Raw genomic sequence first — 140,113 nt, 5'->3', positions numbered from 1 at the left:
AGGATGCCTATTTAGAAGAGGGGTCCCTTTTTTTCACTTTTACCTAAATATGTATATTCTGCAACTCCCCATCCACTCGCTTCCAAACATGCTTCTGCGGAACATCTCGATCCATATTCCTGTCTTTTATTTAAAAAAAAAAAAAAGTTGCCCAAGTGCTGTGAAAAAAAAAAAAACACACATTTCCACTGAACTTCACATAACCCTCCTCTAACTTCTGCAAAGCTTTGCCCCTCATGGGAGGAGCACAAACTAAAATCCAGCATTTGAGCTCACAGAGAAGCAACAAGGCTCCGAAGAGTGGAGCTTTTACTATCATACAGTATAGGAAAGCCTCAAGGAACACACTCCTTTCCCAGCTAGTGAGAACTTCTCTCCTCAAGCTTATGTTTTTTTTTTTCCCCCCAACTTTTCAAGTTTCTAACACCATTAGCCGGCTCCCTCGTGGTCTTGAAAGCGGCAGCGTCGATTGAATTAAGCCGTTTCCTTCTTTGAGTCATTTTGACAAGCTTCTTTTTTTTTTTTTTTTTTACACAGAAGTCAGTCACCGCCGTAACTACACACACCGACAGGCCCATGCAGAAACCTCGCACTCGGCGCTCACGCACATACAGTACACATCAAGGCGCGCACACGTGTGCGAATACAAACCGAATCTCCCGAAACTATCCATCGAAATCTGCTGACCGGAGTCGCTGAATGGGATGCAGAGCAAAGACATTCTTAGAAGCTGCTCCGTAATGCCATTTTACACCACAGTATTTTAATCAGTTTAAACTGGCCGGCCCGAGATTCACTTGGCTCAAAAGGCTCCTCGTAGTTTTAAAAATAGGACAAGTGGTCTCTGGAACCAACCGGGGAGGAGTTTAATCTCACTGAATGGAGCCAAAGCCAGATGTTTAGCTCTACACAGTATAGAATACAAGATTAAACCGGCCTGATATAGCCCTTCCACCGCCCGTTTATTTTTATCCTCTATTAAGGCAGCGATATCCTTAAAGGCTGCCAAAATTACCCTGTAAAAAGTGCTGACGGGGAAATATGAAAGGTTCCAGGCGGTTCTAGTAAGCAATCTGCGCGCATGGTGGAGCAATGTGACTGCTGTGCTTGCTATACCAACAGGGGTGACCCCAGATGGACGGAGAGGTGAGACTAAATGAAAGTCATCCCCCGGATCTTAGCCGAGCCAAGTCTTGAATACCAAGCCGCTCTTTTTGAAATGAGATTTACTGGCAGCGGACGGCTGCTTTACATAAATGTTTGTTTTTAGTGTTATGTTCGTCGACGGCGTGTAAACCTGTTTAAAAGGCACCGGAGCTTTATTTATTCTTTATTTTTTTAATAGAAGACCACGCGTGATGCTTTCAAGTGCGCCTCGTCGTCAGCAGCTGTTTTAAATGATGCATTGAACGAATTATTTTTTTTGTTTCACACGATGCACAAAGGTTGTGGGAAGCAAAGAGGATCGTTTCCTCATCAAACACGGGATGAGACGTTTGAGACTGAAAGTTTTGGTCTTAAGTGAACTGTTCCTCAGAGAGGAACCAGTGCTGCGCGACACATACGATTTTCTCTCTTTGTTTTTTTTTGTTCTTCTTCTCTGAGACGTCTTTGATATCACTGACTGCAGAAGTTGAGCCCGCTGCTCCTCTGCAGTAACCGTACCTACTGGTGGAAATGTTAGCTGTCCCCCCCTGCGCGGCGTTTTTGAACACCAGCTAGCCGCCGCCGCTGGGTTTTTTGAGCCCAAACATGTGCCACGCACACGGTTTAAAGGCGACAGAAATCTCAACCGCAACAAGCGACAAAGCCTCGAAATGTTTTGTGGACGTTTTTGTGCAGCAGACACTCCAAGCCACCGTGTAAAGTCACACGCTTCTCTCGGGCCTGCTCCGTGTGCACCAGCGTCACAGCGCTGCAGAAAAGGCTGACGCCACGAGGGCCGCTTTTCTTTTTTTCTTTTTTTGCCAGCCGCCTCGTTGGAATGAACTTGAGAGGAACGTATTGATCGTGTTCCTGGATGGCAATGACACAAGCCAGGGCGTCGCTTTAGAGGTGACTCCGTCCAGACCCTCTCGCGCGCTGTGCAGGTGACGTAAGGCGAGCCGCCCGAGGACCCGGCCCCGTGTCAAGGAGCCGTTTAGAATCGGAGCATGGTGGCGCAAATGATTTTGTTCACATCTAATGTGATTAAACGCGGCCGAGGCCACTTTGTTGTTGCCGGAACTCACGAAAGGCGGCTTTCGCTTTGGAGCGCGGACGCAGCGCAGGTTAGAAAGATGTCCTCGAGGTTATACATGCCATTTGACGATTGCATTTAACCAAAGTGTCTTGTCGTGATTGAGGACATTTTGATAATGAATGGAGCAGTGAGAACATGTGGGATGTTGTTGATGCCACCATTCCAGACGGCATGAATGTAAGTACACAGATATACATGTATATAGAGAGAGAATTTGTAAGACAGATTTTCAAATTAAAATCTTTAAAGTTAAAAATTGACTTCATTTTAATATTATCCCACAATATACCCACAATTTAAGTGCAAATGCAAGAAGACCGTTAATTCAAAATATTATCTTAAATGGGTAAATAAGCATGGTTTGGAATTTTGGATAAACAAATTTTCCTACAATTACATTTCGTTGTGTCTGGTTTTCAAAACTAGAGATCCCAGCACACAGTCCTGTCCCCCCCCCCCCAGCTCTCTCAATCAAGACATCCGAGCCCTGCTACGAGTCCCTGATTAACAACGCCGCTCGCGTACTTTTGTTTTAACTGTCCGCAGTTAAATTAGAAATTAAGAGGCAAGAGATTGAGGCTAATAGCATTTATTAACCCAGCATGAACTGGCAGCGGGGCGACCGCGCTCCTCCACCTGACGGGGGACGGGGGGGGGGGGGGGGGGGGGACCTCCATGAAAAACCAACAAATGCACCCAGCTGATTGATGCAGCCCTGTGGCGATGGTAATTATCCCGCTCCACACTCCTCCAGCAGCACGGCCAAACTAGAGGAAAAACATGCAAGTGATGGATCTGAGGGATTCGGGTTCAGTTAGTCGTTGGGTGGAGACACATTTGTTGATTTGACGACTCTGACACTCGGAGTTGAAGCTTTAACACTCAAAAGTTTTTTATTTGCACAATATCTGAAAAATATTTTTGCTTTTTATGTTGACGGTTCCATTTTTGGTTTAGAAGATGACCATAATAAAATAATTTATTGCAATAATAAGGTGAGCACTTCTTTCCAACATGTTACAGAGATTTTAAAACAGATATAGAAGACGTGACAGAGCACCTGGAAACCAGAATGACATCAGCGCAAAGTAATCCAAGAGAACGAATCCTCCGCAATCACAGCGAAACAGAATAATAGGGAAAATCTCATCAGTAATGTGTCACCTTGACCTCTAGTCACTCTTATTTTTGTTGCATTCATTTACACGTCGCTATTGTGCTTCACAGAATTTATAATGAAATTACTTCCAGAAAGGTGTAACACGGATACATTATCAGACTCTTTTTTTTGGGGGGGGGGGGGGATTAAACTGATGTTTGATGTTCCTTATTTCTGATGTAAATGGAGTTGTGCGTTTCCTCAGTGTGAAAAGGTTGTAGTAAGATAACAGAAATACACACGACTGTGTTAATGTTTGTGTCACATTCCTGGCTCTCATACGATGACAGATAAATCCCCGTTTTTCTCCCTAATTCTTCCTCTTTATACTGCAGATTTAAATAATCAAACTAATCAACTTTCTACCTGTTTAAAAAAAATGTAATTCTATATCTCTAAAGTTGGGACGGAGTACACGGTGGGCCTCCTGCTCAGCGTCTGGTTGGAGAGGTCAGAAGGTCGAGCGCTTTTGTCATGAATCATGAAATGAATCACATTCAGTCAGTGTGACGGGGAAATTGTGTCCCTCAACTCACCGCAATATGTAATTACAATTTATTGACAGATCAGGATTGGTTCTTTTTCACTTTGGTTTCCCACGGACGGCTAAATCACAGTTTCTGATCTGATTTTGTCCAGGTTTAATTGTGATTGTGCATACAACAAGCCGAAATGTCTCCTCAAATAAAATCCCCAGTTCCCTTTTCCAGCATTCAGTGGACTTGGGCAATAGATCACTGAGAGTGACAAACAGCAAATGGGAGCAAAACTACTGCAGAGTGTTTTCCTCCCAAGACTTGCTCTGATCTGCTTAAAGAGAAACACTTTTGGTCGTAGAGCTGAAAATCTGTTTTGCTTAAAATACGGACCTAATGATTGGATTACTGCTCCTTCGTTTGCCGATAGCGTGATAGTGGGATTACCGAATGTGCGCTCAATAGATTTCCTGTCAGATGCCATGAGGCCCGGTGTCCCCTCTCTCTCTCTCTCTCTCTCTCTCTCTCTCTCTCTCTCTCTCTCTCTCTCTCTCGCTCTGATGAGCCTTGGACTCACCTCGGAAAACTGCAAATATAGCATAGCAAATACGACGGCGCAGTGCTTCTAATTAATAGGCTGATATGAAGCCAGTCTGATGGATGATACTCTTTCGGTTAACGTGTGTCCGTTCAACCCAATCAGCAGCTTGAAGTCTGTGTAAAAGTTCTTGCATTTGGGAATTTTTTTCACATGCACTCTGGATTAAAAAAAAAAAAAAAAGACTTCCATATTTCGTTTTCATTGTGTTCAACCTTAATGGGAAACCCTCATACATGTCATCTTAGCATTATCGTCTTTGCTTTTCTGTCTTCTCTCTCTGCCTCATTAAAAACATAAACCTATCTCCCCTATTGATTATGTCTGGATGTCTTAATCAGATCAGGAGGAATATCCTGTTTTTTCCGCTGCAGTAAAGTACATTAAATGCCCAAATATTGATCAAAAATTTAATTGAGAAAGCGCAGCTCCTTTTTATTAAAGCAATCAGCCCTTGCTCCTGTGACTCTGATATGGACTGACATGAAAAGAAGACATTCAAATTTATGATTCCTGTTTTTTTTTGTTTTTTTTGGTTGGGAAACAGAGTCTGTGGCAAAGCTTCTGGCGACACAGCAACGCTGTGATCAATATGAGCGTGTGATGGGTTTTGTATCGATCAGGAAAATGTGGGTTGATGAAGTGGGTTGGAAAAGGGGGGGAGAGAGAGTGTGTGTGTGTGTGTGTGGGGAGGTGGGGGGGGCTGAGTTTCCCCTGATGGCTGCCACACTACACAGACGCGGTAAAGATCCACTCAAACTTGTCTGTCATCGTTATTATCGTTCCTGTCGAGGTCATTATCGCTCTCGGCTTCCTGCATCCGGCCTCTTTGGTCCTTGGCGGACCCCCGACTCTCCGGCGTGACGGGTGAAATGCTGTGGGAAGCAGCTGCCCGTTACTTCAAAGGGCGGGCGTGCCGTGGAAAGCCCTCCTCGGCGATTCCACGGCGGAGGGGATGAAAGAGTCAAGAGAACAGTTTAGCTCTGTAAGCTGGCCCTGAGCCTTTTAAAGCACAATAAACAGGCCTGTTTAAACCACCTCAACGCTACTGCTGCTGCTTGTAAATGACTACGGCCCACTTCAGTCTGCCTGTGCAGATGTGAACACTCATACATCAAACAGCTCTCTTTCTCTCTTGATATATACTCTATATATGGATTTATCTATAGTATATCTATGTATATATCAATGCATAGATTATACCTGTATATCTATATCTACAGATATATACAGATATCTGTGTATGTATATTTATATATAGTGGGGGGTGGGGTCTGCCTGAGTCCCTTGTTTTGCAGCCCTCCCTTGTGAATGACTGGACCCTGACTGGTCGTTGATTAGCCCGTCCCACCTCGGTTAATCCCTCACCCCCCCATTGGTTGCTCACGGAACAGCCTTCCCGAAACCCGACCAATGGCAGCGTCTCCAAAGGCACCGGACCACTCCCCCCGGCTCTTAAAGAGCCCCCGTGACTTCAATGGAGACTCAGTCCCCCCCTCACTGACTTGCTCAGAGTGAGTTTGCTCTCACCGCCGCTGCTGCTGCTGCTCTCCATCCATCTGTGTCCGTCTCGTATTCGCTCCTTCTCTCTCTCTCTCTCTCTCTCTCTCTCTCCATCACTCCCCCCTGATCTTTACTCTTTCTCCTGTCCTGCACACTTACTTCCTGTGTCCTCTCTTCTCCTGCACTCTATATCAAAACCACTGTCAGTGTCTCCACACGTACTGCTGAGCCTTAGTGCGCAGCACCTGTGCAGACTGGAGTTTGTCGGGCCGAGGCAGAAGGTTTTTTCTTTTTCTTTTTTTTTTTTTTAAATTTCATCCTGTGCGTGCGTATGTGTGTGTGTTGAACAGGGAGGGGAGGAAACACCCAGGAACACCTGACCGACATTTCATCAAGATATGTGGAGGTTTAGGAACTGATCTCCTCCTCTAGCTGTTTGTTTATCAAGTTTTTTTTGTTATTGCAACACCTGGAATGCTTAACCTGGACTGATGGATGTTTCCGAGCTGTGCATCCCTGACCCTCTCTGCTACCACAACCAGTAGGTGCATCTCTTTCTCTTCTCTGTTGACCTTTTTTTCCTCTTTAAACTCAGGCGAGATCATTTAATTAACTTGAACAATTTGGGAAAATGTTGTGCTTTAAAACCTCGTGCCTAATGTAAACTATTTAAAAAATGTTTTTAAAAAAAAAGCCAGGGAGCTCCTCGCCTTATCTCTGCCTCCCGCGTACGGGACAGCGGAGCTCAGCGGTGTGTCGGGCGAGGCTGCGGCAGCGAGGGGCGTCCCGGGTGGGACAGTTGCCCCCACAGCTGTCTCGCTCTGCATCCAGGATCAAGGGGGGGGGGTTTAACCTCAACCACAGGGCCCAGCCAGACGCAGATCAATGCGGACCACGTCCGGGCCGCCGTCCTCCGGCAGCGGCCCGGCGTCCCTGGGGGGCCGGGGGGGGGGCGGAGTGGGGTAGGAGAACCGTGTGACTGCACGGGTCGCCCCGGTCTGAGGGGGGGGGGGGCAGTTAAACTGCCCGCGTGTGTTCTGTGGGAGCGCTGGTCACTCTTTCTGTCGATGGGAGAGTTTATGACAATATTTAATAAGGCCGGGATTGATCAACTCCAAAAGTGTCCGATTATGTTAGAAGCCATGCAGTGTGTTGTGTTTAAAGAGGACTGAAGTGGACGTGCACTGTGGTTTTGCATTCAAGCCGCTTGTTTGAGTTCTTGCAGTCAAAGAAACTCCCAGACGTCTCAGACGCAGCACCTGCCTTTTTGTATTTCTCTTCACTCTTTGCATGCCCGGAAAGACGCTCTTTATCTTGCCCAAATATGACTGGACAGGAGCCCTTTACTGGAATCCTCTTAATGTTAAGCTGTAGATGGGATTGGAAAGATTCAACCTGCTTAGCACTTTCTATAAGACTGCGATAACGGATAATTCAAACTCCACGCAACTCTCGACAAAGGACAGAAAGCTGTTCTCAAGTGTCAAGCCAACGCTCACAGAGGTGAAATGACATCAGCCTGAGTTTGGCGTTCAAAAGTGACAGATTTATTAGAAGTGTTGGTGACAGTGATAATATTTTCATTTTCAATGCTACTATAAAATGTGCATCTGTGATTTTTACATTCATTTCACTGATGTTCAATGGCACGCGAAATAGAGTAAAATTGACAATTCGCAACATTGACAATTCAAACTGCTTCATGGGTGCAGTAGACATGATCTAAGATGCATTATGTGAGGTCCATACATTTAATTGAAACACTACAATCAAACTTATGACAGTAATTCATGAGCAAGTGTAATGCTTAACCACCTTTGTTTTGGGAATGGATCCGTTGTTTTGATACCTCACATAAACGAGAGCGATCCGGGTTTCCTTGCTTGGTAATGTTTTTAAATATATCAGTTTCAAGTATTGTATATAAGCCTTGCCATTCAATATTATAATTCCTTTGTGGATTGCAGCACACACACATTAAAAAAAAACACACACACAACCCCTGAGCTCATATTTTTTGCACAATCGTCAATTTCTAGAATTTATAAAGCTGCACGTAGTAGACTTCGAATTCAATTGAAAGTTACTGTTTGTTTTTATGTTAAACTTGTATAAGTATAATTTAAAGGAAAGGGACAATATGATGATATAAACCTAAAGTGACCCTGTGATATGGATGCAAACAAAAAGTGTGATTTTGGCGAATCTGAAGCCTTTCTCGTTTAAGTATGTGCATGCGTTCCAAAGAGTTAGATTAACTTACTATGTGCATTTTAACTTATTTAACGAGAGCCAACCATAATGGAGCTTTTAAATCAAACAGCCTGCTACCTCTGTAAGCTGTCGGACCTCACGGTTTATACTAACAAAAAACTAAAAATATGACTCAAATATGTAACAAACTGCATACTGCATGTGATTGTAGTTGGTCGTGTGTCTTCACACAGTAAATCTGTGCTTTTAGTGTCACATAAAGCTGTGTACGGTCTGGCCTCTGGGCGGACTATTAATAATCACTTGAGGACTGACGACCAACCTTCTGGCCAGAGGTGAGCGGTCCCAGGTCTGATGTGTCCAACTGTCCCGCCACGGATCAGCTCCTCAGTTATCAAACTATAAGAACATTTAAATATATACGGGTATCTGTACAGATTCAAGGTACTTTTGTTCGGAGATATAACTTTGTACATCAATTTAAATCAATGTTCTGGCTTTTGGGTAAAAAAAAAACAAATGTAGAAATGCTAAAATGTTTTATTTTTTGTAATTCATGATTGTAATCTTTAAAAAGTTAGACACATGAGATACGTTTTGTTTCTTGAACCAAATCTTTAGCAAATTTGTGTGCAAGTAAAATCTAAATAACCTGCAGCTCTAAAGTGTGGGTTAAAGAACACAAACTCCATCACATTTTGAGATCCATTTTTCATACGGACCAGTTCAGTCAATATACTTATGCATACATATCTGTTACACTTCTTTTCATTTGCAATTATTATTTTGTATATCTTCATTAGGAAACAAAGGCACACTATTTTCCTATTCCTTAAATGTTAAAAGTAATTGTTCATGTTCAAATGGTCAGCCTCAATATGTCACTGTGATTAAAGTTTAGTTTTAATTTAATCACAATTCCTCTATAGTTTAAATGTTTGTATTCTGTTCGCTCAAATCAATTTACATCCATTTCTTTGGGGTTGTACCTGCTGCTCGCTGTAGGTGCCCTTCACAAACACACCGACACCAATGCACAAGCACAAGCGCACATGTGCGCGCGCATATACATGTGCGGATGAGACCAAAGGCTCGCACACTGACCTGGGATCTAATTTTAGCGGTGCCATATCATGCAAACACCTGACTGTGTCTGTTAAGAGATACACATCGTATTATTCTTTGCATCTGTACACTAGTTTTCCACGTGGCCATGTTTTAGTTTTCGTAATGTTTACATTCGTCATGGTGTCATTAATATTTAACATATATTAATGCCTCTTTTTCTTAACATGACGGCATAATTCTTTCATATTTTATATCAAATAAAACTTTTTCTTAAAGGAGAGGCTCTGTAAACAGTAAATTATTATTATGTTAGACTCAAAATCAATTATATTACATCAGAATATTGTATATGTACTATGTTCTAGCTATGAACCTATAGTCAAACGCTTAGATTTTTAAAATGGAAACGCTTTGATATAAAAGATATATACATATCTTATTATATGTGTGTCCGCCACAGAGATTAATCTCTGATATGTCACTTATACATTTGGGTCATATTTCTGCTTATAAAATAGAATATTGTTCTGTAACTTGTCGAAGTGTCTCTTATTCTGCTTTTTTCACACCAAATCATTAAAAAGCCATCTTCCAGTTTGATAACTGGCTTCCCGGCCAACGGAGGGAGGGGGCAGCTGGTTGGGACAGTTTGGTTTTTGGGTCGACATTGTGGGTCGAAAGAACCTACTTCTATTTTACCGGCAGCCTTCAGTATTCATGAAGGAGGGCGGGACCAAAAGAAGACGATGACAAACGATAAAAACAATTCAAAAGGGTTCAGCCCTGACGTGTTTATTAATGGCGACGGCTGCTGCATTCGGGGGGAACGGCCCAGCTCTGCGTGACGGCGTGAGAGGAGAAATAACTTCATTACATGTCATGACCCCCCCCTCTTGATGGAGGGATATAGATGTATCCTTTAGGCAACCTGTCAAGGACTCTGAATTCATCAGGATGTAAATGGCCGCTTTCATTTTTCCCAGTCGCCATTCAATCATAACGCAACGTGGCTTTCATGTGCTCCGGCTACACGTAAGCAGCAGAGGGGACTTCTTAGAATGAGTTTTTTTATTTTTTTTATTGATCAAATTAAATTAACACACACACACAAGAAGAAGAAGAAGAAGTGTGTGTAATCATGGAGTGTGGGCCGGCCGGCATGTTTAATTTAATGGGCCTCGTCGTAGCTTCACGAGGTCTCACATTGTGAACTTAATTCCTCTTCACCGCGTTAATTTGCATTGTGTCAATTGACCGGAGCGCTTACTGTATCAGCTCGAGTCTCACTTGAAATTCAGCCCATGCCCTGATACCATTAGGCAAATGCAAAGTTGTGTCATTTACACATTCGAGAAAAAGAAAAAAAAAGAGAAAAAAGGAGAGACGGAGTAAGAGAGAGAAAAGCCAATTTGCGGCGGACAAGACTTGCTTGTGATTATCAGTGGATGTTATTACTGTGGAGAAGCAGACGTTTGAAGGTTATGTTACCGGGCAGTAATTGAAATGCAAAATAACATTAGGATCGATGGCCATCTCTGTTTATTTATGAAATCAATATCGTAACTGTCCCTCATGAGTCCCCCCTCTGATTCCCAATGACGGCTTAAGTCTCTGCTCGTTTATTCTGCTCCCCCCCCCCACACACACACACACGCACACACACACAGCCTCCTTCTTCTGTCTCCCCTTTAAAAGGCAGTTAGGGGTGTGTTTGACTTTGCAGGCAGAGCAATTTCCTGGAGGTGGTGAACGTGTATGTAGATGGGGGTTGATACTCCAGGTAAGGAGACTTCATCCATGTGGGAAATCTATGCAATCTCTCTTGGTGGCAGTGACATTGAAGAGGCCATATGCTGGAAGTTCTGTGTACGAGTGTGTGTGTGTGTGGGGGGGGGGAGGGGGGGTTAGAGCAAAGCAGAACGAAAGTGTGTCTACCATGCGGTACAAACGTAGTACTGGAACTCACCAACTTGTTCAGGAGTCGTGACTTTGAAGCAAAGATACGTAAGAAATGTTGTTCAGCCGTTTTCTTACCTTTTAGAGGTTTCCAGCGTTCGGCTCGTGGCCTCCTTTGAGCACGAGACACAAACCGCAGCTTTAAATCTATTGGCGCTGAATCAACTTTTTTGAAAACTTTTTGAAAATCATTTCAGGATTTTTTGGGGATTAGTGCAAAAGAAGTGGAGGTAACTCTTCTTCTGCATCAGTTTGAACCTGTGGTTGGACACAAAAGAAAAAGACGTAGACGTCCCCTTTGTCTCAAAGATCATGTGATGGACAATTTTCAATATTATTCTGTCAAAAATATTAGTCAGATCAATCCATAATGAAAGTCATTAAATCAGATAAACATTTTTTTTTAAATAAATTGTCAACTATTCTACAGTCTAGAGTCTGAGAGAACTTACTGACAGTTCACATCTTGGTATTAACTAGCACTTCATATGTAATATGTTAGTCAGGTCCTGACTGAAAGGCTGCGATTTGGCCGTATCAAATCTGCGAGATTTAAACCGACAGCCAAAGATGATGAAGAGATCTTAATAAACGTGGCTTATTCCCTTTTGACAAATTACCTTAAGTGTGCTTTGAGCAGATATTTTGACCAATGGCTGTTCCCACGTGAACCCACTACATTACCCGTGGCAAATGCATTTAGATTTTAGAGCGCACGCATCTTTTTGATGACCTTCATCCGTGCAGCCACGCTATGTCGTGCACGCGCTGTTGTTGCCACTTAACACTTGGGCGACACGCGTCCACCCCACTCTCCCGCTCGCGGGACCATTTATTTCCCAGACACCCCGGACCGGCGGCGCGATCTATGTGTCAGGCGGGAAGGGGGCACTCGGGTTTAGAGCTGATAGAGTTTGCCCCAAACAAGGACGGCCTATCATAGAAAGATTAATGAACTAATTTCATGCATGGCTCCTTGCCGCTGTCCTTCTGCGCTGCCGCGTTCAGCTGTGTGTTCAGCGCCGTGATTTACGCCGTGTTCCTCGCTACAAGCTTAGCCACGGGCTTCATGGCGTTGTTTCCCCTCGGTGGGAAAATACATAGTGAAATATGGAGAGTGGATTTTTAACCCGGCGCTCACCGAGCCAAGGATAGCATGAGGTCACCGTGGAGAATCCCTTTGATTTTTAGAATTTTTAGATTTAGAAGAGAGGTGGATTCAGGATTTATGCAGGGAAGCAAGGGATCTGCAACACATGCCAAAATATACACACACACACACACATTAGAGATTTTAAGTTGTTCTGGTGGGACATTCTCACACCCATCACACGTCTGCTCCAAAATGAAAATTAAAAAAACAACACTCCGAGTGTCTCTCTCATCCGGTGCGGTGGACACACTGAAACCAGTGTCTCTGCTGCTCCCCGGCGTCCACAGTGGGACCGTCTGGGCCTCAAAGAAACGGCAGCGCACACACGGCAGGTGACCTTCACGTCGGTCGGATGAGGCCTGCTGGTCCGCTCGGGACTTCGTACCATTTTTATCTGCGCGGTGGAGCAAACATTCCCCCATCGGACATTGGGCACAATGCGTTTGTGCGCGTTCTGAGTGAGGGGGTGTGTGCGTTGGCGTGCGTGTTGTAAAGGGAGCGGGGCTGGGTTGACGAGAGCCCGGCTGCACTTAGAAACTCGATGTCTCTTTTTATAATAAGCAGAAGAAACCAAATTACGAAACTATGCGGCTATTTCTGTCTGCACGAATCGGCGGTTCGTGCCATTATTTCATTTCGACAGATCTGAAAGGACCCATTAGAAATTTCCATTAAACTTAACAAAAAACATCTCCCCAGCGTTACTGTGTGCTAAGTGGGGAGTGAACTACTTTTTACATATGCCACAATGTACCATTCCATAGGGAATCCCCCCCTATCTGGCTGCGATGATGTATTAACCGTTGCAACGCCGCTTTCTACATTTCCCTCAGATGGGAGAAAATATTCCTTCCCATTGAGTACATATTGGTGCTGTTTGCTGACTAGATTCAACATGAGCACTGTGCGTCTTCTATGAACCACAACAGCCTCAGAGTGAAGACTTGCGTTGTGTTATCGCTCCATCTCTCACTATGTTAACAGTCCTGACTGATTAAAAATGCATAAGGAATGTCTGGGACCCGTAAGAGGAGGGTTTATTTTTTCATGCCTCATCTGCAACAGGAAGGAAGCAGAGGATCAATAGATCTGATCTCGGGCCAGGGGAAAGAGGCTATCTCCTCCTCCTCCTCCTCCACCTCCCTCCAACCGTTAGCAGTTAAAAGAGAGGTTTCATGTCATCGGTGCCGGATGACTTCATGGCTTTATATAAACACTTATGCACGGAGGGAAAATACTTTACCGACCACAGTACCAAATTTAAAAAATGGGGCAGGCCCTTTGCAGCGAATAGGCCATTTCAAAGAAACCTGGTCCTCATTAGCTTCCTTTCTGACACGCTTAACATGGCTTCACACCCAGTATTTACAACTCGGGCTTGTAGGGCACAAGTTGTGTAAGAACAGGCTGTGGCAGACGCAGCCAGCGGCCCTGACTGGGGTCCAGGCCTCATTTCATGCTTTGTCTGAGGAGGAGGTTTCTGAAGCGACGCAATCAACACTCAGAGGGCTTGACAACAAATAATTGTGCAACGGTAGCGAGATGCTCGTCTCAAAAGTGTTTCTGTTGGACTATGCATATGTATTTTGTCTCAGAAATAATTGTGATAAACAATTTATCTTTTAAATATTAAGTATATTCAGATATTGAAATTGGAATGTGAACCAAATCTTAATAAAATAAAGCTGTACGGTAAATTGGTGGGGAAAAATAACCTCTTATTGAACAATAAGCACTACAAATAATCTGCCATGAAATGCAATTCAAGTTCTTTAGCAAGACATGCGTCAGTGCAGGAATTCTTCCATAAACCTTTTTGTTTCAGATCAATCATCCTGCTACTGAAACGGTTGCCTTTTGTCAATTGGTCTTGCTTTTTTTCAAAAATCTTTTTAATGAAATTTTGGATCAGGGAACCTAATCCCAGGTCAGGGCCTCTCAGTTGGGTCCACCGTAACCCGGCACCGTCCTTTGGCAAACCAACCGGGACTATTGATTGGGTCATGTATTACCCATGATCCTCCATATGCTGAGTGTAACACCTCTCCGTGTCCATTAAAAGCCTTCTGAAGTTTCATTCATTCATTTACCTCTGGCACACGACCAATTTCGTGGGCATTGTTCTCAAGATGTATGAGGCATCTGTTGATATGGTCGTTAGTTACCACTTCGCCTGAGAGAAATAAGCCGCTGTAGTATATCACTTGGCATTCCAGCACATAAACGGTTGCGCGTGTAACGCAATCTATCAAACTCGGACGGAGCGGGCGTGCTCCATCACGGCTGATGAATCCCTCGCAGAGCGATCGGTGAGATGATGGAAGAAAGCACCGCTCTGTGCGTCTTGTCAAACTTGTTAGCGCCGGTAATTTCCCGGACGCTGCAGTTTTTCGGATGTATATTTACGTGCAAGTGAGGCTCTTTGTCTGGAAAAATCAGCGCTGAGGTGAGCAGGCTCCTTTCTCTCAAAGCGCTGATGCTGTCCCGAAAGCCTGGTTTTCTCTCCTTACAATTTAACATTTTCACAGTTATCAAAAGCATTCAGCCAAGAACGTTGTTTCTCTTTCAATTTCGGATTTGGCTGTGTCGCCCCGGCAGTTTGCATTTCATTCTCTGTGAACCTGTGACCCGAACTGACCCGGGCTCTCCCACGCTGTGTGTTCCTCCAGGTTGCTAACCAGAATGCCCTCTCAGGACCGACACTTATCCTCCAGCTGTGGTTCCTACGTCAAAACCGAGCCCTCCAGCCCCTCCTCCTCGTTGGTCGACACCGGCAGCCATCACAGCCCCAGCGGCAACTCTGACGCCAGCGGCGGCTACGTCAACGGCGGCGGCAGACACTCGCACGCCCTGGACTCCCCGCCGATGTTCAACCCGGGCATGCTGGGAGGGGGCGCCGCCTGCCTGCGGCGCTACGAGGAATGCGCCGGCGTCGTGGCGGACGACTTGCCGATCAAGTGCGAGTACATGCTCAACGCCATCCCCAAGAGGCTGTGCCTGGTGTGCGGCGACGTCGCCTCGGGGTACCACTACGGGGTGGCGTCCTGCGAGGCCTGCAAAGCCTTCTTCAAAAGGACGATACAAGGTAATTTGCCGCTTCTCCTTTTCCACCTGGTCGAACCCTGCGTGTAGTCTTGTTTCCTGTGATTTCCCAAGTGGTTGGATGTTCCGCAAGACCCAGATGTACTATGTCACTGGTGTGTATTTTTCATGACGATTCTAAATACTATCATTAGCTTTTGCCATGACAACTGCGAACCGCCGGGAAAACATATGGAGGTGTCCCTCAGTGTGCTCGTACGGGACTAATACGATGCAGTGATTACGAGCAGGCGTGAGGCCCGGACTGTAAATCCGCTTTGGGTTGTGATTTTTTTCTTTTCCTCTTTTTTAAATGCCTTTTTATGTGAATCTGGCATTGATTCTGCTATTCCAAAAAAATCACTTGGGCAAAGTTAATGTGCTGCAAACGGAGTGGCAGCATTTAGGGTTTTATTTTATTTTGAAGGATTTGTTGTACGTGGTCATTGGTCATTGAGCTGGGAAGCAGGTGGAGGGAGATTAATCCATTTCAACCTGTTTCGGAATTATTGAGGCAATGCAAAAGTGTTTAACATCTTCTGCGTTGGCAAAAAAAAACACGGTTTATTTACTTTACGTGGTTACTTAACTGAAGCCAAACACATTTTATAGGCGTTTAGGAATATAACGGTGACTTTATTGACAGTCAATATATAAAGCCAAGTCTTTTTACCCAGGCTGCACCACTGATGCTTTTTTGTTTTATGGAAGCAGAAGAGATCCCATCCGTCTGTAACGAAGTTAAAGCTTGACAAATGTACAGGGCACAACACCAACATCCATCGTGAAGCCTTTTTGTGAATCTCACTTTTTATTCCTAATGATATAAGCCACCCAGCAACATTAAAGTGAGAAGGAGACTATTTGAAGGGTGACGAATTTATATGTGCCATTTCAAACATTTGTATGAAATGAAAAGATGATTCTGTGTGCCTCTCCTTCTGGCCGGCAACACAATAAAGGACTAAGCAGCGTTGATGCTTGACTTTGTGTTGTCCTGCAAGGATCCACCCCCCCCCTTCTTCGTCTTCTTCCTCCTCTCGCTCTCCTTCGTGGAGGACAGACCCATAATGAACCTAATCTGTCCGTCATTCGTCCCGAGCCACGGGAGTTTCAGTCAATAACAATCAGCGTTGGGTGACTGTAATTAAGAACCAGGCGTTTCACCGAGAGAGAAAGTCCAGAGAGGAGTTGTTGTTCTTTGGCCCAGGACCCCCCCCCCCCCCCCCCCAAGCCCACAGCAAGGCGGGAGGAGATGGGTGGGGGGGCTATTAGTAGCTCCGGCACGTGTTAGCGGGGCAATAACAGGAGGACGGGTAGAGAGGAGAGCCACACCGAGGAGTCCTCCAAATAAAAAGCACAAGGGACAGGAGACGTGGTCACTCGCTGAAAGGAGAAGCCGCTTTAATGGAATGGTAATCAGGGAGGAAAGGGAGGGGGGGGGGGGGTCCCGGCCTCGCTAAAGGAGGAGGACAAGGAGAGGTCCGGCTTGAGTGGAGATGAGTGCGTGGATAATAGCATGGCATAATAATACATCAAAATTTAGAGGGAAAATAAGAGAGGTTAAGGAAGGATATTAGAGTGGCTGAAATGTCCTTTGAGAAATAAAGGTGGACAGAGGACCTGATTAACTAAGAGGGTACGCCGACAGTGAGCTTTTAGAGGGAGGCAATTTCAGACTATTGTGGAACCCTAATGCAAGCCAGCCCCCGTCCTCCTCTCACACACACACACACACACACACACATACACACACAATCATCAATGGCACAAACAAAGGTTGTTTTTAAACCATTCGGGTATAAAATGTTTAATTTTTCCATCCGTTTTTTGCACTTAAATAGTTTACTGAATGGGGGCTGATTTAGGATCCTCAACGTTCATGTACACTATTAAATAATAAAAATGAAGAATCAAATCCTTAGAAAAAGATTTAAGATTATACGTATCTAATGTGCATCATTAGTACTCTAAAAGAGAGCAAGTGTACTTTTTTTAGTATTTCATTTACATTTTTAACAGTTTATTTTCACTAAACTCATGTTTAGAATTAGTTGTAGTAATACAGAATTACATTGAATTGTTTTAACTGCACATACTACAAAACGACACTTGGTATGAGTTTTGTAGTTTGGATATGTCACACAGTCAGTATGTACTGGATACAGTATATAATGTATATACTGTATGCAGTGTGTGGAAGACTTAACCCACCCAGAAACCAGCAGCGGCCTCCGCCAGCAGGCTGGCACGCTGCCCCGGCCCCTCGCTGTGCATGTGACCCCGCTGGCACCATCCGTGCCAGGGATCCTGACAAATGTTGGCACCTTCTCCTCAACCAACAGTGGATTGTGTACATGTGTGCGTGTGTCTGCTTGTGTTTTGTTGGGAGGGGGAGCGGGGCAGCTCCGGCAGTAGCTGCTCTGCTCAGTTTGCTGTTTTTAGGCACCATTAATGTGTCTCTGGACTTGTGGGGGCATTCTTTAGACAACCAATGGGGGGATTCGGATACCTGAGAAAGATGATTTGCCATTAGATTCCTGGGGCCACGCCCACTTTTCAAGAAGCTGGGTGATGATCATGGGAAGGAAGAAAAGTTGACGCGAACCTTGTGAGAAGAAAAGGCAGCAGCAGATTTGATATCTATACATCTCTTGCCTCTTCGGGGGGGGGGGAGGGCAGAGTTGGCAGGGGAAATATTGTAATAGTGAGCCAACAAATGTCAAGACGGACCTGAATAAATACATCAAAGCTTTGCCACATGATATGGGATCCTTAGCGATCTCAACAGCCAGTCTTGTTTATTTACAGAGCGGTCGGCCGTGCGTCGCCATCTTTCCCATCATGCTTAGGGTGAAGAGGGATGGGCCGAGAATGGTCGTCGCGGCGAGCGCTGCACAGAGGTGGCTCTGCATTAATGAGGCTAATTTATTTGAGAATCCAAGTGGGGGGGGGGGGGTGGGTGGGACCGCGGGGCGTGGAGGTGCTTCTTACGCGTCCCATCAAAATGCCACTAAGCCCTCCTCCCCTTCAGGAGTGTCACGCCGGGTCACCTTGGGACAGGTGTGCGCGCATGTTTTCCGTGAGCGCGCGTGCCTTTTTTGTTTCCGTGTCTGATTCGGTTCTCCCTGCCCATCCAATAATTCTAAAGCTCCTCCTAATGAGTGACTGGATTAATGACACCATGCTTTTCTAATCGCCTGCAGGGAATATTGAGTACAGCTGTCCCGCCACGAATGAATGTGAGATCACCAAAAGGAGACGCAAGTCGTGCCAGGCCTGCCGCTTCATGAAGTGTCTTAAAGTTGGCATGTTGAAAGAAGGTGAGTACGGATTTATTTTAATTTTTTTGTTGAGTGTTTTTGTTACTATTTATTCTCACTTCAGATATGATTCAACATCGACAGAAACAGACTGACAAGCGACGTTTAGGCCAAATATCAAGAAGTGAATACAAGTTTAAAAGTTTAATGGTTTTCAAGTATACAGTATAGTTGCTTTTCCCTCTCATATCTCTTATATCAATCAAACGTTTTTAATCAATTCCAACTATTCACCCTGAAAAACAAGGATTTCTCCAAAGCTTTACGTTGAATTAATTTTTGCTGCAAACCTGGCGAGATTTTAAACACGGCTCATTGGTCCCAACAAGTACAGAAAAAAGTGATAATTTGAAGAAAAAAAAAAATTACTTTAATTTAAAGATTTAAGCTGCATGGGACCGAAAAGCCATTTTTTTAAACTTTTTGAAATGCAGATTTTGTGACCAACCTAAAACCTTGGTGTTTTTCAGAGCCGGTCATTAAAAAAGCTTTGTTCAAATGGATGACAGAAATCTAAAGTAATATTTCAAAGATAAGCAGCTTGTCTCCTATCACGGAATCGAATGTGGTCTAAGCAGCTCTCGGGGAGGGGGGGTCTGCGGCCTCCAAGGAAACACCAGTGACATCACCCACAACCTTTACTCGCCTCCTCCTCACACCGACAAGCCTCTCGCTGTTTAACAGACGGGTGCGAAAAGCTGCTGAGTTGGATGTTCTTACCAAGACCGACTGAGAAGTGTAACAGTACTCCTGAAAAGCACAGGCCGTTCCCAAAAGACTCCCCTCTCCCCCCGGGGTCCGCGTGTCTCTCATCCTCTCTCTCTCTCTCTCTCTCTCTCTCTCTCTCTCTCTCTCTCTCTCTCTCTCTCGCGCTCTCCCTCTCTGGTTGACTGTCTCCCTTCCCGTCTCTCGCTCAGACCGTATTGATCCGCTAAATGCTTTCCGAACATCCCACCCCACTTCCTGCCTGTGTTGTTTCTCCTCCAGAGAGGGACCTTCGGGAGTACAGTTGGAAAATCTAGCCGATAGATTTTTCTTTTATGTGGGTTACGTGGGTGGTATCGAAAGATTTGTAAAATAAGTTTGACTTTGTTCTGCCGGGGCAGTTAATTATCCTGAAATCGAGGATAGATTCATTCGCAATTTCATTTCATTTCATTTGCAATGTTGGATTTGTGCTTATAAAAAGACGCTTACTGCATAAATTATTTAATGCTGAACTGTTTATTGTGGAAATAAAACTTTCAAACTCTAATGAAGAGACCGAATACAAGCAAAGGAGTATTTTCGGTATATTATTATAGTCGTTGTTGAATTCTAATTCATTTAACTTAATTTGATGTCTCTCCATGAGATTTAATTGTTTAATTTTTAATTGTATGGGGCTCAAAAGTCCAAATTTGACATGGAATTGTAACGATTTTATAAAACATTGAATGATACATACATTTTTTATATTAATCCTGGATGTGTCTGATTTTGATTTTACTTTTTTGTTCTGCAAATGAAACATTTAAGTTAAAGCTCAATACAGGTGGTGTACAAACAACATGAAGTAATTTATTGCAGTGTAATTGTGGGCAGGTGGAGAAGTGGCTGTGACACAAAACGTGGTTAAGCTATACTTAAATAATCCATAAATACGCTTAAAATTCATAGAAAACAGACGATTCTGGAACTTCTGGATTGAAGGACGTTTTCTGTACGTTACCTGGAGTGCAACTCCAGCAAACTAAGGTTAAGTTTTTGAATTTATCCCCCCCCCCCCCCCCCCCCCCCCGTTGTATAATATGTATCCCTCAAAGTCTCTAACAAGTATTTATTAAAGAATTTGTTCATAGACTGAACTTGGACACGCAACAGTCGTAAATATGTCCTTAAATAAACCCGGGTCATACAGTTGTGTTGCGATCTGCCGGCACCAAACACAACTCGTAATAGAAGGCAGCAGCAGTGGACTCCAATCTGTGGTGGTGGCAGGAGATTATGTGTCAGGCTCTCGCTCCACTTCCAAACAACTTCACCGAGGTGGCTGTGTCCGTTCATCTCGCAATGGAGGGTCAACCATTGTATTGCCATTACATCAGTGTTTATAAATGTTCCCACTCTTGATGTCTTCATCCCGGCCCAAATATCTCCCACACGAGGCTTTGACTCCCAGCCAGAAGCAACAAAGTTGCCTCGGAAATAAAGCTGAAACTATTAGCGCGCGCTTAGGTGAAAAACGGTGGGGTGTCGTCTGTGGCGGGCCAAGCTAAGCTGTTGTGGACGGCCAGTGTGTGTGTGTGTGTGTGTGTGTGTGGGGGGGGGGGGGGGGGGGGATTCTGTAGCCTGCTGCTCCTGAGACGCGGCATCAGAGCCGCCGCGACAAGCGGCACAGTGGGTGATTCTCTGGGAGTGATGGCATTCAATTAAAAGGAAAAAGGACATTTAATCGTGGCATGCTGGCGAGGTGTGGCCTCTTGCAGACGTGTGGGGGGGGGGGCTTTCATCGTTGAATCAGTGGGGGACGGCGGCTTGCCCTACTTCATGTAATGAGATCACCGTGTAACAAGTGGCCAAGGGCTGGTCATGGAAAAGGAATAATCACACAGTGTAATATGAATGCAGGCATCATGTGAGAAGGAAACTTACCACCACATGTTTTATTGTAAACCTCTTATTCTATTTTCAGATATTCTATTCTGCAGCTACCAGCAGACAGATATTGACCAAGTGTTGTGTCCCTGTGAATGATTACCGCTCACGTTACAAAATCCCCTTCCTCGCAGCGTCCCGAAGTTGTACTTGTCTCGGTGATGCAGTGTCCTCAGAAATGCTTCTCGGCGCGGAAGATGTTGAGAAAACTTATGAGATCAGTCGTGTCTAAACGTGTCTAATATTTCCACCAGGACCCTGTAAGCTTTGCCCTAAGCATGCCATCTTGAGTTATAGGGTCCAGCTGCTACGGTTTCAGACCCGCGCCATTGGTGGCCAACGGGAGCCCCTCCCCCGCCCAAACACCTGCCGACTTGAAGCACCGAAGCCCAGTGTGGTGGCTTCAGGTGCGTCGCGCCTTGGCTCAAGTGTCCTGAAGTAGCAGCTCAACACACTGAGCAAAGAGCATGGGATTCAAAATAAGTCGGTGTGTGTGTGTGTGTGTGTGAGTGTGGATATTATGCCGGGATGAGCCTGGTGGAAGGTGACGACCACCGTCGCTCGCTGACCCCTCAAACGTCCAGCTGAGGCTGAGAAAAGGTCACACGTCCAACGGAAAGATTCTCACATAATTACAACCCGCGGAAGGCATGGTGTCAGTGGCTACTGCCAGGAGTCAGCGGCCGCGGCTAATAGCGGCGCTAATGACCCAATGGCATCAGTGTATGCCGATAAATGATGCAAGAATATTCTGGACTGAGTTTTCCCTTTGTGGTGTGAGGCAGTTTTTTTTTGTTTTTTTTTAAGAAATCCCATTGGCATGTTTAAAAAAAAAAAGTGTCTCCTGTTGAAAAGGAAGTGCACAGCCCCTTTCGGCCTGCCGAGTCGTCAATTCATATTTTGACTGAAGTCCATGCTCTCCCGGTGTTTCTGCGGTGTGTTCGTTGCTTGTGGGGATTTTCTGACACCGCTGTAATGTGGTGAATAAATACAAGCTGCCAGGCTATTTTGGCAACCCACACCGCTGTCTCGCCCCCCTCGCCCCCCGACCACAGATAGGGATCAGCAGTCTTTCCTTAGCGAACGTGGCCACCAGGATAACGTTACAGCCTTATTTTCCTCCAGCCCCATACACAAAAGATTAGTAGAGCCATATCCAATAAGACGGACTGTCAGGTCCCTTTCCAATCAATAGGCCTGGATCAAAAACCAATCTATACACTCAGATGACATCATCAAAATAAAGATATAGACGGTATGGGGGGGGGCTTGTGATGTCTTGGCCAAGCATTTGAACAGCATACAAGTTTATTGCTCATCGTCATGTATGTAAGGCGGCTCCATAGTGAAGACGGAAGGCCCTCCGATCCCCTCATTTCTTTTCTCGTAGCGTAAACTTGTCTATCTAACAACACATGTCGGAGGGGGGGGGCTTCAGCGGAGTGTCAGCGCCCACCCAGCGGCTCCACACCGGCTCCACACCGGCCCGTCCTCGCCGCCTGGCAGGTGATGAGTCAAACACGGAGGGTGACACGTGGGATCGAGCCTCCAGGTCCAAGCTTGCCGCCGGTGCCCCAACCCCCCCCCCCCCCCTCCACCCCCTCTCTCTCTCTTTCGCTTCTTGTCTTTTCCTCTTCATCCGCGCCGACACACAACAGTTTGTGGCAACTCCTGCCGCACACGGGATCCCGGGGTTGACCCTGGCCTCCGTTGGGGGGTCAGCGCGGGGCGGCTCAGATGAATGAAAAGTCTAAAACATGATAAAGAGAACTGTGCCGCTGTGTGCGGTTTACGGGGGGGAAACAACTCCTGCTTTGTTGGGACGCAATCCCGAATCACCCCCCCCCCCCCCCACCACCCCCCCACCACTGCCTCAACCACCCTCCACCTCGTCCGACACCCATTTTGCCCAACAAAAGCTGTCCGATGTCTTCAGGCTCGCCGACCCGGCCCTCAGAAGTAGCCGTGGGAGGGGAAGGTCCCTGTGGTGGGGGGGGGGGGGGGGGGGGGGGGGGGCGGCACACACACTGCATCCCTCTGATTTTTCCCAGCTAAAATAGGGACCTCCTAATCTCTCTTTGGCAGCGTTAGCCAGCCAGCCAATTCTGACACATTCTCTAGAAAGAAGCGCCTCTGACAGGTGAGCGTCTCAAAATAGTTGCGTGAGACACACACACACACACACACACACACACACACACACACAAATCTGTTGGCCATAGAGCTTCTTCTGCAGAGTACGAAGGAATCTCGTGTACATTTTGTTCGGGACTCTGTTTATTTTTTGTACTGTTTATTATTTATTCATAGTTTGATACATTATTTATTGAATAACCTTTACAATTTAGTTTGATCTGTTCTGATTTTCTAGTTATTTTATATGCAGTGCGGTCTCTTAGTCAGTAAGGCGAGCAGTTATGACAAGTCGTCTCTCTCTCTATGGACAGTTAAAGTTTTTAACAGTTTGATAGTGCTATGAAAAAAAACATACACATAGTGGGTCCTTGTACTGTAATATAAGTATATTTAATTTCAACATCTACAATCATTTTGTTGCTGGCAGCGTGGAGAAGGTGCACTTTAAGATTCAAGTGTAATTACAATTAACTGAATAAATAAAAGAGACTGTTCCAAACAGTTACAAAATATTTAGTGACCTTTCTATTGCTGTTTGTATGGAATTAATTATACCAGAAATACTGGCTACAATTTTGGCTGCATGCTTTTCAATTTATTTTCTATTTTTTATATGATAATAAATGGAGGGTTGGGTTCTACGTTGTTAGACGGAAATAGGGATCAAAATAAAAAGAATGATAAAAACATGAATGAAATAAATCCCCGCCGGCGGCCGGCACATAAAGGAACAAAGCAGGCACTTCAATCGGGACGCGCTTTAAGGTTTCACGAGTCAATAAAGATATTGAATGTGAAAAGGAAGCCGGGGTCAGGTGGCCGTGAAATTGCTCGTTTGGCAAACATGCCTCTGCGTCTTTCCACACACATGAACACACTCACACACACTCACACACACTCACACACACACACACACATAAACATGTTGAGCCAGGACGGACTGTCAACCAGTGTCTTTGTGTCTCAGCTCTTATGTTGCGGACCGCCGTGTGCTGCACTGTATGATCCCACCGGGGTCGTAACATTCAGCACACAACACCTTCCGTCCCCCCCCCCCCCCCCACCCCCCCCCGGCCTCGCCCCTGCATCCATACTTTGGCTGCCACACTTTTCTTTTGAACGCTGGCAAGCGTTACCAAAAAAAAAAAAAAAACAGACACGACCCCCGTGTGATTGTCTCGGAGCGTGGGGCCGCTGTGGTTTTGGGCACCGAGGTGTGGAATGTGGTGCCGACGATGACTCCAGCCACCCGCCCCCCACTCCGCGAGGGGCCTCATCCAGCTGTCTTGTTGTGGTCAGATTCTCAGTACTGTGCCGTATCACATGGGTGGGTGGGGGGGAGATAATCCCAGCACTGGTTCGGATCAGGGCGGAGAGGTACGGCGGAGAGAAAGAAAAAGAGACGGACGGAAAGGGAAAAGGGGAGAGAATGGAAAACGGTGATCTTGCAGAAACTGATACATTCGGCCCAAAACAGCAGCTTGTTCAGTCTTATTCCCCGACCCCCCCCCTGCCCCCCCCCGTTCCCCCCTTCAACACTACCTCACCCTTTTTATTGTTCTTCCTTTCTGTCGTCCTCTCTGCCCTCCTGCCTTTGGGTCTGCAGCGCCGCTAAGCTGCAAACCGAAACTGGTTAGCGCCGAGCTCTTAATTCTTGTCAGCGTCTATTAATTATGGGCCGGTTGGAGGTTCCAGTTCAAACGGCCCCCGCGGGTTTTGGAATTCTGACTCCGGCTGTTTGGTCGCTTGTTGCTTGTCGCAGCCACATGACTCTGCAGCAGGGAAGACCGTTTGTGTGGGTGTGTGTGTGTGTGTGTGTGTGTGTGACGGTTGTAGTACATAGCTGGTACTTGCTGTCACTTAGTCTGACAAGTCCATAGTTTATATATTAATAGGTTTTTGCATCACACAAGCTGATTGTTGTGAAAGTCACTTTTATTAGGCCTGTGTGTCATTAAACGGAGAGAAGCTATTGACTTGATTTCATATCAGGGATACATGCACGCACAATTTCTGATTTTAAATTTCCCTTAACCAAGAGTAATGGTCGGAGCGACTGCTGAAGCAAACGGAGTTCCTAGCATCCTAACCGACTAATTAAAACCACATCAGCATGTGTCCAAAGAACCAGAAGTCTATTTGCAAGCCTTATTGATTACTTCAAGGCGTACAGATGGAAAGCTGTGTTAGGAGAGGGGCTCTCGATTTAGCTTCAATCTGCCAGGCATAAAATGATCTCACTGTGTTTGCTGGGAAGAATGAGCTCCCTCTGGGCACGGTGGGTAATTAGGTTAGTGGATAGTCGGTGTCAGGAAATTGAAAGACCATCCTAATCGGATTCTTTTGTTTCCAGGGGAATCAAAGGAATTTATACGAGTCACTGGGAGATCTCACACGACTCAATTCCGCTTGACCACGTAAAATGTGTTTGCTCTCCCCCCGATGCTCAAACAAGTTTTAATACAAGGGTGTAAATCCCGCACGTGAGGGGCGTCACATGTGTCCTCTGAGGTGGCCGCAGAGATAATCCCAGATGGTCCACTTGTATATTAATTAGGTTTCTGCACTCCTTCGTCCCCAACAAGGAGGTATTGAACTATTTCAGTAAAAAGGAACAAAATGTGTTATTATACAGGAGTAAATTGCCACATTATTTGTAAGTTCTCCTCGACACGCTTGGTTTTTACAGTTAGCAATATATTGTGAAACTGCAAACATTTCGGGCTGCAGCTGTTTCTGTAGAAGTAGGCCTCAGTCTCATAATGGATGTATTGATAGTTAAAATGCAAAAAAAGTTATTTCCTACTGGACATACATGAGATCTGACCTCTGCCTTGCAAGGATTTTAGGAGCAGTGGGCTGCAGTGAAAAGCCATCCTTGAGACGTATGACACAGCAAAACATATGCGACGTGTCTTCATTAGAAGTAGTTAAAGAAAATGATTTAACCGCAGGAAATTGGCTTTAAAAATTGGTTTAGCTGCCATTCTCTTCACGTCTGTGTGCGTTCTTGCAGGTGTGCGCCTGGACCGGGTGAGAGGCGGGAGGCAGAAGTACAAACGGAGGTTGGACGCGGAGAACAGCGCCTACCTCGGCCTCGGCATTCCCCCTCCTGCCAAAAAGCCACGTGAGTCGCACGGTTTGTTCTTTTGGTTTCCTCACACGGCTTATTGTTACCGATGTGAGCGGCAATACAGAAAAGCTCTTCCTTTTATGTCGCATGGAGACATGTTGCCACTTGGAGGGCCGTAATAAGAAATGTGTTCATTTTGTAATGTGCAGTGAGGATGGTTGTAGTAGGATTTCTGTTGTCATGGGGACAGAATATGTGATCAGCTGTGATATTGTCCGATTCATAACCTTGCCAATCTGCACGGTTTATTACGACATACTGGACCATCACCATGCAGATGTATTATTTATTCATACAATATCTTTAATGTCTCTCCCCCAGTATAATTCCTTCCTTTTCCCTTTTCCCTTTTCCCTTTTCTTTTTTTTTTACTGTATATACTCTCCTGAGACCACCTTACAACACTTACATCTCTTCTCTCTCTCTCTCTCTCTCTCTCTCTCTCCCTTCCTGCGTCCGTCTTCCAGTGACGAAGATCGTTTCCCATCTGCTGGTGGTGGAGCCGGAGAAGATCTATGCCATGCCGGACCCCACCATGCCCGACGGAGACATCAAGGCCCTGACCACGCTGTGCGACCTGGCCGACCGCGAGCTGGTGGTGATCATCGGCTGGGCGAAGCACATCCCAGGTAGACGGACGTCACGGCTGAGGAATGATGGGGTTTCCTGAGGAATGGTGTTTATCGGGTCATAATCATCTCTTGATTCAACCAGGCGCTCAATAACGACAACGTCCATTGATAAAAACTAAATAGAAAAAGGTCCTTAAGGTTATTTTTCCAATTTATAAATGTATGACACAAGAAATAGACCTGGGTTTTTTAAAAGGGATTTTTTTTATAAGTGGTTATTGGTGAGCTTTCATTCACTAAATGGTGATTCATAGATTGTATCTTGCTGGTAGTAAGTAAGAAAGTAAACAAACATTTGTACTTTAATTTGCTGCAACGATTACTGTAGTAGTTCACCGACTGTTTCACACACACACACACACACACACACACATGCAAACAGAGGATAATTAACATCTGCTACTCATGTGCACCTAAGGGAGAAGTTGGTCCCATATTCTAAAATCTAATCAATAAAGAGCAGCTGAAACCAGTGATTTGACTGGGTGGGGTGTGAGAGTCTGGGGGGGATCCGCCCCTGTGTCAATGTATTCCATTTCAATCCCCGACTTAAGGAAGGCAATCCTCTTACTTACTTAAGCAGGGTACACAGTAAAATTGATTTATCTAGGGAAATAGTGATGGATTTCGCTGCTCCGTGTTGACAAATTCTTTAAAAAGTCTTGTTATGCAAAATGTCCGAAGGATCTCCTTTTCCGTTTATCTCTCTCAGTTGAAACGGATTCTTCGGGCTCCAGATTGTTTAATGGGAGCACAGGTTGCACTCAAATTAGATACAATCCATTGCTCCAATCAACCAACGTGCCAATCCAACACTTTTTTAATGCATTGTAGTCCTGCGGCAAAACAAATTTTCATTTAATGTCAATTTTTTTCTCCCATTAATCAATTACATTTATACTGAAAAGCATAAACAAAAATCCCCACACCATAAGAACCTGGAACCACTGTGTTTAAACGAGTATTTGTTACAATTATTATTCAGAGGATGACTTACAACCAAGATATCCATACATTAGCGACAGAGGTGCAGAAATGATCCGTCATATTTTTCATTTACATTTTCTATGCGGGATTATTGATCCTGTATGCCGCGTAGGTCCAAATCCACACCTGGCCGAGTTATTAGAGGGACACGTGACACTCTGGGGACGTTTTACCCGGGGCCACCGGGTCAGAGTGTCACAGAGTAACGATTAAGACAAAAGGGGTCCCTACAGTTTAACAGTCCACTCCCGCCATTACACTCATAGCCCACTGCGCAAATGGCCTTAACGATGAGGTAATAGGAGTCATTACTGCAAATCGCTCCGTTAATGTAAAAGTCCTTCAACATCCAAACGTGGCGAGGAAACATGCAACGTCTCATCTGCATTTTTGGTCTGGTACGTGTTGTCCATTTGAAGACATCGATCATGTGCGGCGAACAGTCGGACAGACTTACAGACAACTTAGTTTACGGTGCACGAGCGCTCGAAATGTGACAGCAAACACTTCAATGGGAAGCTCTCGAAGCACCAGAGACGTGGTTTTCCTCTGCGTTTGAAGCCCGACTTAAACATGAACATTGGATGTTACACAAACTGTCAAGAACATGGAAACGGAATCGCGGCGCGGTTGTCAGGAGGTCAGAGGTGGCCACTCATTTGTGCAGCTGTTAACACGTGCACACACACACACACACACAATCTCACACATCTAAGTACACGCAACATGTGTCGATTTATAGTCCTGGCGACGGCATTCAGCGCCCCGGTATTTAATGTTCAGACAGTTCAGCATCGCCTTCTTCCTCTTTATTCTCTCCCGCTCGCACAGACTCTCACTACTATCATATCTTCTGCTCGCTGGCTTCCTTGTTCTCTTGTTCCCTCGGCGTCCCCCCACCCCCCCTCCCAGCCCCCCCCCCCCCCCCCCCCCTTGCTCCTCCGGCTCACACAGGGCCCTCTAGTCTCATTATTACCTCTGTCTTTTTATTAGGCCCATTAGGGCTCTTAGGAGGCCTGTAATGATACTAAATGAATAGAGAGTGAACTGCTGTCTGTTTTAGACCCAGCTCTCAATGACAGCTTCAAGCTCCACTGCCAACCACTCGGTCTCTTCATTGCACTGAATAGGGATTCAATTACTTATCGCATCTGTACCTCCGCTGTGCTGTTGCAGAGCCAAAGCGCTCTTCTTTCCCCGAAAACAATCACGAGCATCGCACAGGGTAGCCGATCCCTTTAGGCACACGACATACCGTTGAGTCCTTTGGTACAGCGGCTGAGGACGACCTGTAACACTCCGCCCGCGCGTTATGTGCGACTTTGCGGTCCGAGTAAGGAGACTTGATTCGGCGTCACTAATTCAGTGCTAGCAAGACGAAATGGGCTTTGAAACTCGAGACCGGCGTTTGCATCACGAGTGCCTCTTGTGGTTGGGGTTAGGCAATAAAAGCGCCTTGGTTAAGGTCAAATGCTTGCACATTGTGCCCCATTAGTCAAGTTAATTTTACCAGGATTTCTCCTTGAATGTGCGCGAGAGCTGTGAGCGCTACATTTTACAATTAGAATAATTGTAGAACATTATATATTATTTTAGGAATTATTATAATAATGCATCAATGTCCATTATTATGGTGTAAAACATCTTTAAAACTATGTTTGTTTATTATAATCTAATTACTTGAATTTCTGCTTCCATAGAGGTTAAGTGAAATGACACCATCCCATTTAAAAACAGCATGTAAAGTATTAATAACTACAGCAGCTTTTGTTGAAGGTAAATTGACTTATTATCTCTAACTGAAAATCCTATGGAACCAATTTTGGGGTTATTGAGTTTGCTAAACGACATAACCAAATGAGCAATAATCCCAGCTAGGTTGGTAGGTTCCGTTTCAGCTTCTTATCTTTCTAATCCACACAATGTGGTGTGTTTGTGTTGCCTTTAAATAGCATATTAAACTCCAGATTGATTCAGAGTTGGATTTCATCCAACGACAATGTGCCAAATAATATGCATTTTTGTTTATGCATTTATTTTGCATGGTCTAATTTCTGATGAAAATGTAGTTTGTTTTTCCTCTAATTTCTCTTTTGCTAGTCTGTCGAGATTTTTTAGGGCAGCAAAGTAAATACTAGTGGAAGCCTTAGGTATACTTTTCTCATCACAATGGGATACAACTGCAGGGATGGACATGAACCTTTTCGAGTTTGCTCAATATTGAGTCATGTTTGGTCAAACGGCAGCAAATCAGTCGGGTGAAATATTGATATTTCATCAGGGGCAATCGCCCTCCACAGCGGCACTTAACTCAGCCACCTCCGCGCCACACACGTGAAGCTCCGGGGTGACCCCCCCCCCCCCCCCCCCCCCGCCCCCTACCCCGGGGAGCCAGAAAGACACTCCATTGCTCCGGTAAATTGAGTAGAAAGAAAAAAACACATACGGGCTGGGGCAAAGATGAGAATGATGAAGAAAAGGAGGTGACAGCTTAAGATGGTGATGCTTATTTCATGGAATGTTTAAGAAAGAGGGGATGGTGCCTCAAGAAAGGGATTACTTTCTGTCTGAATCATTGCTCCGTTTTCTTTTATTTCTCACTTTGTCCCCACGTGTCATTGTTCCTCTCTCATGATTCTGAATCTTATGGGATTAAATCCATTGCTTTTTTTTTGGTCCTCTGGTAGATGGAGAGTAAATTCCTGAATCCCCGATGCAGCGTACAGTGCATTCAGTGATCCCGTAGTCCCTCCACCCCTCCCCCTCTAAACGTGTACCGGATGTCCTCCATCAACTGTCTGTTTGTCAGATCTGAGGCTCGGATCGATCCCCCTTTCGCATTTGGTGGACTGATTACAATCTACTAATCAATGACACCCCCCCAGTATTCTTTTCTCCCTCCGTCTCCTCCTCCTTCTCCTCCTCCTCCTCCTCCTCCTCCTCCTCCTCCTCCTCCTCCTCCTCCCGTCGTCTCTCTATTTGGTTGATAAGAACCGTCGGGATGACCTCTTTTTAAGACGACCCGCCTCGTCCCACCACCCCCCCCCTCCCCCACACCTCCATACGCCCTGAGATTTAAGCAGCAAGCAGCGTTGTGGGTTCAAGGCCCACGGGTCAATACCCCCCCCCAATCACCCACCTATTCACTGTAGAGCAGTGAAAGGTATTGTGGCGCTTGAGGGTCCTTTCGGATATCCGTCTGTTTGATGTGGCGGGTGTGAATGTCGGAGCCGAGGGTTGACGGGTCGACCTCGAGATCCTGGATGGATTGTTACCTCCGGTGCCGAAGGTTGAACCCGAGAGACAAAAGGATCAAGAAGGTGTCCGTCAAGGGGCAACATGGCTCCGGTTTAATGGATCACAATACCGTTATATCTCTCTGGTACTTCTAATAATAATAATAATAATGCAGTTCATTGAAAGAGAAGTCCTGCATTTTCTTTTTCTATGACATAACTTAATATAAAATATCTAAAATATCATATCAAACACGACTCTTCTTAAATACGCTGCACTTTATTACCCAAACGATTTCGGCCATCTTTCCTTCAATGAGGTGTTTTTTTTCTATAAAGGTCATGAATTACTTCGACAAGAAAAATGGACACAAATAGATCATCATTGAAGGCCACGTGGCCACCTGTGAAATGCAGGGATGGAAGTTCAGAGTAACTAATTAGAAGTTAAGATTTTCTTCTTTTTTCCATTATCCTCTCAAAATATATATATATATATATATATTTTTTGTAATCTACAGTATTTACTTAATTTAACTTACAAAAATAGATTTTGAAAGAATAGATTTTATTTTTTGTTAATGATACTTTAATCTAATACACTAATTGGTGGTGTTGGAGTTGTTGTTGACCTCAACACATCCAAACTTTAGCTGAAGTGTGTTTTCTGAATATTTTTTATTTTTTTTAGATCAAATATAATCCCCTGAACTCATTGTTTGATTCTCCCTGGTTTAACCTGCCTTATTATGAGCCCAGCTTTAATATCCTTATTCATTTGCACTACTAATTGATTCACTTGATGAGTCAAACGATGTATGCTTCATATTAGAAAATCAGGTGACAGAGGCCCATTTAATTTGGTCAATTTTAGAATCCATAATTCCTGTTTTGAAGAAGAATACTGAGACGTGGAGAGCCTTAGGACTGGATTTGCCCCTCGCTACAGCGGTGTCTGGTGTGCTTATTGGCGGCTTGCACAGAGCTGTCAGCCGACGGCCGGTGGTTGAAGCCCCCTCGGCTCATGTTTCAAAGGCCTCCATACTGGACTGATTTATACTCTGCCCTTAAGCCACCGCATGCAGTCATCGGCCTCTGTTTCAAGCTGGACTTCTGCAGGGATTACATCGGGTTGTATGCACAGCCCGTAAAACATCTAAAAGCACCACGATGTCACAGTGCGGCGAGGGTTAATGGGTTGAACCTCGTGTACAGTGCGAGTGCAGCGACACCCAGAACCAAACTCACATGTGTTTGGTTGTTTCTTTTTTTTTTTCCAACTCTGCAGGTTTTTCCACCCTCTCGCTGGCAGACCAGATGAGCCTCCTGCAGAGCGCCTGGATGGAGATCCTGGTGCTGAGCATCGTGTTTCGCTCGCTGCCCTGCGAGGACGAGATCGTGTACGCGGAGGACTACGTGGTGGACGAGGAGCAGGCGAGGATCTCGGGCCTGCTGGACCTGCACGTCGCCATCCTGCCGCTGGTCCGACGCTACAAGAAGCTGCGCATCGAGAAGGAGGAGTTCGTCACGCTCAAAGCCATCGCCCTCGCCAACTCGGGTACAGTCGGCTCCTCGATCCCCCCCCCCCCAAAAAAAAAATTGTTATTTGATTTGATGCAGTCATGGTTTGAGAATAAGAGGAATATCTAACTGACTTTTAAATGTATATTCTCTAAATGGTATCATCAAGAACAGTCGCCAAGCACCCTTTATTTTTTACTGGGCAGTAAGCTATATTATTATCTCCATATGAAATCTTAAATAAATCTAGATCTAGTTGGCATTCAATTAAAGCAAACAAAGAAATGAACCCAAAAATGGCAAGTGATTGTTTATATCTGGAGAGCCGATCGCCAGCCACGCTGCAGGATGCCCGATAAGAGGGGACAAAAGGGTCAGGAGCATGGTTGTTTAATTCAACACACGCGTGTGTGGGAGAGTGTGTGTACATCTATGTTTTAACTTTACACACATACGTGTGTGTGTGTGTGTGTGTGAGAAACTGTCACACTGCGCTCTCATTCTCTCCATCTCCATAACAGCGGCTGCCAGCGCACCACAGCCGAGGGAGATATATTTAGCATTTCATTAGGAAAACAGGGGCTGTCAATAAAATGTGTTAAGTGGAGTGGAATGAGCGTCGGGGAGCGACGGGCCTCGTTTGTTCCAATGTGAAGATGCTGCGCCCGTATCGACAGTTTGCTTTTCATGAGGCCCGGGCTGTCCCCCACTAATCAATGCCTGTTAGGAGTCTTTTCTCCTGCCTGACTGGAAAATGTGAAAATGCTGAGCCCAGAGCTTTGGTCTTCTGATGACAAACTCTCCGTGGGAGAGAGAGGGGAGAACGGGGAGGATAAACGTGGTGGGGGGGGGGGGGGGGGGGTGGAAAGACGGGGCTGTAAAGGTAAGGGAGAAGTGTGAGAGAGGAAGGCAGGGGTTGAGAGGGAGGCTCAGGGAGGGCGAGAGGGCAGCTTCGGCTCGTTTGAACACAGCCTCGGCGAGAGCCCGGGCTCCAGGGGTCCTGTGGGTGTGACAGCTGTGGAAATTCATGGCCATTGATTTTGTAATTAGCGGAGTATCGATGGGATTGAAGCCAGGCTGCTGACGGATTACATGGAAATTGTTTCTTCAAAGTTAGTTTTGCATTCCGCCCCTAACATCCTTCAATACACACACACACACACACATATGAAAATGTCTCGCTGTGCATCCACACACACTGACACACATTTAAAAAAAAACCTGCCCCCCCCTCTCTCTCTCTGCATCACATTCACACACATATGCTCCCACAGCCATACGAGGAGCAGATCAGAATTAACATGAAGGTTTCAAATGAAGAGAGCTGGAACACATGTGCGGTCCACATAGCCTAGTTAATTTCCCAAGATAGAAACGCAATTTACACAGAAGGCGACTGGTAAAAGAGACTTAATCAGTCAGTTAGGAACATAATTAGCCTTGTACTTTCCTTTTTTCTGCCTCATTTACATGTTTATACGTGGCCTTTCTTCACTCCGCAACTTTCATGACACGTAGCGGAGCTGATCTAATTCCCTTCCATCAGCGGCCCACGTTTGGTTTAACGTCGGCGACACAGTGTGTTTAGGAGGACGCGACTCGGGGACGGTTGTCCTCTGGAGGACGAGCCTGACTTGTAGACTTATACACAGAGAGCGGTTTTTAATAAGTCTCGACCGGTTTTATTTTAGAGGCTGTACATAAGGGGGCCAACTGCTCTTTCTTATGGAAATGAAGGCCATCTGCCGCCATCATTCAGCTGAACGATATCCTAGTAATGCAGCCATCTGAATTCATTAGCAGGCGGATGTATGTGGTCCGGGATACCAGAAGAAATGAATCTTCTTTTTTTTTTTCCTGTCCCACAGTACCTTGCCTTTTCTCTCCCTAGAGACATGGCCACGCACAGGAATTTATTTAAGGAGCGTCATTAACTACCACCAAGAGAAAACCTCTCTCCAAAATTGCATGTTTGCAGGGACCGAATTTAAAGGCAGGCGATGCAGCTGCAAAACACCACCTCGTTGTCGTGGATCCCACTGGAGATCAAAAGAAAATGTTTGCTTTCTTTAGACATTTGTAGTTTAATATAAAGGTTCAAAATACTAATGGACCACCTTTCCTGCTGCAGACTCCATGCATATAGAGAACATCGAGGCGGTCCAGAGGCTGCAGGATTCCCTCCACGAGGCCCTGCAGGACTTTGAGGGCTCCCAACACCCAGAGGACCCTCGACGGGCAGGCAAGTTGCTAATGACCCTCCCGCTGCTCCGTCAGACCGCCACCAAGGCCGTCCAGCACTTCTACGGCATCAAGATGCAGGGCAAAGTCCCCATGCACAAACTATTCCTCGAGATGTTGGAGGCCAAGGCTTGACACCCGGGCCAGATGTTTGACAGACAGCTGCATCACTCAATGGGACGAGAGGGACAGCCCATGAAAAAAAAAGGTGGTGTGCCAATTCACAGCGACAGGATGAAGCTCGGACTACTGATTTTAATTTCAACACTTTAAAATGGTTATAAACGTAAAAGAATAAGGGACTTGAAATGGTTTTAAAAAGGGTAAATATCAACCTGATTGACATGGGATCATCATGACGATGTGTATAAAGATGCTGTGTACAGAAATCAGGCAACCGAGGTCTTGTTATAGCCAGAGACCCATTGCTCTATATCACCTGAAGCTTCTGTGGATTTGTTTCTTATCTTATTTTCATCTCAAATTGGAGGTATGTCAATATAAATGTCCTGAAGAACTGTACGGCTGCGTAGCCGCATGATGTGCTTTTTGTTTGTTTGTTTGGTTCTTATTTTCTTTTCTCCGCTGTTAAAGCAATAGTCTCTAACTGGTCTACATATAATATGTGTACTGTATATTGTGTGAAATTGCACTGGGCGGGTAGGGGCGAGAATTTTTAGACATATTCTTATATTCGTCATCAAAGAACGCAACCAGGGGTCTGTGAGATTCTCGATTTCTTCCTAATATATTTACCTCGTACTAGCTTCATCAACCCGGCGGTTGTGGTCGGCTTGGTGCTGACAGAAGGCCTCGGGTCGGCCGGGGATCGTAGTTGACAAAGTGTTTGCACTAAGCATCGATGATTAACGTGGCAATAATGGGTATTAAATTAAGTCTCAGTAAGTGTTTTTTTTTTTTAATTATAGATACAAAACTCACTGCTCACTTCTCTGTCTTCAGTGTTACACACAAATATCGGCAACTTAGAATACTGTGAAAAATACACATGAGTAGTATCCTGTGCTGAAGATTTTAAACTGTGTTTTTTATTTAAATACAGGTACAAGAACGGCAACTATCTATGCAATTTAATGCAATCTAAAATGGTTCTGTAATGCAACCTGATAGCCCAGCAATAAATACTACCTTTTGTGAAGTTCATAATGTTCAGTTTGTGTCACGCCGGTGCTGATTCAAATCTGCTCATTTTTTTGGTCCACAGTTGGTGATGGTGCGGTATTAGATTGCATTATATTGTATGGGATTTGCTTTTTCCCCGTATCCATCTCTCTTTGTTTAGGTTCAAACAAGTGTCACTATATTCATTGCAATAGTTCCACAGCCACGTGAGCCTTTTTTCTTTTGGGTCAAAGCCTTGTGCTTCACGCTAGCCTCATGCGTCAAATCCATTAATCTGATGGAATATTTTGAGGGTATTAAATATTGTAGCTGTATGTCGGGCGTAATTTGACCCTTTTTATGACTTTGCCAACTTTTAAACTTTCTATGTTTGATTGTTGAGATCTAAAAATCTTCTCCTCGACAAGTCAAATCTCAAATGACAGACTGTTAACAGATGGCTGCAGGTTTAAATGCTGCAACAGTATAATGACACTTGTGTTTCTGAGCCTGACCTGGTTTCCTTTCGGATTTGAATCAACAATAATGACTAATAATTAATATATGAAACTAACTGATATTCTGTGTCTTTAATAATTATTTTGCTCATGTTTAATGCAGGTGCTAATCACAGACATGCCCTGTATTTCCATTTCCAGAAAACACTGATGCAAACTAAGTAAATCTTTATATTACTGAAACAATAATATACTTTTTTTAAGGCAATCCTTTTCAGTTGTTAACAAGTTGCCAAATTATTCCAGGAAAGCAATCAGAATAATGTGATACAGCTATAAACATTTTAAATCAAAATAATAAAACGATCTGCTGCTTTTGGGATTTTGTTGAGACAGATGTCCCTCATGAACACTTTAAAGCAGCAGTGTCTTTTGGAGTGTTTTTAAAGTGCCATCCGCTTCTGCCCAAACAAGAAGAAAACACCAAGCCGAGCAACCAGTAACTACACATGTTTAAAAAGATCCCCACAGGAACAGAAGCTATTGATTCCCCGTAATGTAATGCGTAGATAATTATAACTAAACGCGGTAGAGAATACAATTCCCATGATGCACTTCCCCATTTGTGTAACCAGCTAATCCCTCTCCGATTGAAGCGCGGGGCCGAAGTACATTAGAAAACCAAAGCGTCGGGTCTTCAAATACTTCAAAATGAAATACTGATAATACTGCATTTATGCGCCAGCCGGTGAACATTGTTACTTACACTAGATTGCTAATGGTTGTACTTTTACTCTGTTAATCCTCCAGCTGTGCGTCCTTTCATTCTGAGCATGCTCCAAACCGACGGTGGCATCTTCACTCAGTGTGTGTGTGCATCGATTAAAGAGCTCTCTGTTTGAATGTGACGCTGGTGAAGTCTCACCCTGAAGCCTGAACCTAAAAAAAGAGATAAAACTATTAAAAAAAAATGTATTTGTTTACCACGGTTTAAGGGAGAGCCTTTTGAGTGCTCATTCACACCTTCTGGCCCAAAAAACATGGAAAAACCAACCTTCTCTCCTCTTCCTCGCACACTTCCTCTGTGGCGGCCAATTGTTTCCCAACTTTCCCATTCTTCTCAAATTAATATAGGAAAATAAAAGAAAAATGCTTGATTTATTTTCAGACTTCTAAAACGGTTCTACTACATCCAATTAATTCTAATTGTCTCCTAAGCTGAAATTCTCAAAAGAAATGGAGCAATTAAATTTCTGCGTTGGCGCTACCTTGGGGACGAGAGACGTTTCATTTGGGTTGTCGGTGGGGAGGGTTCGTCTAAACCTTTTGAAAGGCGATTTCATGCGTGTCTGTAATAGTTTCATCACAGAGTGATCACTGGGCTATGCAAGGCAAATATGGCCGCCTGTGTTCCTCCTTGAGGAGGAGCATCGGACCTGACATTTAGCTGTGCTTTGTTGCCAACGCGGCCATACTGTGAAGTGCTGTACGTCGCAAATGTATTGTGCATTTTTCATCATACTTATACTGTGGCTGATGTCCATTACGCTCATATGATTTGAACCCACATCTGGCCTGAATAGCTGTATAATATAAAAATCACTGTATCGAGTCACTTGAGTCTGTTATATTTGGTATTTTGGGGTTTTCCCTCAAGGCTGAAACACACACACCTCTGTTTTCCCATGTATTTGGTCACCAGCACAGCCGGACGTACAGCGAGCGAAGCAGTCTAGACCCTATACCTCAATTCATGTTTTGAAAATCGCACTGGGTTTGGAAACGGGCCATGGGTACCTCCAGGGAACCGGTGGCACAGAAATAAAGTGACATCACTGACTGGGTATTAAAAAAAAAAAAAAAAAAAAATGTAGATGAAGCTGCTGCAAATGGGGGGAGGGGGGGGGGATCACATTCCTCGGAGGAGAAAGCTGCTTATTCGCTGTTCCATTTGCAGAGTTATCTCCGTGCATGCTGAGATGACGAGATTTACATAAAACATGGAGGAACCTCCCCGGTCGCTGCGTTCCGCTGCGTGAGGACCCCGCGTGCAGCAGGTGTGCGCACCGCAGACACGTGATTACCCCAGAGGTTCACTCCCCTCAAAAGCAATATGTTCGCAATTGTGATGTATGCGAATCAAGGTAAAAGGGAGCGTCGGTTGGTGAATTATAAACTTGGAGAAGGACAATGGTGGCTCTGCACACACAGTCCTGGGGGGTCGGGGAGAGGGGGGGGGGGTATTGTGTGGCAGTATTGTGTGGCATTTTCTTGTGTTTTGTTTGTTGTGTTCATGCCTAATGTACCCATGTGTAAATATATGCTTTTTTTGGGGGAGTGAGTTCCGATCTAACAGTGCACTGAATGTACAGTGACAATAAAATCACATGGTTTATGTAATCCCTGCAAATTATTTCTTTAAATATCAACAAACAAGTGAAGGAATGAACCTTATTACCATATTTATTGACAAGACAAACTGAATATGTCACCCTCTTTGGAGGGATCATACAAGTTGCTTTATGTGTATTACTTTTCCTTTAGTTAATAAACCTTATTCTTATCATTGCGTGTGTTGTGACTTATTTGCAGTTCTGGACATTGGGCATTGATTGTTGGTTGTAACATGGGTGCAGTCGTGTTTCCAAATTGCAGGGTGCCATGTGGTTTTAATTTGAAGAAACGGAAGTGTTTTATTGTGAAGGGTGAAAACAGGATCTGTTCTAGTTTTCATGACGCCATCTTAACAAAAAATGTAAATCAGAAAAAGTTGTAATTAGCCGCTGTGTTTTGTTCAATAAACCTGAACAACAAAGTTCAGTAAAACTACCGAGCCTCCGTCATGATTATAGAAGCTGTATCTACGTATCAGCGTGTGTACATAGATACAATTTGGCCTCTGCGTTTAATCGAAACCACGAGGACGAGAGGGCTGCTGAGAAGCAACAAGAGAGCAAGATGGAGTTCAGTGTCACTTGAACATAAAGAAGGGAGAAGTTGGGGATCTGTGTCTCTGGATTCATGACGAGTTTTCAGTGTCAGCTTGACAACCTCTTTGATAAATGTGAGGATACAGAATTAGACCGCTGGTTTTAGCTTTAAACAAGAAAATTAAAATCTTTCTTTTCCCTCTGCCATTATGCTAACACTTTACAAATTACACATTTTATTGGAATTTCTCCTTAACAATAAGAACATTTTTGTATTGGATGAAAGAAAAAAAGATTACTTCTAAAGTTAGAAACACTAAAGGTCATTAAAAGGTCTATTAACTAAAAGTTTAATAAACATAAAATGGTTTTGTCTTTCCCATTGATAATAAATAAATGTACTACAGTAGAAACTAGAAATGTTTTGCAGTTGCTTTTTGCCACTTCAGATTTAACATTTGTGGATATCTTCAACATCAAAGCGAACGTTAATAACTTCCATGCGCTAATATTCCAGTAGAGCCGCTGCATATGAAACGGACAGTCCACCGGTGGCCAGCGTGACCAATCCCGTATGTGTGCATCTGTCCGTGTGCACTTGTATGCTTAGCGAGGCGGTGCCTTGGGGTGTAACAGCATCCCCCTGTCCCGACTGTCAGTTGGTTCGCTGTCTACACAATGTCCCGTTTGACCTTGCGTTGGCTACAACGCTGGCTGAATGCACATCTGACACACTCCCTCCCTTTGTGGTGCAATCCTGTGGAAGTCATTTCATTTACTGGGCTTTCAACTTCAGCCAATATGGGGGAAGGGGAGGAGGCAGGGGGGGGGGGCGGGAGTCTGTGTTTAATCAGTCTGCCACAAACCATCACCTTTAAACAAAATCAACTATGATGTCCAGCGCAAAAAGATCTCAACAGAAGATTGAATTAAAAGAAATAAATGGGCTTGTCACTTTTTCATTTTTTATTTATTCTCTTGGCACGCCTACGCCCGCCACTCCGTATTATTGCTGGAAATAACGACCGTGTATTAACTTGTGGATTGTTCTGCAGTAGTGTGCCGGATCTTAAGGCGTCCTGAACAAAGAAAAATAAATTAAATGAAACATTAAACACATAATCACTTCCCATCACTGCACTGCGCTGCTCGCAGGAATGCAGGTGTTCTTTTTCTTTTTTATTTCATCCCTGTTTTCAGTCATGCAGGAGGAATAAGGGCATGGCCCACTGTCCTCAGAGTGACTTTCCATCTTGTCAACCGTGTTTTATTCTCCTTAAATGGTCTCCAGTCGTCGGGGCCAGCCCGTGCTTAAGAAGGGGCATTGATACTGTCACGCCGCGGTCTGTTAATCAAACACCCTTGTCGGCTTCCTCTTTCAGGAAATCTATGATCGCGGCCGTTAGTGCAACCTTCACCACCACCGCACGGCCCGCGCTCCTTCCCTTCTCCTCGGGTGAGGATTATTCAGCAGGCAGGAGGTGAGAGTCCTCTGAGACTAGGCTGTAAAGTGTCAGTCATGGTTACCCAGAGAGGTGTTGTCTCAGACAATGTAACCAGGTGAGAGTGAGTGGAAACCATCAATATGCTCCCTGTGTAAATTGAAGAAGGTCATGATTTATGGCTCCCGGCTACAGCACACATACATGCTGAATCTACTCTTTTTTTTTCTCTCTCTCACTTTGTCTCCTGGCTCAAGGACGGGTAAGGGTGCCTTTTCTCTGCAGCCACCATGCAGTGTGGCTCTTTGTGATGGACAGCCGTCTTCAAAATGCATGGAGCGCCCTCTGTAGGCAGCCCCGGTGTGTGTGTGTGTGTGTGTGTGTGTGTCGGTGCCTCTGATGTGCAGGGAGAGAGCGGCAAAGAAGCAGGCAAAGTGCGCTCGTTGCTACCTACCTGCGATGCACGTGTCTCCTGGGGTTGTTCGTCGCCTCATCGGTCACGTCCGTCTTTCGCTCTCCTTTCACTCGGGGACTCGGAGAGAGGAGAGAGGGGGGGGGGGCGGACAGCTGTGCCTTGGTTTTCCGAGGCCTCGCAACAGCTGCAAAGCCCGCATGGCCTTGCATCTGTTCAAGTCTCGCAGCACTACGGCTCGTATCTCGACTAAAGCAACGTTACAGTACGGTTCACAGTGAGGTTCATTTTGGCCATCACCCTATTACCCAGTGAGCAGATGGAAATTATACGGTGGGGCGTTTGGGCCCCAAAATGGACTTGCAGGCAACTTGCTTTCTTAAGCAAGTGGCATAAAATGGTGTAATATAAATAGCGTCACGTGAGAGAAATCAGGACTTGGTTGTAAATTATACAATTATAAATTCGAGGCGGCACAATGAATCAAACCAAACCATCAAGTCTGTCCTGAATCTTAAAGTTTATTATTTATTGGCATGATTTATTAAGTCTGGGCGCCTCTGACGTTGTTATTTTGCCTTTGGAGGGAGCAAGACGTAACAAATGGACTTCTCATTAGCATTTGACCTCCACATTATGCTTTGTTTACCTGCCTCTCCTCACCTCTACGTCTCCTTCGACAAAACCAGGCCTTTCACAGCAGGCTGTGGGAGTGACACAGTTTTGTTGCTGGGCGGTAAAGGTAAGTCCCACATTTGCATTGCGAGATTTCTCAAACAACTTGAGCATGCAGAAACAAGAGGGCGCAGGAGGGGGGGGTGCGAGGGGGTGCGGGGGGGCTGTTCCTTTGGGACGTAGCCACTCCCAGACGCTGTCGTCTAGGCTCCTGAGCCCTGACAGCTGCTGAAATCCCCAGAGATGATGGAAACAAGTATGAACAAAAGTTACAGTAAAGAGTCACGGGTAAATCCTGTTGGGAATGAACCAGAAGTTGTTTTCACTACTAATTGCTTGTGTTCAAATGTTATGAATGACGTATTCGGTATAAAATGGATTTTTAGTTGTCTGTATGTTCATGTTTTCCAAACATGGTCACTTCCCGTTACATATGATACAAATGATAATCACACATTATGGTTGAATGGGTTAATAATAAAAACAGAAATCACATTTTAGTCTACGCTATGAATAATATAAAATCAAACAAAAAAGAAAAAATGTTAGCCGAACAACTTTTTGTATAAAAGATAAAGAGAAAAATCATTAAAATTGTAATTATATGCTCTGTGCAACATTAACATTTCCACGTTCCACGGGTAAGCGGGTCATGCATACAGTACGTGTAAGGAAAATCATAGACAACAAGTGATGTCGAACACCCACAAAAACACACACACACATACACACACATAGACGTGATATTACCAGACCGCGGGGTGTGGCAGGTAGCTGTGTGTAGCTGTAGTTAATTGCGCAACGAGAAACTGTTCTCTAATTTATTTCTTCCCTGTCCATACAAGAGTGATCATGAAAACCCATTCATTTCACAGAACACAATTTTCATATTTAATGAGCATGACTCCAATACAATTACAGTAATTAGTCAAATCTCACTCACGGCCAATGGAGCTTGCCACCATTATTAGTGGATCTTATTAATGATGTTGCACATGTGGTGCTCATAGGGTAATTGAGGGCATGTGTGGGTATGGTACCAGGGGTACTGGGGGTGGGAAAGCACTAGTGGAACCAGTCTGTTTTCTGTCTGTACCTGGGCCTCGTGCTACACGGAGCTGTGGTTGATATTAACTTTGTGACGTGTTAACATCAGTTAATGACAACATGGTCGACTATGGTTTGGATTTAGCCTTTACTAGGACAACGTGAACTCTACGTGAATTAAAATCCAGGAACACATTTGGTTGTTATTACATCAGCTGACCTGAAAGTTTGCATCTTACAAGCTGCTTTGAATAATTGCACATCAGTTTGCAGCGTCGCCGGCGTGCACCGGACCCAGGAGGATCACAACAAGGAAGACAAAAGGAGCCCATTTACTGTGAGTGATGATACCGCAGCGTCTGACATTTTGGAGGTTTTCTCCAGCTTCTCTTTCCAGACTGACCCTTATTAAACCTATGGAGCGACGCAGCAGGAAGCGACACATCTCCCCCTCTTATAGAGGGATTCACCGTGCACGTGTTTTTCTTTGTGTTGGTTCGTGCAGCTACGAATAAGACAAGATAAGATTTTATAATGTGGACTTTGTAATACTATATTTAGAAATGGGTTGATATCCATTTGCACACATATTTTAGAGAGGTATACCGAAAGGAACATGCACACACTTCCTAAACATATCGTAGCAAGTTACATCGTATGTTGTTTAATAGGCTTTGAAGAAGGTTCCGGGTTGATGTTAAAAACCAAGCAATCGTTTTAATCAACGAAAAGGGACTTTATGGCCTCTTATCCAATTAAGGTCAGTGTCACCGCTAACTTAATGAGTGTGACGCCATAACAGAAAAACCTCTATTAACACAACATAATTAGCGGAACTTGGTGGAATTAGTCAGCGGCAAAGACAGTGCTCCGGTCTTTTGATAATTAAACACCGCGAAAAGACAACAATTAATCCAGATCTTCAAGCCCCGGTCTCATTCAAACCAGAGAGGACATGCATTGTTTAAGGGGAAAGCTCTTGAGACGGAGCTGAGGTTGTGTGAAGTTTAAATTACAGTTCAGAGACAAGAGCTGAAAGAGAGGGAGGTCATGACGACAATGTGATGGATTCATGGAGGTCAGAGGACTCACCGGCACACGCAGCGACTTAGCAGAAGGTGCCATGTTTGTTATAGAGAACTTAACGGCATCTATTGTACATGTTCTCTCATGTTCACTATTAAAACTTTTGGTGCTCAGGAGAAAACACGTGGGCTTGAATCTAATGAGTTTGCTGTTTAGTACCATTTCAGCACAGATTTCCGTTCCTTATGGCATCTTACGGCTGGCACCGTGACAATAAGAAACCAAAATCTTGCCAATTTGCCTGCCAGCGTCGGCTATCAGTTGTGTTTAGTTTTAACTTGCACATGTTGACAATTGAACTGAAGTTGAAAGAGGCGAACACGGTTGAGGCCGCTGCGCCTGCTCCGACAAAGTTGATGGATTATGTCGCAGCTCCCTCAGCAGTTCTAACCGCGTGGAAATAGCACTAAAATGGAGTTGAATATTGCTCTTAATTACCAAGACCCTCAAGTGCAGCTCCGATAATATGTCAGTGTGATGACCCATTGTTGTGCTGCCCTCAAGAGGCAAAACAAATGAATGATTAGAGGTTCACACCATATGAAAAGTTGACATATTTGTTCACACAAAAGTCGTTTAGTGTTTCATTTGTTAGTGGAAGTGGCATCTGCTAACTCGGCTTTACTCACAAGTAGCGCCATCAGTGGCAGGTCGTATGGGGATGCATTTCAGTCTGAACCAACTGATTATTCTCTCCGCAGCACACCGGAGGGCGGGCTTTATTAGTGATGTGCTAATGTGACATTAATTGCTTTTACTTTTTCACTCCATTAAGAGGCTGCTTTCTGTTTCAGGGAACCGGGCCAGATGGTTTATCGGCTCTCTGCTCTGCGGTGCTGCTAATGGACTCGAGCGCGGACCTGTAAAATAACGACAGCAACAGGCGGCCGCGGGAAATGCCCATAAAGCAACGGCAAGTTTGGAGGTCCAGAGCATCGGTGAGCAGGACAATTGATGACAAAAGGAATTTGGGAGCGGTAATTGAAACTTTCGACCTCGAATGCATAGAGTTTGTTCTGTTTAGAGTATTTGTAAGCTTTTGTTTAAAAACAGTGACAAGTCTTCATTCACAATATTGGCAGCCATTGACTATATGCTGAAAAAAAAGGCATCCGCATTGAGCTGTAAAGCCACGAGCCGGGTCAAATGCTAAATAAGAAGAAACTGGCACCAGACACACCCATGGGAATTCCTCTGCGTCCTTATTCTCCTCCTTCTCCGTCTCCACCTCTCCCTACCTCCATGCCAAAGCTCCATGACCTGAGCCCAGATCAATAGCACAGTTTAAAGAGGATGGACTGTGTAAACAGAGACGATAGATCCGGCCAACGAGGATGCCTTGACCACTGATGGCCTCTGACTGGTGCAGCAGCATTTGATCAAGTCCAACATTGATGGCTGTCAATACATCGATTTGGAGCCTGTCAGCGGGACATCAGGGCGGTGAAGAGATGGTGGGGGTTTGGTCAAGAGATGAGTGGTCAGTCGAGGAGGAACGGGGCCATTGGGGACACTGAAGTTGCAGGCAGGTATTGGCAAATGGGCGTCCAATAACAGCATCCTGTGGGTGTGCAGTGCGCAGATTCACCTTGTGCAGTTCAGAGCGGCTGAAGCACGCGTGCATCCTGTCAATAAGCGAGAGTTAACTTTAATCACAACTGTATATATCGATTTATTGATTCATTGTTTTTGGTTCCTTCGGGTCATCGTAAGCCGGTTGCAGGTTATTGGTTTTAATATGTGCATTAATAAAGATAACATAATCGTTAAACGTATGTGTGAACATTAAAAACAATAATATTATGTAGGCTACCAGGTTGGATTTAAACATATAAAAATGTGACAGGCCTTCTTAGAGCCCAACAGGTTATAAGTCTGGTAATGTATTTTTTTCCAAACTCTGAGCCTACATTGACCACAATGCAACTTGAACTTTGATTACAACCTAAAAGAAAGATGAGAGTCCCGACCAACGCTGACTGAAGTGGCATTATTTTTATTTAAATTGACAAATCTTAAACATTACTTCATGTGTGAAATCAATGGAGTTCCCCTTCTGTTTCACTATTTCGGATTTCCTTTATATGAAGAAATATGGGTACAATATATATTTGTTAAAAGAATGCAGACCCAATAGATGATTGAACGGGTTAAGTGTAATCCATTCCTCCTGCATTACTATGAGAAAGATTTATAGGTGTTTTTTTTAATGTGGATACAAACCGACTCTACAATGTTGTATAGAACACATGAGCAGATATCATCTTGCCATCTAAGTGAATATTTCTCCAGTAAAAACAAAAACATTACTCACAGACATTTACCCATGCATATCGAACCTTATACCTCTGTAGATGCAAAGTGTGCTGGTCATAATTCTGCTTATCTCACGTGTCACATTTTTTTGTTGTAAATAAACCAGCCCATTACAGCCTCTGCAAGTTAAATGCAACACAATCTGGTGAACCTGCAGCCGGCCAGCTGCTCGTATTAATCAAACGGACCACTTCCCTTTACGACACCGAGCAAATTGTCATAAATGTTTTTATCTGCCTTTCTAATAGTGTGGACGTTACAATCAGATTCCTGGTGGCATAAACTATTACATTCACCTTTATCGTATCGAACCATCGCTTCCTCCTCACCAGCATCGTTTATAACTGCCGGACAGTTCGTTGCGTAATGAAATTCAAAGCAGTCTATCGGCTCGAGGCATCTAAGGCTCTGTTTACCTATATTTACATATATTTATGTGGGTTTTGTTTTTCCAGAACAGCCCAACAGGCATGATGAATGAATGGCTGCGCTCCCACTGGGACACAGTGGCTCTCTGCAAGCTCAACAGCAAGCTTCTACAACGTATTTCACAACGATTTCAGTCAACGAGGAAAATTGAAACAACGGTCAGATGTTCCATGAACAGTTTACGAGGCATCTCCGCATGCTGTGAAAGACAACTCAGCATTTTTCACAATTAAATATGAGAGAAATGTTCAGACCTGTGCTTTGTATACTCCCCCTTCATTTGAAACACTTTGATTAATCAATTAATATTCCTTTCTCAAGGTCTTTTTTATAAACCTCATCATTAATAAAAGAAGACATTCAATTAGCAGCCAAATCTTGATTGCCAATTTTGTCATAACAGTCCCCCTTTCTCTGTTTTTTTTTTCCTCCTGGTTTCTTATAGTTGGGAGTATCACAGTGTGGGTAAAAAGAATTAACTAATTTCATTAATCTAATTGTCATCGCTTTCAACCATCCCGCTAATAAGTACAAATTAATATGATTAATCAATTTGACGACATAAACTCATTCAATTACAGTTTTTCAAAGGCAAGTGGGTGTGTTGGGGTGATAGGGAGGAGCGGCGAGTGAAGGGAGGTGGGCCACCGCGCCGCTTGCTCTGTGAGAAACCCGGCCCACAAAATTGAAGTCAAGTCAGGCAATTAGTCATTGTGAATGATAAATACATGGTGATGAATTGTGGCGGGCAGATACTGCGGTCTAGGGTTCTGTGTAACTTGGTTCCAACTAGAAAAACTACGAGACGATATGGACCACAGATTATCATGACTATTATATTATTATTATCTTGTCTCGCCCCAAAAATGATCTGCATTCAATATCAGGACCGTGGCGGTAGAATTGATTTAAAGCAGAAACATTTAACTCTATCTAGAATACATGACTGGATAACATTTTTTTCCCTTATTTGCTGAGTCACCATTAGAGTCAGACACTGACCCCAGGCTGAACAATATTCCTCAAGACAAAATATATGTACAAAATCAAAATGTAAGTATGTAAGATTATTCGACATTTAGTTGATTCGGCCTCTTTCACGGCAGATATTTTGTCATTTCACTGTAGAAAAGACATTAATAACAAGGGCCGTGGTCCAATGGAACATCCCAGTAGGCTATGAGCCAGCATTCAGGACCCTTAGACTGCAATCGACCATCATCATCATTTTCTTATCTAGGCTATTTTTGTTAGTGTGACTCGTCTATAATAGATTGGAATGTTGGTTATGTTCCAAGCAACACAGTTTGTTTTATATATAAAAGCAAATACATATTTGAATACAAGATCTGATAACTACATGAGTGACACAACACACATGAAAGCATTTTCAAGGTCATCTATTTAGATGGTTTTCCGTTTATGTTCCTCACTGTAGTTGTTCTAATTCATATTAGCCTCATAACTAGGATTCAAATAACACGGACCGCTTACGAGATTTACTTTGGAGCAGCTGCTTCGATTTGATTTGTATATTTTAGATCCACTGTGCAGCGAGGGAAATGCGCTGCCGCAGCACTTTGGAGGGATGCCCTTTAATGCGCTCTGTGTTATCAGCCCAGCACCCCCCCCCCCCCCTATTCAAACCCGTGTCTGATTGAGCAGTGTGACGATGTTTGGTTTGTTAAAATTGGGAATGGTTTACAGCGGCACCGTCTCTAATTTGCAAAGTGGGGTATTATAGAGGAGACAATTAGGCCGAGGTTCGATTGGCCCATACAGGCTTGGATGCTGACAGTCAAGAGAAGGCTTTCAAATGTCATACCAATTAATCTATCCAGCCATCAAACAATATTCTGGCAACAAAGTCAGGGGGGGCGATCAATCCGCATCACTTTTCTCCTCACCGGGTTATGGGAAAATTGATTTGTCAAACAAAGCATTTTGGAAGCAGTACATGGACTTGTTTGGGATCCATTAGCTTCCATTGAGCATTTTGTTTAACATAGGATTTTCATCACAGAGAAAATGCAGTGTCCTCAATACTGTGAGCTACAACTTTACGATTTCTGATTTCTTTGTTCCTGCTTGGAAAGCCTGAGAAAGTGCTGATGTAGATTGAAAAGGGCCAACTTCTAATGCATTCAAGGAATGCTTAAAATGGTATTGTGATTAATACAATACACAAATGACCGCAATCAGTCCCCTCCGTCCCAAAAGCACAGGGCATTAGTCCCCGGTATCATGTTATTGTCGCCCACGCTGGGTTACCCTGCCATCCTATACAACGTGGCTGTCCGAAACTGTATCATGAATTCCCTGTGCAATGTATTGTTCTAAGACAGGACTGTATCACATTGTGCCCGTCATGCTGTTTTAGAGTGGAGAGAGCTTCCTCTATGGGATTTCTCCCAGCCCCATCCTGTGATAATGTATCTCTCCCTAAAGGCTAGGCCTCCGTGACCTTGTCTTATTCATCGAGGGCGTCTTAAGCGAAAGAACTGAATCCTGAATGGGCCATTTCCCCTCTTTTAACACCCCTTTAATGTCATCAGTGAAATATGAAGTCATTAGGCGATATTAAAACACTGCTGACAAACTAATTAACGGGAGACATTAAACAGGACGGGCTTGATTAATCCGCTTTAACGATTCTTTTTAAGTGGTTCTGGTCAAAATTAATGCAGATTTACTGGTGATCTTAAGAAAAAAATACTCTTATGTGTATCAGACCTCAAGGGCAACCTAAAGTCACTGGTCTTTTACCCTCCTTTGGTCTCCCTCCCGCCCTATGTTTTCTGTTGCTAAACACGGTCTGAACTCACACAGTTGGTCTGTGAAAACAAACTTATGGAGGCTGTACGTACCTAAAAAAATGTAGGCTACATTTAATTTGTTATTTTATGAAGAATATATTGCAAGTATTGAAAAATGTAGTTTTCTTGTCAATTTATCCATATCATGTTATGTTTTTTCAGGCACCTAATTAATGGCATGAATTTGGGATATTTATAGACCAGAAAATTTGTTGGAACGGATAACATGAATTGTTAAGTATATTATAAACTTGCTATGTGGTATGTGACAAAGACATGTAGGCCGTTACATTTGTTCTTTTTTTCAGACAAAGGTTACTCGTTGAGTAGAAATGTCTTTGTATATGTCTCCCTCTTGTGGTAAAAGAACAGGTCCAGGGCCAGCTCATCGGCCACTTAAAATTAACTTACAAACCGGTTTTGACATATAAATGATGTTGTTAGTATGTGCATGTGTTCATTTAATTAACTATTTAACAATAATGATATCAATAAAACAAATGAAAATAATCAAATAAAAAGTTATTATATAGATATAATTATTATATACATGCTGTTCTTAGAAAAACTGCATTTGTGAATAAAATGCTGGATAAAAGCGTCAGCTAAATGACATGTCATGTAAAACAGTATTCCCTTCAACCGGAAGTGGTGGCAGATTTTTTATGACGTATTTCCGTCATCATTGAGTGTGTTGCGCTTTAGCGTCAGCCACACTTTCAACGCTATCCCCGTCTCGGAACGTTTTTGTAGCATACTTTCACAACACTGGTTTTGTTTATATATCCGTGTGCAATTATTCACCCAACGGGCCACCGTTTCCTGCTACAGAGTTGGTGTCTATCGTCTTTTTTTACTTTTAATGCGATCGGGAAATGAAAATGTAACGTTAGCTATCTGTTAGAGGTAGGTTAACGTTAGCTGTTAGCCTTTAGCCACTCAGGCCCGGCCGTATGTAAGCACAAAGGCCGTGGACACCGCATAGCTTTTTAACAATGTATCCTTCCTGGGGCAATTATGGGGCGCCCCAGTCACACGGCTTTGGAGGGGCTCCTGGAGCTGGTCCCCACCGGCCGCCTGGAGGTGGCCACGCCGCCCCTGCACCGGGGTTCGGCGGCTTCGAAGCTTCGTCCGGCGGCTCGATGTTCTCCAGTCTGCAGGAGCAACACAGACAGCAGATGCAGCAGCTGCAGATGCTGCATCAGAAACAGCTCCAGTCCGTGTTACACCACGGCAATAATGCTAATACGTACGGCGGCGGACAGTCGGTCGGGTATCCCGGATCAACGTGGCATTCAGAAGCAGCAGGACATTCTGACAGCGGTGCTGGGGCACAGTCGTACTATCAGAAAGACGAGACTCTTACCCAGCCGCCCAGGGGTCCACCTGCTCCCCATCCTGGTCACCCACAGCCTCCACCTCTTCCAGCACAGCCGCACCCCAACGACCCCCAACCGGGCCCTCCACCTCCAGAGCCCCAGTCATCCAAACCACCGGAGAACCCCAGTGCTCACAAAGCCCAAGAGGCCCACAACACAGATCCATCCACAACAGAGGATGAGAACTCTTTATTTTTGCAGGTACCATATCAGTTCGTCCTCTGGGTTGTCCGCTGTTTTATATCAATTTTAATTGTATTTTGACAAGACATCTTTCTGATAAAGAGCAGACGATAAGTACCTTAATGATGACTTTGGTTGAATGTTATATATACATGATCTACCACCCTTAATTGACATGGCTGATAACAAAATCAAAAGATTAAGTCTTAACAGTCTATGGTAGCTGCTGTCATCGTGTGAATGAATGATGGCGTGAAGTGTGTATTTCTGGTTAGTTACAAATTTGTACTTTTTGTTTAGAATTACAATTCAGGACATCACTACTTCAGAAACTAAAATAAGTAAACAGAAATGTAACCAGGAAATATTGATTATCCCGTTCAACTTGTTAGTGTTTACGTCTAATGCGAGGAAATGAGAGCATGAAATTAAATATCCAGAATGTACACAAATGATGTCATAGGCTGTAAGATGAATCGCTAAATGTATTATTTTTGCATTAAGGGAATATTTCCACATTGGCTTTACTATATATTGTTTTGTTATGTTCTCAGAAAAGGGAAATATAAACAGGTAAAAGAAAACATTTAATCGATGGTGTTTAAGTCGCAATATTTCCCCAAACACTTGCCTTGTGAAAGTGAGAACACATTTCCTATTGTGTTTTGTCTGACCGATGTCCTTTTCGTTGTTTCACACAGGACCAACAGCAACGATGGTATAAACAACATCTTCAAAACCTACAAAAGTTGAAGCAAGAGAAAGCCAGACAGAATCAGAGAGACGGCGATGGTCCTTTTCCGCCACCACCCTCCGGCAAAGCAGCTCCTCCTCCTCCATCAGAACCACAAAAAGGTGCACCACCTCCACCCCCTCCAAAAGAGGAGCCCCCAGCACCACCTCCACCGCCTGACGATGCAGGGGTAAGCCTCACTTTTATGTTACAGGCGTGGGAATGTAAGAATTCAGCCTTGGGAAAAACAGAATTCCACCAAATGTATGCAGGTCTCAGGGAATACTGCTGCATACGCTAAATAAGTTGTATGAAGTCTTTTGAGGCTCCAAAGGGAGCTCTGCCAAATCTGCTCTGTTGCCTTAAGTGAGGTCACTTGATTGCGTTCGACCAAGTATTGCCCAGCGCTTAGAGATAAGCTGCTATTGCTTTAACAAAGTAAAAGGGTATCATTTCAAATTATTGATGGCTTACTGACTTCAGAGTGGTTGAAATGATATTTAGGATGGTGGCAAAAATAGTGTATAATGTTGACATGAATATTATGAAAATAAGGGTGAAAATGTACAGGAGTCCCTGGTAACACAATAACTTCCATGACCCATCTTTGTCTATAAATAGTAACCCAAATTTCTGTGATAACTTCAATCATAATGTGTAAAATTCGTACTCACATACTCGTATTCAAGCACATTCAATGTAGTTTTCCTCGAATATAATTTACAGACGTAAAAAAAACCTATGTTTACTAATCTTGTTTATGTTTACAGCCTGAGGTCCCACAAGATCCAGAGGAGGCTGCCCGCCTACAGCAGTTACAGGCTGCAGCAGCGCAGTGGCAAAAGGTGCAGCAACAGAGAGCAGGCCTACAATACCAGGCCCTCATGCAACAACATGAAAAGCTTCAGCACATCCTGGAAAAATACCAACAGCTGATACAGCAACCAGTAAACCTTCAGGTGGGTAAATGGTAGGGCTGGGCGGTATGGCCAGAAATTCAGATTACGGTGATTTTGTATGCTTCTGGCGGTGTTACGGTATATCAAGGTATTTTTATCAAGAGTACACACGTTAGGACATTTGAGTATTGAAACGGTATACTGTCCAGGCCTAGTAAATGGTTTATTTGACACTTTCATGACTATTCTTTTACCTGGTCTTAAGATGATCATTATACAAAATAAAAGTTGAAGAAGCAAGCATGGTATATTTTTTACTGGAACCAAAAGACGGCAGTGGATGAGTTTTAGCTGCATCTGTTCTGCAACCCCAGCATCAGCTTTGAGGCCAATATGTTTTTATTTTCGCATGCCATGTCTCAATGATTTCTTTGTTTTGCATTCACCTGTATTATAGTTAACCAAATAACTGGAAATAACCGCTTGTTCTTTTTTTGCAGTCAATGTCAGCTGAAGTGCAGTTGCGGCACTTTGAAACGCAACAGCAGCTGTTCACCCCTTTATTCCAAGACTGGGACCACTCTTTTGTCCTGTGGTATGAGCAGTTCAAGACTTATCCCCACAAAGACCAATTGCAGGACTATGAGCGCCAATGGAAACAGTGGCAGGAGCAGATGAATGCCACCAATGCCCACCTTCAAGAAAGGGTGGCCACTCTTACTGCCCTGGTGCCATTCCCTTCTAGCCAGTTTAGTAGTGGTATAATGGGGCAATTTGGCCCATACCCTGGACAAAATGTGCAGATGCAGCAGCAGCATTCCCCACTTGGTGTTGGATCAAACGCTCAAGGTTCTCGGCCATCTGGTTTTGGGACACATTCAGAATCCCCTGCTGGACCCCCCGCACACAACATAGGAGTCAGACCCCCGGGTCCCACCACGATTCAGCCTTCAAGCATCAACAGCATCAGAGGTCCATGGTCAGTAGAGTATTTTTGTACCACTATGATGGAGTTTTATTTCAAGATTACAAGGAACTTTTAGAAATAGTAATCAATTTCCCCACATAAGTGAGAGAATATTGGCTATATCTACGTAGTTATTCTTTGTGTCCGTCACTGGGCATAATACCCCGCACAATTATAAAAAACGGATTCCGCAACATCACCCCTTAAACTCTGACTCTAGCAAGACTTTCTTTGGCGGTCAGTTTTAGCTGCAAAAGGAGGTGGAGTCCTTTGAAACTGTGGGGCAAAACCTGGACGGCGCAGGGCAGACCGTCAGACCCGACTGCATTCAAATGAACGGGTTCCTAAATGGTACTTGGAAACAAAAAAATGAAAACACAAAATGAAAGTTCCTTGTAGTAGCTGAATTAAATTTAAAAGAAAAATATTCCAGTATTTAGATTTAGGTATGTTATTACAGTACTTTATGTCTACAATGAATATGTTTTGTTTTTATAATCTGTCACTGGGATGCTAATAGATCATTAATAATCATTAATTATGTTCTATTGTTTTTTTACAATTTCTTTAGTCCTGTTCCCAGCGAAAACAGCCCAAGATTTGACCGGCCAAAGCAAGGTTTTGATGATCATCCGAGGTTTGAGCAACCACAGCAGCGATTTGAAGGTCCCCCAAGTTTTGACCAATCACAGCATCACTTTGATGGCTCCACAAGGTTCAATCAACCACAGCAGCGCTTTGACAGTCCCCCCAGATTTGACCAGGCAAGGCAGCGCTTTGATGGTCCCCCCAGATTTGACCAACCAAGGCAGCGCTATGATGGTCCCCCCAGATTTGACCAACCAAGGCAGCGCTTTGACGGTCCCCCCAGATTTGACCAGCCACGGCAGCGTTTTGACGGTCCCCCCAGATTTGACCAGCCACGGCAGCGTTTTGATGGTCCGCCCAGATTTGACCAACCAAGGCAGCGCTTTGATGGTCCCACCAGATTTGACCAACCAAGGCAGCGCTTTGATGCTCCCCCCAGATTTGACCAATCTCGATTTGGACAGCAGCCTAGGTTTGAGCAGGTCCCACGGCTTCCCAGCACTGCACCTGTTTTTGAACGAGCACCTGCACCTCAGCAAAAACTACAGCAAGTGCCCCAGCCCAACGCCCAACAAGTTACTAAACAACCTGCCACTATAGATCCCAAGACTTCTGGAAAGTCATGTGGGCGGCCTCAGCCCGAAAAAGAAAAAAGTGAATCAAAATCAGCCAGTAAGGCCAATGCTGAAGATCTGACAGATGACAACTTGCTTGCAACAGAAGGTTTTTTTGTCCAAAGTGACCCCATTCCTCAGACATTACAAACAATACAGAAGTCTGAGGTATTAGATGACAATAATGCTTCTAAGGATGACAAGGAAGTCCAACCCGGAATCAGTACTCCTTCTGTAACTGGTCCTCCTAGTGGGACTTCAAAAGGTACTGCTACACAAAATCCCCTCAAACCAGATGAAATAATGACAAACAACAAACCCCCACTGGTTCCAAAGCCCCCTGTAATCCAACAGAAGCCACAAGCTTCTGGCCAAATGCTCTCAAGACCAGATCCACCAAGGCTTCCCCCAGGGAGGGGACGTGGTCTGCCTCCAGTACCTGTCCAAGTGCATGGACGAGGACGTGGGCAGAGGGGCCCTGGAGATTTTAGGGGACCAAACACTGTACCACTTGGGGAGGACATGGAAGAAATGTCTTATGACTACATGCCACCAGAAGAGAATGAGGAGGCACCCGAAGAGCAGGATGAATATCACTGGCAAGATCCTTCATATGAGCAGTGTGATGGTGAGGAATTGGAGGAGCCCTCTGAAGAAATGTGGATGCCAGGCGGACATCACTACTCAGCAGAGGAAGAGTATTATGAGGAGCCAATTGGAGGTCTCCCCGCAGGCAGAGGAGGCCCTCCAATGCTAAGAGGGGGCCCGCCGATGGGTAGAGGGGGCCCGCCGATGGGTAGAGGGGGCCCGCCGATGGGTAGAGGGGGCCCGCCAATGGGCAGAGGGGGCCCGCCGATGGGCAGAGGGGGCCCGCCGATGGGCCGAGGGGGCCCGCCAATGGGCCGAGGGTGGCCGCCAATGGGCCGAGGGGGGCCGCCAATGGGCAGAGGGGGTCCGCCGATGGGTAGAGGGGGTCCGCCGATTGGTAGAGGGTGGCCGCCAATGGGTAGAGGGGGGCCGCCTATGGGTAGAGGCGGGCCGCCTATGGGTAGAGGGGGACCAATGGACAGGTACTGGGAGGATCCTGAATCCGCAGAGTACTCCGAGGAAGGGTATCCTTTCTGGGGAGAAATTAGACCTCCAATGAGAGGCATGAGACCCCCGTTTCCACCTGGCCGGGGTCGTCCCCCACGTGGTCATCCTGGTTTTATGCACCAAGGACCAGGACGGCCCCCTCACCCAGCACATGGTCCAATGGATCATGAACCTTTAGACCATGGAATGGAAATTGACGATACCGAAATGGAAGATCCCCATAGCCATCCAATGGCTTCCGACGTGGGACGAGGCAGGCGACGCGGGCCACCACCACCACCTCACAAAATGATGGATTCTATGGAGGATTCGTTATACGATGAAGGCATCGAGTTAGGGTGGCAACCACCACATAGCAGAGGTCCTCCTATGCCTCCACATGAGATGATCGATTCGGGAGGAATGAGGGGGAGAACTATGGGTCGAGGGATGGCAAGAGGCATGTGGCGGCCAGGTGCGACGCAGAAGGAATCTGAAGAGGGACACAGTGAGGGTTTCGTTGAGGATTATCATCACGGAGAACATGGTTCTCACTGGCGGCCTCAACAGGACTACCATCCTGATGACTGTGGCCATGACTCCAAGTACTATGAGTCTGAATATAACAGAGGCCGCACTCCTCCTGCGAGTGACTATCCTCCTCGCATGCCACCACCACAGCCTTACAGAGATGGCCATAGGCCAGAGGAAAGAGAAAGAGGAAAACCATATCCTTATGGTGAACATGATCTGGGTAGAGGAGAACTTAGAATTCGTGAATATGGGGTAGACCCACCGTACCGACAGGGAGATCCACCATACCCACCCCCCATAGCGCCTCCAGAATGGGATAGGCCGTCAAGACTTCCTCCACCCCCAGAGAGAGGCTATCCTTCTGAATTTGGGGATCGCAGAGGCCGCTATAATGAGCACAGGGAAGAACCTCCTTTGGATGTACGTCCCCCTTTGTCTCCGGCTTCAGCGGTCAAAAACTTGCAAGAGAGCTCCGTTGATCCAGCATCCCAAGGAACAAGTGGGGCAAATGTTCTCGCTCTCTCCCAACGGCAGCATGAGATCATCCTGAAAGCTGCTCAGGAGCTTAAACTTATCAGGTAATGTTTTTGTCTTTTAATGAATAATACATCATTATGTAGGTTCACACATTATGATTATTATATAATGAAGTCCAGCTGTGCAGGGTGCATTGTTGTAATTAATTGCTTAGGTGTGGAAATATCCACCCGAAGAAATAGAATAGGAGCTCAACTGCCGTTCCCATTTTCCCAAGTAATGTAGCAGGATGGTGGGAGCTTCATCCTCTTTTATGTTCAGTTCAATTTTATTTATATAGCACGTTTAAAAACAACCTCGGTTGACCAAAGTGCTTAACAAGCGCCAAAAGCAGCGAGACAATAAAACACAGACCGAGCACAATGTACAATACAAAATAACTGACAGAGAAAGAATAAGGTAAATAAAGTCAAGATATCAAAGCTCAACTTGAATTAAAAGCCAATGAATAATAGTGGGTCTTAACCATCGACTTGAACCTTGCAATGGTCCGAGCTGTTCTTGCATGGATCCAAAGCCGGTGTAATATGGTCGCGTTTTTTAGTCTTTGTCAAAAGTCGAGCTGCTGCGTTCTGGACTAACTGTAAGCGATGAAGGGATGACTGATCCAATCCAACATACAGTGAGTTGGAGTAGTCTAAGCGGGACGTAATGAATGCATGTATGATTCTCTCAAAGTCTTTGCGTAGCAAGTAGGGCTTGACTTTAGCCAGGAGTCTCAGCTGGAAAAAGCTAGTTTTAACAAAAGAACTAATCTGTTTGTCAAGTTTAAAAGCACTGTCAAAAATCACTCCCAGATTTCTGGTAAAAGGGCGAATTTGGGAGCCTAAAATACTGAGAGAATGCACAGGCACTGAGATGTTCAGCACGTCCAAACACAACAACTTCGGTCTTAGTGTCATTAAGACAGAGAAAATTCTGATCCATCCAGACTTTGAGATCACTCAAGCAGTTTAACAACGGCTTGACAGTGTCCTTCTCATTGTTTCGTACAGGCAAATAAATGTGTACATCATCAGCAAAACAATGGAAAGAGATGCTGTGTTTTTTTTAAATGGACCCTATGGGCAGCATATACAGAGAAAATAGCATTGGTCCCAAAATGGAACCTTGGGGAACCCCACAGGACAGAGGGGCAGCAGATGAAGAGCAGTTACCAATGTGGACAGAAAAATTCCTATCTGTCAAGTAGGATTCAAACCATTTTAAGGCTATACCTGTAATGCCAACGCTTTGCTTGAGTCGGGATAAAAGGATAGAGTGGTTGACAGTGTCAAATGCAGCAGTCAAATCTAAAACAGCGGAATTTCCCGAGTCGACCGCTAAGAGAAGGTCGTTGTAGACTCTTAGAAGAGCAGTTTCAGTACTGTAGCGGGGCTTAAAGCCTGACAGAAACTTTTCATGAATACTAAAATCATCTAAAAATGACATTAGATAAAAAGGGTAATTTCGAATTAGGTCTAAAGTTTGACGGATCCAGATTTTTATTTTGTAAGAGTGGTTGCACAACAGCATGTTTAAAAGCGTCTGGAACACACCCTGAGCTGTAAGATGAGTTAATCAAGGATAAGATCCTGGACCCAACAGTGTTAAAAACACCTTTAAGTAAGCGTGCAGGGATACTATCCAGTAGGCAGTTAGCCGGAAGAAGCTGTTTGACAATGTCAGAAAGAAGGTTTAGTGAAACTGCCTCAAACTGCTGAAAGACAGCTGGGCACGAAGAAGTAACAGAGGGGTCATTGGAAGAAACGGGATGAAAAGCTCAGGCCGGCAATTTTATCTATGAAATGTTTCAGGAAGTTTTCACACAACAATGCGGATGGCACAGCAGTCATTTTCACAAGGGTTAATAAGTGAGTTAAACACTTTAAAGAGAACCTGAGGCCTCTGGGTGTTACTAGCACCGTTGTGTACCGTTGCTGTTGTAACTGTAGTCCGCCATCTTCCTAAAGCTTCCCTCCGCTGTGGCGTCTATTGTCAACAGAACAACAAACAACAGTAGATATTTTCTTTTCTACTGGTAACATGCTCAGATTTGCACTCAGTGATTGAAGCAGACAGCTGCCTTATTTTATTTGCAGCTACGCGGTTTTTGCTAGAATATTACCTACTTTACCTAATGGCCAAATTAATTTTGGGGAACGTTTAGGGGAACTTAACTTGACATTATTTTGGGTCTAAAGGGAGTTGCAAGAGGGTAAGACACCTGGCACTGAACCTCAGCCTGCACCAACCGACATCCTGTCCGAGCTTCCTGCTGGTCTTCTTGGTTTGGAGATCCCACCAGACGTCAGGAATGTTCTGAAGGTAATATTTACCAACACTCTTCAGCCCAATTATTGAGGGGGATGATTGTAATTACGGCAGGATTGCTCATGTTTTAATGAATTGATTTCATACATTTGGTATTTGCCAATAAATCTGTAATCCTTAGGGCATGACTGCAGCAGCACAGACGGCTGTACCCAAACCTGTGTCCTGGGATGCAAAGCCTGCTGCCACAGATTACCAGCCTTCTCTCTCCAAACCGTCAATGATTCCAAAGACTGTGGATTATGGACATGGGCATGGTATGTGCAGCAAAAATGAATATAGTGAATCCTTTCAACAGCTGAAACCTGAGGACGTTGTTGGTGACGTTAACACTCCACGTTTCAGAGCTTGGAGCCACTGTTGAGCGAATCGCCTATGGTGAGAGAATTGTGTTGAGGCCTGACCCAACACCATCAGACAGGGGCTATGAAAAAGGTATCTATTGTAAAGCGTAGCTTTATCTACTCCAACAAACCTGGCTTTTTCAATTTTCTAACTATGGTTCACTGATGAACACTTTTATTTTCCTAGAACCTCTGGGTCCCAGAGATCCCTACAGCAGAGATCCATATTACGACAGACGACTGGACCCTTATATGGACCGCCGGGAGTACAGCCGAGAGCGGGAATTATACAGAGAAAAGTTACAACCTGAATATGAACGGGACCGATATGAGAGGGAGCGATATGTCTCACGAGAGAAAGATGACAGGTATGTGCCTCAGGATCTCTGACCTGCCTTCTTTCCTAACTGGGGAAGCATGCCGCTTCCGTACATATGTAATATTTTTTCTATTTTTCTGTTTTTGATTCAAGCATACAGTCCATGGTTGAAGAAAGGTACCATATCACATTGTGTCAATACATTGTGAATAGTCGTCAGTGTGTGCCTCTTTGAATCAATGAATCCTGTCGACCAAAGCAAACCTAACAATGCTCCGCCTCTGCGTAGATCTCCACTGGCACCTCCCTCGCGCCCAGGATACAGGGAGAGAGAGCGGGATCTTCGAGAGAGGGAGAGAAGTGACAGTCGTGATCGAGATGAGCATTATGGGAGGCCCGGCTACGACAGACCTCCATACGAGCGCACCGGGCTCGATCGCAGTGTGCCTGAGCGTTACGGCCATAGCTCCTCCCCTTACGGTATGTTCACCAAACTCCTTTTCATTTCAAGTTCATTTAATCTTTCACTAAAAACAAAAACAAATCTACATCCAGGAAAGACTAATGCCATTCAGAGAAATGTTTGAATTGCAATGAATGTTGTACAATAGACCGAAGAAGTTACCCAGAAGACCGAGGGCCTCCCACTGCTCCATCCCTCCCACCTCCGCCTCAGCCGGCCCCACGAGTCGAGAGGAAGCCGGAAATCAAAAATATCGACGATATCCTCAAACCACCAGGCAGATCATCTCGTCCTGAAAGGGTACCCGTTGCTGCTCCAATGTTTCTCAATTTAACAATATCACATGTTTAGTTGCATGAGATGAAGTGCTCACAAATGTGGCACATTTGAACAGATCGTCATCATCATGAGAGGGCTTCCAGGAAGCGGGAAAAGTCATGTTGCAAAGCTCATACGGGTAAGTGGCTTTAAACAACCAATCAAAGTGCTATTATGTATGTAAAGTATTGCCCTTTTTTGACTTGACAAATTATCGCCAAATTTCAACTTTAAATCTTTCCTCTCTATTTTTGTTGATGTTTTGAAGGATAAGGAAGTCGATTGTGGCGGTGCACCCCCGAGAGTTCTTGTTTTGGATGATTATTTCATGACGGAGGTTGATAAAGTAGAAAAAGATCCAGACACTGGGAGAAGGGTCAAAAACAAGGTGAGTCCGACATGCAACAATAACAAAGTGCTGCCAAAGTAGTGTTGTAAAGTGCCTGCCACATCTATACAATACAAGTATTAATTCATTAATTTAAAGAATTTAAAAATGTGTCTTGCAGGTCCTTGAGTATGAGTATGAACCGGAGATGGAAGATACCTACCGGAACAGCATGCTCAAAACATTCAAGAAGACTCTCGATGACGGCTTTTTCCCCTTCATCATTTTAGACACTATTAATGACAGGGTTAAACATTTCGACCAGTTCTGGAGCGCAGCCAAAACAAAAGGCTTTGAGGTGAGTTGCTTTCATGAATGTGTTCAGAATCTGATCTTATCCTTCATCTAATCGGCCCTGTGCTAAAGACGTTTTTTTTTTCTTATTTCAAGGTGTATCTTGCTGAAATCACCGCAGACGCTCAAACATGTGCAAAGAGAAATGTTCATGGGCGACCGCTTAAGGATATATTGAAGGTCTGTAATGTCTTATTAGAGTCTCGGATGCATTTGTAACGGGAGGAATAGCAACTAAAGCTCCCTGCGTTTACGATACACTTCTCAATTGAGCATTTTTTACACAGATGTCCAACAACTGGGAGCCTTCGCCACGTCACATGGTGCGCTTGGATGTCCGGTCCCTGCTTCAGGATGCTGCTATAGAGGAGGTGAGATCTTTAAGAACGGATGGCTCTTGTAATATTTAAAGTACTTTTTCAGTAACTCAGCCAAACCAACGTGTACTTGTGTTGTCAGGTCGAAATGGAAGACTTCAATCCTGATGACGAGCCCAAGGAGCTGAAGAGAGAGGAGGAAGAAGAGGGTGATCTGGTAGGACACAAAAAGCTTACATGTATTGCCCTGTAGCTTCTAGATTCATTGTTATATGTAATTCCATCTTCCACGTAAGGCGTATCTGGTCATTTGAAGAGGAACACCAGAGCAGAACGGAGAAACTATAAAGACAGAAAATATAATAGAGCTAGAAAAAGAGCGTTAAACCATGTCATGAATCTTAAATAAAATGACAGGTACAATAGTCCATTAACAAAAGGAGCAGTTTCAAGGTTCTCCTGTTTTCCTGATTTTGTTCTTTGGAAGTTTGATTTTCATCTTCACTTTGCGGGTTTTTGATATTATGTATTCTTGCTGAATTCCCACCATCAAGCAAAGTATTCGCCGTTGTGGATAACTGGATCATTCTGCAGTTAGACTTTCCTTCAAGGAAAGCAATAACGTTTTTTTCTTTTAACGCATACACAACATAACGAAGATTGAGTGACCATTCAAATAATCCAGAAATGTTCTCATGGGTAATGGATTTCTCATTGAATTTTATTATGAAAAAACCCCAAAGTTGAAAAATCTGTCAGTTAAAAAGATAAAACTAATTACATCATATGTTAAAAAGATGATGTATATTTAGCCTTTAACAGAAAGGAAAATGTTTACAGATCCATTCATAAAAACAGAGTGTTGGGGCTTTTGAACCATTTTTAAAACGTATTTTAGGATTCTTTATCCAGCTCTAAAGATGTTCTTCATTTACTCCCAAACTACCAAGTGAATCGTAGTGATGGACATTCTATTATCCACCAGGTCTCAGTTAAGGATTTTGTTCAAATGTGTTGACATTTTGATGAAATCTTAAAAGCATGACATTTTATGACAAGTTATTTAATGTTTTCTATGCGGCCACCTTTAGGGACATTGTTGATAGGTGGAGTAGACAAACTAGACAATGTATTTGCAATCATTTTAGATCGGAAAAATAAAATCTGCAACTATTTGCTACTGTCCTCGATAGCAAAGGTTGCTTATAATCAAACACCTTTAAGCAGCTACAATCACCTGCATAGCAACAAAGTGTTGAATGTCAATGGAGAGTAGTAAGTAGTAAGAGTGAATGGATGGACATTGTGGAGAATTAAGCAGCAAAAGAGCACTTTTACATTCAGGAGTTACTAGAAATCAGAATAAACATGAAAAAGAATAAAATTCAGCCCAAAAGGGCGTGAAGCCCCGTCTGTTAGTACCCTACAGTCACTGAACACAACCAAATTTAAAATGTTTTATGGTTATTTAACAGTTGGTTATCCTTTTGAAATATGATACTTTGACAATGATACTGCAATGCTGCATCATCATGGGTTTCACTTAGAAACGGACATTTTGTTTATTGAGGATGGAAATGGGTTTTGCACAAAATTCAAGATGAGGACACATTGGTTGAAGAAATGTGCAGTAAAGTCCAGAGGAGAGAAAAAGATTGTTTTTAGGGCCTGTAAATTAAAATGTAAAGTTGCTGTAACACAAGAGGCCGATATCTGGTGGGAAAAATTGTACGGTCAGTTTTAATCACTTGTTTTTTTAAATTTTGGATTTCTTTGATTAAAATCCAGAGAAAAATCAACCCTGTCCTAACTTTACCGCCCCTATACTGCAACACATCGGCACAGCACAATGTTCAGAGTGAGCTCTGCCGCACTCTTCAAGGTGCTGCTGTTCATGCCTGTAACTCAGAACACTGTGGTGTATGCTGATGAATGTCACCTTTAGGCAGTTTTCTAAACTGGAGCTGTGTACATTTAATTAGTAAATCAATGTAATTAAAAAAAAAAATTATTAACCTCTCCTGACATCACAGTTGGATGTGGTCTGGTCTTTTGTTGCGTGGCGACCGCATCCAACGGTGATGCTCACAGCAGATATTCAGACTGAAAGCAAATGCTCTTTTCTGAGCGTAATCTTTTTCAGTGAACTGTCTCATCTTGGTGCATTTTGTTATTAATGAATAATCCGAACAGATGTCTGAGTCAGTCTTGTTTAGCTACAGGTTGCCTTCTTTTATCACAAAAGCTCCGGTTCTTTTATCATGAAAGCTTCGGTTCTTTTATTATGAAAGCTCCGGTTCGTACACGGGGTGTTTTCACTTCCTGTGTCTGATGAGACTTCTGTTAGGACAGGGTGGGCGTGTTCCTTATAAATGTCCTAAAAAAGCTCCGCCCATCTTAAACCTGAGCAGGAGTCTCATCAGAAATACGATGGAAAGCATGTTAGTTTACCTTTTCACCAAATTTAAAAGACCTACAAAAATACACATTCACAGCAAATTCCGTCCTGAAAAATACATAAAACCAACAAATGAAATAAACACGACACAAAAAGATAATGTCACAACACACCTAAAACTCCAGCCTGTTTTAGGTCCAGTGTTCTTTTTTTTAAGAAAGAAGGAAAATGGAAGGTATGTAAGAACAAAAACTGCCCTTGAAAATATCTAAACCTATTTCAGCAAAAAGAGAACTACAACATGTTGCAGAGGCCCGTCATATAACGTCATATAACTTATTGGCAGAGTGACACTGTTAAGCACGTGGTATTCACATGTCGTCTCTATAAGTGATGTTCAGCACCAGGCATTTGATGCCGCTCAGGATTTCGACTCGTGTCGTGTTGCTCTTGAGACTGGCCTCCTCCAACATTAAATTATTTAATTGCACTCATTTTAAATATATTTTAAGTTTTTTTTTTTTTTTTTTTTTTTGCTGTGGTTCACAAGTTTATTTCACAAATGTCACTTTCAGGCTTCAATTTAGTTGGATTTAAGAGTCACAAGAACACAGAGGTGTGTGTGTGTGTGTAAGGACTGGCTAGTGCTAGCCAGCCAAATGGCTTGTGACAGCTAAGGACGGGATGCATAGTGTGTTACACATCCACATGGTAAAACTAATCACGTACACGCTCGTTGGCTCACTCAGACACACTCGTTTTCTCCTTAATCCTCCGGAGAGCAGGCTGAGGTTAGGAAAGCACTTCGGCAGACTTTTTCTTTTCTCCAAAGCTGAGCGCGCCTTGTTATCCATTCCTTGTTTTTATTTAGCATGTGGCCCAACAACAAAGGCTTCAGTCTCAACACAATAGTTTCTCTTAACTCGCCGAATCCAAATATCTGCATGCCAGTGTTACATAATGTCTTAATCAGAAGAGTCCTCACGCAGTCTCATCCTCCAGCAGTCTTTGTTGTCGTTCCCCTTCTGTTAAACCAGTCTGCTTTCTTTTCACCCCCTCCCTTGCTTTCTCTCTCCCTCCCCCTCTGTCACCCAAGATGTTTTAACCATTACAGTGTTTCTTTATAAAAATATAGGGCTACATTCCAAAAAGCAAATGGGAGATGGACACGTCCGAGGCGAAGCTCGGTAGGTATTCCTCTTTGTTGGTCCCAATGTTGTACCCAATGTCTTACCTCTGAGTGAAAGGCTGGTGATATTGGTTTGATTTGTCTTTATGGGGTCTCCCGTGTGTGCATGTGTGTGTCTGTGCACACTGCATGACAACCACCTAAAGTATCAATGATCGACACTTTCTGTATTTTACGTACTGGTGAATGCACAATGAGGTTCTGCATATAAAGAGAGAGGTGCAAAGCGTTCCTCCTTTGACATAAGCAACTCTCAATATCCATGTAAACGTGAACATGGTCGTCATTTCTTCAATTGCCCGCGCGAAGAGGGACTAAGAAGCCCTTCTGTAGCAGTGTCGATGTGTGTATTAAACGATTGTCGTGAAGGAGGACGTCGCTTTAGACAGATGGACAATTGGAATGATTCAAGTTGTAGTTTGGACCCGGAGACGAGGGCTGACCGCCGCAGTGATCTTTCATCCCTACAGACAAGTTGGACGGTCTGGGGAGCGGTGGCAAGAGGAAGCGTGAAGACATGGAGCACCTGGAGGACTACCTTCAGCTGCCGGACGACTATGCCACGCGCATGTCGGAACCAGGAAAGAAGCGGGTAATTAGAGCCGCAGCTTTGGTCATGCTCCGATGTGTTTATCTACCCAATGAGGACAACTGGTGGATGTAAAGAGCTAAACTGCCCCGGTTGCATCTTCATATTCTTAAATTGACGTTAAATTGTTAAGATGATGTAACAGATTTGTCTTAAATGATGCCGTGCCGGACATAACACCTCGCCGTGGTTGCTTTGTCAAGGTCCGTTGGGCTGATCTCGAAGAGCAAAAGGAAGCGGATCGAAAGCGCGCTATCGGCTTTGTAGTGGGTCAAACGGACTGGGAGAGAATAACGGATGAGAGCGGACAGCTGGCACAAAAAGCTCTCAACCGTACCAAGTATTTCTAAGAAGATAATCTCCCCCCCCCCCCCCTTCCCTTCATTAAAAGGTATGTATGTTCCTCTTTTGTCTAATGTTGTTTGGGATGTCTGTAGGCGTTAGAAGTAAAAAGACATCATTCAAATGTAGTATTTAATGACTTGGTGAGGACATGTTTAAGACTGTTTCTTATTACATGTCCTGTATTCAGAATGCATTTCTGATTGTCTCAGATCTCCTTTTTTTGCATCAAGCGTTTTCTTCAAAAGAGGCTTGTCTTCACATTTCCTAACTTAATCGCAATAAATAGTAAATAAAAGGCGGAGAATGTTTTACAGCTGTCATGACTTTTTATATCGAAGTTTGTTGCGCATAATGTAACTGATTACAAAACTTAGTTTTATTAGGAAAAAATGTTTTACTTTTTATGTCATTGAACCCATAAAAATAACAATCACTGATGTATTTTACTTTCTGCAGGTTTCCAGAATGTGAAAAACACTGAAGCTTACTCGCGGTGGAGACTCGTCCGTCCCGCCAACGGTTATCATTTCTTAGTCATTTCATTCATATGCAGTACTTTTCCTTCTCGTTTTTAAACAGGCTCTCTGGGTAGTCTCTGATCAATTTGTAGGTTACAACTCTGTGCTGCTTCCGGTCATGTATTTGGTCTTCAGCCATGAGTCCTGCTGTCTTTTTTACTCTTCATGCTTTTTGTGCCGTTTACCTGTAGAAATGTTTTCTTGGATCCATGTATACTTGAAAAAACACAATAAAACATTCACAAAATCACCATCTCGGGGAGTGTTTCTTGCATGAGGGCTCGATGAGCAACAGGTTTTTCTTGCAGGTGAAGCAGATTTTAAATTTAAATCAGCCTGGCATCGCTTGATCAGACCACAGAGACTGGTTCTTAACAGGAGTATCTCTATATATGTTCAAATATGTTGCACATAAAGTTGCTGATGTACATGCAGTTTTTGTCTTGATTGTGTTTTAATAATTAATTTTTATGTGAGTACGTGGTTTTAGGACTTAAACCTCCACCCGCCCCACATTTCTTTTTTTTTTTTTACCTTTAAGTCTCCTTTTAAATTATATTACAGAACCTTGAGGCTGTCAACAACAACAAAGCAGAGACGTAACCTTTAACTGGTTAAAGCCACAATTTTCAGAATAATATTTTATTTTAAAAATCTCATTTGATTAGAATATCTTTGCCATTGTTTTAACATGTTCACATACTTGCATGTAACATACAGCTGATTATTACTACAAGCTCACAATTCACCATAATATTTCAACTGGAAACAAGCAAAGAGGCCAGCTTATCTTCATCATGTTAAAGGCCACCTTTTAATGTGTTGTCAAAAGCCCGTGTGCACACTTCATAGCGGTATTCACAAACAAACAAAAACAGCCAGTCCAGATGTGTTCAGTTTTTATGCCACATTTTACATTTGTACTTTTGAAGCGAATCCTCCGGAATTTTCACAACGGATCACAAACCCCATTGCGGACGTTTCTGAAGACGAGGACAAGGATCCTAAATTATGAGCGAGCTCGCAGATCCGCTGAAGAGTGTTTGATTTTCCCCAACAGCCGACCCCGGTGAATCATTTGAGAAAGAGGAGGGATGGATCTACGCGGTGAGTATGGAAGAGAGACCGGATGAGAAATCATTTACATTTTAGAATACTTGCAATTTTTCAATTTATCCTGTACGTTGTTAAATATTAAAGCGTTTTTCTTCTGGTGTCGTGTCGACCCTTTTTTTTCCTGCTTGATCAAGAAACTTGCTTCTCAAAAAAAAAAGAAAATGTGTTGAAGATGATCGCAGATTAAATAGTTTCACATTCATTACAATACAAACTGCTACTGCTATATGATATGGTTGATATAGCAAAATAAAAATGCTGTCAAACGACCTGCTGATGATTCGATAAACTCAGACTTCAGTCTGCCGTGTGTGTGGATGTTGGATGTGGCCGCCGTTCTATTTCCCAATATGTCCTGGGCTTCGTTAGAAACCAGATGGTTTGCCCTTCAAAGCAGGAGCAAGTCCTCCCTGCGACGGTAACCACGAGGGCGTCTGCTCGGGTCTCATCCTGACGGATGACTTTTGAATTCAGCAGCCACGTCGCTGTCCAGTTTACAGATCACTTTGTAGATTGGCTTCTTCCAAGAAGGATCACGATCTTTTCCCATTGAAATGGCAACGTAAAATTCCCTCAATGTGATCTCTGCAACCTCCAAGAACCTGTCAGGGACCTGTGAATCCACAGGAGAAGATTTGCAAATGTTAAGGACCTTTTCACACAAACTGATTGTATTTTTTTGTATTTAGAATCAGGCTTGGGAAAATCAAGGTAAGTAAAGGGTGAAAACTTGACAAAAAGCAGTTTAAAATGTTAATCTGGACTTCAAGTTGTGTGGATTTTTCTTTCAGCACTCTTTAATGTAAATATTAGTTTGTTGTCTGTGTTTTTATGCCTATATAATTATGTGTTGGAAGTGTAACATTGTTGAGTCGTAACAAGACTTGAGCCGGTAATCAATCTCAATTCAGTTAATATATTATTCTGGGGGAATATGAATGATTGTTGACTACTTGGGATTTTTTTAAATGTGCCTCAAAGCAGTTCACCGAATTAAGTTAAAATAAGTGTGTATCACAATATAGTTTCAATTTCTCATTAATGAATTCTTTGAGTTCACTACTGGCATCCTCTTTATGAAAATGGAAAGAAATCCAAACTGCTTTATGGTTAAAAATATTATTTTAAAATAATGGATTTGTACACTAACTTAATTTAGCATTTTCAGATCAGCTAGGTCACAATTGAAATTAACATGGAATAATCATTTGAATTCTGACTTTCATAAAGTGTAGTTGGTGTACGAATCTTCAAACGGCTTCTCCATTTTCACATTCTATATGACAATGCCACTAATAATTCAAATTTCCTTGTTGCATTTAAATTGAAATAGAAGCTGAATTAAAGCACATATGCGTGGGAAATAAGTGTTATTGTGAGATTGCTCTCATTTGTTGTGCCTCCATATAAAAAGACCCCGTGTCCTCTTGCCTCACCAGTATTTAGACCACAATGTATAAAGATGTGAACTAAATCTACCATGGAGTCCTGTTCACACCTGTGCTCCCCAGAGGATGAACTCTTTCCAGTTTAAATATTCAACGTGCTCGGCTTTTAAAACTGTTTGGTTTTGAGATTTTTCTCCAACGCAATGTCCCTTTTCAGTTCTTAAACCACCACTTCTCAGAGGTGCAGAATCTTGGCCTGTTTCGGCCCTCACACCCAACATGCGTGCTGGGAGTGTTCATGTGTGTAACCGGTTTCAACCCTTCAACAGCAGTAGGAAACCAGTAGAAAACTAACAGCCAAATCCATGACGGCTAACTTGTGGCTTTTGAATGTCTGAATTGTCTTGTGTTTATTTCTTCACCTGGAATATGAAATGCTTCAGGCTGTGTGTAATCACAATGTTTCTATTTAAACGTACTAAATCCCCGAACAGTGTGTCAGCGGGGATCGAACAGTCCTGAAGTCCCTGAATGCGGTTTGATCCGAGGGACGCTACGTTTAATTTTTTAATGTTATCTAATCATTTTATATTTTTTACAGTCACTCTGCAACCAATTCAAATAGGAGAAAAAGAATTGCAGCATCATTTAAAAGGTTATGATGCTAAATAATTCTCAGCCACATTGTCCCTCATCTTTCCGTCATGCTTCATGCACTCGCCAGGATTATTGTGAAACGGGTACTTCATTGCTTTCTGAGGGGTATTCAAATGTTTGAACACGAGGAACCCTGCAAAAACCCTTAAACATGAAAAATGTGTGTTAAAGTGAATCCTTGCTAAGTGTGCATTCTTTTTTTTTTAAATTAAGGGAAAGCCGCACATTCATTTGTTCACACTTGCACCAGAAAAGATGCAGAATAGGCTCTAAAGAAGCAAACAGAATGCTTCTTAAGAGTTTAGCATTAAAGTCATTAAATCTCTTTACGTGTGTTAATCAACTGCATCGTCATGGTGGCATTCACGCTTATAAATTAGCAAATTCCCAAATGTGTAAATCCTCATTTAAGATCTTTAGAGTTTAGTTCAGTTCTTCTATAAGTCGGTCACTCTGTACGTTGGTACTTCAGACAGCGGTGGTGTATCGGATAGTAGTTGTACTAATTAGTATTAAGGCGAAGTTGCTACAAATTATGTGGCACTCTGGAGGCGCACTATTTACCTATGATTTAAATTCCAAGATCACAGACAAAACTAAAAGCATAGTGACAATAATCCTTTAATCACAGCATGGAGACTGCATATGAATAAGTGGTGTCCATATTCTGCCTACCGTTCACAACGAGGGACTTCGCGGCTCCTTAGTGGTTTTTTCCTCCTCCTAATATTCACGCGTGTATATTATTCACCGGATGAAAGTGAAATAATTGAATGATCACTTCAAAGAAATTACAAATGTACCTAAATCGTAAAGCACATAGTTCCTGGAGTTGGTTTCTTTATCCGCCCCCCCCCCCCCTCAGAGTATCTGCATCCAGCATATTGGAATTATCTGTATGCATTAACACATCTGTTACACATACGGGAGCTTTCATTTATTTCTGTTTTCTACATGTGTGTATTTTCGAACCTGCAAATTAGAAACCGTTTTGTGTTGGACTGAGCATGATAAAAGATATCCTCAGTTCATATTAAAGTGTATCCATTACCTGAAGTATCTCAGGTATTTTAATATGTTCCTTTTAAAAAGTGTTTTTATTTTCATCTTGGCTGTCATACACTGAGCGGCAGCCTGATTCCTCTTTTAGATGGCGCGATGAGAGCAGGACAGAAAGACTTAAGGTTTACCTGGAAGTCGTTGGTTTTGTTGTAGTGCACGTTGAGAGCTCTGAACAGTTCCGATTCTCTCCCCACAGTCAGACTCCTCACGTCGGCCACCGCGGCGAGAGCGTGCCGGGCGAACTTCTCCATCTGGATGTAGTAGAACTCCCGGAAGTTGCTGAACCACTTGATGAGCTGGGAGGTGATGCAACGTGTGAACTGGGGACGGAGGGACGGGTGAGTGGGAACGTGCAACTTGATGTGTTAGTGATCAATCTCTCTTCATGAGAGGGCTGCTGAGCTGGTTTTTTTTTACCATATTAAGAACATAAATCAAATGTGAATCAACTATTTCATCTTGTTTTCTTATATTTTGAGTTTCACAGAATTGTGTAAAGTTAGTAATCCTGATCTGATTACTCGATGATATTGACTAATAAAAAAACCTAACTATTAACTCTGCAACTCATTCTTTCTTCTGTGGTCACGAAGATGCATTTTAAACGGATAAACTTATTTGGGATCATAAAACATTCCACATACAACCACAGGGTGCTTTAGGATTTAGGTTGCAGAATTCAGTGATTCGTTTGAATTGCTATACAGCTGCATTTTTTGACAGTTATTCAATTTTGTAAATAATGCATTCAAATGACAAGTGTGGATGGATTGGAGTGTTGCTTAACGGTGGAGGTGTTTTTCCTCACCTGCACATCATAGAAACACGTCTTCAGTACCAGTGAGCTCGGGTAACGGGTGTAGAAGAACATGTGCTTTGCTTTCTTCAGATGGTTCGTAGTCAGACCTTCCTGAGGAGATCAGTGTTAAGGCTGACACACACACACACACACACACACATGAGACATGAGAAACGGTCCTACTTCTGACAGATACTTTTTTCTCTCAAAGAAATCATTTCGGCAAGATTGGAAGATCAAACAGTCGGATTCTGTAAGTTTACCATGCTTTAAAAATGTTGTTTTGCTCCGCAGCCTCATACTTGCAATTTGGTCATTCGGCGCTCAAATAACCATAAGGTAGTTGTTCTGTCACTTTGAATTGCTTCTTTGAGCCAAACGAAAAAACACAAAATATCCATTAGACCACTCCAAGGTGAAACCTTTCAAAGGATACATTGAGCACGTGCAGGTTGTTCTTCCCCAGACCATCGCACTCCATCTTGACGTGAGCTTTCGGGCTTTCCAGCAGCACGTGACCCGCCGACACAGCGCCGCGCCTCTCGGGGCTTCTGGAGTTGACCTTCGACCTTACTTTGACCGACCTCCAACGCGCGTCGTACGTCTCGCACTTTGCTCGAGTCCCTTCGCGGCCTGCCTCCCACGTGCACCCGAGGGACTCACCCGGCGGCTGAGCTTTACGCAGAGCCGAGTGGTGGCCGCCGCCGCCGATGGGGACCGGCGGCTCGGGGCCACGCGGGGGCTTTTGCACGACCAGAGACAGGGGCTCGGTTTGCACATCCGGCACCTGTTGCATCTCATCTTTACCGACTGGTGGCCGAAGGGACGCGTCGGCCTCGCCGGTGTCGCCTCCCCTCTCCTCGTTCGCAGAAGTCTGCGGAAGTGGCGCGCTTTGAAAAATCGAGTCCACGCTCCGGCTGACCGCTCGGCTCAGTTCGTACTTCAACACGTCCGCCATCAGTTTTATCCTCTCGGGCTGCGACTGAAAGTAGTTCACCAGCTTCACCTCCTTCCAGCCTTGGTGCGTTCGACCCGAGCTGCTGCGGAACTCACCTGGTGAACCTGTAACCGATGGCTCGGGAGGATGGGTCCCCGCGGGGCGCTCTCCCACGCGGCTTAGCCTGGTTCTGAGCTGTCTGAGGTGCTGATTCTCCGGCTGCTCACCCGTCACCTGGCCGCCAGAGGCAATCCTCTCGTTTTCCCGCATGCCGTCTTGCTCCTGGTCTGCGCAGCGCACACCTGGAGAGCCGCTCATACCTTTGATGATGTTTTCCACTCGGGCGCGCTTTGCTTGCTGGCCGCAGGAACTAGATGCGGGAGGAGAGGGTTTTCTCGCGGGTAGACGTGCAGTGGTGTTGTCTGTAACATGAGCCCTCTGCGGTGGCATTCGTATGTCCTCGCTGTCTTTGTGTGAGGACTCAGAGAGACCGGAGACTTCGTATTTTAAGCGCACGGTGTCCAGTTGAAGAGAGGAGACCGTCCATGCAAAAGCTGCTGGAAGAATGCATGCCTCTGCTGCAAACACATGGGTTCATGCTTGTTGGGCGAAATTTTAAAAAAAAGAAAGTAAAATGGCATGGCAACTTTTGTAAGACAATGAAAATGAAATTGTCTCCTGGGACACGATGTCAGAATAACGACTACAGACTGGGTGTTGTTCAAACATAATAATTGCCTTGCAAATAAATTCTATAAAAAACATCCTTTAACAGTCAAAAAATTGGACACATTTTCTCATTCTATTAGAACGTGTGTCCAAACTTTAGTCTGGTATTTCACTGTACAACGTCACTGATATACTATTCATATGTGTACGTTGTATATTGGCAGGGCAAATACATTTGCAGTTGCATTTTTGTTTGTTTCGACTGTGTTAAACTGTTAGTGAGTCAGAGGTAAACATCTTATATTCCAGTCCAATGTGAAAGTAAAAGGTGTTGCTTAGCAAATAAGAATATGACCCACCTGTTGCTTCTCAAAAATGGCCCGAGGAGGCTGCAGGTCTGGAGCTCGCAGGAGGAAGGATGGTTTGAGGGACTATTTGTAGAGGTCGAGCTGAGAGCCCTCCATAAAAAAAGGAGGTGTGGTCAATAGTGCGAACCTATCCCATCCTACCTGTACACAACAATAGGTCACTTAAATCGACTGAAAACTCACTCTTAACGGACGATATGTAGATTCACTGTCAGCTTCTTTAATGTGTGTTTGTTTCTGAATTAGTAAGGTACTAGGGATGTTTTTTGTGGAATTGATTCTAAATTCTACTAAAAGTATGAATGTCTGCCTAATACAATGGTACAGTCCTTCTACTTCCACGTGGCAGTGTTAACTCTTATTTCGCCCTATTCACGATGCCGTTCAGGTTTCGGTTCGCGGTATTCATATGGACTTGTACCCGTCCCAGTTGCTGCAGGAGCGTTACCCCCAAAACCCTCCCCTCCCCCAAATAAACTCCCCCCGCCTCCCCTCCCGGTCCAGCCGCAGTGGTTCGTCCCACCTCCCGTAACGCCCTCTCGCTGCGGAGCGAGCTTCCGTCGCGCTCCTTCAACTGTCAGTTAGATCCTCAAGAGGGGAGAAAACACCAGCGGGCCGGCGTCATGTTATCGCGATCCAGGTGTGCGTACCGGACGCTCGGTCGTTCACTGTCAGCGGCGAGCCAGGTAGGTCGGAGCCCACCTGTGGAGCCCGGTTCGGTGCTCGTATAAAGGAGACGCAGCCGGCGGTTGGCTAGCTGGACGTTAGCTAGCTGGACGTTAGCTAGCTGACGTCAGCTCGCGCAGCGGCGGGCCTGCGCCCGGGCGACCAAGGGCAGACACCGACCGGCAGCTTAACTTTGAGAAGAGGACAGCAGTATCCCAATAACAGCGTGGTTGTTAACAAAAAGGCGTGACCTCCCCGGAAGCCATATACTTGTGGTTTATCCTCTTCAATTTCTCTGACTATAACGTTGTTCACTTTAGCCGGGCTAACGTTAGCATGTTGTGGTGTCTGCGAGGCTGTGACGCGTGTAGACGCAAATAGCGCATGTCATGTTTGACACGCGTGAGCCTCAAGCGGTCTCCTCCGCGCCCTAAGCAGCGGCTGAAGCCGAACAGCAGTAACTTTACTCGTCTGTGTTGTCAGGGTCCATTTGGACTTCAAGTAGGCAGCTGAGGTTTTTGTTTTCTCTTTCTAACTAATTTGCACGGCGCAACGTTGTGTTACTTCAAAGATTGCTTGGTTTATTTATGGAAATCTGGAAGTAGGGAAGACTGTGTGCTTTAAAAGTCACTGTTTGACTTCATGATCGACGGATCCATTAATTGTTTCAGCAATCAAGATAAGAATTATTGCAGGGAGATTATGTTATACTGCAAAACATTCTCTTGGATGTGTGCCATTTAAAGAGAACCTTGTCTAACAATTACCTTTGAGTTTTTGGCAAAAGAAACAACTCCGATAGTGTTGATTGAAAAGACTGAATAAACTAAATGTGTTGGTTTGCTATTCGTGGTTCATAAGCGGCTGGTTAGTGAGTCAGAGAACGCCCCTGCATGCTTTGATGCACTGGAGAAGATTAACGAGACTGCTCCACCCTCTTCCAGTCTCCATAAGTAGGTTTTAGTTTAAAGTAAGAAGTGCAGAGGGCATCTAATCAAAATCACACAGATAGAAATCTAAACATGTTTTGAACCATTATGTACAACTATATATATTATTTAAGCAAGATTCATACAAAACTTTCATTCCTTTTGTATTCCTTCAGGCAAATAACGTGCTGTGCCGACAAAGTGTTTCGGGTGAGTATCCTTAATGCAACATCTAAAACCGATTTTAATAATTGTGAATAAACAAGCTTCATCCAAAGCAGGATAAGTGCTGCTCGTCTGCTCTCTGAGATGATTTAGGAGCCAACAAGGGGTTAATTGCTGCACTCAAAAAACTCCTCTGATGTCACATCCTCAAGAGAAGAAATTGTTGTTGTTGATATTCTTTTTTTTTTTTTTTTTTTTTTTTTTTTTTTTTTTTTTTCTTAAGGCCTCAATGTCGGCAGCCAGCTAGTTTACAGGAATTCTCCACCGTAAGTTCTCAAACCTCTTCAGCACAATGATGCAATGTCAATGTAACATCAGTTTATTTAATTCAGGTAAATACATTCTATGTGCTGTAGAATATTGACCAGCATGGATTGGTTTGTAAAACTTGTACAAGTAAAATACTAATGTTTTTTGATGTCTTAATATTTAGATGTGAATTTGGATCCTCAGCAAATGTCCCCCACATAAGATACTTCAAGACATCTACTGTCCACAGTATGCATTGAACCAATTCTCTACATTAAGGAAGGCAACGATTCCGTGGATCAGTTAAAACAACCGTTGTTTTTTGCAGGGGAGGATGTCGTCACAGTCAAAACGCCTGCTTTTGCAGAATCCGTTTCAGAGGGTGATGTGAGGTGGGACAAAGGTTGGTACAAGTCAACCGTATCTTTGGTAAAATGTAGTTGAATTAACAATTAGCCTAAAGCTAAAAGTAATGACTCGTCTGCAAATCTAAACCATGCTCTTTCATTGATTATGTTCTAGCCGTAGGCGACTCAGTGACTGAAGATGAAGTGGTGTGTGAAATCGAGACTGACAAGGTATGACCAAAGGCCATCAACCCTAAAATCATCTTGCGTTTTGTTAAAACAGAAAGCAAACATTTGTGTTTGTTCCTCCAGACGTCTGTACAAGTCCCCGCTCCAGCAGCTGGTGTAATCGAAGAACTGTTGGTGCCCGATGGAGGAAAGGTGGAAGCAGGGACGCCCCTCTTCAAACTCCGCAAAGGAGGTGAGCTCACAGATCACTTATCATTTTGTCACTGAAGTAAACAAATGAGTATTTTGAATATTACAGAACAGTAACATTTTGATACTTGACTTTTTTGAACTCAGGTATTTTTGTTTTGACACAGTACGTGATGTGATTATCTACTCTTGGTAAGACAGACACAAATCAGACCGCTGTGAATTTAATGACCACTGTAGCTGTGTGTTGCACATGCTGCTGAAAAGCTACTGGTTTATAACCTGTTTGAACAATGACTGCAATGACACCAGACCTGTATGTTGTGAATCACCAGACCCAGACTGCATTTGTCTTTCTCGGTTTGTGTTCCCTCAGCTGTTTCTGCCAAAGCTGCTCCGTCACCAGCAGCAGAGGCACCGGCGGCCGCTCCTCCACCTCCACCTCCACCTTCAGCACCCGCCGCAGGGCCTCCAGTGGCGCCGCAGGCTGCACAAGCCCAACGGGGTGTGTTTTCCTTCCCTAATCATTTATTTCATGGCGTGTGTGCAGGATGTGTCCGAATAGGCCACCGGCCCTTTGTCCGGCCCTTATTGTACCTTATTGTCCCGTTCTGTCTTTCCGTCGTCAAGTTTCCGCCATCCAGCCCGCAGCTGCAGCTCCGGCAGCGGCTCCTCTGACATCAGCGGGAAGAGGAGAACACCGGGTAACAAACACCTGCTGAACACTCGCTCGTTAGGCTTCATTCACATGTTTGGTTTTATTCATACTGGAAACACTGAGGTTCAGTCTCTCTTCTGTCCAGGTGAAGATGAACCGCATGAGGCTGAGGATCGCCCAGAGGCTAAAGGAGGCTCAGACCACCTGCGCCATGTTGACCACCTTCAACGAGGTGGACATGAGGTGAGCCCCTCATGAACCGCTGTTTTCCACTGGTCTAAACCAGTTGGGACTACAGGCCTCATGTGTGACTCACCAAACCCATTTGTCTCAATCGTGCTTCAGCAACATTCAGGAAATGAGGACAATCCATAAAGATGCTTTCTTAAAGAAGCACAGCACCAAACTGGGTTTCATGTCAGCATTCGTGAGGGCTGCTGCTCACGCTCTGACCGAACAACCCGCTGTCAACGCCGGTGAGACTTCCACGGTTTTATCTTACTTGGCACAGCCAGTGGGTTTTTTTGTGTCTTATTATTTATTTATTTTCAACTTTCTTTCCAAAATGTTTTTACTGCAGTTATTGATGATTCAACCAAAGAGATTGTCTACAGGGATTATGTAGACATTAGCGTTGCTGTGGCAACTCCTAAGGTACGACTTTTGCTCTATTAAAAACCTTTACATTGTGATATTTAATACGGATGATGCTTATTGTAACATTGAATGCATCTGAAAAAAATGTTTTTTAGGGTCTTGTTGTCCCGGTGATCCGTAACGTTGAGACCATGAACTTTGCTGACATTGAGAAAACCATCAACGCATTGGGAGAAAAGGTAAAAAATAAAAAAAAGCTGGATGCAGTAGGTGTAATTTATTAATAAATCGTATTTATCACGGAAAATGAGACAACCAATTTGTGTCATGTGCCTTAGGCTCGTAACAACGAGCTCGCTGTTGAAGATATGGACGGAGGCACCTTCACCATCAGCAACGGGGGCGTGTTTGGCTCCATGTTCGGCACACCCATCATCAACCCCCCGCAGTCCGCCATCCTGGGCATGCACGGCATCTTCGACCGGCCCGTGGCCATCGGCGGCAAGGTGAGGATCACGAGTGCACCGACGCAGAGAGGTCTCACCGCCTCTACGCGTACAGCCCAGACACACAAACCGTTTATGGATTTGATTCCAAACTTCTCTCTTTGCCTCTGCAGGTTGAGATCCGGCCCATGATGTACGTGGCGCTGACGTACGACCACCGACTGGTCGACGGCAGAGAAGCGGTCACTTTCCTTCGCAAGATCAAGGCGGTGGTGGAAGATCCCCGCGTGCTGCTCCTGGACATGTGATGTTACTCTCACTCAAAGCTGCACACGATGAACTCCACGTCACACAAAACGCGCACAAAATAGATATCGCTGTCCCTCGGACCTCTTTGGGATAATGAGCATTCATCTCTTCAGATGAAAATCAGAGGCCGTAGATAAACTCATTGCATCCTTGTCCTTTTTGTGTCATCAGGAAAATAAACTACTTCTCCAAGCAGCATTTGGCTTCTTCCCCCACTTGTTAGTTAGCGCTTTTCTACCACAAACCAGCTCATGATGTTAACGCAGGATTGAAATGATCTCTTGGTCTTTGATTTGATGGTAATTGTTACGAGCAAAAGTGTGTAAGAAGGAATCGATGACTGGGGAACCAGGTTTTTGTCTTTGCCACCAGTTCTATTCATCCGTGTCCTTTTGAGTTGGCTTTAAAGCTGCTTCGCAGATTCTTTTGACCATCAAATTCTACAAATGTTTATCCAACTGCTGCAAGATTTAAGTAAAACACAGCCAGCAATTCACAAACCGTACGACACACCAAACCCTGTTTTCTTTTCAACATGTCGGCAATCGTGTTCAAAACAAGTTGGCTGCAGATTTCTATGTTGAGATTTTCTTTGCTATCATTTATATATATATATATATATACATTACTTGCATCTATTTAAAGAAACAATTTTAAGCATTAAACATCTCAAAGAGCTTTCTGTATTGAAATTTGTCTTGCACATTTACTTCACCCCCCCCCCCGATGAAAGCGCGGCGCTGAGGCGGGGAAGCTCTTCACAGACGGTCTTGGCTGACGCTTTTGATCTCGTGCCAAAATCTGTTTAGACCCCCGAATTCCCTGCTGCGGGGCGATCTTCAAAGCCTCATTACCCGGCCCACCGCTCGGGGGCCCCTTGAGAAGCTCCCCGTAATGAGATCGTCTCTGACAAAGTCTTGAGGGTTGCTTGGCCCTTTCTCCCACTTCACAGACACTGGCTGGAGTGCGTGCAGCTGCGTGTGATCCCCCTTCAGCGGTTCTGTTTACTTTAATAATCACAAGGGGGGGGACAAAGGGTCCTAATGTACGTCTTTGTTTCTCTGCCAGCACCTACACAAACGTCTGAGCATCACCGTTAGGAGGAAAAACACAGAATTCATTATGAGACCACAAAAAAAGAAAAAGAAAACCCAAACATGAGATTACCATGAGAATACTGGAGGTCCTAATGGGCCTGAATACAGCAAACAATGATACAAGGGTTCCTTTTTAATTTAATTATTTACTTTATTACCGCTCAAGATTCCATTATGGCTTTTGAGTTGATGTTAATGGGCCGCCTGTGCCAGGGGGTGCATAGATATCTGAAGGGTCTGTTGGCAGGTTTATTGTTTCCTTCTTCAAAATTTGGCCAGATTTGCAATTGCGCTGCTCAATAAGATGTTTTAAGTCTTTGTGTCCATTCACATGAAAGATGGCCCATTAGAAATTGGCAGCACGTTGTTTGTTTTCATTAAGCCACATCAGAGGGATAATTTACCTAAATTATTCTGTCATTTTTTTTTCTTTCTTGTAAACAGCCAATTACATGCATTTTATGTAAATTGTCTATCAGTCCAGTGGTAAAAAGTGTACTTTTAGTTTAAGGTTATACTTGTATTAAAGCGAAGCTGCCCATTTATTCTCGAGTAGCTCACGTCAAAGAGTAAAGGCTTCATTTCGTGGAACATCTTGACACATTTTGTCTAACAAGCAACCCTCGTGTGCGCGTACGGACTAATTCTAACATCCGGTTGTTGTCGTACACACACTCCAATTCTGTGCGCGTCTGAAAGTTCTTCAGTAATCTTGTAACTACACGTTCTGATTTTAACTTTTTTTTTCAGTGGTGAGACAAACACGCAGTGAGGTTGTTGGATTTAAAGGAGAAGACGAGGGCGGACGGCATGTGGGGCAGATACACTTTAGATATAAATCATTTTCTTTTTGGGGGGTACATATTATAAATCCAACCAAGTACAAAACAATAAATGAAATCTGTGACTACAGGCAAAACATATAGAGAAGTAATGTTTCTTATCTAATCAGTCAAACTTGTTTGTGATGTTTTAGTCATTTCCACTTCCGCTCGTTGTTTTTTCATTTCTCGATAATGTTTGACATTGTCATTTTTTGGGGGGGGGGTGGCGGGGGATTACTTATTTCCTCTTTTTATCAAGTCCTGTGTGAGTTATGATTTTCCCTCACTTTATTTAAGCAAGGATTAGTTAAAAGGTCATTAAAGCTATTTGCATCCAGTGGAATGCGTGCGTCTCTAAACATTCAGCCCAGTTTGAGTTCACTCTGGCTTTAAATAAGAAAACGAATAATAAACTCACTGTAAAAGCACCTGACTGTAATGAGAATGAGTCTCTTTGAGATCCATGAACAAGTAGACAAGCCAACGCTCACGTGAGGGGAAGCGCTCGTTTCATCATTTCCAAGTGAAGAAAGAAGTTGATAATCATATAAATAAAACTGGGCGTTACGTCCCGTCTCCTCAATGCTGCCCGATGTCGGGTGTCCTCTCGCCGGAAACAAACTGCACTCTGGGATATCACACCTTGAGACAATTCCCCCTTAATGAAGCCGCTCGGCTGGGGCCCGGCGTGAGTGATGCATATTCATAACGCGGCCGTTTCATTGAGAGCGATCAGTGTGGCCGAAACAACTAGCTCGCATCTGGCCCCATTCTTTTCCCGCCCTCGCTCCTTTGATATGGACGCCAACTCGCTCTTTCTTCCTCCTCTTGTTTCCGTTGTCATACCACAAGATTATTTTGGGATGGAGAGAATGAGGCGGAGGACCCTGTGGCCCAGCCGCAGACACAGCTGGCGGTGCTCAGGTGGGTGCAGCTGGTTGGTGTCAGAGGTTCAAGTGTTGGTGCCGGACAGAATCGGGTTGAGCTAAGGACCCCCCCCCCCCCCCCCCCCCGCTGGAAGGAGAGGGGAGGGGCTATTATTAGGAAACACCTGTCAGCGGTGCACATTACCATTGGGCTTGTGATGTCAGTTAAACCTCCTTTTGAGGTAATTCTGCTATGATTATTTCCACAGAAATGTGAAATCGCCCCATGGTGAGAGGTGTATGGCACAAAAGGAGGACCTGCTGGATTTACAAAGTCCCACTGTGAGCGTGTGAGCGACACAATCAAATAAGAGATGCCGTTTTGCTTTATTTGAAGACATCTTTGTTGTCTTGTGAGTCTCTGCGTCTACGTCGGCTCAGCGAACTGACTGCATCAAAGAGAACGATGTTCACAAGAGCTTAGGCGTGTACATTATATAATACATTTAATAAAACATCTCTATGATAACTGAGCAGCTTATGCACTGAAGAAGGAGTTTTGTTTAAAAGCTGAACAAAAAGCTTGCGAGTGGACCTCGAGTTACGATTGTTTGGTCAAACTACAGTTTCTCTGACCAAAAGAAACAAAACGTTTCCCACTTAAACCAATGAAATCAAAAATGCATTCAAGTTTCAAAATTAATATAATATATATATATATATTTTTATATATAAAAATCTTTTTTTATCATTATTTTATTCCCTTTAAAACGAATAGCTTTGGTCCGGTACGAACTTGAAGCTGTTTATTTTACTTTCCCTTAAAGAAATATATGATTTTATATATATATATTTTATTACTGAGGTCATAGTTTTAAAAATACTCTGCATGGTAAATAATGAACAAGTGAGATGATGCTGCATGCATCCCTTCACACACTGACCTGTAGACGATGCTGGATGTGCACTTCTTATCAAACTTCTGTATCAACCACTCCAGCTGCCGCTGGTCCAGAGGTACGTTGGCTTCCTGCACGCATGACAACGTCGGCTGCTACGGCACTGAATGTCAGACTGCAAAGCGGATTTGTGCTACTTGTTGATGTTTGAATGTGTGATGTTGTTCCCTGTGCGTGTGAGAGCTTGTTAGCCTGACCTTCACAGCCTTCCTGAAAACACAGGTGGGCACCCTTTTGGTTCCTTTCTCATCTAAACTTCGGAAGAAGTCCACGATGTTCTCATTTTGCTCTTCGAGGAATTTCTGGATGGAGAAACCAGATCATGTTTGTGTGTGTGTGTGTGTGTGGTTATCCCTTTTTAGGATGATATACACAATTTTTGCACCATCCCAACCCCGGTTACTGTGTCCAGATGTCCCTAGATGTTTCCGTCGTTCTTATCGCTCACATGAAAGATCCGGAGGGCTGATATGTTCCTGGTGACGGAGCTCATGACGCTGTGCCGAACATCCAGACTGGGACGCCTCTGACGGGCTTCTTCCAAAAGGTCCACAAAGGTCTCGCAAACAAAAACTGTCTGCACGACACATACACACACACACACACAGGGTCAGAGTGTATAAACAGCAGTGCAGTCAGACGTAACGGTCACACATCTACATCTATATGAGATCTGTGAAAATATTCAGTGATGGAAATTTAAATTGTATTTGTGTGTGTGTACTAATAGGTGTATGTATGTATGATGAACAGAGGAGTGATTTTAATCTTCTACGTTATACTAATTGAGAATATTAATAAACGTAGGAGGTATGTCCGCTAAATGTGCAAGTAAAATAAAAAAGGTTTGTAAACATATATAGGAAATTACGTTGATCATGTAAAAGATTCATTTAACTGAAAGAGAGGTAGGGATCTATAAGCTTTTGCTTCCCTCTACTCCTTTTCTTGAACAAAAGGTGACTTTTTCATTTTATTTTGTGGTCTATGTTGATTTTCAAATATCTTTGTTAATGTCTACATGTTCAAGGAATAAAATGATTCAATCAATCAAAACTTAACAGAAACATCCATCTCCTCCACGGCTGAACTGGGGTTTTCCGTCACGGTTCGGAGCAGCGCCAGCGCCCCCACGTTTGTCAGTGGGTTGCGGGACAGCTGGGCGGGACGCAGACACACACACACACACAGCCGGACGTTTAACATGCGGATCACGGCGATTCGATTTGGGGCCTTTTGGTGTGCGCTCACCCCGAGGACCCGCATGGTGTCGTTGGCGGCGAGGCCCTCGCAGAGGAGCGCCGCCGCCCCATCGTCGAGGAGGTTGCTGCTGACGTCCAGCAGCACCAGCGTGCTGTTTTGTTTCAGCGCTTGAGCCAGTGGCTGCGCCTCGACGGGGCCGAAACGGCTCCACGCCACATGGAGCTTTTGCAGGGTCGAGTTCACCTGAGGAGAGAGGGAAAAGTGGAGGGTCAAAAGGCCGGGGTGGGAAATGTTTAGATTTGAGGTGTTTGTCACCTTCAGTGCAGCACCCAAAGCCACGGCAGTACGCGTGCCGAGGTGGTTCCAGCTCAGATTTAGGACTTCTATACCTATGTTGGAGGCTTTTGAGGGAGGGCAAACAAACGACTCATGAAATCTGTACATACAGTATACATCCTTTGACTGACAAACATGTGGGAAAAAGATAGGATTTGATCTCCGCAGTCTCCTAATACAATGTGAGCTGCTGTACCCAACATGTGACCCAGGTGTTCTCCTCCTGCATCAAAGATATTGTTGAGACTGAGGTCCAGCTCTTTGACTACATAGTCAACCTAAGAATTAAAGAAAAACAAATTACGACGGGATGTGCGAGCTCAAATGATATTTTTTGCACGGATTCAACGGATCATTCTTTGTACTAACCTTCAACGCTTCGGCCAAGTATTCAGCAGCAGCATCGTCAAAATGATTTCCTGCATGAAAAAAATCACACGTTAAAAATAATTGCTAAAAGCTCACTAATTCCGTTTGTAGACCCGGGAAAAGACTTTGCAAATCACCTGAGAGGTTGATGCTTGTTACGTAGCAGTTGTCTAATAGCATTTTGGAGATGATCTGTGCTCCTTCAAGGTGCAGCTGGTTGTTGGAAAGATTCTGACATGAAGACATCGAGTCCCATGAGACAATATAAGCATTTATAGAAATCAAATCTATCAAATTGGGCGGATTTTTCCAGAACTGACGTATTCTATAGTTTGAGAATAATTACTAGACTCTTGATGCTTATGTTTGTTTGAAGCATCTCTGTCAGATAGCGTGTGCCCTCTGCCTGAAGCGCGTTGTCCTCAAGCTCCAGGTTGGTGATGGCATTGTCACTCTAAAACAATTTTTTTTTAAAATAGACACGTCTTCTCTCCGTCTGCATCTACATTATATAGTCTGTTTAAAACATTTACCATAGGGGGGGGGAAAAAACACTCCACCCAAATGATATCGCATCAACCAAAATGTGCAAAGATGAAGGGATTTTAGCCGCCCGTACTTGCAGAGATATGGCCAGGGCTTTGGCTCCAAGGTGTCCTATGCCGTAGTGGTTCAGGTTGAGGTTGGCTTCACCCAGCTGACGGAGGTAGGAGGACACGGGGACGCAGCCCGTCTGCCGACAGGCCTCCAGGTACCGCTCTGCGGCGGGCAAGCTGTGATTCTGACAGGTGCCATCTGGAAGAAAGAAAACGGGGTGGAAAGCACTGTAGGCATCCATTGACTATTAGTATACGGTCACTTTAGCCTACTGTCCGTTTCCAGATCGGTGTCCCACTCGTCCCCTCCGTCGACCTCTTGACCTCGGGCCGGCTGCTCCACTGGATGGTGGCTTCCTGTGGGCAGCACCGTGTCAGCAGGTGGCCGCTTCTCTTCCTCCTCACGGGGATCCATCGTGCGTTACAAGACCCGGAGAGGTGAGCTTTTACTGAAGGATTTCAAACAGTAGAAAATGCAGTGGAAGAAGGTTCTAAAATGAAAAAAGGAGTTGATGTCGCGTCATTTGTGCGACCACGAATGTCAGAAACTGCTGTTTATTTTGCTAGCGTTAGCACTTAGCTAATTTGCCGTTACCCCCCTGAGTGAGATTTAATTAAGTTAGACAAACGTCTAAAGAGGCTGCTTTTACTTCGGATCAATTTAAAAACAATTCGGATGCTTCGCTCTCCTGTTAAACTTGTTTTATTGTTCAGAATAGAGAAACCAGCAACCTACCTGAGCGAGTCACTTACTGAAGTAGTGTTAACGTTAATAAAAATAAAAAGAGAAGCGTTTAACCAACGGAAACCAACGGTTGTTACGATGGAGTTTACACTTTTGAACGTTCAAAGTATGAACTGATTTTTAAATATTCCGTTACGTTTGTGTTCATATATTTGAACTGATAATCGGATGAATTGATTTATAGGGCTGGAAATCGTGCCGCTCTCAAAGAGGTCCACTAGATGGCGCTGTACCCCGCAGTGTGACTAGAGACATGTGTAACGTTACAATAGAAACCACTCGGGACATGACCCACTCCAAAAGTAACTTTGAACCAAGAGTGTTTTTTGTCCATCTCAATCGCAATAATAAACTCTGCATGTTATCAATCCAAAATTATTGCTGCTGTCCAAAATAAAATGTCGTTCTCCAGCAGCAAGATGATCCTGGTTTGTATATAATATAAACTAAAATGATTATTTATTAGTATTTTTTTAAAAGAACTAAAATCGGGGAATGGTTGAAATGTAAATGAGCTGAAACAAATTCAATGTTAATTATAACAATTGAGATCTTTTTTAAAGCTTTGAAAAAAAGCAAGAACATCTTGGGAGGCATTATAAAAATGTGGCAATAATGTGCGGCAAGTTCTGCAAATGAAAGAAAGCCCCACATTTGGCAATGTAGCTCAACTTAAGAAACATGATTGCTCAACTTCTGTCCCTTGATAGCTCCACTGTTATGACTGGAAGGAGCCATCGAGAACAATGTGACTAATTTCACCAAAAAAGATTTTCCCCGTCTGAAAAAAACAAAAAACATGCAGTCTCTTGTAGGTAGAAAATAAAGTGTAATCTATTCAGGGAAACCGGGTGGTACACAGCAGACATACAGGTGCCGAGCGGACCCTGCAACGCTGCTCATCTGGAAGGATTTCTGCTTGTTTTCACAGCTGTTTGACAGCACGACATGACAGACGCCGACCGGAGAGATTGAAAAGACAAATCACGTCAAGTGATCAACGAGCATTTCATATATGTTTATGTATACAAAGCAGTATAAAACAGTACAATAATGGACAGACAACAAAGTCCAAAAAACACGGGTGTAAACATTTTGTGTATATGTGCTTTTCATGACGCCAGCGTCACCACAAATCGGATCAACCGGTTACTGCCATCGTCGGGGCAGAGTATAGAAATCAACATTACAAGAACGAAAAGAAGAACCTCGGCCTGGTGCACTTTCATTGAGTGTTGTATCCTAAAAACTCTACACCTGTATATGTTCGGCTAGCATACGAAGAGAGAGAGAAAAAAAAAAAAAATTAGGTTTGCAGAACGCAAAGCCTCTGCGTCGAAAATAAAAACGCCGCGCAGTTCTCGGGGCTTTTTGTAACAGAGCACCGCGTTGATATCAGTGCGCTTCCCTCGGCATCGCTTCCTCTCGTACGCCGTTCCCATTGGTCCCTTTCGTGTAGAGGCGGGTGAAGCGACGACTAGGCACAGCGGGCACACTTCATGTGTGTTGTCCCCTCCCCCCCCCCTCCCTTTTCCCCAGTCTTAGCCAGACGGGACAGAGCCAGCTCATGTAGCAGCGCCACGGACGACCCACGACCTTTCCGCCCTGCAGCGTCCCAAAAAGTCTTCGGCTCGGCGCTCCGGCGCTTCTGTGTGTGTGTGATGTTTTTTTATTTATTTCAAACGTGCCGCCAGTTACGTTTTTTGTTCCAAAAGGCCGGCCGTTTCGGGGCATCGGGGGGGGGGGGGGGGCGGTTCTTCTCTCTTTTTTTCCTGGTTTCACTCGGCGTCGGCGGCCAGCTGCTCCAGCAGGGGGTTGTCCTCGCTCTCGGGGGTTTTGACGCTGTCGGTACGCACGATGCACGTGGGCCGGTGGAGGTTGAGCATCACCATCAGCTGCTGCCTCTCCAGACGCAGCTCCTCGATCTGGGCCTTCAGGTCGCAGTTGACCATCTCCAGGCGCTCCGATTCCTGGGCGCAGAGGTCGGATTGTTAGAAACTAGACAGACATGGAAACTACTGCACTTGTGCAGGTGCAGAGGTTTCAATTGTTCCAAGCAGGCTCATGTTCGCCGGCCCAAATCAGGCCGTTGGGGGTGAAGTGTAGTCGGGCCAGTCTGTTAGCTCCCACCCATCAGTGTGCGCTGCTATGGACTCACCCTTTGAAGGAAGTCGGTCCGTTCCTTCTTTTTGTTTCGGCATCGTGCTGCAGCAACCTTGTTTTTCTCTCGTCTGCGTTTCCTCCTGTCGTCATCCTCGTCCATCTGTGGAGCACGTCGTGTGGTTAATGCGAGAAACAGGAGGAATTTTTTTATTTTCTTAATGACATAAACCCGTCACTATTTCTAGATGTGTGTGTGTGTGAGAAGGTCGCGACCTCGCAGGAGTAAAATAGGAAATGAATAATTTCCGAATCATGAATTCTAATGAAGGCCTTCTGCGAAAAGGGATTGTGATGGTGCGTTATTTCTTTTTTTAAGTGGATCCCCGGGGGGGAGATGAAAAGGGAAAAAAACACTGACCTAGATGAAAAAAACTATTCTGTGCGACCTCAACGGTGAATCTCGTTGTGAGCACTAGAGGGGGCAAAATTAAATTTACAAACTGAACATAAATTCTATTATGACATCGCATAGCAACATACCAACCAACTGTATATATATGGATTCTTCTAACTTGGATACATAATAACACAGTCCTTATCCCCCCACCGCTGCCTTCCTGCTCCTCCTCCTCCTCCTCCTCACCTCGGCCTTGATGGCCAGCGGCCTCTTCCCGAGCCTCCCCAGGAAGTGCAGCGGCGACAGCATGGTCCCCAGCTGGCGGAAGTCGGCCAGCTTGAGCTGGTCGGTGAGCGTGGTGGCCGAGATGCCCGCCAGCGGGCCCAGGCAGGGCAGGGAGCCCGCCGCCAGCGAGGGGTCAGGGATCTGTCCCGGCATCATGTCCGACCCGGCCACCACCGCTGCTACGGGCAGAAGAGGAAAGCGACAGTTAGCGAGGTGGGCCGCTGAAGAGGAGGAGCGGGGTTTCCTTTTTGACCGCGGCGCTTTAGAAACGCAGTCAGAGAGGAATGAGGTACGGCCGAGGAGGAAGAGGAGAACGTGGCCTCAAGGAAGTGGCCCCAAGAATGAAGAAGTCTCTCTAACTGCAGGCTGGGAAAGAAATGTTACAGATGGGACCGGCGAAACGCCAGCCGACTGCTCCCTGCGATCTCTGAGGAGAGAAAGAGGGCGACCGGTGGATTTTTCGGAAAAAAAAGTGTGACATGGCCAGCAGAATGCGAGGTCCAGTTACGCAAGAGACGAGCTGCAGAGGCCGACGTTCAGCAGCCGTCACACACGCTGAGCTGATGAAATGTTCCACCAGGCAGAAACGCAGACTCTCCGGTGGTTCAAATTTAAAAAAGATTGATATCAGTGAGACACCACGCCCCCCCTCCACCCCCCCTCTTGTACCCAGTTTGCCTCTTGAGCATCGGGCCGCGCGTTTCTGCAGGAAACCGGACAAGGCCCCTCTCACGTGGAACCAACAAAGACGAGCATTGTGAGGCGGGTCGGAAACAGCTGACTCTGCTGGTGGGTGACGAGCTGTAAGTCGAACCAGGGCTCCTTTTCTTTTTTTCTTTCTTCTTCTTCTTCGTCTTTCTTTCGTTGCTACTTTCCCTGCGAGGCTGAGAAAACTCGCCCTATTACAAAAGTCAGAGAGGATTTAATGAAAAAAAAAAAAGAAAAAAGCAGGGTTATGTAACTCCATTCTGATGGGCTCCACCCTGATTATGGGCTGGTCTCAAAGTGTTTTTACAGTTGGACGGGAGGTTACGGTTACCCCCCCCCCCCACACACCTCCCTTTCATCGGAAGGGAATCACTTCTGACGGGCAAAGGCCTTTCTTCTCTGCTGAATAACCCACCCTATTTCTGTTTCACAATGCTTTCATTTCATCTGAATTACTGTTTAGTCTTTGTGAGTTTTGACACACTGTTTGCAGAGAGTGATGGATGGGTGGTGGTGGTGGTGGTGGTGGTGGGGGCTGGGGGTGTTCTATCACATATGATTTAGCACAAACATGAAGCATTCGGGTCCGTCACACCTCCACACTGCTTCTGAGCCGTTCCTCTCCGCCTCCCGTCTGCGTGATTTAGTCTCTCCAAGGACAAGTTGGTGTGTGGAGCCTCTGTCCAATGAGGCATTTTATTATTTAAATCTGGACTGGCCACCCCCCCCCCCCCCCCCCCCCACCCCTCCCTCTCTCCCACTGTATGTATACTCCCATTTACACTGCACTTGGCAGCGGCATGTTGTTTTTGCTGTAGAGGAAAAGAACAAGACAGCCCTGGTAAAAAAAAAAAAAGTTTTAAAAAGCTCTGGGACTAAATTCTCTCTTTTCTCTTTCTCTCAAACTGGTGGAGGAATGGCGGGCGCCATGGCCTTCTCTCCCTGCAGAGAGGCTGTCTAAGAACAAGGCAGCTAATCTTACAGAAACTTTGTCAAGTGACCCGACCTCTGCGTTTATTACAAAGTCTTGAGACCACTCGATCACGGCCCCGCCACACATCCGACTGCTTTCGCATTGCTGCCCAATAACTGTGCTGGAATTTTTAGAGAAGGACGCAACGCAATCTCCCCCCTGGGCCCGAGACGGCAGCCACAGGAAACTGAAGTGCACACCAGGAATGACTAATCAGAGCCAAAATGGAGTCCGATATCCAAGATGTGCCGGACGACCCAGGGCTAGTTGACAGACTCCAATCTGGCTCCGTTCTGGACGAACACATTTTCTTTCAATGGAAACCGACACTAAAGAAATAAGTCAGACCCTGGAGCAATTATATTATGTGCCTTCCAGACCGGGTCCTGTGTGACTGAGCCTGCTCAGTCAGACATATCGCAAGGAAAGCCCCCGTTGCATGAAACGGCTTGTCCAAGCATGCAGCAGACCTCAACACACACACACACACACACACGCAGAAATACTTCAGCACGTGAACTTTGTGTGTACTCCAACGTGAAATTATGTCTGATGCAAGACGCTTTCAGCGAGGAGACAGTGAGGTGAGCTCCAGGGCCGCGGTCCACTCGGACGCGTGTTGCTTGGGGGCACACAAGCTTTTGTTTCATGTTCAAGCTGTTCCGTCTCTTTCCACCGGCCACACGAGCGACTTGAAATCCCCCTTTCTGACAATTCGGCATCCCCTCGAGCCCTGAGACATGAGAGCCTGAAGAGGTGTCTTCTGTAAGAGATAGGGGGCGGTTTGCTGATGCAATGAGGCTTTGCCCAAAAGCATAAGTCACGTTGATTTTTTTTCCTTCAGGGTTATTTTTCTCCTCGGCCGCTGCAGCTGGCAGCCGAGGATTAGCGGTCAGCGCTTGATGATGCAACGTGGTTACTGTGCTATTGCAGTCGAGCAGAAAAGCCAGCGCCTCCGCCACTCCCCCCCCCCCCCCCCCCCCCACGCTAGCCTCGGACAAAGACGCCTACACAGCCCTCTCCAGCCGACGTCCCATGTCATGGTGCAGTCACGAAACGCGGGGCCGTCCTCTCGCGCTGCCTCTGGCCTCGGCCCAGCACTCGTCTAACTGATCTGACCGCATGCGACGCGGCCGATAGCTGGAGGTGTGCGGAATGCGCAGGCGGGCAGTGCGTCCTGCATCTACAATCGGCCGCTTTCTTTGCACACATGCTCGGTGTGCGTCTATTTCCTGAGACCAATTAACAGTGTTGGGGACTTCAGCCGATGGCTAGCAGCAGGACTGGAGGCCCTATTGTCCTCATTCCCTTATAGAGAGGGTGAAAGAGGGGGGGGGGGGGTCATTACCTTCACATACTGCTGCTAACGAACCTAAACCCATCACACTCATTTTAGTGACAGGCCAGCAGGATTTTTAAGTACATGCTTGCGGATTTTTTTTTTTTTTTTTTTTTTACAAAGTTGCATCTTTTATGCTGCCAGACGACTCAATAAATCACCGGCTCACGGCATTGTGGGAAAGACGCGCGCACTTGGCAGGATTCTATTTGACTTATCAAGTCTGATTTTGGACCGAAATTGCATCGCATGGCTCCCGCACAAACACTTTGAGGCCAGCTCTGAGCGCCACACAAGCGCCGAAGTTGAACAGCGAGCGGCGGGGGGCCGGGGCCCAGACCCAGGCATGCTCCCTCCAGCTCCGGCCAAGGTCTCGGCGATCATCATTACCGTCTGCGCTCGGTCGGGCTGAGTGTGTCGAGTTACGGCGTTTTTCGCAATCCTCTGAGGAAAAGCGGAGGGGGGAGAATGTGACACCGCCTTTCATCGGAGGACAGTTCTGGACGGTCCAAATACACAGCATCAGCATTCCTCCAGGCCCTCATTATGTGTTCACTGGAGGGACGGGGCCGTAATAGCGGGCCGTTGTTCTGATCGCGCGGCTGTCACCTCCGGCCATTAAACTCCAAGGGGTGATGGCGCGTGGGAGTGGAAGTGATTATCACAAGAGAAGAAAAAACGGGATCTCCTTTGGTTTCCAGCTTTCGCTTCTCTTTTGGCGTGTTCTCAAAGGCCCGAACAGCTGCCAAGAGATACAAGGAACCTTTCACAATTCCGCCGGCGATTAAGATTAAACTAAACCTTCCCGCGAGCGATTCCAACCCAATTAAGAACAATTTAACCTTGCAACGTGTTCAGTGATGATGATAAGAGCTTCAGCTGCAGCGCTAACGAGCAGCATTCCCACCCACAGTCACAGTTTCACGAGCAAGCCGAAGTACAGTGCACGACGCCGAGGTGATCAAAGCTGCACAAAGGGAGCAGGTAGTTTAGCTGCCGTGTTCTACTGAAGACTCCACCCTGAGAATGGAAAAAATGTTCAGGCAAATCAAAACACAAAGCACATGCAGAAATGCACGAGGACTGTGGCTGCCTTTCATTGGCTGGATTCCTGCCTCGTGGCATTCCAACAGTCGCACATCTATATTCTGCATCCGGGTGGTCCGGGTGGAATTATTATTATATTTTCTATTTTTCTTTGCGTTGTAAATCAGGATTAGACTTTGTATGGCCCTGAGCTCCCGCCCCCCCCCCACCCCCTTCTGGCTCAGACATTAAATAAATGAGTCAAAATCCCAAATGCAGACAATAGACATTGCACATGTGTGGCCTCCACGTTTATGACCAATCCAAGTCGGGACATGTGCAATCCCTGACTATTTCACATTGGCCAACCAAGTCCAGAAAATCCCATATAATGGCGCTTGCTGCAGCAATGGTCGTGATTATGTAACGCGGCTGTCGCTTTAACGCCGTTTCACGCGGTGTCCTCTGACGTTTCCTCATCTCAGCACACGCCTGCTCTGGTTCAACAAGCCGCCGTGTCTGCACCGCGCTGCGGGCTGAACCTCAATGCCGAGGTCGACACTTAGGGACAATTTACTGCAATTTTGTGCAAATGGAGAAAAACTGGCCTCGGGTAGAAACTGAATTCAGGAAATCTGGAATTCATAACTAAAAAAAAGGAGCTTTCACTGTGTCTCCATTCTTTTAAAAGAAACCCAGCTGGCTTTAATGTCTCCTCGCGGTTACACCGTTGGACGCGTGGGTGTTTGCTTGCGCCGTGCACATCTAAGTCTGTCCCGACGCACCGTTTCAACAGGCCATGTGGAAAAGCTTATCGGGGCTACAATGTGATACACACGGCAACGAATAACTGCTCTGCCCGCATTAGCGTTGGTCTCATTGAGCCGAGCCGTTGCATAGCTGGCTCGCTCGCCTGCAATGCGTCTGCTGTCTCCTCGGCGCACTGGGGGTGCAGCTCCGGCAGCTCCAGCTCTCCAGAGACGCACCGGAAGGCATGTCGACTCAAAAATAAACCCCGCGCGCGCCCACGTCCAGTCCTCTCAGCCCCGTCGGCCCTGCGCTGCGTGCTTGTCGGCTCGCCAGCCCTTCCCCATTAATCCGTTGCAGCGTTCCCTTTCTGCAGAAAAGCATCCTGCGAACGTGCCCGGGCAGGCGCTGGGTTGCATTTACCCCCCCCCCCCCCCCCCGCTTGTTCACCTCACGCAAACACAAATAAACAGACTAATGGCGCACACGCAGTTTCTCCTGCGGCAAGAAATGTACGGGAAAACATTGAAAATATCAAGCGGCAAGTCACAAACATGACCACCACCACCTGTCATATTTTCCATTCCATGATTGGCCTTTGGGGGGGGGGGGGGCAATAACTGAAGCTGCCTCTGGTTAGGGTTAGGTGTTAGATGAGGTTCCTGTTACACAACAAAGTGTCAATCTTTTTAAAATATCATAATATGGACCAAAGGATGCTATTTACCAGCAAGGGAAAGCAAAAGACTTATGGGGTGATCAAGAAGTCAGTTTGTCGTATATGCAAAGGCTGCAGCGCGCACACACACACACACACACACACACACACACACACCAGAGAAAGTGCAGCGGAGTAAACCTGAGTGCACGGCATTTTCACATGCTGTGCCGAACAAACTCCACACTTCATTTGCATCACTCATGTTTCAAGGTGAACCAGATATACCAGTTATATGTTACTTAAAAAAGCATTGCTAATTAATTCAATGTAAAACTTTAAAATCTGCAGTACTTACTCAGAGAAAACTTGTCAGTCTTCGTCTGTCAATGATGCAACTGTGTTTGGACGCTGTAGAGGGATAGAAGGATATATATATTATTACAGAAGGTCCAGGTCTTAGTGTTGTTATGAGAGCCGAAGCTTTGATTAATCGTAGGTGAAGGTGAATCAGCTTTCTCAACTGTTACCTTATTGTTTTTTTTTTATGCCAATGTTTATTGCTAGGTAAATTGTGATGGCCATTGTCTAGTTCATCGCATCCCCTGAATAATTGATTAGCTAATTAATCGAGAATAATGATACATTCATAAACGAGTTCTAAAAAAGCAGAATCATCATTTCCCGCCACTTCCTCCACCCTATTGGCTCATTTTCCCGAACTACCAAACTCCCCCCGCTGAGCCCCTCGCGGTGCGCCACCATGTCTTTGCGTCGCCGTCACGCGCAGTCCCCGCAGTCTGCGGCGTGTGTCGCCTTACGTAACCGCGTCCCCTCGGGGCAAACCGACGACACTTCTCCCGACCTGGCGGGACAGCGACATTGAGCCCTCGCGGCGGGGAGGGGGGGGGGGAGGGGGAGGGACACCACCTTTCGATCCCGTCGCGAGCTTGCAGTCGCCTCAGAGCTGACGTCATCGGCTCTGCGCACAACGAGGCTGTGTAAGCGACGGTTGCCACAACAACGCGTTCCAGCGGCTGCAGGGACACATTTGACTTGACTGTAGGGGAAACTTTGAAACTTCTTTTCTTTTTCTTTTTTTGTTTTTTAAAACAACCTCCGGAGTTCTCGCGGCCACGTCTTCGTGTATCGGTGTTAGAACCGTGTTGAGCCTGTGACGTTTAACGTTGCAACGTGGTGAGAGAACAATATGCATGCTATGTGTTCACCGACATTTAACGTTAGCTATCTATTAGCTAGCGGCAAACGGGGGGGGGGGGGAAACAACTACAAAGGCACGACGGCTTAAGCGCGGTCTTACCTGACGTGCGTCCGAAAAGATCCGCAGTAATAGTGGAGCGGTGCGGGAGCGCAGTCGGATGCGGGCTTCGGGACTCAATGAGGCCGTTGCATCAGCCCCCGTTTAAGTACCGATCTCGTCTGTGAGGGCTCAGGAATGCGGAACTGCTGTCCCATGGATGAAAATAATGTAAGAGGAGGGCCGCAGATGTTCGCTCCACCCCTAGCAACCAAAATAACATACACAGACTGGAGGAGAGGCAGTAAAAAAAAAAAAGGGAAAAAAAGTTATGCCTGTAAACACGCATGCTAGAGACATAGCTGCAGGTGTTTTTGAGCTCCTGCCAAAAACACGAAATGATTTATAAGTTTATTGGTCCCAATGTTTATTTGTTTATGACGTATAATCTGTGGTGGAAGTCCCCCTCAACTCTCCAAGTGCAAGTAATAAAAGCCCTGCATTCAAATAAAGATAAACAGCATCCTAGTATTATCAGCAAATTATAGGCTTGCTTCGAGCATAAAATGTGGTCACCGTGCAGAGAATTGAATTATATCATCAGTTATGAAACCGTGTAAGTTTTCAATGTGCCGCCCGTTTGACATACTTTACAAGCTCAGGCGAGAAGCACTGCGTCACAGTTCATGAGCTCCTCTCCTTGTGTGTTCTGCTTGTAAAGTTGCACCATGACAAGTTATTAATAAATATCGCTGTCCTATAAATGTGGAGGAGTAAAAAGTACCATATTTCTCACTGGAATATAGTGAACTAAAGTAGCATTAAATAGATCTACTTATTTTTCAGTCTCCTTCACTGTCTTCTAAAAACATTTAAGCTGGTTCGAGGCATTTATTTGTCTCTCTCATATACCTTTGATCATGTTGTGACCCCACGGATTAATCATGTGACTTCTTGCGAGGTCCGTACCCCAGGTTGGGGAGAATGGACACTAGGCCCCTTTATCTTTTGGCAAGTGCTATTATTAGTTTTTATTTGATTAAAAATGGCATTTAAATCCCTTCAAAACACACTGCTTGTGATGACTTATCGGGAAGGATGTGGCTTGAAGCGCGGTTACATTTAGAAGATGTTTAGTTGTTAAATGACTGTGAAACCTAAGAATAAGGAAATTGACCATTTAGGCTCCTACCGGGCATTTGGTTTGTCAACAGCCCGCAATGGTTCGTGACGTCAAATTCACCAGACAAGGGATGAAAGCAAACCAATTTAACACAACTAGTTTCGTTAAAAATCAAACATGCTGTGTGTAAATATTCATCTGACTACAGGTTATGGTTTTAATTTCCAGGAAAAAGTAGGGCCCTCACTTCCCGTTTGTTCAGGGTATTTCACTTTGAAAACTGTCTGTAATTTGTTTCATACATGGAAAGACAGAAAAATGAAAGTGCAGTACAGCATTATTTTTGACAACTGTTATGAAAGATTTTCATTGGTTTTATTTCACTGTAAGCCAAAGTCCTTCGGCCTTCAGGCTCACATTCAGATGTTTGCACAGATCTAATCCGAATGTGCCCAATAGTCATATTCGTGAGACTGCAGGAGAAATGCCCGTTTGCTTTTCTCAGACAGCACTCAGTAAATTATATTATTTCAGGTGGCAGAGGAATTCTAAGTAATGCAGTAAACCCTGCAGTGTGTTCACACATGTAGCCTCATCGCTGTGCAGCCCGAAATCATTTACTCTCTTCAATACAACTGTGACTTGATTCATAACGCGTAAGAACTAAAACACACACATGTGGTTTGTGGTTCCAGAAAGTTCCCAAAGAATCTGAATGTCTCCTTGTTGTTTCCCTCTAGTGTGAGCAGCTGTAACTGCATCCCACTGTACAACTGAGTTGTGTCCGTTTTTAAAGGGGAAGACCTCAACATTTCACAATTGTGTTTAAAGTTTGAAAAACATCTTTTAGCGAAACAGTAATAGAAAATCTCCCCCTCCCTTGTAATGCTGATTAGCTTCCATCTATATCACTCTTATTTTGAAACGTTAAAGTTTTGCATGATGTGTTGTTGGATGCAATCATGTTGGCACATGGACTAGCGGGGTGTGCTGGGAGCCGCAAGGTTGGTGGTTCGTATCCCGGCTAAGTGTCCCGGAGCAAGACACCCAATCCCCGATTGCTCCCCAGTCAAAATGTGATGCATGGGTTACATAGTGCAGTGTAAGTCGCTTTGGAGATAAACGTCAGTTAAATGAGATGTAATAATAAATATTTTAATGAAGAATAATCCATGCATCCTGTGGATGTTCTATATGCCTCAGGTATCAGTTTCTTCATCTGAGGCTCACCTGGGTTTTACACGATGAAATCCCAACTGTTCCACCTCCAACAAGCTCATGAGTTATTAGAGGCTCACTAAAATACCCCACTCGGTTCCTTTTTTTAGACTCTAATTTGGTTCTGCTGTGATTTATGTCTCGCATCTGAGGGGAGGTCGGGGGGGGGCTGTGCGTCACAGTCGCTCCTAACATAGATGACACATTTTAGGGGAGGCATTTGGAGTTGATAAAGCAGAACTGATCCAACGAGCAGACGTATTTCACAAACGGGAGGGTCGTGTACGTCTGAGTTCGGGGGGTTCCCCCCTCTCCCCCCCCCCTCCCTTTGCAGGTGTAGACTTTCAGCCGAATTCCTCTTTGCCTGCAGGAAGTCGGCTCGAGATGTCACTCAGTACCCGGACACACATGGTCCATTTGGCACTTTAAGCCTTTTAGAGGGAATTGTCCCTGCCAAGAACAATAAGCCCTGATTGATAATGACACTGTGAAAAACATACCCGTCTGGATACACAGCCCAAATATGCAGAGCATGTTCATTTGTTTCGGCAACAGTACAGAGTTGTGAAATTGTGGGGATGCGATGGAAGGACTGGAAGCAGTGCTCTTATGCTGCTGTGAGGTGTTTGAAGCGTTGTAGTTTGTTTGCTGCATTTAAAGGTTCAGAGTCATGCGTCATCATACATGTCGAGATCCATCTTTGTTTTCGTCTTTCCGCGGCTTACAGAGAATCTTTGTATTAACAAATAATCGTCTGTGCACTTTTCAGCAGCTGGCCAAAGGATGACTGGAGACGCAGAGCAGTTTGTGGGTTTGCAGCTTCGCCAGACCTCCTGCAGAGGTCTTTCTGTTTGGGCGTCAGAAGTCACGGTAAAAACAACAGGACAGCACCACGTTCTTCGGTCTCTTTATTTGTTCATTTTTAGATAAACATTTAAGTATTTGTAATAATATTTGATGCAATAACACAAGCTTCTTTCTCATACTTGGCATTTGGCTTGACTATTTAAAAAGGATGTTCTGGTTTATTCACTCTGATTGTGATCTGTATGTTATGTTTAAGTGTACTATCCAAAACCACATCTTTGGGAAATACCCACAAAACCAGACACAACCTGACTCATTGTCGGCCACGTCGCAGACAGATTAGATAAACTTTATTTTTACCACCACTCTATTAAGTTTTTTTCTTCCCTTTTTCTTGTTGTAGAAGAAGAAGTTGTAGACAATGTGCAAATTATATGCCGTAATGTATAAAGACGCAGGTTATTTAAAAAGTGTGAAACGGATGTTTATAGTTTACCATTTATTGCATGGCCAGGTATTTCACCTTTTCTAAAAACAAATGGTACGGCAAATTGGAATTTATTAAGTAAACATAAAATCTGGCAAGTAGTAGCATGCTTTGAAATACTTTACATTACAATCAGTGTCTCATTTGATACTCCCTGTACTTCAACATTCTCCTTTCCAATCATACACAGATAAAACGTACGCCCACCTCGATGGATTGATGCTGCGGCATCAGCTCTATTCTCATTATCTAACAAATCACGTGGTGCCTCGATTGCGTGCTGGTGTTAACTTTAAACCCCCCTTCCCCCATGTCCACCTCCATCTTCAACACCCCTCCCGCAAAGAACACAAGGCTGCTGTTGTGAGCTTGCGTTTTCATTTGAGTCAAAGCTCCCAGTGTTGTAAGTGCTGACAGACATGGATTCACCCGTATCATGTAGCATCAAATAACACATTATTCATGGCAAATTAGCTCATGTTTTGCATTTCTTTAACATAACAATTATTTAATGATACGGTTAAAAAATGTTTTTTCAAAATAATGTATAAGATCACATCCCCACCCCCCTTGTGGTGTCCTTTTGGAATATCACAGCGTTGTTGAGTTCATGTTGGCATCAGTGGAGTCTTCACTCTTCCAGCCTTGCTCTCCCACAGCGTGTCAGGTGACCCGGTCGTCCCAAACCCGCGTGACATTGATTTATCACCGTAAATATAGCACTTTGTTGGGAATATAACAGCAAGCAGGACAGCGAGTGGTCAGGAGGTGTGTGAGAGATGAGATAACAGAGGTGGAAACAGTGAGCACACGACAAATAATAGAATGGTAGGAATCCGTCACCAGGCAGCGTGAGACGTATTACGCAGCGCTGTGAGTGGCCTCGTCCTGAAACATAACCACAGTAAGCAAACGGCTCCATGTCTTTTCATCTTCCTAATAAGAGAAGGGGCGAGCGCTCCTACGTGTTGAATGCGTGGGATGCAGAGCACGCGTGCAGCGGCAGGCTGTGTGTGTGTGCACACTGCAGACCGCCGCTACATGAGACAAGGCCGAAACAATGGAGGCTCAGGCTAATCTCTATCACATGGAGACAAACGACAAGCAGGTGTGTAAATAGAAAAATGAAGGCGGGGATGGAGGGTGGTTGTGGTTTGACCTTGTGCGCAGGAGTCGGCCAGAGGCGGCGGAGAGGGACCCCCGCTCCCATTTTATTACCCCATTTGGCCGGTGGGATCCCAGCGTAAGATGGTGTGCTACTAGCACAGCCGGAGATACGCTGCTCACTTTCACACTACACTGGCACACTTGGGTGGGTGGTAGCATGAATGGTTTTCTTTTCCTATACTGCGACATGTCGAAAATGTTGTGAAAGAAAGTGTTGTCTGATATTCTGAGTGATTACACGTCTGTTCAGGCAGAGTTTTTAATGACATAAAGTCACCAACTACAAGGATTAACGGTCAGAGTAGAAAGGTGTAGGTTGTGACTTTTCTCACAGCGATGTTACAATAGAGTGAGAAAGATGTCAATGCAGCATTTTGAACATGCCCACACAAAAAGCGCTGTAATCAGCTAGAAAGAATAATGCCCCGGAACAGTTCAGTACTTGTGTTTATGTTTTATAGTTGTTACCATTACCTTTCAAAGACAAAAGTGCACATGTTCTCTTGTTACATTTAGTTTGACAACTATACTAGATTATTGTTCTACATGATACGTTTATTGAATGCAAAATAATTGTTTCAACCAACAACGTATGAATGAACTAAAAGGTTTTACCCTAATGGAGCTACAATCTTTGATCAAACAATCATCCAACAAGGTAATGATGCAACAACAACCACACTCACGTGCCTGTAGAGTGACAGAGTACATTTTGCTGTTAAGTCTCTGAATGGAGGAGTTCTCCATCGTGTTACTTTTGCCACATTTTCCAGAGTCCATGTCTTGGACCACCTTCCCCTCCCTTTCAGCTCACATCTCATACCGTTGGGTTGTGGCTTAACGGTTGGTTGTGAACAACGTGATCGGTGTGGTGTCCTGCGTCTCTGAAACAGGCCGTGCAGCTTGTCACACTGCCGGACACACAGACCTCGGTGGAACAAGTGGACAATGAGTGAGTCAGTAGACATCAGATCTGTTGACAGGCCCGTCCATCATCACTAAAATAGCCAGGCACAGAGACATCGTGCACGCGCACACGCACACACGCACATGCACACATAGGCACCCTCAGTGGAATCGACAGAACCTGAGATGTTCTCTGCTGCACACTGCTCACGCTGCAGCTCCACCTACTGGCGAAAAACCAAACTGCTTTCAAACTCCCGTCACTCCTGTCCCGCGGTGTGTGGGTACACGGCAGATGTTGTGTGAACATGGCAGATGTTGCGACAAAAAAAATGCTTCTCTGACAAACCTCACCTACGTGAATAAAACGTCCCTTTTTGCACTGAATGTGGTTTGCTACATTAAGTGCACCGCTGCGTTGAGGCCCGGGAACGAACAGGCAGCGATCGATAAATGCCCCGTTGTCTGTTCTCGTTAGAAGCCCGAATGAGACGCGATACCCGCGGCGTCATTTCTGAGAACGTTGTCTCCTGTTTGCGAGCACCGGCTCGCTCCTCGCTCCTTCTCGCTCGCGCTTCGAGCTTTTCCGGTAACATCCTCCGGCCTTCGAAATGTGACACCTGTTGCCATGGAGACAAAACAACTGCAATTACCCAAACATGGTCAACGGAAGTGACGCTAATTGGGCGGTTGCGCGCTGACGTAGTACGCACGCACGTACAGGGCTGCCGTAGAACCGGATTCCCTTGACCGTGACAATAGCGGAGCGGAAGAAACCGAGCTATGAATAAGTAATTAACCTGCTTTTTCTGCAGCTCCCACTCCTTTTAAACACGTTTCAGTCCCCGGTGGTTGCATTTTATGTAATCCTCAATCCTAAAATAGCAACACTGACATCTTTATGGCTTCTATAGTATATTAATATTCCCGAGTTCACTCGGGGGGCTCTTGTTGTTGCAAATTAGTTTTTCTAAAGCTACCATTGGATATTACACGTTCTTTATTAGCAGGTTGGGATCGCAGGTGATTGTGGATGTTCTTGTTTCTATTTTTTTTAGGCCTGTATTTACCATTTTGGTTTTGGTTTCATAGACATTCAAAGCTCATTGTTGACCTTGGAATTATCAGTTGAGTTGAGAGAACGAGGTTTATTCTGAAGCTTTCGGTCATGTGTCTTATTCACTTTTTTTGCTCGGAGTCCAGACAACATCGCACCATGTAATCCATTTAGTCAGCTGGTTGGACCTTTCAGTCTTATTCCTTACTAAATGAACAGACCAGTTGAGACATTTAAAAAACAAAAAAGCCATTACAAATTTTTAAAAAAAATTCTCTATAAAAGTCAATGGGCTCATAGTTCATTTAAACTATGATATAAAAAAAACTGAATAATAACAACACAGAGTCATGCTTATGGTTTGGCTTATTTTATTTCCAGCATTATACAATTTTTGCATCTGATCCTTTTTGATAAGTAAAAAAATAAACTATGTCAGAAAATACATCTTGATAAAATACATGACATGATCTTTTTTTCTTGGTATGGAAAAATGTGAAAGGAAATGTTAGGGGACACCTTACAGCAAGATGTGACACCTATACACTACACTTTAGTAACCCTGCTATTTTCACTTGTTACAACACAACTTGGTCAACATTATTACGCATACTTTAGGCTATTGAGCATGATCTAACTTCACACCACAGTTTAAAACACAGATACCACCTCGTCTTGGAGTATGGACGAAATGTATTTGCATGCATTTTTGTTAGCGGGACAAAGTCTCACCTCCAGAGAATCGCACCAGTAGGTATGGAAGAAGGTCAAACCCTGTTACAGTCACACAAAACATGTCATGTTCACAACCGTTGATGTTAAGATTTATACAACATCCAAACTCACACTACACTTGGTTTTTAAGAGAGAGAGACAGAGAGAGATCATAGCTTGTTGACTGGTTAGAATACAATAACAGTATATTGTTGCATAACTGCATTCACAAGGCCAGGAGTGTTGGAGAGTTAAGATTATCTTTCATTAACTCTGACGCACCCAGGCTGCCTTTCAGGCTCTCAAGGCCCTCGGCCAAGGAATCAATCTCAGAGTAATTAAAGGAAAACGCTGTGCGGTAATTGCTACAATTGGGACTGGAAGACATGACCGGTGTGCTCAAAGACTCCAGGTCGTTTGCCACGGACTTGTAAAGGGTTTCCCAGTCCGAGAGGCAGAAGGGGCCACTCAGGTCTATGTCGGGGACAGAGGCAGCCATCTCTGGGGTCACCGCCATCTCTAGGCTGGGCACCAAGTCATCCAGGTCATCTCCTTTTAGGTCCTCCAGATCCTCCTCCTCTGCACTCGAACACAGGAGGATGTCGGAGTTCCCCAAAATGGCGGCAGCAGGGATACAAGGGACACTGTCCATGTCTTGGCCAATGGAGGCTTCTCCGACGTTGCTCTCCGTGGGTTTTCCATCTAAGATGGACAGCAGCTGCGGGGAGGCCGGAGGATCCTGCAGCATGGTGTTAACATCATCTTCTTTATCATCCTCCTCCTCCTCCTCCCTTTTCTCATCACCGTCATCTGTGGGGAGTTGGCAGGATGGTTTGTGGGAGACTAAGACTTCCTCCAGTCTCTCCTTCTCCTTCAGCAGGTCAGCTATCTCACCCTGGAGGGCAGACTTCTCGTCTTCCAGCTTGTCCGTTTCCTGAGGTGAGGATGAAAGACTTTGCATAAAAGACTCAGAGTGTCCTCAGGTCCTGCAGGCATGCTGTGTGGATGTTCCATGTGTGATTAAATAAAACAGCATACTTACAGCTTGCAGAGTGTCTATCAGCTCCCTCCGTCTGTTGCGACACTTTGCTGCAGCAATTTTGTTCCTCTCCCTCCTGATCCGCCTCCTTTCCTCCTCCTCTTTGGAAGGCTAAAATCAATCAGGAAAAAAGCCCCTTTTAAAATGCGCTTCCTGCTGAGTTTCGCCATATCAGCAGTTGGCTCTTTTCATAATTTCACTTGCCAAAAGGGGAAGAACAAAAAATGATCCACGCAGTGTATGCTGGGAATACTGATCTGGTCGGTGCAGACTGTCTTCCAGTTCAGGCGTTAAAATGCTGCACCACTGGCACGGTCTGGTCGACCACGTGAACGCGCACTTCGATGCGATTTGCCATTCATAAACAGCGCTCGTTACCTCAAAAGCAATTACTCGCTGCACCAATTACACGTAATCTAATCACCTGATGCGCGGCTCCCTGCAGTCATTTATTTGGATTTCGTTGATTTTCGTTTAACCATCAAAAAACAAATGCGTCCTCCTCCACGTCCCGCTAAAAAAAATATCGCGATAACTGCATTTTCTTATTAGTGGAATGGCGTCTTGGTGAGGAATGTGATGAGCCCTTGGACGCGGACGCATTGATTGGTTGATTGGCTATACCCGTATCGTTATATCTGAACTCACATTTGATTGCCCCCTCCCCAGCCCCTGTTTTCTCGGATACCTTCTCTTTCAGCCCTTTCCGGCTGGAGGGCTTTGCCTTGTTTGCACCTGTCTGCACCTGCTGGGTCGAGCTGCGCGTTTTGGGCTTTGCGCGTCCAGATGACGGAGAGACAGATGTGATGACTGTCGGCTGCACCATCCACCTGAGATCCGGCGAGGTTGAGATGGCAGTCACCGTCGGAACAAAGGAGTCTGCTGCACAAGTCTCAGCATCCTTGGGGAGAGAAAAAAAAACCCACATTGCCGATAATCACCACATGCATGTGGATGTGTGGCAAACAATCATTTATCTTATCAGAGAAACCGCGTTCGCGGCTGACCTTTAAACGTGTCTAAATGTTACATCAATCATTCCGCCGAGGAATGCCACACAAAAAAACACACAAATCAATACAGTGTGCGAATCTGTCGAAATCAGATGCGTGCCTCATCACCACGTCCTTATCAGTCATTTGCTTTTTTCTCCATCACCGTCATCACTCCAAAATGAAAGGTCACGACCAAAACAGGTCTTTGTCCAAATGTATATATATTTTAAATCTCTGGACGTTATGGCGCTGTTTTTGCGGATTAGATGCATGGCGCCTACAGAAATGGTGCGAATGTGTTAGAATCATTCCAGCAGGATTCCTGGTAAAGGAAGTGCTGTCAGTCAGATGTTCTCGGGTATGTGTGAATATTTTTCTCCCATTGAGTCGCCATTTCTGACCCATAAACCTTATGCGCATGAATGATCCTGCAATATGTGTGAGGATTAATTTTGGGATGATCAGATCCGCTTCTACCTTGGTGCTGTCCACTGAGGATGAAAGCGAGTCAGAAGGAGGCTGGCTGCACCCAGGGGTGTCCCCGCCAGGCGATGCTGTGCTACAGCTGGACGATGAGTCGAACTCAGTGCTGGAGTCTGGATGCATGTTCTCGTTCTCTAAAATCACCGCATAAAACGCTAGAACAGTCTATAGAACCTAAGTAGAAAAACTCCCACCTAAACCATTACTTATATTCCATTTGCCGGGCTCATGAATGGTAACTGTGCAGATAGTGGAGAGGCCCGCCTTTTATAGTGAGCTGGAGTTTTATGAATGAAATCTGTTTGGTGAGACCGAACCATCGTATACAGAGGGAGAGGCAAAAGGGAGGAAAGAGGGGGGCGGATGTTTTCAGATTCACCTTATACATCCGTGGAATTTCTGAACGACACTATTAGCACTCGTTTTATATTTGCTTGTTTTATAAACTCACGCACAAAAATACATATAGAGCGCAGCTCAAATGAGGTGACACCCCCGCCTGCTTGAGGTGCCCATCGTCATGAATGAACGAAGCCACGTCACTTGATGTATGCAGCATCTGCATCATCATGTTCCCCATACGTCCACATATGTTCAAGAGACATTTTAACTATTTTTGGCGCATTCAAGGAAACACAATTGCTCTTGCAGAAGAAAAGTGATGAGGACAATGCAAAATAGCAGAATACAATACACTGTTTTCAAACTGTTATAATGCAATAACACAGTTGTTCATCACATTACTTGGACCAACATTGTGAAATCATTTTGCTGATTCAATTAATGCGCCTTGCTTCTTAGCACACCGACGGATTATTTAGGAGCCGCTGAAGGAAGTGTCATCCAGATATCCCTCCCTTCTTATTGCATGTTTTAACTTTATTTGTTGGTTACCGGTCGCTGCATGTGAAAAGAGCTCCAGCAACAGAATGGTCGCGGTAGTAAAGCAGCCAATCGCCGAAGGACCTACAGAGCCATATATGGTATTTCCGGGGAGACAGAGGCGCGCTGTGGTGCTGAGAGAGATCGCAGACGGACATGTGAGCATGTGTGTGTGTGTGTGTGTATGTGTATGTGCGTGTGTGTGGGTGGGGGGGGGGGGGGACTCACTCACAGTCACAAAAGAAAGTGAAACATTCTCTGATCGTCACGCATTGTACTTGATAACAGCGTCATTGTGATACAAGAAGCCTCCTTATCTATAAATGCATATTCATCGTATACATGTATTGGTTTGTTGGAGGGGGATGCTAGGCCTCGAATTTTATGATATTATTCATTCACACTATATTATTTGTATTTCTGTGCAATAATAATGTCAGTTCTTTCACTTCGACTCCGGTCTGATCAGTTGTAAGGATGCAATTGTATTTGGCACCCGTTTTAATCGTTATTCCCACTATTCAGATCCTAAACAGATTGAATGGGCTGAATGGGTTATTTAGGTGTCAGATGACCTGTCAGTTCACTGAAGGGAAAGGCAATTGATGACTAAAGGGAGGGGTCTCTCCCCGCTCCGAGGGGCTGCGCGCTCGTCTGCTTCCCGGTATAGGCACTGCCCCCCTTTGGGTTTATTTACCGGCACATCATTAGGTGGTCGGCTTGAGCCCATTCAGTCGGCGGCGGCTAAATACCAGAGGGGCTCCGACGTCGGGCATAACTACAGAAACCCCTCACTACAGCTCAAAGGCCTCTTTTCATCAAATCAGCTTGAGCATGAATGCGCTCCCCGAGTTTATTTTTAGACCCAGTGACATCAGTCCATGTAAATTAAGCAAATAGATAATTGCTCCTGTGAATTATTCCGCTGCTCGTGCTTTTAAGTCTGATAGAACTCAAATTGAATGGCCCGGGGATTACATTTGTCATTTTTATCAGTCCGTTATGAAATATAATAAACAATTAATAGCCCTCGAGTGTGTAAATCAACAATCCATCACACTCATTTACCACTATTTGTGTTTCTGCATCTAATTTATTTAATCTCTTTATTTGATTGTTTAGATTATCATTTGTATCGTCAACTAGAGTTAACCAGGTAACGCTAATTGTTAAAACATGTTTTATGTTTTGGCTATACTTTATTCTCCTTACCTCAAAATAACTTAAAACATTGTTCGGAACTTGGAAGCTGCTGCTTGCTGACAATCAGTCAAACAGTTTTACTTAAACTATCCTCCAGGTGAACGTGTTGTTTAGTGTATTTCATTCCTCTGCTGAACAGACCCCAAACTACGTAGACAGAGCTCTCACTCCGACGCCGTTTCCCGAAACCAGAAACGTCATCACATGTTGTTAAATGGATCCTACCCGAAATAGACAGTTTTTGATTTTCTTCGCAGAGTGAATCGTCGCTCCTACACAAACAATCGTTGTTGCTATGCGAAACGAGGACATTACTGGCGCGAAGGGGTGGAGTGTTGCTATGACAACCAGAAAACACGAGCAAGAGAACGAATACCTGATTACTTTTAACCTAAATCCAAGCCCTTTGACGAATTAACACTTATCAACGCTTTGAGGCCTTTTCATAATAATGGTATTCTTAATGTTTTTTAAACATTTAAGACGCTGAAACTACTAAATCTCTGGTCTGTGGCTCTACTTTTATTCTAGGGTTCAACTCAATGCATCTAAAAATGGATTTTAAAGCAGTCATTAAGTTAAACACTGCAAACACACAGAGTTGCATTTGAAAGATTACCCCCAAATCACGAGGATTCCCTCTGCCACACAAAAAGGGAAGACCTTTGTAATCATCTGGAAACGTCTAAAGAAAAAACTAATAGCACTCTTGCAAAAGTACACAGAACAAACAGGTTATCAGTGCGTTATGCAACCAAACACACCCATTCATGAAGTGAGCACAAAAGGTACAGGCACTGCCTGTGGGAAGAACACGCATGCAATCAACCTGCTGGGACATGTTTTACTGATGTTCTTGACTGGCGTTGATTTGGATTTCATCCAAATTGTGCACATTAAATTATTATGTTCCTCTAAAGCTGTTTCCTGGTTATTGAGATTAGCTAGAAAATAAGTAAAAATTTATCAAATTTAAATTTGTTCTCAACGTTTGAAAGTAAGTTCTGTAAGTGTAAATTATGGTTTAGGGTAAAGTTTTTAAAAACTTGCTTTGCTGACATTTCTAGTAGAACCATGTCATGGGGCATTTTAGCCTGTTTACACAGCCTGTCAGTGGGAGACTGATTGTACCATTATAGTCAATGAGGACATTCGTCAGTTATTTGTATGACAAAATCTAGTTGAGTTGGAGTTATATATTTGAAAGATGTATAAGACAAGCACTTTAGTGTCTTCAACAACTTGTTAATGAAAATGTAAATGCATCTTGCATGAAAGGCTACTTTTTAAAAATGATTCTGTTATTTACATGTCCTTGATATGTATAAGTGTATTCATTATTTAAGTTGACAGTGCGGGTACAGTATTGTGAGTTCTTTTGAATTTGTTTGGTACTCAAAACAGACCGAATCTACATGTTCTAATTAATGTTTGATGTACTTTGCTGTGTAGGATGTTCTCTAGTGACCATTATTCAGTTTTCACAACAGCCGTTGTGTTTGTTGTCTTACATAACGTCATGTCGCTGTCGTCCAATCTCAGACGGTGTGTTTCCCAGCAAGGTCCGCCCCTTTTACAGGATGCACCATATAAGGACAATGACGTCTCGGGGATCCCGTTCCTGGAATATTCCTCTTCTTGAGAGTGAGTTTAAAACATATCGTTTATGTTACTTTTAACTTCTATCAGCATAAACATGCATTGTATGAAACAGTTTATGTGTGCTTAAGCGACCTATTCGGTGTTGGTCCTGTGTTAAGAGAGTTTTTCGATGTTATAATTTCTCCCCGTGTCGGGTAAAGAGCCCGCCCCTTTCTATCGACGTCACAGGCCGCTCCTTCTCAGGCTATAAAGACGCTCCTAGCTCCCACAGTCGACATTCAAACTTTCAGCAGCACAACGACTACAGGAGGAAACATTTTGGGAACGGAATTTGAGAGTTTCTCTTAAACTTACGAAAGTATTTCTTCAACTTTTCATTTGTCTGGATCTACCTACCTTTTTTGGGGAAAAGATGATGTTTACCAGTTTCAACACGGAGTGCGGCGACTCCTCTCGCTGCAGCACCGCTTCTCCGTCCGGGGACAACCTGGGATACTACCCGTCCCCAGCGGGATCATACTCCAGCATGGAATCTCCCCAGTCTCAGGTATGTGCGATCAGATTTATAATCATCTACAGAAATCTGACATTCACATGTTTGCATGTAGCTGGAAAAGATACCGCTCATTAGGTCCTCTAGATCACTCAAAGTTTAAACTTAAGATTTTTACCAATAAGAATTTTTAGATGACTGACAAACAGCTGTACTCGATGCGGAGTTATTCTTAAAACGCCTATTGGTCCGCGCTGCACACACTTTGAAGCGCGTTTGATTCATCCACCTGGACACCCCATAGAGAGAATGTAACGTCATAGTTGACATCATGAATGGATATTTTTAAACCACCCGGCTTTTTATAGACCACCCTGCCGCGCTGTCTCCCGAAAGTATATAGACCCAATGTGCTCACGATCCTCTTGCTTCCTCACTTACAGGATTTCACCGACCTGACAGCATCAAGTGCCTCCTTCATCCCAACCGTCACAGCTATTTCGACCATCCCGGATCTGCAGTGGATGGTCAATCCTTTGATTTCCTCAGTGGCCCCCTCTCACAGAGCTCCCCCCTATAGCTCCAAACCCAGCCCTGCGTATTCGGCACCAGGCATGAGGTCTGCTTCCAGGGGGCATAACTCCACCAAGAGGTCCAGAATGGAACAGGTAATTATCATCTGCCTGTGTGATCTACATCTGTGACTTCCACCATGCCTTAATCATCACGGAGCTGGAGGTTTAACTTTTTCTTGTCTCGTGTGCAGGTGACATCTGAGGAGGAAGAGAAGAAAAAAATTCGCAGGGAGAGAAACAAGCAGGCAGCAGCAAAATGCCGCAACAGGAGGAGAGAGCTCACAGACACTCTGCAAGCTGTAAGTATGCTACAGATGTACCACCATTCGTCAAAATGCATTTCACAGCTAATAGAAGTGTTATCCAAGAGCCAAGCTTAATGCCACTTTCTCTGTTTCTCGCAGGAAACCGACGAGCTAGAGGATGAGAAGTCCCTCCTCCAGAACGACATTGCTAATCTCCTGAAGGAGAAGGAAAGGCTCGAGTTCATTCTTGCTGCCCACCAACCCATCTGCAAAATCCCCTCAGAGATGGAGACCGACTTCTCCGTGGTGTCCATTTCTGCGTCCCACCCCTTCCTCTCCACCACTGTGTCCTCCAGGCCACAGAACACCATCCCCAAGGCAACAACCTTCACCTCAACCTCCAACTCAATCTTTTCCGGCAGCAGCAGCAGCAGCAGCTCCGTCCTCTCCACTGCCGCCGTCTCCAGCAGCTCGGTCAAGATGATGGACCTGGACTCCTCCGTCCTGGAGGAGTCTCTGGATCTGCTGGCCAAGACGGAGATGGAGACCGCGCGGTCAGTGCCAGAGGTGGACCTGTCCAACTCCATCTACACAACTCCAGACTGGGAGCCCCTTCACGCCACAGCCAATAGCAGTGACTTTGACTCCCTGTGCACCCCCGTGGTTACCTGCACACCAGCCGGCACCACCTACACATCTTCCCTTGTGTTTACCTTCCCGGAGGCAGAGACCTTCCCTACGTGTGGCATCCACTACAAGACAGGAAGCAGCGGCAACGACCTGTCCTCTGACTCCCTCAGCTCCCCAACCCTGCTGGCCCTATAAAGACTCTTCCAACAACAATACTACTTCCTATCAGGCGCATCTTCTTTATTGTTGAGATAAATGTGCAGATCACACGCAGGGCTTTAGAATGGACTTTGACCAAGAAGCAACGTATTTATGATTTTATTTGCCTTTATTGATACTTGCCTATTACGCCGATGTAGCAAGTTTAAACGCATGATTCAACTGATACCACTTAGTCGTTTATTGAGTTCATGTATGATTTAATGGTGCTAAATAACAAAACTTGTTGTAGTGTTGATGTGTTCCGAGCAATAGTTATTATTGATCCGGTTTTGTTTTCTGCTTAATGGATTGTGTAGAAAAAATATGGTGGAAAAAACCCTTTAAAACTGACATGTTTTGTCTTAACCATGATGGTCTGAGTGGTCTATGAAGTTTTCTGTGAAAACATTAGTGATTTTAATTTATTCAATTTAAATTTATTTTTTTACAGAGTCGAGATGAATGCTGTTAGTACGAAATGTAAATAAAAAAAATACTATTGCTATTTAAATTAACCACGTGTTTGGTCGAATCTGTGGCGCTCTTCTTCTCTGTGAGATTGGATAGCAGTGCTACTCAACAGACGTTTAAAATAATGGCTAAAATTAGCCCCCATAAGGGATCGCAGACTTTTCCCTGCATCTCCACTGGCTCTATTTATTGTTCCGTCTGTTGCCAAGGCTCACTTCGCGTCAGGGCTCCTACGTCAGTGCGTTCTTTCCATTTTTTTCAAACGTGTAAACGTAGCGCGATGACGTCGTATTTCCGTGACCAAATATAGAACGCCACTAGATTCTCTGCTGCTTCTTGCCAGCAGAACGCAGACTGGCTTTTCCGCTTACACGCGGATCTGTTTCTGGGTTTTGTCTTCAGAGAAAAATATTTCCATGTTGGAATATTTTTTTTTAAAGGGGGGGGGGGGGGGAAACACCACGCATTACTTCCCTAAACGAAAAAGAAATGTGTTTCTTATACGTGCTCAGCGCATTGCACGAGACCCGCTGCACACGCAAATGGTTGCATAAGACGAGTCGCCATAGGATCCGAAAGAGACGTTTTAACCACAGTCGACATCGGTTAGCTTGATTCTGTTCTGTTCAGAAGGTGGCGAGAAGACCACTTCCCACAGTCAAAGACACACATGCGACCTACGACAAGAAAGGAGTGTTTAGAAACGATTCATAAAGGCACAGACACAGGTCTGAAATACTCTCTTTTTAGCTGAGTTCTGATTTTTTATTCTTGCAGATGGACTTCAGCATCCAGACAGCCCAAGTGTAGATTGGTAGGTTCATTCAGCCTGTTTGAATTCTTCATTCCTTTAAAACAGACGAGCAGCAAACTTAATACTGATGTGCCATGAAGGATGAGCGTGTCACATGCACGTAAATTAATTTGCAAAGCTGGTATCATATTATCTTTTTCCCCACATTGGCTGTTAGTGAAGTAACTGTGTCAGTCTGCAGGCTGTCAGCTAACTCCTGACTCAAAAGACAGACAGATGACTCAAGATGGGTAATTATGGACACAATCCATTTTGCTCCTGTGTTACCGTCTTAAATGTTGAGTTTTCTTGTTGGTTTTCACATAGATTACCACATGCTGGTGCTTGATTTCATCTCAGCTTCATGGTTGAGGTGCATGTGCTCTTGTAGCTGGGAATCGTCTGTCTGTCTCTGTTTGCAATCCACCTTTCTTTAAAAGAAAAGTGTTATTCACAAGGCCACAGATGGAAAGAGTTAGGCCACCGTTAACGCAGTGGTGACTTTTATCTGAGATAAAACAAGGTGAGGGATAGTTCCAGTGTGCTTTATCTTTCTGCTGACTAACTGGTGAGCAAATTCATAATATTGTAACACAATTTGTCATCAAACCTTTGCCAGCACTCCCTTTAAACTTGTACTCTCCTCCCGCTTTCATTTCACCTTTAATCACTATTTCACCACACGAAGAATCATTGGAAGTCTGATTGCTAAATGCCTATGCACAGGAAATGCGTGGTGAGCACACGTGATGTACGTGCTGCTAGGAAGACAACCATCGCACAATAACTTACTCTGACGTCCGCTCCCTTCCGGCGCAGACACACCCTTTTTTTGTGCAATAAAAAGCCAAGAGCCAAAAGTTGTTACTCTTGTTACTAAAGTTGCATGCATACAGGCCTGCTCTTACTTGTACAACATCAAAAAGATTTTAAAGTATTTGTATTTTGCATTTTAGCGACTTAGAGTTGCAGAAGTACATTGTGTAGGACCTTGATTCTCTCTCCCAGGACACTGTTTTCACAAAGCTTCCTGTTTTATTAACACGTCGCTGTTGTGTAACAGCTGAATTCTGAGTGCCTATCTGTTTTCCTCTGCACCTGAGCAGAGCCCCTTTTTTTTCCCCTCAATAAAGCCTCAGTGTGCGACCATGCATCGCCTAATAACTCTGTCTATTAATACCTATTCCCCCCCCCCCCGCCACGGCCCCACGGAGAAGAGGTAGAGGCAGAAATAGCAGGTGCCTATTGCTTCTTTTAACATCAGCATCAACAGCAGTAAAATTAGACCAGTATGACGCCAACCTGCGTCGGCGCTGCGACCCAAGGGAGGAACCAGGCAACGCGCGCCTGATAGAACGAGAGGAGGGAAGGAAGAGCGAGGGGAGGGGAGGAGGAGGAGGAGGAGGGAAGGACAAAGTGATGAGTATACGAGGATAGCGGGGAGGGAGGCAGACAGAGGTTCCTCTTCCTGGGTGTAATGAGCACAGCGACCGCGAGGCAGCGGGTTTGCCTCCATGCGGCGGTGACAAGGCCGCGGTTTGGCAGGGCGCCGTGTTCACCGACGTCCTTCCCCTGGTACCTTTTCTTTTTGCCAAGGGAGGAAATAAAAACTTGAAAAATAAAAACATGGATAGTTCAGTGCTTTCCCTCTGTGCCTGGAAGTGATATACTGTTACTGAGTAGGGCATTTGACACCAATTTAAAGTTTCACTATTATTCCTGTCAATGTTCTTCTGTCTGCTGGGTGTCCATCTGACAGAATGCAGCCGTTCCTCAAAGGCAGTGTATGACAAATCAAATTGAGGCGTGAACTTATTGTGGAATCTGGGCTCTTATCAGCTCATGGTCTGATTTTTGTTCTTGTGAACATTACGCAATCAACGGAAGGGTGTGTGTAGGCGCTCATTTATGCCACTGTGTACTTTGATAATGACATGCAATGCTGAATCAGGAGGTGATAGCAAAAGGCTCGTCAATAGTACAATTATTTAAGCACCTCACACACTGCACATCCACCCTTTTTTTAAATGTACTTTAGTATTGAAAATCCCCAAAAGAGGTTACGAGCAAAATAAGGTTTAATGTGTGAAATTAGATTAGTAAAAGATGCTAAAATGTAGATTACATAAAAGTTCTGTGAGTTCTCCTTCCATCCTTAAAGCCCTTCAGCCTGGAGGAGTGTGTGAGCTGCTATTCTTAGCGGATATTTGACGCACTAAGCTACAATACTGAAGGGATTTCTCTATCCAATAATTACTGTTCACGTTGTGCCAGGCTCCCCACACAGCAGCGTTTCCTCGTCGTGCGGTATCACTATAGCAAGGATGTTTCCGTGGAAACTGGACCGCTCTATCATATGTAATTGGGTAATCCCTGAACTGCTGACAGAAAAGTAATAGCTTTGGGGATTTTCAAAATAGTGCATCCAATACTGAGCGTGTTCTTTCTGTTCTGAACTTTTGCCATGACTGCAAAGGGAGTGTTGTCATGCAATTATTCTAATATTTATGACGTTTGTTCAAATTTTTATTTAACAATAAGCTAATTATAAGCTAATAAATAGTCATGAGACCAACAAGAGGAAAGAAATTAGTTTGAATCTTTTAGTCTAACTGTACTTTTAATATGGAGCAGGTTTGATATACGTACGGAAGTGTCATCAGTCATTGTGCATTCAGCAAAAGCATGTGCCTTCTGGCAAAGAGAGTTTGCGTGGTATGAAACAGGGTCACGCTCTGTCTCGTGTTGAGATCAGATCAGATCACAGCCAGACTGCTGTGTGGGATCTGCAGCGACGTGTTTGTCTGTTAGTTTTGATTTTGACAAACATTAGATGCATCAAAAATCTAGGTGAAAGCACCAGATCATTGTACCCTTTTGTAAAATGTGAGATCAGGCTATCCTTGAACCATGGAATTAGAAATACTCCTGATGTAAACACGGTGCTTGTGTCCTTGTATCCTAGCTGAATGCCAAAGACAAAAAAACATGTCTAACAACAAAAAACAAAACAATCAAAGGCCTATATTTACCCGTTTGTAGGTCTTTCAACTGAATCACAACGTAATCTTCCGCTTCTCAGGCATGCTTTTGGTGTAAGATTCTAAACCATAAGCCTGTTCAAAGAGCGGCTCTGGTGTTGGATGATCACATCATCCTTGAACTTTCTTCAAACATCTATCGACTTCTCTGTCAAGCTGTGATTCCCAGACAAAACATGGTACTTGTCCCGGCCCCACCTCATGGGATGTCTTTCACACTCTGCTCCAGTTTTCCTCACTTTGATCCTGTGTTTATTAGATGATATTTTAAGGTAATTAATAGTTTGTTGCAAGTGAATTGGGGTGCCTCTGGTAGTCCCTGATGAGTTACTTTGGGTTATGGTTTCTCATTAATCTCCCATTGCAACTAACTGTGCCAACTGAACCAGTCAACAAAAACAAAACATCCACGGACAACAAGCTTTTTACATGGAGAGAGAGATGACATTTGAGGATGAACTCTCGCCTCGCAGGGGAGGAGTCTGCAGCTGCACTTGTTCATCCAGGTCAGGGGCGGCGCTAGAGGGCTCGGTCAGGCCGGTGTTGTGAGCTGGAACTCGGCGTTAAACTGACTGTCTGGCACGGGCTGCTTGGTCGGTTGGGTTGACGGTAGCCATGGCTCGACTCGCTGCGCTACTGTTGCTACCGGTTCTTATTGAGTCGGTGTTTTCCATTTCTTTCTTTTTACCGGTCAACTCGAGAAAGTGTCTACGGGAGGAGATCCACAAAGACGTCCTCGTCACGGGGGAGTATGAACTATCCGAACAGGCGAACACCAAAACTAATCTGAAGGTAAGCACAGACCTGCGGCTCGCTAGCTCCACCGTTAACGTAACCAGTCCGTGTAAAGGCCGACGTGGCTCCAGTCTGTTTAATCACACCGACGTTACACATTTAATCCGTGCCTTGTTTTAAATAATTCTCAATTGTTTCTGGAGTGCGGTTGAAATGGATGACAACTGTGGTTAGCTTCCTCGCTAATCTAGGCCCCAAAAAAACACGTCTTCCTGCTTGTACCTGCTAATTAGCTAGCTAACGTCAACGCGTGATAATGTTATTGTTAAAAGTATTTTTTTTTCGCGGGCGATCGAATTACACAAACAAAGATACATTTTATCACCATTTTGTGGTGTTTGTGTAAGTGTCATTCATGGGTGGTTTCCTGTGGAAGAATAGTGCCTCTGTCACCGGCTAGCCTGTGCCGCTGTTACACGTCAGTCTTCCCGGAGCAGCTTGTAGTCGAAAGCTAACCGACGTTAGCAACCATTAGCTAACCGACATGTCAACGACAGCTTGTGACGAAATGTCAGTAACGCCACTGTTCGTTTTAATAAATGAAGTATTTGCTTCATGCGACATACAAGGGTATTGTATCCTCAATTTATTTTACCTTCCCTTTTAACGTTACGGATTCTGGAAACTATTCTGGACGTCTGCGTATTCTAACAGCTGCCAAAAAAGACCAGCCCGACTGGTGCAGCCTACTGATATTAATGAGGTTATCGACGAATGTTTTCTAATGCGGCGCATTAGGGCTGCAACTCAGTTTTTATTCTTTTGTTTAATCTCTTAAATTATTAGTTTTGGAGATGCAGCAGCCAATGGGACGTGACTGACAGTCACTTGGTGCAGAAATACTCATTCGTTAAACCTTTATTTAAATCTCTAGGAATCATTAAGGGAATCCCCTCAGTGGAAATTACAATCAAAACATAATAATGATAAATAAAAGTTTTTCTTCTTTAACTTTGTAGATCACAGATTCGTCCAGCCACACTCTTTACTCCAAGGAAGATGCAGTTAAGGGGAAGTTTGCATTCACCACTGAGGACTATGACATGTTTGAGGTGTGCTTTGAGAGCAAATCACCCTTGGGTAAGTGTCTTCATAACCAGGCCGCTCACTCGCTCTACATTTCTATAGATTTCTCACACACCAAATTCTGCTCCTTTTAACCAATTTGATTTTTTAAATTATGATCTTGAGTGGATTAGTCATTTTTTTCCGATACCGTTTCATACTAAATTGCTTATTCACTAGGAATTTATGAGCACATTGCAGTAAACTTAAGAGTTAAAGTGGTGGTTAAGGCAATTGTTTTTGGAGAAACTCAGTTTTGCATAGAGTATGCTGAAACTCATTTTTGCATAAAGAGTATGCTAAAACACACACACACGCATGACTTTTTGACCATGTTTAGAAACAGTTCATCCTTTTTGATATTTGGCATTATGGTCCTTTACATTAAACAGTTAATTAATAAATAGTTATGACATTGGAGTAGTGAATTGCTATAATTGATGGTATATTCTCTGCTCTTTTCAAACAGGGACTGGAAGAGTGCCTGACCAGCTGGTCGTTCTGGACATGAAGCATGGCGTGGAGGCTAAAAACTATGAAGAGGTAAGTGTTGGGAGTCCTTACAGCATGATTGCTTTTGTTTAGAATGATACAGATGATGCAGATAATGACTCTCAGGTTGGAAACAAGGTCAGTGGTTGTGGGACAGCAGGGGTTACACTACATATATTGCTTATTGACATTTAAAAATAATAATCTGTTCCTCTTCAATACATTTGGGAGCCTTATGAAAGTCTTCATGAGGGGACCTAGTTGTCATAAATAAAATATTACAGATTGGCCCCCTTGATTGATTTGCAAGTATACCCATAGGCAGGCAGGATAAAGGGTAATTTATCAAACTCCAATGAAACAATATTAGTTCATTTAATAATTATTGAAATGGTGACACACGGTTGTGCAGCATCATTGTGTTACTTCTGGGAAGAGATTGCACTTGGCTTTCTGACAACCTCAGGCAATACATAATAAGTGCCGAAGTGATTAAGTTCTGTGAGCTGAAAATTGCCCCCCCCCCCCCCCCCCCCCCCCACACTCGTGTTGCACAAACGTGACGCTCTGTCCTACTCAGTGAGTGTAGGTGGATGGTCAGGGAGCACTCAAGTGGGATTGCCAGTCTCAAAGACTGGAGGAGGGTGGAGCTGAAATATCATTTACGTAGACGGTTGTTACTTATCAAAACATCTGTACAAGTATTTTTGCCTGAGTCCATCTCTTACGCAATGTTTGGCAATGTGTACTTGCACACATGCTGGGTATCTGCCAGATTTGGCTCTGCAAGACCAAATTTTAGACATGTTTAGTCCTTGTCCAACCCAGGTTAACAAAGTGTCACCATTGGAAACATAAGTTACATGGACTGACTTGACCTTTTCACTGGGAAAGTTTGGTGGTTTTCCTGCGTCATCGACGGCACAAAGAGGGAATGTTCATTATAGTCTGACAGTAAATTGTATTAAAAGAGCAATGTTTGAGACTGCAACTGGACTTTATTAACGCCAACAGCCACAAGAAGTCAAAAGATTTGTCACTTTTAGCTGTACAATTTGTAGACCTCACATATTTGTACCACACAACCCTGCTGTTGGTCCATTTTGCACCCAGCCTCATGAGGCGGTGCAGCTTCACACCAGAGTTCAAAAGGCAGCTTTCTCACCGGCCTAAACTAGGAGGTGTTAAACTAGCAAGTGTGTGGCTTCTTGAGGCAGATGTGTGATCTCTGGCTGTTCTGACATGACCAGACTCCGTAGCTGCACAAGAGGGACACCCGCTGGACAGATGTATAATGGCAGCGCTTCACGAGTCGTTCCATCTTGCCTTCTGTCGTTTTTCTCAGGCACCACTCTTTTGTTTTGCCTCTCCAGATTGCCAAGGTGGAGAAGCTGAAGCCCCTTGAGGTTGAGTTGAGGCGACTGGAGGACCTCTCCGAATCCATTGTCAATGATTTTGCTTACATGAAGAAGAGGGAAGAGGAGATGCGAGACACCAATGGTAAGACGATAAAATTGAGACTTTACATTTTTGTTTACTTTTTTTAACTTTTTTACATTTTTTACCAATAACTTTACTATCTCACTTCTTTTTCCCTGCTACCCAGAGTCCACCAACACGCGTGTGCTGTACTTCAGCATATTCTCCATGTGCTGTCTCATCGGGCTGGCCACATGGCAGGTGTTCTACCTGCGGCGCTTCTTCAAGGCAAAGAAGCTGATCGAGTAGAACGGGCCTGCTGCGTCCCCCCTCGGGCGCCGCGGCCTGCCGGTCAGCCAACACATCCCAACATCCACCCTCATTGGACTAGCTTCAGCAAACAACACCAAGTGGGGCTCAGGGGCTCAAATTCTAGTTTTCACAATTTCGTCCTCTGTGGGGGGGGAAAAAAAGAAGGAAAGAAAAAAAACAAGATTTACCTGCTTATTTAGTGGTCTGAAACCATAAAAGCGCTGTAGGGAGAAATGCTCTGTGGAACATGGGAGGTGTATGTCACTGCTCGGTGGGGTATCTCCTTTTCATGCTACTTCACTTTTCTGTCTGCACTGTTTGAATGTTATTCAGCTCACTGAAGAAGACGCAATGTTTGATTTTTGAGCTCGATTTGAATGGATGTCCCATGAGCGAATGTCTTTTTGCCCTTCTGTTAATATGCACATTATTCGCCATGCCAACCAAAACTAAATCCGTGGAGCCCTTTTTATCGAGTGAAGGCTATTTGAAAAAGTAGTTAGTCGTTACTTGGAGAAATTTAGCAACCACTGGACTTCTGTGTTATGTCACCTAATTTGCATACATGTTTGGTAGCTAAATTTAACCGTGTCTTTAGTTTGTTTTCATATTGTAAATGCTACTTAGTTGCTTCTACAAGTATATTTTTTTTTGGGGGGGGGGGTAGAATGTGAGTGTCAAAATAATAATCTCCTTACGTAGTTATAAGGTCACTTTTGGAAACATGTCACAAATCTGAATCGGCCTGACACCAAGAACATGGGCTGAAGGAAGGAGTTTGCAGCATTATATTGTCAGTAATTCAACCAACCTGTCTTCTCTTGTACAATTTACATTTACTTGCGAGGTTTTGAAAGGAACTCCTACCAGCCACTTGCTGAAATATCCTTTATCTGCCATCTGGTAAATTTGAGCACCCAAATGTCATTTCTCCAAGTACACTTCTGATCCATCCACAGCGCTTCTTTTTTTCTTTAGATAAACTTATGAGGTCTGGGTTACATGAGGATGTGGGCGGTTGCAACTATTTAGATTGTTTTTGACTGGGATTAATTGAGGCATCTGTCGTGGGTACATTTTTAACTATGAGCATGCGCGTTGTGCGCAATCAATGATTTTTATGTTGACTGATAAATTTTGTAAATTTGTGTTGGGCTTTTATTCAATAAAATATTGAATGGATTTACATTAGTTATGGTGTAGTTTTAGCATGTTAGTTTCCACATAAATGGGGACTAAAAGGGGGTTTTGGACATTTAAAAGCATTTTAGCATCATGCATATTAGGCTTTAATATCAGTGTATTAAAAATAATATTCACAATATTTCCAAATGTTTAATACTCTTAAATGACACAAACGTGTGTTGCTTTTTTGGTCACAGTAACAAGCCTTCAGTGTTATTTTTCTGACTGTAAATGTACTTTATACATATATAAAAAGTATAATGTTCGTCTGTAATTTGTGATCAATTAATCACAATTGACTTTTTATTTGCAACCCACTTTGGTAGAAAACTAATTCATTCAAAACATTTCACATCATAGCACAGATGTTCATTGTGTCTCTGGTGGGTCGTCACAGCTCCGCAGAGGGGGAGTGGACTGTCGTTACTTGGAGGATCACAGGTTAAAAGCAATTTGCTTGTTGCTCACAGTCGTACAAAACAAAGGCCATGGTGTATAGTTTTGACTTAACTGATTCAAATACATTATGAACCAAACATCACTATGGATGCAAAACCATCCACTTTGTTTTTCAATTCATCAAATCTTTGGCACTCGAAGGAACGTTAAACAGTTTAGTATGAGGAAAGTCACAGTTCGACCAGTGGGACTCCCATCAGGTTACCTGTTCCAGGTGCGCTGCAGGAGTGATGAGCTCAATTGATCATCTCATGTGAGAATGGGAGCCTCCATATGATGATGCCTCATTGCCTCATTGCCTGATTGTCCAGTTGCATTAAGCGTATACATCAACAAAAGAAACACACAAATGGAAACTTTTTTTGAATTCGAGCCATGCTTTATGGTAGCATCATCTTCTGCGTGTCGGTCGAACATCTGTCATGTTCCCAGTGTTTGCTAGCGATGCTACAGCTAACACCCGGCACACTTGATGCAATAACTACTGCAGCGCTCCACCAATCAGACGGCGTCACAGTTACCCGGATGTAGTCCCGAACCACTTCCACCGTCAACACACACACGAAAAAAAAACACCGAGCCGTCTGCTCTCTACGTGGATATCAAGTCGTTTTTACACAACAACTATGCCGGGTCCCGACAAAGAAATCGATCTGACGGAGAGAATCGAAGCGTTTCTGTCCGACCTGAAGCGCGGGGGCAGCGGGACGGGGCCGCTGCGCGCCTCGGCGGAGATGGCCCGCGAGACGACCGCCCTGCTGCGCAGGATCACCGCCCAGGCGCGGTGGAGCAACGCAGGTACCGAACGCGTTTAAAAAGAGTAAAACCTAACGGCATCCCAGGTATGCTAATCTTTAATAGTTCAGACAGGTGTTGGTCATGGGAATGGATTTATAACTAAGCCGACTGACAGTTACCAAGGGGTCACGTGGACCTGTTGCCCAACCCTTCCATTAACGTTACCTTTTATTTAACATCTACAGTTTTGTCCCAATTTATCTCAGCTAATTGCTATAGTGAACAAACCTGGGGCACATTTACGTGAGACTCTTCACTCATCTGGACATGAATGGACAGAGTTGTAATCATGCAATAGGTAATTATGTCTCTGAGTAATTAGTAGATTATATCTATAGTATATATGAGATATACGTGGAAAAATAACATGTATGAAGGTGACTGCAATGCAGGTGAGTGTCAATACATGGTATTACAACATAAAAGCAATGAGTGAAGTGCACATGTGTCTCTACTCCATACCACGTAAAGTTATTGGCACGTCAGTTCGGATGTGCTTTTCAGCTTGAAGATGTTATCAAACGGTGTTAGCAGATTGAGTCACAGGTTCAGTTCATCAAATGTTCTCCTCTGTTTCAGGCGATCTGATGGAAATAATCCGTACCGAGGGGAGGAGAATGACTGCCGTGCAGCCCTCAGAGACCACCGTTGGTAACATGATCAGACGGGTGTTGAAGATCATCAGAGAGGAGTATGCCAGGTGAAGACCTAACACAATCACAGCAGTTTGAACCGCTCACTGAACTGGAAAAGCTTTAGATTATACTCTGTTACTTGAGCCATGAAGTTTAAGGAGTTCTTTTTAAAATTCATTTCACATAAAAAAAAACTATATAGAACATATCCGGTTTCCTCTCTGTTGTTTTGTTGAAGATCTCGAGGCAGCAGTGAAGAGACGGACCAGCAGGAGTCCCTCCACAAGCTGCTGACCTCAGGAGGACTCAGCGAGGAGAACTTCAGACAGCATTTTCCGTCCCTCAAAGCAAACGTCATCGAGGCCATCAACGAGTTGCTGACCGAGCTCGGTATGTTTTTCATTTTTTACTTTAAGAGGTGTATGTTTGTATTTTTCTAGTAATATTCTACTGCCATGACAACTGTTCATGACAATTCTCCCTGTACTGCCTCTCAGAGGGAACAACCGACAACATCAAGATGCAGGCCCTGGAGCACATCCACTCCAACGAGGTCATCATGACCATCGGCCGCTCTCGCACCGTGGAGGCCTTCCTCAAGGACGCCGCGCGCAGACGCAAGTTCCACGTCATCGTGGCGGAGTGCGCCCCCTTCTGCCAGGTGGGAATAACACCCCGAAGCCACCGGCTGAAAAAAATCATGTTGGTGGCAAAACAAGAAAGTTTTGGGGCCACTCTTAAAAATATATATATATATATTGTTGTGGTATTTAACTCATTTGTTTGCCTCTTGCCAGGGACACAAAATGGCCACCAGTCTCTCAGAAGCCGGCATCGAGACAACCGTGATCGCGGACGCCGCCATTTTTGCCGTCATGTCTCGCGTCAATAAGGTATTTAACGCCACTGGAGACCTGGAAACGGTCACGTGGAAGCACGCGAGTTAACGGGAGGGAGGGGGTGCGATGTCGTTTCAGGTCATCATCGGTACGCAGACGGTTCTGGCCAACGGGGGCCTGAGGGCCGTCAACGGGACGCACACCCTGGCGCTCGCAGCGAAGCACCACTCGACGCCGCTGATCGTTTGTGCTCCCATGTTCAAGCTCTCGCCTCAGGTGAGAAGACACGCGGTCCGCCGGTAACCCCAAATTTCTGCTGGCGGCGAAATGACAAGGAGACTATTTTGTCGTCCTCAGTTCCCCAATGAAGAAGATACCTTCTACAAGTTTGTCTCCCCGCATGAGGTTCTTCCTTTCACGGAAGGTAACTCCGACATTCCTCACAAAAGGCTTATCAGCACATTGTGAATCTTTTACTTTTTAACATCACATTTTAAGCCTTAAAATTGATTGACTCTTTTGTGGAATAATAGCTCTGAAAACTTCTTTTTTTCACCGTTTAAAATTGAAATTTCAGGTGAGATACTCTCAAAGGTGAACGTACACTGTCCGGTGTTTGACTACGTCCCACCTGAGCTCATCACGCTGTTCATCTCCAACATCGGAGGACATGCGCCGTCGTACATTTACAGACTGATGAGCGAACTTTACCACCCAGAAGACCATGAGCTTTGACCTTTAACAAATCTATTGAATAAAGTTTGAAGTGTCTACTGAGTTACTGTATGCTCTACTTTCGGAGGTCTACTGAGTGTTTCTAACACAGCTTGCTTTCAGCATCAGTATAATTTCCAAACAGCAATTCTTTAGCAGACATCTGGCTTTATCTTAGAAATATGATGGCGTAACTCAAACGTCACAGTTACTTGCTTTGAAAGCAGTGCAGTGAGTGCTTTACGTTAAACATACATCAATGTTTTCTTCCTCATTAGGCAAAACAGTAATATATTAATGTTCCATTCAATTAAAGGTTCTTTGTGATAGTCTATTTTAAGAAGTGGGATAATTCTACCCAGAATCAGAAGAGAACACAAAGCACCAAATACGTAGTTTTCACCAGAACCTGGAGACGAAGTGGAGGTGGATTAAATAAAGTACCTCGAATGTATCACAAGTACCAAGGTATTTATGTCACAGACTAACACGGTGAATTTAAAACTAGATAATGTACTTGCGGGTGTCCTCCAGGTGGAGGCAGTGTAGCGCGCTCACAGCAGCTGGTGCAGTTTCGGGTGTCCTCCAGGTGGAGGCAGTGTAGCGCGCTCACAGCAGCTGGTGTAGTTGCGGGTGTCCTCCAGGTGGAGGCAGTAGCGCGCTCACAGCAGCTGGCCCGTGGGGCTTTTTGGTGTCAATAAGAACGTGAAAGAAACGACTAAATCCGTGGGGTTTGAAACCCGTTCACAGCAGCGCGTGAGTACGGGCGTCGTGACTAGTTGGTAACGGAAGGAAAAAGACTGGGTCCCGCTGTATTACTCAGGCTGCACTACAGCGTCTATTCACAGGCGCGATCCCACTACTGAGCGGCACGGGGGCTTTGACCTGCTCCGTCTCCGACCTGGGCCGTTTCACCCCTCCTTAGACGACCTGGTGGTCCCGGGCTCCCCCAGGAGCACCATATCGATACCGAACTTAGTGCGGACACCCGATCGGCATAGTGCACTGCAGCTCAGAACTCCTGAGCTCAAACGGTCCGCCAGCCTAAACCTCCCAGTGACTTGGATTACAGACGCGCGCCACCACGTCCGGCGAGAAACACCGTCGTTCACGGGGCTTTTCACTTGCACTATCGTGACGTCATCACGCAGCGGGTTCCAGCGCTCTCTGGCGACGGCCAAACGAAACTGCGGCTGCAGAGCTGAAGACAGATGGAATCATACAATTAAACGAAAAACCTAACGGAAAATTAGTTTGAGTCCTATTTTATTGACATATAAAGTCTCCTAATATTTTTATCTTTTGCATATGGGCTACAAATTTCATAGACGTGTTAAGTAAAATATAAATGTCATCAATAGAGTCACTAATGCACCAACATAGAGTCGACTTTGTCGTTTTTAGATTGTACTTGGTCATGGAAATAGGTAATATATCTGTTGAAATGCAGAACCCGGTCCCAGACAGCGTCTTCCCATTAAAGATTCCAGTGATCCAATCCAGCCACAAGATGTCCCACTTCTCTTCACGTTCCCTTTGCATTCATTTCATGTGTGTGAGTAGGCGCGAGGGTCTTTATCTGTAGTTCATCGTGCTCTGCAAATACATATGACATGAACAGCATCCCAATCAAATGAAGAATATAACTAAATGGGTTATGGTATGATTGGCATCATTTTCACAACAACATAGGTTATACGAAAAGGAAAAAGGTTACAGTCTGTATTATTAATCACACCACACCGCGCGCGAGGAAAACACCCTCGTTGTCCTGCTGACCTGAAACCACCACGCTCAGACCAACGTTACGAACAACAGGTGCATTGTGGGTCCAAATGAACAAACATGCTAATAGCTAATCGCTGTCATAACGGACATGTCGCTGTTTGTTAGACTTTAGGACCAGACAGGTGAGTGGAGCTTACGGCATCAACTGACTTTGGTTCACACAAGATAATTGACGTGACTTATTTATTGTCTTTTATTATTGTCAATTGTTACCATTGTTACCAGAGTAAGGGGGTTGTGTATTTATTCGGTTGTGTTTTGTAGGCTACACACGTGCTGTAAAGTAGTTCCTGTGTGAGTTGTGACTATTAATGTTGTTTAACTTAATAAGATTATTTTATTAAACCTCGTTATACGACATTTAAATTCTATCTCTATTGAGGCTACGTTTTAGATGAAGGCCATCTTTCCAAGCTCTCTATCTTTAAAATAGTCTTTTAATATTTAAGGGAATGACTTGTCTCTATTGAAAACACTTTCTTTAGCAACACGGAGGCTTAGATAAAAACTCCTTTACTTAGACTTCAAGGATACAAGTCTAATGAGCAAATTAAAATAATTATTCTATTAAATTATTGACCTAATCGTGGGACATTTACCTAGATGTACTTGAACCAAATCACCACAAAACAAAGGACATTACCTCAGAGTCCATACATAGTGGTACAGAAAGAAGTGTAATGTTGCATGTAACCACATGGTGACAAAGGCATAAAGCGGCTCTCCTGACCAAAATCCACAGGGGGTTTCGGTGCGTCTGCCAAGTGTAACGCGTTGAGTGGTTGGATGTGAAGGCTTGGGACGAGGGTCAGAGGGGAGCATGAGAGGGGCTCTGGCACCCCGCTACGGTCTACCAGAGAGAGTGCATTGTTCTCTGACCTAAATTTCTTGACCTGGAACTGCAGAAAAGAAGAGGGTCTGAATGAATGGGACGCAGCGACTTCACTCTCCACTGCCCCAAACTCGCTGGTCAGACCGTGATGTCATCCAACTGTCGAAATAATATTTGCTGACATTTAGCCCTTCGAAGACCCAGAATTGCAACCAGCGGTGTGACGTACCGGGGCTCGGGTTTAAAACGATTGATCCAGCCTGCTTCGAATCGATTTGTTCCTGTGGCTTCCAAGTTATTGTTAAAATATCCAGAGAGAGACTCGATATGGTTCGGAATAGAGCACTTCAATCTTTGCCGTCTTTTCTGATGTCACAATAGATTCTGCCTCCATGAGCAATAAAAGTTAGGTGGAATTATCTTCAGAAAATAAACTATATTTACAGGTGAAACTGTGTAGTCCGAAACTACAGAACATTTTGGTAGCGCTGCAATAAGCCTTGTTGTCATGTAAAGATTACTTTTGGAATCTGAAAGCTACATTTGGTAACTGCTCTGCTTAAGAGTTCCAGAACAGCAACTATTTGCACTCGTACAGTCCACGTACGCTTTGAGGGAAGGAGTTGGATAAGAAATCATGTTTCAGGTGTCTTTTCCAATGTGTAACGGTTTATAGCTATGATTTATAGCTATGATTTCATCAGTGTATAATAACCTAAAACTAACACCTCTTTGTCTTTTTGTTAGCTTCAAAGGAGCACGTCTTCTACACAGACTCCACTGTGTTGCACAGCCATGTTTCTACGGCAGCCCAGAATGGACAAACCAAACTATGGCTCAAGGGAGAACCGTCTGCGGTTTCAGGTACCTCCAGTCACAATAGGACTGGTTCTCCTTTCTTGATATTTAAAGCAACCATCCTGCCAAAAAGGTGCTTTCAGTCCTACAGCTATTGCTGTGGATACACACATCATCAGATATTGTAGGGTTTTTTCTTGCATTATCTCTGCCTTCCAGTGAAATCAGTATTTTTACTCTGTAGTATTGCTACTTTAAGTGACAGATCTGAAATGAATCAGTCCCTCAGTCGACAGTATCATGAAAGAGTGTACACAAACAAGCAGTGGTTAGCTGCCTACACGCTACGTGCTACATGCTCTTCTTCTACCTGCGTGTCTGTTGCTTCCTTCTGTCTCACTCTGCCTTTTGGGGCGGTGAAGAAGAAGATGAGGAGGAGGAGGGAGGCAGATAAATCTCATTCTCTTTTTCATCACGCTGACTTCATTCTTCACGGCCCCTTTGATGAGACAGGGGAGCAAACCTGGGTGGAGTCTGGAGATTTACGGCGGGCAGAGCCGTGCAGGCCATTAAAGCCTGGCGTCCTGCTAATGAACAGTCCGGGCAATCGCACCGAGAGGAGTACAGTGTGTACAGAGCCCATCAATTCCGGCGCCGTCCTCTGGGACGTGTAGGCTGTGGTCTGACCCTGTCATGTGGAAGGACAACAAGATTCATCCTCATTTTCCTCAACCAGAACAACTCGCGTTGGGTTGGACGACATCGGGAACCTCGTGACCACATTGCTTCCGTGTGCTCGTTTAAGTCTCCGAGACGGAGCAGAAATTCCCCATTCTGCAAAATGGCTACAAAATCATCCCTGCGCGGTGTGAATGAAAGGAACAACACACACGCATTAATATCCCCCCCCCCCCCCCCGTACGGGTATCGACGTGCAGCCGGCGGCCCCAGCTGTTGCCCGATGATGCAGAGCCCCAAACCGTGCGGCGTCTCGTCATCAGGGTTGTGGCGTCTCATGGGAGAGTGGAGACGAGTGCTGTAATTAGCGGGGGGCAACGAGGCCAGCGGCAAGCCGAGTTGTCCCCCGGGGCCCCCACCCCCCTCCCCCCAGAGGCCCCAGGGGACTTTGAGGCGCGTGGCTAACCTGTGGTCTACCTGTGGCTTTTCAATTCAGAATCAAGAGATGATTTGTTGCACATAAAGCGATTGAAATAAACATTCCCCCCCCCCCCCCCCCCGTAAATTGGAGAGACGAGAGAGGTGAATAAAGATTTTCTTTTGAATCTTACACTAACGATCAGAGCATGGTGGAGAGGACGTTGATGATAATATATAATTTTGCACAGGGCTGGAAGTTAGTTTGCTCTACAAAATGTCGATTGTCTAGTTGTCTAAAAGCCCACAAGAGATGACGTCCTCTTGTTTGGTTCATGTCTCAACTATATTCCTTTTAGTGTCACAGAGGAGCAAAGACAGGCTTGAATCAGAGACATTTTATTTTTTCTCTCTTAAACCTTCTCTAACCGATTGAAGATTAATTTAATAGTTGACAAGTACCTCAATGGATTAATTGTTCCAGTTCAACTTTTTGGACCAAATTTACAGTAGAGATGTCGATTTGAGTTCTTGTAAATTGTTGTTGTTGTTAATGTATCAATTAAGTAAATTATTGCAAATACTTCTTAGATCAAACTCTAAAATGTATTGTCTTTTCTTCATTAAATAGTCACTTGTTTGGGGGATATTTTAGTTGTGTGTGTGTGTGTGTGTGGAAGCCCCCTCTGTCGGGGTGCGTGTGCTGGTGTGTGCAGGTGTACGCTGCTCCATCTGCGTCTGCCGCTGATGAATAAAGCCATGAAATAGATCCAGCTGGAGATGTGCGTAGGAGACCGAGGCCTCCTGGGAAATCATCCATACCTCCACCGGCACTGTGTCCACTTCCCCAGCACCCCAGAGAGCTATCAATAAGTGGGTAATTGAATTTTAAGCACAAACACTACCGTCAGATGAGCGTCGATTGGGGGGGGGGGGGTTTAGCTGTGTGAACATGGAGAGGCTGTCATCCGACCCACTGGGGCTTCTTCCAGGAAGGATGAATGTTTAATCCATTAAATAACAATTACAGCCTGTAATGGTCCAGAGTGGCTGTTGAAGGGAGGGAGGCAGCCTGGCCGCACTGCTCGCGCGCCTACAAACGGCTTTGCTTCTTCATGTCACAAAACGTCCTTGCATCTCACACACACACACACACACACACTCATATTTTAAAAAAAAAGTACAAATAGCAATTGGGCAAAGTCTCTGGTGATTGGACTACATCCTGACATGTAGGATAACCAAAGAAGTACTCTGGTGTCCTGGGTGGAGGAGAGTCAGATTGAATAAAGCTGAAATGACAACTGACTGCAGCAGAGAGAACAATTTTGTTTGACAGCAACAATGCAATTGGCTTAAGGAGAGAATCGACACGTGTTAAAAATAAAAAAATAAATTTAAAGTGAACACATGTATCATTTAGGTTGGTCCCAGTGTATTTAGACTTAATATATTTAAATAATATATCTTAAATAAGGAAATATTTCAAAATACAACAACCGGACACCGAGTTTTACTTGTTTACAGAAAGAAAAGTAACTTACTCCTTTTAGAAATTCCTGGCCTATTTCAATAAAATGGATAAAATACTATTCAATCCTTAAAAGAAATCACTTCAGTTTTTTGTTTCGACGTTAACTCCTTAGCAGCAATTATAATATAGACATTAATGTATTGTTATTTAAAATGTTTAGTATCTGATTTATCACCACACTAAATGTATCAGGAGCATTCGCTGTATACATGACCTGAACAAGATCTGAGGTGCAGGTTGTTTAATTAAAGCCAATGTGACGCTTTGCAACACCTTTATCATTCATCAATATTCACTGTAAAATAACCCCCTTCGACCGAGAATTAGATTTGAGTTTGTGGTGATAAGTTCTTGAACCTCAATGTTGAAAAATCTCTGCCAAGTAAAGGCTACATTCAGTGAACTGTAACAAAGTGATGGTGACGACCTGATTTAAATCAAAGGGGGAGCAAATATTTTATTCAGTCAAGTGTTAAAAAAAAGAGAGAATAGAAAACAGGCTCTTAGCTTGTGAGTCAGAAGTGAACAGGTGTTTGCAGAGATTACATTTCCACTCTGACTGTCAATGAAGCCACTGCATGACAGCAGAAGAGTTACCCTTGAAATCGAATCTTACCTTTTTTTTTTTTTTTTTAAACGTGCCACACAATTCATGGTCAGTTTAGAACAGATCATCCGGGTGTTGCATGGCTGACGTTGTGTTCAGAGAAAGTAAGTTTCCTCAAAGAATAAGCAGGTGTTCAATCCACAGCAGCAATCGGATTCAGACGGGAAACAGAGCAGTTTGTGGGATTAGAGATTAGAAACATTTGAATACCTAAATGGAGAGAGAAGTGCTTTCGGTTCTGTGCCTCTTTGTTCATGTGACTGTGGGTTGAAAATAGGACTAAAGCTACGATACTGCTCGAGATGCATAAATTAACAGAATATGATTTAGTAAAAATAACTTCGCATTGCCTGATCACTGTAGTGTGTAACTCTACTGTCCCGTACACACACACACACACACAGCTCCATGAACACAGTGTGTCAGTGTGATCGTTAACTTGCACTCGTGATCCAAAGCGAGTTTGCTAGCTGTGGTTTTCTCATGCTGCTCACACAATGGCCTGTGTATGGGAGCTGCCTGGTGGCATTGCTTAATTGGGCGAAGAGTTGATTCATTTGCACTAATTGACAGCTAATTAAAGGAGTGAGGGCACATCGAATTGACGTTCCTCTGAGGGGGAGAGGCCCTGACTGCAGGGGATGTTGTGGAGAGGTAGTTATGAAATATTGAGTTTTCTGGGTACCACCTGCCATTAGGTAGGTGTGTGTGTGTGTGTGTGTGTGTGTGTGTGTGTGTGGTTAAACAAGCTCCGTGTTGAAATGCAGCCTGTTGAGTCCAGCTGCTTGTGGTTTAAAGTTTTCTCAAACTTCTAGAAGAAAAAAAAGTTAATTTGATGGTAATATTTAGATTATTTTAGAAGAAAGGGAAATTAAATGAGTATAGTGTTATACGTATAGTGAAATATCTTAATGTGTGTTAAAGCTGAACTCATCTGTATTTATTTATCAGTCTATTTGGCTCTAACGTTTTTTTCTATGAAAAACTATCAATAAACCCACTGGGCGCTACCTGCCCAGCTTCAAACACCAACCAGCATCCAGCTGTTGAACATTCAGTTTCCTTAGTGGTGGAGACCAAAACGGAGCTATAAAGTGAATATTATCAGGACCCCAAATGAATGCCTTGTGTGTTCAATATGTATCACATCCAGCCGATGATGTTGTGGTTGTATGCGGAAATGAAGGCAAATTCCAAATTGTGAGAGAATCCACCCCTTGGCAGTCCGTAAAGACACAAATCTGCTCCCTGCTTTCAACATGTCTGCGGCGCTGCAGTTCGGGGACGCTGTCACAAGACGTTAGGAAGAGGTCCGGACTTTGAGGGTGAAGGTCCTGAGTGAGTCGACTCAAATCTCTCGAGGGACAGAGGGAAACACTCTCCGCAGGAGACCCCCCGACCGGTCCGTCTTCATGTCTGCCCATGAGAACTCCTCCCCCTCCCCCCCCCCCCCCCAAAAAAGAAGACAATTAGGGGCTTATTAGGGTTTCGCGGGGAGACGTGGCTCACGGGGGCGTCCGCTCGCCAGCTCGGCCCCGGCTCTGAGCCGCTGCCACGGCTCAAAACAGTCAGGGGCATTGTCTCACCTAATTACGCTGAAACCAGAGGCCCCCTTCTTTTTTTGTGTTGCTGCCGCCATGCCTGTCCGATTCCCTTCTCCTGCCCAACTGCTAGTCCCTGTCCACCCTGGAAGTGTGCTAATTAGACAAGAAATGGGCCCAAGTAATTATGCCAATTCTCGTTATGAGGGGCCGCGATGAGGAATATTATTTTGTCAGGAAAGGTTTTGGGAGTCTCATTACGCCAATGACACATCTGCACATGGAAGGGGGGGGGGGGGGGGGGTGCGGCACTCCAAACTTCAGAGCACAAATCGATGTACTGGTACAGAAATGGAGACTATAGAACGGCAATGGCATGAAGTTATTGCCCTAATTAATGGTCTGTGCCCACCGAGCAAACTGTTGAATCACCGGTGGCACATTGTTAGGGTTGTGAGCGCCTTTTGTTTCTTCACCTTAATGGGATGTTTTGATAAACGGCTCTTTGGTGACCCAGCGCTTCTTCTTTTTCTTAAATGTCGAGCTCTGGGAAACGGCAATTAGCTTTTAAGCGCTGTTTGTGGCGCCTCCAACAAACCCAAAGATGGATGAGTCAGAGCTGCAGAACAAATGTGTTGTGTTTGCGCCGAAAGGATTTTAAGTTTCCGATACATTCGACACTAGATAATCTATGCGTTCGATGAATATCATTTTCTTACGAGGAAGTGAAGTTGCAGAGACGTTTTGGCGGGAAGTTGTTTGACCAAATGAGGGCGCGTCGGTCCGAACAAACTCCTTCAGGTGCAATGAAAATCTATTTGAAGTGAGATGAAAAAGGAGTAAAAACGTTATCTAACAAGGTCAAATAGGTGTTGACAAACTGCATATACACTATATTTATATGACATAAGTATCGAAATAATCTTATAGCTGGGCCTTTCTTACCCAAACCTCTCCAATGACATTTACCTCAAATCAGTTTGTGTTGGTCAAAGACAGTTTTGCAGCCTGAAGAGATGGAACCATTTCAGAATGGTTTCAGAATGAAAATGGATAAATTTAAGAAAATCTGAATTCAACGTAATCTGTTAGTTTGCCCAGGAGGTCAAATGTGTTTTTTCATTTTATAGTGTGAAAAAATTATGAATCAGCCCTGGAGTGATTCCTGTTCATCACATTGATGTGTGTTGAAAACAGTAATTTAAGTTTTCCAAATAGTCTCTCTGATGATCATCACATCCCTGCATTTCTTTGTGTTCAGTGCTGATTTTATTTTTTATGAATACATACGTTTGTAAAGTAAGAAAATGGATGAGGTTGTTGAGAAGCTTCAAATGTGTCCAGGAGCGGTGAGATGATCAATATGCAAAACGATGCTGCATCCTGATCCAAGATGAAGGATGTGATTCATGCACGTCATTCTTCTCGTGCGCGTGTTAGAAACCTCATTAGCATAGCTGTTGGTATGGCATTGATCTCTTCATTCACCTCTAATGAAATGTCTCTCTAATAGCTTCTCATGAGAGGCTGAAGGTAATTTAGGTGCTTTGCTTCTCTCTCCCTCTCTGTTTACCCCGTTCTTTGTAACATCAAGGGCACAATGTTTGTATTTTTTTTTTTGTAAAACGTCAAAAGTGACACTTTTTTATTCTGAAATATTACACTGACTGAGGCGAAAAACTATATTCAAGCGACGTCAAACCAAATAGCCCAACGGATGATCTGTATTCATAATAGAGCATTTTGTATTTTATGCCCCCCCCCCCTCTTGCACGGAGATGCAGCGTAGTGATACACGGAGCAACATAACGCCTCGTAATTGACTTGACCGGGTGAAGCCGCATCTCTTGATCACATCTCGGATTACAAACGGGCACTAAATCTGTTGTGGGTTCGGCCCCCGCGACAGCCTGTCGCAAACAGCCCCGCCGGAACCACCTCCTTTTATTTATGCATTCATCGCCACATGTCCCAGTGGGGAGACACCGTATCTGCGCTTCCAATCGCGCGCGTCCTCTCATCTCCATAAACTCTCCCGGTCGTCATTATCCGTCCAGATGTCCAAAGTGTGCCGCACATTATCTCCGAACGATTGAAACTCCGCAATAATTGAATAACAGCTGATTAGAGCGGATTAGGTTATGTGGAAACGGAGAGAGAAAATGAGAGTATTTTCACTTGATTTCACATTTCAGCGGGTTTGAATTCGAGCATGAGGTTTAAATAGTGTGATAAATGAGTGTGATTTCCCCTGACATGTCCGACGTGTCTTCGCTCGTAAGCACTCAAAATGTTGGTTACATTTTCCGTTTGTGTCGCATTTCTTTATTTGTTGTTTGGATAACTGTGAATTAGGAGGTAAATAAGTCTGTTGGTGCGCCGGCGTTGTTTGTCTCATTTTTAATTGCCATCCTGGTGTGTCCTAAATACCCCGAGCGGGGACATTGTATTCTTTATCATGTGACCCGTCAGAGAATGAAAACGCTTAATAATCTATCAACAGATGCGCAGACTGCCACTAAAGACAAAACGTTTGGTGCGTAAACCTAATTAGAATATGCAAATCACAGTGTGGGTTATATGGGACGTTTGGGGGGGGGGGGGGGGGGGGTCGAGTAACGGATCGATCGTTGCAGTTGAATTTATTCATTGGCTGATAGGGAAATTGGCTAATGTGTTTCTATTAATTTGACCTCTGAAAATGTTTGTGGGCCTTGATCTTTTGGCAAACTGGAACATTTTAAATATAAAGCTAGATAGATACATTGTACAATACATTTGCTCATATTTGTATATATTTTATGCCTTTACTGATATGTGTAGAATGGTATTAAATATTATTGAAACCTAAAACACATCATTTTTATTATAGGGTGATTTTTTATTTTTATTTTAGCAAAGCAGCAGATAAGATAAAATAAAGTCTCAAATGAATTCTCTTTTTTGCTTTTCGGTATTTTGGTCAATAAAGTTGTTCCCTCGTGCTATTCCAGCAGTGACGCCCCCGTTTGAAGGGGGACAAACGTGCAGCAAATTAAGCTGATTTTCCTCCATTCGAGGGATTTATCTGGCTGATTTACTCGGTCTGTCCACGAGCCAGTGGCCCTGATCAGGGACAGAAAAATAAATAATATATAAATTATAATAAAAAAGTAAGATCATTCCTTCTTTTAGGATTTGTACGTAAAGAATTCTGTCAAGAAGATAATTGTCACCCTGTCTTTCTCTTGGTCGGACTAAAGTCTTAAATCCAGCAACCAGAAGACGTTTTTTTCTTTTTTAAATACGAATTTATCAGATAAAAAAAAGAGCTTCTGCTGAAAATAAAGAATTCACCTGTTCAATGTGTTCAGCTGTCAGCTGGAAAATAAACCACTTGTCAGACCATCAACACTGGGCATGCTTCTTTATTTGGTGTCATGCCTGAAAGTGTATTATTTACTCCAATGACGCTCGATGGGGCCCGTGCAAACTTGAGCGTGGAGTGTCTCTCCCCCCTCCTCCTCCCCTTGTGATTGGCTGCCGCCTGTTGCCCGATGGTTAAAACGCGCAGCGGAGAGGAGGGCCGAGAGATAAAGGAGCATCACGGTGCTGATTGCATCAGGGACTTTTTGTGTGTGTGTGTGTGTATATGTGTGTATGCGCGCGCGAGAGAGAGTGGAAAACAAGAAGTGGAATCTCGCCGACATGACGGGAAAAGAGGGATTTGTACTCTCAGACACTGAGAATAAACAGAAATCTGCCTCACAAATCGGCGTGAACCACGGGGGATCCCACCAGCCGCCTCCAGTCTGGAAGATGGCCCCCGCGGTGCACCGGCGCACCGGCTTTGGGATCCAAGAGCTGCTCGGCCTCAACAAGGAGCCGCCCGCGGTCACGCAGAGGCGGCCGCTCGAGGCTCTGCCGCACGGCGCGCACGTCCTGGCCGCGAGGTCCCTCGGACACGGGGGTCTCGGGGGTCTCGGGGTCGGCATGGGTTTGCTGGGACCAGAGGGAATACACTCGTTTTACAGCCAGCCTGCTTTCCTGGAGGTGCTGGCCGAGGCGCAAAGTGTGCACCTGCAGCCGCTGCACAGGGCGGCGCACGCGGACTCTCCGATGGACGCGCAGCACTCCGCCAGCTCCGGTGAGTGCTCCTTTCGGAGGAGGCCTGTTGACTCTCATGCATGTTATGAGGCAGATATTGAATCCGATTATGTGGTTATTGTGAACAAGCGAGAGGAAGGGATTATCGCAACGTTCTTGCACAAAAAGTGCCAGCGCGACTGATTTCACCCTGAAACGGATTGATTTATCAAATGCATATACATTTTTATTTTTGAATGCCAAGAAAGAATAAATACAAGTAGAGGTCTTGCTGAATTATTTTCAAAATAACTAGTCCAACTTATTCTTATTTATATTTCCTTGAGGGGAAATTGCGCTTTTACAAGAAACTGGACTTAAATTTACTATATTTACGTAAGCTAATACACAATGTTAAAATGATCACTGTTATTTGAACGTATCCTAGTATTTCTGAAGTGACGCCTGCTTTGTTTCCCACATAGATTCTGATGACATGAGTCTTTCCTCCGGTGATCAGAAGTTCTCTAAATCCTCGGTGAATCAGAGCAAGAAACGAAAGAAAAGGCGACACAGGTGAAGAAAATCTAAATGGAAAAAATGATATTCGGCAAATGGATAATTTTCTTTTGTACTGTTTTAATTTGCGTGGATTCACGTTTTATTTTTTACTTTCGCTTGGTGTCACCCCACCAGAAGGGAAAAACATCACACATTGGATTTAATTGTTTTAAATTTGCAACGTTTATTGCAATTCATTTTGTGATATAAAATATATGATATTGATATTTCCTCTGCTGTCTCTATAAAAATAAATGCCCAATTTCTCGTTAGAAATGATAACCCATAGTGTGATGGTGATAAAAATAATCCACCATTTTTTATGTATTTGTTTGCTAAACAAAGATGAAATAATCTTTGGCCAATCATCATTTCTGTTTGTGACTGCTTTGCTTCAGACATTTTATTTGACACTGCTCGATTTTATTTAAAATTAAGTGCAAGAAAATATATTTTCGTTTTGTTTCATTTGTAGACTTTTAAATTATATAAAATCGAAAAAATGTTTTTTCGAAATCCAAATTATAGAAGGGTGCTCATATGTTCTCGTTTTGTCTGCAGAACCATTTTCACTTCCTATCAGCTGGAGGAACTGGAGAAAGCTTTTAATGAAGCGCACTACCCAGATGTGTACGCCAGAGAAATGCTCTCCATGAAGACGGAGCTGCCAGAGGACAGAATACAGGTGTGTGTATTATGGTCTGTCTGTGCACATATGCAGGGGATGCATGCTCTGTTTCAAATTCCTAATCCTGAAGATGCTTTAATCCTCTCAAAGAGGGAAGAATCGCCCCACTTTTTTAATACAAAGTGTAAATTTAGTCAAGTAAGGCACATGCATTGCGAGCGCATGCAAATATACTGATATCGGGTGACATAAATCCCGGTTACAATGTCGTATTCCAAAGGAAATGTTCAGCCAGTCAGCCAGCTGCTTCATCATCATCATCATCCTCATTCTGCCTACGCATCAGCGGCCAATTCAGCAGCTCAGTGTAATAATTAGTTAATTGAGGGGAACTTGCCACCTCTTTCCTCTGGGAGCGAGAGCGGGCCGCCGCCGCCCTGAGATGAAACGATAAGTACATAGAAATGAATTGGCGCAGGTCGGTGGCTGAGCAGAGGCCCCGACTGGCTGAGCGCTTTAATTTCCCGTGATATTTGAGCGCCTGTCTCCCATCGATCGGCCCTGGAAATTAACTTATTTTTCAATCAGCCTCTTCGCCCCCGGGGTCACCTCTCCTCAGAAAGCACTACGCACACACACGCGGACACACACACACACACACACACCTGCTGCTGTCAGAAGGCATGATTGCTCATCTGAGGCCCATCTTTTTATGAGATTGAGGATACCATCAGATCTACCTGAATAGCTTTCCAGGCGCGGCTTTGATCGTTTTTAATTCCAAGTCCGCGTAACACACACACACACACACACACACACACACACACACACTATTCCTTATATCATCATCCTGCGCTCATTTCATTCCTGTTGTTGTCCTCATTCATATTCACGAGATTGCTGAAGCTATTGCGAGGTCTAAATCAATTTAGGCATTTGGAGGCCCAGAAGGAGCAGAACGCATACAGACACACAACTGGAAAAAAAAAAGACATTTGTGTAAATGAAGCATGAGGAAGAAATGGTTAACACTGAATTACAGGTGGGACATTTTGTACAATAAATTTGCATTTTGACTAAATAAAAGACTGGGTTACATTTGAGTCAAGATAAATTCAAATTAGCAAAATGTATATAGTGTATTTTTTGTTCAAGCCTCCAGATTTTTCCCACTAATATTCATTTCCTTGTGCCAAAATAAAAATAAAAAAATCCTGCTTTGATGCAATTGGGATTGTGATGATCTTGTGGTTTGGAACACAATTTAAAAAAACTCCAGATGTGGTTGTATAAAAATACACTTCAGTCTGGACGTCTTCCTCCTGCTCGTCCTCCTCAGGCCTGTACGCTCAGCCTATTTAATGCAATAATGTTAATGGCCCTGAGCACAAAAAATTAAACCGCATTCATTAGACATGCAAAAACTCTCTTTCTAATTCAAATCTATGTACCTTTCCATCTCTCCAGGTGTGGTTTCAGAACCGCAGGGCCAAGTGGAGGAAGAGGGAGAAGTGTTGGGGTCGCAGCAGCGTGATGGCGGAGTACGGCCTGTACGGAGCGATGGTCCGTCACTCCATCCCCCTGCCAGAGTCCATCCTCAAGTCCGCCAAGGAGGGCGTCACTGACTCCTACGCGCCGTGGTTATTAGGTGAATAGCATGTCGACGTGGTCACTTTAGATGGCCGTTGATAACCATCAATAATGTTATTAGGAGCACGTGTGCTTCTCCTCGTGACGAGTCAAAATGCCTGCAGTGAAAAATGTCCTTTTATTGATCTTGAGTCAGACATTCCAGGCTCATTTGGTAAAAGTCTTTGCCGAGGGTGCTTTAGGACCATCTTCTGTCAGATGGAGATGAATGATGTTATTTCCTATTCGTTATCTTGTATGGATCCCGTACATTTGTAGGAACATTAGTGCTTCAAATACGGACCCAAAGACAACCAGCGATATTAGTTTCAGTTTGAAAAGCAAGATCAAGATTTGTTCTATCAGGAAGTGGGAGCTAAACTCGCGTTAGGAGCCAATAAAAGTGTCAGCATGTCAATAAAAGATCGATACAGTGATAATCCTACTTAATCAGGACAGATTAGAGCACATGTCCCCTCTTGCCTCATGTCAATTGATTAGGTTAAATCAATTAGGGGCCTCTAATTGAATAAGAGGTTCAATCTCCATTCTCTTTTGCGTTTCATCTC

General features: G+C 44.4%; 11 protein-coding genes and 1 long non-coding RNA gene across 18 annotated transcripts in view; 8 read left to right on the top strand and 4 right to left on the bottom strand.

The window, feature by feature from the left end:
• The window catches only part of LOC119195081 (steroid hormone receptor ERR2-like), a 94,016-nt gene extending 57,547 nt beyond the window's left edge, over window positions 1-36,469 (top strand). The window contains exons 1-7 of one of the 2 annotated variants that reach the window (XM_037449702.2): window positions 5,982-6,519; window positions 15,039-15,454; window positions 18,657-18,773; window positions 26,563-26,673; window positions 27,147-27,308; window positions 32,823-33,092; window positions 35,187-36,469. In XM_037449702.2, the coding sequence (XP_037305599.2) occupies window positions 6,470-6,519; window positions 15,039-15,454; window positions 18,657-18,773; window positions 26,563-26,673; window positions 27,147-27,308; window positions 32,823-33,092; window positions 35,187-35,431 (1,371 nt within the window). In that variant the 5' untranslated portion in view covers window positions 5,982-6,469 and the 3' untranslated portion in view covers window positions 35,432-36,469. Of the gene's footprint in view, window positions 1-5,981; window positions 6,520-15,038; window positions 15,455-18,656; window positions 18,774-26,562; window positions 26,674-27,146; window positions 27,309-32,822; window positions 33,093-35,186 lie in introns of those variants that run through there. The other variant, XM_037449703.2, reaches the window with a different exon arrangement.
• A 14,235-nt stretch (window positions 36,470-50,704) lies between these two features.
• On the top strand, window positions 50,705-67,583 carry ylpm1 (YLP motif containing 1). Of its 2 annotated transcripts, XM_037449555.2 has the most exons (22): window positions 50,705-51,609; window positions 52,293-52,514; window positions 53,095-53,283; window positions 53,724-54,202; window positions 54,762-57,578; window positions 59,721-59,844; window positions 59,972-60,107; window positions 60,196-60,285; window positions 60,382-60,562; window positions 60,667-60,690; window positions 60,803-60,993; window positions 61,125-61,276; window positions 61,371-61,433; window positions 61,563-61,682; window positions 61,804-61,980; window positions 62,073-62,156; window positions 62,264-62,347; window positions 62,436-62,510; window positions 65,827-65,878; window positions 66,351-66,472; window positions 66,673-66,860; window positions 67,271-67,583. In XM_037449555.2, exons 1-21 carry the CDS (start codon window positions 51,025-51,027, stop codon window positions 66,817-66,819), a joined length of 6,114 nt encoding a protein of 2,037 aa, XP_037305452.2. In that variant the 5' UTR covers window positions 50,705-51,024; the 3' UTR covers window positions 66,820-66,860; window positions 67,271-67,583. The 2 variants fall into 2 exon arrangements, with proteins under 2 accessions (XP_037305452.2, XP_037305453.2); XM_037449556.2 differs by lacking the exon at window positions 60,667-60,690.
• Window positions 67,584-68,517: 934 nt separating this feature from the next.
• LOC119194997 (prospero homeobox protein 2-like) lies at window positions 68,518-73,825 on the bottom strand. The gene is made up of 4 exons (XM_037449557.2): window positions 72,791-73,825; window positions 72,364-72,465; window positions 71,684-71,875; window positions 68,518-69,061 (listed from the first exon to the last, which is right to left on the bottom strand). The coding sequence occupies exons 1-4, from the start codon at window positions 73,739-73,741 to the stop codon at window positions 68,894-68,896; spliced, it is 1,413 nt and encodes a 470-aa protein (XP_037305454.2). The 5' UTR covers window positions 73,742-73,825; the 3' UTR covers window positions 68,518-68,893.
• Window positions 73,826-74,856: 1,031 nt separating this feature from the next.
• LOC119195000 (dihydrolipoyllysine-residue succinyltransferase component of 2-oxoglutarate dehydrogenase complex, mitochondrial-like) lies at window positions 74,857-79,810 on the top strand. The gene is made up of 15 exons (XM_037449561.2): window positions 74,857-75,014; window positions 76,100-76,133; window positions 76,372-76,414; window positions 76,582-76,646; window positions 76,726-76,800; window positions 76,920-76,975; window positions 77,057-77,165; window positions 77,499-77,627; window positions 77,753-77,826; window positions 77,926-78,023; window positions 78,126-78,256; window positions 78,361-78,434; window positions 78,533-78,616; window positions 78,716-78,883; window positions 78,997-79,810. The coding sequence occupies exons 1-15, from the start codon at window positions 74,952-74,954 to the stop codon at window positions 79,129-79,131; spliced, it is 1,338 nt and encodes a 445-aa protein (XP_037305458.2). The 5' UTR covers window positions 74,857-74,951; the 3' UTR covers window positions 79,132-79,810.
• Window positions 79,811-82,793: 2,983 nt separating this feature from the next.
• LOC119194998 (leucine-rich repeat-containing protein 74A-like) lies at window positions 82,794-85,833 on the bottom strand. Its single transcript, XM_062559658.1, has 12 exons — window positions 85,656-85,833; window positions 85,406-85,581; window positions 85,133-85,240; window positions 84,924-85,017; window positions 84,787-84,836; window positions 84,614-84,695; window positions 84,397-84,482; window positions 84,130-84,324; window positions 83,941-84,036; window positions 83,327-83,455; window positions 83,076-83,180; window positions 82,794-82,949 (listed from the first exon to the last, which is right to left on the bottom strand). Exons 1-12 carry the CDS (start codon window positions 85,795-85,797, stop codon window positions 82,794-82,796), a joined length of 1,419 nt encoding a protein of 472 aa, XP_062415642.1. The 5' UTR covers window positions 85,798-85,833.
• A 1,297-nt stretch (window positions 85,834-87,130) lies between these two features.
• Window positions 87,131-95,837, bottom strand: LOC119195003 (jun dimerization protein 2-like). 4 transcript variants are annotated; one of them, XM_037449566.2, is made up of 5 exons: window positions 95,685-95,837; window positions 94,722-94,774; window positions 88,874-89,091; window positions 88,286-88,390; window positions 87,131-88,097 (listed from the first exon to the last, which is right to left on the bottom strand). In XM_037449566.2, the coding sequence occupies exons 3-5, from the start codon at window positions 89,066-89,068 to the stop codon at window positions 87,906-87,908; spliced, it is 492 nt and encodes a 163-aa protein (XP_037305463.1). In that variant the 5' UTR covers window positions 89,069-89,091; window positions 94,722-94,774; window positions 95,685-95,837; the 3' UTR covers window positions 87,131-87,905. The 4 variants fall into 4 exon arrangements, with proteins under 4 accessions (XP_037305463.1, XP_037305464.1, XP_037305465.1 ...); XM_037449567.2 differs by having other exon boundaries at window positions 88,874-89,088; XM_037449568.2 differs by lacking the exon at window positions 94,722-94,774 and having other exon boundaries at window positions 95,685-95,833.
• A 6,903-nt stretch (window positions 95,838-102,740) lies between these two features.
• Window positions 102,741-106,039, bottom strand: LOC119195001 (protein c-Fos-like). 2 transcript variants are annotated; one of them, XM_037449562.2, is made up of 4 exons: window positions 105,612-106,039; window positions 104,828-105,040; window positions 104,143-104,250; window positions 102,741-104,034 (listed from the first exon to the last, which is right to left on the bottom strand). In XM_037449562.2, the coding sequence occupies exons 1-4, from the start codon at window positions 105,738-105,740 to the stop codon at window positions 103,327-103,329; spliced, it is 1,158 nt and encodes a 385-aa protein (XP_037305459.2). In that variant the 5' UTR covers window positions 105,741-106,039; the 3' UTR covers window positions 102,741-103,326. The 2 variants fall into 2 exon arrangements, with proteins under 2 accessions (XP_037305459.2, XP_037305460.2); XM_037449563.2 differs by lacking the exon at window positions 105,612-106,039 and adding an exon at window positions 105,147-105,605.
• A 3,530-nt stretch (window positions 106,040-109,569) lies between these two features.
• Window positions 109,570-111,963, top strand: fosab (v-fos FBJ murine osteosarcoma viral oncogene homolog Ab). The gene is made up of 4 exons (XM_037449565.2): window positions 109,570-109,851; window positions 110,241-110,465; window positions 110,564-110,671; window positions 110,777-111,963. Exons 1-4 carry the CDS (start codon window positions 109,717-109,719, stop codon window positions 111,440-111,442), a joined length of 1,134 nt encoding a protein of 377 aa, XP_037305462.2. The 5' UTR covers window positions 109,570-109,716; the 3' UTR covers window positions 111,443-111,963.
• Window positions 111,964-116,296: 4,333 nt separating this feature from the next.
• tmed10 (transmembrane p24 trafficking protein 10) lies at window positions 116,297-121,018 on the top strand. Its single transcript, XM_037449669.2, has 5 exons — window positions 116,297-116,545; window positions 117,508-117,628; window positions 118,083-118,156; window positions 119,479-119,605; window positions 119,712-121,018. Exons 1-5 carry the CDS (start codon window positions 116,369-116,371, stop codon window positions 119,831-119,833), a joined length of 621 nt encoding a protein of 206 aa, XP_037305566.1. The 5' UTR covers window positions 116,297-116,368; the 3' UTR covers window positions 119,834-121,018.
• A 980-nt stretch (window positions 121,019-121,998) lies between these two features.
• eif2b2 (eukaryotic translation initiation factor 2B, subunit 2 beta) lies at window positions 121,999-124,530 on the top strand. The gene is made up of 8 exons (XM_037449409.2): window positions 121,999-122,278; window positions 122,858-122,978; window positions 123,152-123,303; window positions 123,411-123,574; window positions 123,711-123,806; window positions 123,891-124,028; window positions 124,110-124,176; window positions 124,330-124,530. Exons 1-8 carry the CDS (start codon window positions 122,107-122,109, stop codon window positions 124,485-124,487), a joined length of 1,068 nt encoding a protein of 355 aa, XP_037305306.1. The 5' UTR covers window positions 121,999-122,106; the 3' UTR covers window positions 124,488-124,530.
• A 1,745-nt stretch (window positions 124,531-126,275) lies between these two features.
• On the top strand, window positions 126,276-129,876 carry LOC119195118 (uncharacterized). The gene is made up of 3 exons (XR_005114195.2): window positions 126,276-126,376; window positions 127,834-127,950; window positions 129,660-129,876. It is a non-coding gene; the product is annotated as an uncharacterized LOC119195118 (long non-coding RNA).
• A 6,198-nt stretch (window positions 129,877-136,074) lies between these two features.
• On the top strand, window positions 136,075-140,098 carry LOC119195011 (visual system homeobox 2-like). The gene is made up of 4 exons (XM_062559581.1): window positions 136,075-136,787; window positions 137,212-137,302; window positions 137,849-137,972; window positions 139,383-140,098. Exons 1-4 carry the CDS (start codon window positions 136,301-136,303, stop codon window positions 139,569-139,571), a joined length of 891 nt encoding a protein of 296 aa, XP_062415565.1. The 5' UTR covers window positions 136,075-136,300; the 3' UTR covers window positions 139,572-140,098.
• Window positions 140,099-140,113: the final 15 nt, after the last annotated feature.

Source organism: Pungitius pungitius, chromosome 20 (assembly GCF_949316345.1).
Source record: "Pungitius pungitius chromosome 20, fPunPun2.1, whole genome shotgun sequence".
NCBI lineage: Eukaryota > Metazoa > Chordata > Actinopteri > Perciformes > Gasterosteidae > Pungitius > Pungitius pungitius.
Note: the sequence above shows the minus strand (reverse complement) of the source record. Positions and strands in the feature narration are given on the sequence as shown.

Coding starts and splice junctions, on each gene's coding strand:
- LOC119195011 (XM_062559581.1), top strand. CDS start 136,301: ATGCGCGCGCGAGAGAGAGTGGAAAACAAGAAGTGGAATCTCGCCGAC. Junction 137,303..137,848: donor CGAAAGAAAAGGCGACACAG/GTGAAGAAAATC, acceptor TTTTGTCTGCAG/AACCATTTTCACTTCCTATC. Junction 137,973..139,382: donor TGCCAGAGGACAGAATACAG/GTGTGTGTATTA, acceptor CCATCTCTCCAG/GTGTGGTTTCAGAACCGCAG.
- ylpm1 (XM_037449555.2), top strand. CDS start 51,025: ATGTATCCTTCCTGGGGCAATTATGGGGCGCCCCAGTCACACGGCTTT. Junction 60,563..60,666: donor TCACGAGAGAAAGATGACAG/GTATGTGCCTCA, acceptor TTTTGATTCAAG/CATACAGTCCATGGTTGAAG. Junction 61,683..61,803: donor GGAGAAGGGTCAAAAACAAG/GTGAGTCCGACA, acceptor TGTGTCTTGCAG/GTCCTTGAGTATGAGTATGA.
- fosab (XM_037449565.2), top strand. CDS start 109,717: ATGATGTTTACCAGTTTCAACACGGAGTGCGGCGACTCCTCTCGCTGC. Junction 109,852..110,240: donor TGGAATCTCCCCAGTCTCAG/GTATGTGCGATC, acceptor CCTCACTTACAG/GATTTCACCGACCTGACAGC. Junction 110,672..110,776: donor TCACAGACACTCTGCAAGCT/GTAAGTATGCTA, acceptor TGTTTCTCGCAG/GAAACCGACGAGCTAGAGGA.
- eif2b2 (XM_037449409.2), top strand. CDS start 122,107: ATGCCGGGTCCCGACAAAGAAATCGATCTGACGGAGAGAATCGAAGCG. Junction 122,979..123,151: donor ATCAGAGAGGAGTATGCCAG/GTGAAGACCTAA, acceptor GTTTTGTTGAAG/ATCTCGAGGCAGCAGTGAAG. Junction 124,177..124,329: donor GGTTCTTCCTTTCACGGAAG/GTAACTCCGACA, acceptor TTGAAATTTCAG/GTGAGATACTCTCAAAGGTG.
- tmed10 (XM_037449669.2), top strand. CDS start 116,369: ATGGCTCGACTCGCTGCGCTACTGTTGCTACCGGTTCTTATTGAGTCG. Junction 116,546..117,507: donor ACACCAAAACTAATCTGAAG/GTAAGCACAGAC, acceptor TTAACTTTGTAG/ATCACAGATTCGTCCAGCCA. Junction 117,629..118,082: donor TGAGAGCAAATCACCCTTGG/GTAAGTGTCTTC, acceptor CTTTTCAAACAG/GGACTGGAAGAGTGCCTGAC.
- LOC119195000 (XM_037449561.2), top strand. CDS start 74,952: ATGTTATCGCGATCCAGGTGTGCGTACCGGACGCTCGGTCGTTCACTG. Junction 76,976..77,056: donor GTGAAATCGAGACTGACAAG/GTATGACCAAAG, acceptor TTGTTCCTCCAG/ACGTCTGTACAAGTCCCCGC. Junction 78,435..78,532: donor TTGCTGTGGCAACTCCTAAG/GTACGACTTTTG, acceptor AATGTTTTTTAG/GGTCTTGTTGTCCCGGTGAT.
- LOC119195003 (XM_037449566.2), bottom strand. CDS start 89,068: ATGATGCCGGGACAGATCCCTGACCCCTCGCTGGCGGCGGGCTCCCTG. Junction 88,391..88,873: donor CGCTGGCCATCAAGGCCGAG/GTGAGGAGGAGG, acceptor CGTGCTCCACAG/ATGGACGAGGATGACGACAG. Junction 88,098..88,285: donor GGACCGACTTCCTTCAAAGG/GTGAGTCCATAG, acceptor CTCTGCGCCCAG/GAATCGGAGCGCCTGGAGAT.
- LOC119194998 (XM_062559658.1), bottom strand. CDS start 85,797: ATGGATCCCCGTGAGGAGGAAGAGAAGCGGCCACCTGCTGACACGGTG. Junction 85,582..85,655: donor CACCGATCTGGAAACGGACA/GTAGGCTAAAGT, acceptor TCTTTCTTCCAG/ATGGCACCTGTCAGAATCAC. Junction 85,018..85,132: donor ACATAAGCATCAAGAGTCTA/GTAATTATTCTC, acceptor TCTTCATGTCAG/AATCTTTCCAACAACCAGCT.
- LOC119195001 (XM_037449562.2), bottom strand. CDS start 105,740: ATGCATCCAGACTCCAGCACTGAGTTCGACTCATCGTCCAGCTGTAGC. Junction 105,041..105,611: donor CCTCAGTGGACAGCACCAAG/GTAGAAGCGGAT, acceptor TCTCTCCCCAAG/GATGCTGAGACTTGTGCAGC. Junction 104,035..104,142: donor TGATAGACACTCTGCAAGCT/GTAAGTATGCTG, acceptor TCCTCACCTCAG/GAAACGGACAAGCTGGAAGA.
- LOC119194997 (XM_037449557.2), bottom strand. CDS start 73,741: ATGCCACCGCAGAGGGCTCATGTTACAGACAACACCACTGCACGTCTA. Junction 72,466..72,790: donor ACAACCTGCACGTGCTCAAT/GTATCCTTTGAA, acceptor TGATCTCCTCAG/GAAGGTCTGACTACGAACCA. Junction 69,062..71,683: donor ACAAAACCAACGACTTCCAG/GTAAACCTTAAG, acceptor GTGGATTCACAG/GTCCCTGACAGGTTCTTGGA.